This window comes from Delphinapterus leucas, chromosome X (genome assembly GCF_059928025.1).
Source record: "Delphinapterus leucas isolate spDelLeu-1000000601 "Yukka" chromosome X, BTC_Dleu_Yukka2, whole genome shotgun sequence".
In the NCBI taxonomy this organism is placed as follows: Eukaryota; Metazoa; Chordata; class Mammalia; order Artiodactyla; family Monodontidae; genus Delphinapterus; species Delphinapterus leucas.
The window spans coordinates 43,443,456-43,562,773 of record NC_143150.1 but is presented as its reverse complement, the minus strand read 5'-3'; the positions used below and the strand labels follow the sequence as shown (position 1 = coordinate 43,562,773).

The 119,318-nt window shown below is 42.8% G+C and overlaps 2 pseudogenes across 1 annotated transcript; both read right to left on the bottom strand.

Moving 5' to 3' along the window:
- Window positions 1-16,453: 16,453 nt before the first annotated feature.
- On the bottom strand, window positions 16,454-27,632 carry LOC149744224 (nuclear RNA export factor 2-like; annotated as a pseudogene). The gene is made up of 20 exons (XR_016391437.1): window positions 27,438-27,632; window positions 25,611-25,779; window positions 24,998-25,181; window positions 24,611-24,764; window positions 23,918-24,001; window positions 23,696-23,800; window positions 23,499-23,579; window positions 23,291-23,360; window positions 23,056-23,144; window positions 22,829-22,936; window positions 22,535-22,644; window positions 20,701-20,737; window positions 20,250-20,318; window positions 20,111-20,166; window positions 19,860-19,967; window positions 19,695-19,753; window positions 19,471-19,586; window positions 19,333-19,375; window positions 18,594-18,666; window positions 16,454-18,056 (listed from the first exon to the last, which is right to left on the bottom strand). The product of XR_016391437.1 is annotated as a nuclear RNA export factor 2-like (transcript).
- An 11,910-nt stretch (window positions 27,633-39,542) lies between these two features.
- On the bottom strand, window positions 39,543-56,274 carry LOC115801571 (nuclear RNA export factor 3-like; annotated as a pseudogene).
- Window positions 56,275-119,318: the final 63,044 nt, after the last annotated feature.

Below are 119,318 nucleotides of genomic sequence, written 5' to 3'. Positions count from 1 at the left end.
ATTTAGGAGGTCATTAAGGCAATTTTCATGTATTAACATATTTATACAAATAGCTGGACCTAGTGACCTTGGTGAGAGCACGTTCATTGCAAGATTCAATAGTGCAGTGAGATAAGAGGTTAGTAGGAAGTGAAGAATGTTAACCGGGAATGCAGGAAATGCTGTCCGGGACTTTGATTTTGAAGGACGGGGGAGAAAGGGAGAGAGAAACAGAGGCAGACAGAGAGAGAGAGAGAGAGAGAGAGAGAGAGAAACAGAGACAGACACAGAAAGAGAGAAGGCCTGTGACTGAATGGGGAAAAGGGGTCCAAAGAGGGATTTTCTTCTACATCTTCAGTTCCTTGAAAGTATAAAAGTTAATATTGCAGGAGTCATGTCATCTCAGATTTAACCTTTGAAAGAAATTTCCCATATTTCCCTCTTATTTCCACTTTAGAGTTAATGGGATGCCTCCAATGAACAGTATGGGTTTTTGAGCTCAATATATATTGAGCTATGAGTGATAGGAAGAATGGATAATTGTGTGTCAAAGAAATGGTAGTAATTTGTGGATCTTTGCCTCTCAGGGAGGCAGCAGGTGGCTGAAATCCTGGTGCGACATGATCTGAGGACCCCTGCACAGTTGAACGGGAAACAAGTATAGAATTTTCCTATAAACGTATTAACATACAGAGCCGTCCAGGAGAAGCAATTAGACAAACACAGCAACTTGCTGCCCTGGTGCCATCTCTCACTGAGCTCACCAGGTGAGTCAAAGGCAAGCCTGTCTTCCCAGCGTGGGGAACTGGGTTAGGGTCTGCTCAGAGGCACGATGTTGAGCAGCTCTTAGGAGCTTCTGAGTCTCCCACGAAGCTAGAGATCCTTCTGTCTTTAAAACTTTGAACTCAAGGCATACCAGAGAGAGATTTGCTTCCTTCATAAAGATATCTACATTCTCATTAGGAGAAAGACTGAAAAATACCTTTCTACAGTGCCTGCCTTAGCCCTAAGGCTCAGCCAGCCCCTGCTACTGAGTCTTGACTTTTAAAGAGCCCTTGAAGTCCCACAATGTACCATATACTTTGAACAGGTTTTCTCATTTTCTCCTTGGGATGGCTGTGTGACAAAAGGATCCCGAGTCCCATTTCATAGACAACAAAGCTCAGGCTCATAGAACCGACAGCACCTCTCCAGATAAGTGGCAGGATTCAAATGAAGTTACATCCCTTGCCCTAAGGAGAGAGAGGACACAGGGCAGCCTCCCTTTGAGAAAATGGGCTTCCAAGGCTTGAGAAGTGAGCATCTTACACTCCCCTGATATTGTGGCCCCATGGGTACTCACCCAAAAATCCCTCTTGACGATGAAGATGATAGTGCACATATGTGTGCACATACATTCTTCACGTTATAAACATTCATTACATTCAATTTTATAGAAGAACAAAATAGCTTTTAAAATTGAATTGACGGTGTGTGTATGTGTGTGTTTCTATATGTCCTATGGCTTGTACACTCCACAATCTTTATCTTCATATCAGACCAGAGCTTGATTCCTATCTCAGATTTAGATATGCCAGAAAAACGGTAGATGCAGAGAAATTGCCACCAGTAAGTGAAAAATTCCGGAAAACACTGGCTAGCACCATTAACCCAGAGCCCAAACTTCGTCCTCACTCTCCTCGGCCAAGCTCCCTGGTCGGAGCCTCAGAGCTGCAATCCTGGACCTGGCCAGCAGGTGGCTTCCACCTCCATTTTTCTTTTACAAAGAAAATGAGCACATGAGGCCAAGAATAAGAAGATCTTGGAATGTTTTGTTTACTAAGACACTAATTATGTTTGTGAAACTTATATGTATTACTAGAGCAGTCCCATCTGCTGTTGACCCGAAAAGAACATCGAGTTCACTGAGGTATCTCCTTCCGTCCTAAGTGTAGGTTGAAGTGTCCACACTGCAGACGGGGGGTCCCTCCCAGAGAGTAGGGTGTTCACCCTCCACCCCCACCCACCCCGTAGAGTCTGTCCAGAACTTTTCCCACTCCCTGTCATACCCTGTCCATGACACTGGACACAGCCGCCAAGACCCCGCTCTGGAGCCCCATTCTCTCTTCCACCTCCCACCAGTCCTGTAAAGCCCTTCAACGGCCGACCGTGGCCAACACGCTACTGCCACCTGCTATTTCGTCTTCGTATTCAAGACCCGGAGTATATGTTTTTACACTCTTCTTTTACACCTAACAGGTTTTTCAGACAAAATTAGAATCATTCTATACATAGGTTCATGGGCTGGGTTTTGAGGAAGAGGATGGTATTTTTTTGCTCTTTGAATGAACGTCTTTGTAGAGAAGTTTGACAATGGAGGTACGATGGTGCCACCTCGTGACAGTGGACTGAACTGCAGCATGAACATCGCTGAGCCAGAAGGTGGGAGGGAAAGGCCTAAATCCAGAGAGCTTTCTGGAAGTCTGGGTGGAAAAGGGACACACTCCGGGTACAGGGATACTGAGGTATCTAGACAGAAAGTGCAGCCTCTTTCTACGCTGAGTAGAGCTGAGTAAAGCTCTATGTGATTTCAACAGAAAGACCATTTTTATTTTTATGTTTTAACAGAAAGATTTTTTTTTTATTTTTAAAGACCTCTGGATAAAGAGGTATACACCTATATAAGCAAAACTGGATCCCTGTCATTTATGATCATTGTAACCCACCTTGGCATTTATTGTGACCATATTTCCATGCAGATGAGTTTCTGTGATAACATTTTAAGTTACTTGACAATAAAATTTCACTTTTGTGTGTGTGTGTGTGTGTGTGTGGTACACGGGCCTCTCACTGTTGTGGCCTCTCCCGTTGCGGAGCACAGGCTCCGGACGCGCAGGCTCAGCGGCCATGGCTGACGGGCTCAGCCGCTCCGCGGCATGTGGGATCTTCCCAGACCGGGGCACGAACCCGTGTCCCCTGCATTGGCAGGTGGACTCTCAACCACTGCGCCACCAGGGAAGCCCTCACTTATTTTTTTATATTGACCTGTTGTTGCATTATATGAATGCTCCAGAATTCACTTTTCCAGTACTAGTGATGTAAATATAGTTCCTTTACCACGTTTTCTATTACAAACTATAGTGTGCTTAACATTCTTGTTCATATACATGCAGATATCTTAGTAAGCATTTTTATAAGTTCCGGAAGTGTTCTTTCAAAACAATGAAAAAACTATTCTATTTGAACAAACTCTTACTATTTTATATTTCTAACAATACTATATGAAAATTCCTGTTTCTGCACACTTTAGAAATAATGTGAATCGCTGCTAATCTGATAGGCAACAAATCCTCTCTCCTTGTCGTCACTATAACTCGTTTTTGCTGCCTGACTAGAATTCCATCCTATGGATGTGACATAATGGAGTCTCACAACCTCGTGTCATTTGGAATTCAGTGTTCCTTATATTCCCCATTGTCAAGGCTATGTGGATGGCATTTAACTGCGCTGAAGGGCACAGTTCAGGATTCATGTGGCTATTTGCACATGAGCGGAATGTGTCCTCTTTGAGCACACATTGCGCTCTCTTGTGAGAGTCCTAGGATTCAAAATGCAGCCTGGTCGATGTATGAATATATATGGTGTGAGTGTGTCAGTGTATGGGTGCATGTGTGTGTGTGCGCACTGGCAACCACATTTCCTTCTGTTTCTTTCAACCCCTTCATGGCCTTGCTTCTCATTCGCTCTCCCTTCCTAAATCCAGGCCCAGGAATGAAGGTAGGGAATTATCAGGATGGCAATCCTTATAACCAGCTCCTATCACCATCCTTAACTACGTCCGTCCTGAATGTAACTTGCTTGTTATGGTGGTACAAAAGAAGACCAGGCCAACATCATATTTTATTTTTAATTTTTAAATTTTAAACAGCTTTCTTCGGGTAAAGTTTACAGGCAATGACGTTCACACATTTTAAGGGTACAGTGTGATGATTTTTAGTAAATGCATGCAACCATCACCATAACTGAATTTTAGGCATTTCTGTAGTTCCCCAAACTTCCATAATGCTTGAAAACACTGAAGCCCCGTACCCATACTTAGTACCAGGCAAGCACTGATTTGCTGTCTGTCTCTATGGATTTGCCTATTTTGAACATTCCCTATAAATTGAATCATATAGTATTTGGTCTTTTATGTTTGACTTTGTTCACTTAGCATAATGGTATCAAGGATCGTATATGTTGTACATGTATCAGTGCTTCATTCATTTCATGGCTGAATAATAGTTTGTTGTATGACTATGCCAAATTTTACTTGTGCATTTCTCAATTGATAGGCATGTGAGTTGTTTCCACTTTTCGGGTGTTATGAGTAATGTTACTATGAATATTTTTCTCCGAGTTTTTATATAGACGTGTTTTTATTTCTCTTGAGTATGTAACTAGAACTGGAACTGCTGGGCCATACGGCCCCTCAACACGTGAGACAACATTACAATTTCAGATGATTTCATTCCATAATTGGAAATACCTTGAGAAAAAGAAAAAAAGAGACAGGTGAGACAGAGTCTAGTGAGGAGACCCTAATAAACATTGTTATCCTGCTGTAGACCTATTTGTAAAATCCCTTTCAATGATGCAAAAGTATGAGACATGTGGGGGACATTTTCAACTTCATTTGAAAGCCTACTGTCTATAGCACACACTTCCCCATTACCTGACTTGGTCTCCATGGAAGGTGTTTTACAATTCTAGATTTCAGGTAACTGACAGTATCAGTTTGCAATGTAATCCTTGTCTGTAGACAAGCAACTTAATTGTATCCTGGCTAGGGAAACCTCTGTCTCCATTTGGCCATGCATTTCAACACTCATGATGTATAAATGTGACAAAAAGGTGGTTGTTGACTTTGGCAAGATAAATTTCAGTGGAGGAGTGGAGGGACGTCCCCATTAGATGAGAGATGAAGACTGAGTTGCAGGGGAGGTCGGGGGATGTGAATTGAGTATCAAGAATTCATTGTAGATCTTTAGTTGCAGAGTGCAGAATATATATGTAAAGAGGTCAGTAGCCAGAGATGTGGACAGAGGCCCACAGCATTAAATGATGTTCTATAATCACCATTTATAAGATACTTGAGCAGCTTGAAATCTTAATGAGAAGGATCTATCTCTTCTTAGATTTAACATCTGAATTGACCACACCAGCCTTCCCACACTTTATTTCCTTGTTTCCATTCTGGAGAAGCCTAAAACTTACTGAAGGGATAGTGTAGAGTTTCTTCTTAATGTCTGTTAAACGTATGAACGGATGAATAGGTGAATGCACGACGTGTCAAAGATGTGCTAAGAATTTAAGGATTTTTATCCCTGAGTGCAGAGCTCCTCATGCAGATGACTGAGCCCATGGTGGTGGGTGGCTGAGAGGATGCAGCTTCTCAGGACTCTGCAACTGACAGCTGCAAGATGGGAGCCCTCAACTTCAGTGTTCAGAGGCACATTTAGGCAGACTGCCACATCTTATGTCCTGGAGGGATCCATCCCTGACCTGAGCAGGTGAGTTCACAGACAGGCTTGCCTTCCATCTGGGGGAACGAGACTACTGTCTGCTCAGAAGCTTGCTGTGGTCCAACTCTTGTGCCATTTCGAAAGACTCAAGAACAAGCAGATCCAGCTCCTCTCTAAACTTGAACTCAACATATATCACAAACACATATTCTCAATCTCTTTCTAGGGATACACATTGTCCTTAGGAGGCCCCAGAGGACACACACACACACACACACACACACACACACACACACCCTGGAGCCTTCATGCAGGCAGTAGCCCTAGGAGAACTTGCTGGCTTATAAGGCCGTCACTCATGGTTTGTTAGGTTGCCGATGTCACTGGACCCTTTTGCATTAATAACTAATGCAAATGATGATTAGCAGAAGAGTCTGCATACTAGGGATACTTTTAAATAACCTTACTATCCAATTAAATCTGATGGCAATAAGAGAATTTCTATGTTCATGTTTTTCAAGTGTAACAATAAACTACTGAGAATTTCCAGTGTGGGGGTGCATATGGGGAATCCTACAAAGTCTGATATTGCTGGTGGGGATTTCACTTAGTACAACTTTTTCACAGGTTGATTTATCAATATGCATTAATGAATCCAGGAACTTTTGACCTTCATGCATTTGGAGCCTGTTCCTTCAATTATTCATCCTCAGCATAACACCTGTCCCTCTATTATACTGTGCATATCCCTTATGTTGTCTGGGAATCCACTTTCAAACACTAATGACCTAACCACATTCCCTTGTCTCTACAGAACAGGAAATTGAAGTACAGTGATGTTCACCGACTTGCATAAATACAAGCAGGACTATCAGCCTGGCACCGGAAGTGAAGATAGATTTCAGAAGTGACCCAGATCAGCAGGAAAGCAAGACTTATTTGAATACAGTGTCATGTGCAGCTGAGCATCATGCAGTCTGCACTTGGACATACAGGGTGTCAGTCTCTGCTTTTCCTCTTAAGAGAAGGATGACCCCCAGCCAAGTTGCTTAACCTCTGTACATTACTGTTTCTCCAGCTACAACATGATGTAAAGATATGTTATTCTCTACCTTCCAGGAATGGTGTGGAAAATACATGAGATAGAAAAAATGCATGCATTCACAATAGATAAGTCCCTATGATTTTCTCGGCCAGAGGTCCTGCCCTAACATGTAACTTTTCCGTTCCAACCACCCTAAGACTATTCACAAATGGCCGTTCAAGTACAAAGTAATGCAAGGACTTATGCCTACTGAATTCATTCAACACAGAGTATAATAATATCTCAAGTGTAGATTGGAAAGGAATTACGTAGAAATAATAGCTTCTTCCATCCCATCTAAGGTCTCAAAAGTGCTTTCCCAGATGGTATCTCATTAGCCTCTACATCTGAGAGGTTTTATCCAAAAAAATGGCCAGCATAGGGGAAACGATTTACCCAAGAACCTATGATGTGCCTGGCCCCCAGTGATTTACTGTAGTGTTCTTCTGCAAAGCCCATTCTTGCTGGGTTACAGTACATGTTATTCTCTTTTTTTATTATTGAAGTATAGTTGATTTACAATGTTGTGTCAATTTCTGCTGTACAGCAAAGTGATTCAGTTACACATATATATTCCTTTTGACATTCTTTTCCATTATGGTTTATTACAGGATATTGAATATAGTTTCCTGTGCTATACAGTAGGACCTTGTCGTTTATCCATTCTATGTATAAATAGTTTGCATCGGATAATTCCAAACTCCCAATTCGTCCCTTCCCCACCCCCTCTCCCCCTTGGCAACCACAAGTGTGTTCTCTGTCTGTGAGTCTGTTTCTGTTTGATAGGTAAGTTCGTTTGAGTACACATGTTATTCTTAAGAAATTAACATAATTATTAAAAGTGGAATGGGAAAAGATATGAAATATTGTGAAATGGACCAATGGTTTTCTTTCACACACCCAATGGAAATGCTGGAGTCAGTTTTCCTTTCTCCTAAATTATCTGAGAAACGACTCCAGCACAGAGAAATGACACTGAAGTGAATACGTAATGAAAACTTATACGTTTCCCTTCCATTTAATATTTCCACATTATTGTCTTATAATCATGCTGTTTGGATTGTATCAAGGGAATCTCCTTTAAAGGAAGGTCAGGTACGAGATAAGACTATTCATCCCTATTCAGCACTATATGTATCATCTGCCCAATTGACCTTTTGCTCCTCACAGTAATTGTCTAATATGGATAGAATTGTTTCCATTTTACAAGTGAGGAAAGGCAAATTCAGAGATACTGTGACGCAGCTATTATAAAATTTCCCATCTGCTTTTCGCATCCCTTTTTTGCAGCCTCTAATGATCATTATCTAGAGCTACATTTCATAAAAGGTTGCAAAAGCATGACGTACAAATTCTTTAATTGCTTCTGCATGTATTGGCGGAAATTCTTTTATAAAAGAATTCTTCCCTCAACAACTATGCGTACGTATAACAAGCACAGGAAAGGCAAGGTGTATATACAGTTCACTGGCAATATTTGCACTTTCAAAAATCAGGTGTTTCCCTAGGATTCTCAAAGGTGAGCAGTGAGATGGTTTTGTTGGCTTTTTTTTTAGAGTGTCATAGATGTTTCTATATTTGATGTGTTTTAGTGCATGATAGTCATTAATGGTTTTGATGTTCAAATTGTTCTATCTTTGGCCAATGGGAGGCCCTGAGGTTATGAGTCTTTTTGATATAGTTTCTGGTATGAGAGTTCAGTCCAGACTCACCTGGTACAATCCTTACCTAGACCAAAAATCAGGCATTTCTCCAAGGAAGCCTGGTTCCTTTTAGTGGGAAATTCAGTCTAGGGACCACAGTTGCTGATTACTACTGTGTTGGTCGTTGTTTCTTGCCCTTTCAGTGCATACAGCCAGTAATATAGGTTTCATATTTAAGAGAATCTACGTCATTGGCTTGCATCCTGGGCTGCTCTTCTGTCCCCTTATAGGTACGCATTTTTATCATCTTTTGTATTAACTGTACAGTTCTTAAAATATAAGGAAATATAACATACATTTGTTTTCTCCCCCTTTCATACGTAAAAGTTGTCATATTCTACACCAGTGCTCTCCAACAGAAACCTCTGTGGAGCTGGGAATGTTCTGTATCTGTGCTGTTCAACACAGCAGTCATTAAGTACCTGAGTCTTATTCAGGAATCGAACCTTTAGCACCCAAAACGTGGTAACTCTGAGTAACTGATTTTTTAATTTCCTGTAATTTGAGTTTAATTTACTGTAAATAGCTACTTGAGGCTAGTGGCCGTCATATTGGACAGCAGCAGCTCCACACACTTTTCTGCACCTGGCTTTTATCACTGAACAATATATCCTGGAGATGACTCCACAACAGTACAGAGAAGGAGTCTTCATTGCTTTTTACAGCTGCACAGTCCTCTCAGATGTAGATGGACCACAGTTTATTCAACCAGCCCCTTATTGGTGGATATGTCTTGTTTCTGGCCTTCTGCTGTATGAATTGTTCTGGCAGGAATGGCTTTGTGTTTATGTCTTTTTACATTGTTAGTTTGGGATAGATTCTTAGGAGAGACATTGCTGGTTCCAAGAGTAAGTACCCTGGTAATTTCATAACACCGTATCAAATCCCCGGGCTAGGAGTTATACCATGTTACATTACCACCAGCAATGTACGTGATTGTCTATTTCTTCACTGACTATGTAAATGATGAGAAGAGGCATCTCGGCTTTTTTGTTTGTTTTTTTCTTTGCATCTCTTAATCCAGAGTTAGGTTTCACACTTCTTAACATGTTTAAGGAACATTTTTCGGGGAAATCCTTTTTGTACCTAGTGCCCTTTCTCCTTCAGAATGTTCTAATTTGCCCTTGCTTTTTCATAATCTTTCTACTACAAGGTAGATAACCTTTGTCATTGATGTAAGTTGTATGTTTCCCAATTTGTAATTTTTCAGTTTAATTTGCTGATGGGATGCTTTCTGCCTTACAATTTTTAATGAAATCAGGTGTACTATGGTTTTCCCTTATTGCTTCTGGATTTGAAGCCATATTTAGAAAACTTTTCTTCACCACTAGCTTTTAGAGGAATTTATTGTGGGTATATGTTTGTGGACAGGAGAGAGAGAAAGGGACCATATTTGAGCGTCAGGTGTAAGAGGAACCCAGAAAAGAAGTGACCGTCATGTGAGAAATATGTGAAAACCATTTCACTAAGTCAAGAGAATTAGGCATTTGGACCAGAGTCTTGGTCCTGTGTTTGTCTTGAAAGCTCGGTCTCTACTCTTTTCTGTCTCTTGTGGGTATGGATCCAGGCTCCCCCTGACTGGCAGAGAAGGTCTTCATGAAGCAGGAACTCCATGTCACCTCAAATGGACCTGTCAGATGACTAAATGGATAGAACCACCCTCTTAGGGATAAAACATACAAAACCAGCTCCGAAATGTACCAGTCTGACAGAGCAAAGGTCTGAGAGAAAGTAAAACCTCCAGCTGGAGCCTGTGAGGAGAAGCAAAACTGAAAGCAACACTGTTCACCTCATCCTTGACTCTCTGAGTGATGTCCCGTCCGGGAAGGTAATAGCCTACTCGTCCTATGCAAAAGGACGGGGGTTTGAGTTAGAAGGTGCCACAGTTTCCCAAGTTATAGCCTCTCCCACTAAGCTACATCATTTCCTGTTTCCATGCTGGTTTCCAGGACCCAGGGTCAAGCTTGGACTAATCGTGCTTAGAATGGAGCCTGAGGTCATGGGGCTCCTTGGGGTGGGCACTAACATCCATCTGGTTTCCTGGGGCCTTTTCCAGTTATGCAGGTCTGGAGATGAAGAGAGGGAGGTTGGGATGCAGATAAGGAATTGGACTGACAGTTCCTGCCACATGGTAAACACTACACATTAATAAATGAATGAGAAGCAGGGTAGAAACTACACATACGCCCTTTTAGTCTTTCTATACACATCTGAATGTTTCAAAGTAAGTTAAGATCACACTGTACTTGGTTTTTTCCAATAGACTTTGAGGAAACTTTTCACTTCTGTTTTTAAAATATATATTTTCCATTGAGGGGGAAAAGAAAAATGTGTAGAAAATGGAGAGCGATGCCACCTAGTGACCAAAGTCAGAACTGCAGGTGTAAAAGTCTGAACTGGGGGCTTGGCAAAGGATGGGGGATGGAAAGGACTGTGGTTGTGGTGGGGAGGCGAATGAATTTCATCCTAAAGGCAAGATTTCTAGACTTCACACTGGCAGCGATCCTTCTGTATTCATGCCCATGCTGGGATCTTCAAGCCCTGGGACTGGAAATCTGGCCCCTAAGTGAACTGAGTAGAAAGCTGCATGAGTTAGTGTATGAATAATTGGTGTAAAGAAATTTGAGACAAAGAGACATATACAAATACACACACATACAAAAAACTGTCAAATCAATTCTTTTGATCTGCTTCCGAAGCCATGAGTATATGAATAGCGTATTGGTAGTCAGTTTGCAATCTTTTGTATTTTCAAACAAACCAAACATTGTATTTTACTCAATGTTTCCATTCTGGAAACAGCATAGAAATGCAAAGTTATAAAATAAAAACATCTTCTATCTTCAACAATCCACACTCAGTGATTTATTATCAAAGAAATCTGTTTAGTGTCTAAGTCAATAAATGTATTTCTACACTATTATTTTGTGACTTGGCTGCTGATATACCTGTTTAACAAAACTTTATCTCAGTACTTTGTTAGGGCACCAATGAATACTTCTCTTTGTTTAACACGTATGGAAAAATATAGACATGCGTTTTTAGAAACCAAAATTACATTGCCACACCCATCTGTCCCTACCTTTTGCCCACCATAATACAAAGAGAGTTTCTCTTAACTTATAGGTGCCTACTTTCCAGATTTTTCTCTGTATGTAATGCACTAACATATTTAATCACCCTCATACACCCATGTTCATATATATTCTTTTGCAGAAAAAGGGTCATCATATTTTACTTTGTACATCATGACAACCCTGTTCGCTTAATATGATTCATTTCCTATTAATTTATTTAGTTTGGTTTGTTTCCAGGTGGTTTTTCTGTGCATCCGCTCTTGATATCATTGACCTAACTCTACTGTTTAAGAATATTTTGTACATTGAAGAGATAAACCTACGTCTGAATACAATATCCCCCAGATTTTCACACACCTTTTGTGACTTTTGAAATGCAGAGGATATCTAATCCTTTTTAATGAGTTTTAGTGTTTTTATTTCACTTCACGTTGTTTTAGAGAGAACTGAATAATAATGCCTTCTGAGATGTCGAATGTCAGTTCACAGGATAAAATGTAACTCCAGATTACTTTGTGTAACTCCAGATTATGAATCCTGAAGCAGCAATTGGTAAGGTTGTTTCTAGGTCACGTTACTTAACTTTTAAGTTCTGTTCCCTGAAATGAATTCAGCAAGGTAGCAGGGTAAAAGATTAATATACAGAAATCTGTTGCATTTCACTACACTAATAATGAAATATCAGAAAGGAAAGTAAACAAATAATCCCATTTAAATCCCATCAAAAAATGCAATACCTAAGAATAAACTTAACCAAGAGGTGAAAGACCTATATGATGAAAACTATAGAACATTGATAAAAGAAATGGAAGGTGATTCAAAGATATGGAAAGGTGTCCCATGCTCTTAGACTGGAAGACTTAATATTGTTAAAATGGCCATACTACCCAAAGCAATCAACAGACTTAATGTAATCCCTATCAAAATACCTGTTACATTTTTCACAGAACTAGAAATAATAATCCAAAAATTTATATGGCACCACAAAAGACCCAGAATTGCCAAAGAAATCCTGAGGAAAAGAACAGAGCTGGAGGCATAACCTTCCCAGACTTCAGGTTATACTACAAAACTACAGTAATCAAAACAGCATGGTACTGGCACAAAAACAGACATATAGATCAATGGATAGAATAGATAGCCTAGGAATAAACCCACCCACCTACGGTCAAGTAATCTTCAATAAAGGAGGCAAGAATATACAATGGAGAAAAGACTGTCTCTCCAAAAAGTGATGCTGGGAAAGCTGGACAGCTCCATGTAAATCAATGAAATCAGAACACTCCCTCACACCATATACAAAAATAAACTTGAAATGATTTAAAGACCTAAATATAAGACATGACACCATAAAACTCCTAGAAGAGAACATAGGTGAACTAATCTCTGACATAAATCGTACCAATATTTTCTCAGATCAGGGTCCCAAGGCAAAATAAATTAAAGCAAAAATAAACAAATGGGACCTAATTAAACTTAAAATCTTTTGCACAGCCAAGGAAGCCATCAACAAAATGAAAAGACAACTTATGGAATGGGAGAAAAATGCTTGCAAGTGATGTGACTGACAAGGGGTTAATATCCAAAAATATACAACTCCATATCAAAATATAAACAACTCAATCAAAAAATGGGCAGAAGATCTAAATAGATATTTTTCCAAAGGAGACATAAAGACGGCCAACAGGCACATGAAAAGATGCTCAACATCACTAATTACTAGAGAAATGCAAATCAAAACCTCACATGAGTCAGAATGGTTATCATCGAAAAGTCTGCAAATAATAAATGCTGGAGAGGGTGCGGAGAAAAGGGAACCTCCTACACTGTTGGTTCGAATGTAAATTGGTGCAGCCACGTGGAGAGCAGTATGGAGGTTTCTTAAATAGCTAAACACAGAGCTGCCATAGGATCCAGCAATCCCACTCCTGTGTATATATCCAGAAAGAAATGAAAACTCATACACACACACACACACACACACACACACACACACACACTGGACTATTACTCAGCCATTTGCAGCAACATAGTTGGACTTAGAGAATATTATACTTACTGAAGTAAGTCAGACAGAGAAAGACAAATATTATATGATATCACTTATATGTGGAATCTAAAAAGTAATACAAATGAATCTATATACAAAACAGAAACAGTCTCACAGACATAGAAAACAAACTTATGGTTAGCAAAGGGGAGAAGGAGGGGGGCGGGACAAATTAGGAGTATGAGACTGACAGATACAAGCTACTATACATAAAATAGATAAGTAACAAGGAGTTATGGTAATAAAGTATGGGGAATTGTATTCAATATCTTTTAATAACATATAATGGGAAATAATCTGATATCTGAATCACTTTGCTGTGCACCTGAAACTAACACAATACTGTAAATCAACTGTACTTCAGTTTTAAAAACTGCACACAAAAATTTCTGATTCTGATCATTTATAAGTACCTATTGGTCTTGAGAAGAGTTTAGGATTAAATGAGATAAAATGTAAAACCCCTTTCATATAGTAGTTGTGTACATGTTAATATCCTACCATTCAGGTTCTCTTTCCAAAGGGCAACAGCTTGTGCTGCTTTCTGGGTCCAGTTCAGCACCTCAAGAATCAGCTAGTCATTGTGGCCCCCACACCCAGTCCTCTTGGCCCACGGAGTAGGATTTCATCCCTACCATCATCTTCATGTCCAATGGGGAGCATGACACAGCCCAGATTCCACATCAGGCGAGGTTTCCACTATCAGTCTTTTAAGCCCTGGAATTCTGTCATCTAAAACAGGAGGCTGCTGCTTGATCTGTGTAGAGGGCAAAGTGTAGACATGTGACCCTGGAAAATCTACACATTCCGTGAGTCTGAGGTTGGCCCTCTGTAAAATGGGACTAAGGGCGCCTACTTCTAGACTTGTAAGAAGAAAAGGAGAAAACCTCAAAGAATGTCTGGCAGGCAATAGGACTTTGAGATATATTACTCCTGGCCCACCTTGCCTCCTCTGTCCTATAAAATAGATTTGAAACAGCATCTGGAAATGTAGCAGCAAGAAGTGAACTTTGGTGCCATCTTATCATTTCCTTTTTCCTCATGCTTTCTTGTCTCCTTTTTTTCATTCTAGTTTGACCAGAGGCAATTTCTTATTGAGCCCCAGGAAGAAGGATTAGCACAGAAGAGCAAAGAACAGGAACAGGTCAGCTAGACAGAAGTCATCAAACGTATGTCCAGCCCGTCGATACACACACACAAACACACACACACACAGAGGGAGCCATCAACTGACCACAGGACCTGGGTTGAGTCTCTTCCCCTGTGTCGGCCTGAGTCCTAACATAGAAGTACACTCAATATAGAAACAGGGGTTAGGGGTGGGGCCTTTTCGGTCAGAAGACCAGGATTTGATACTGGGAACCATTACTGGCTGGTTGACTTATCTTGAGCAAGTAATTTATCTAATATGTGTGCTATAATTGTTGCTATCTTTTATTACTATTGTGGGTTTATTCTTTCAGTTTTATGAGTATTATTATTTTTCTTACCACCCAGCCAAGTGTGAATGGTAGGAGTGGTGATTAGCACAAAGTTAGGGACGAACCCAACTGAGGCTGGAGAATACAGGAAGTGAAGACAGAGAATGGAGGTGAAGTAAGCAGACAAGCCCTGGACTCTCTCTGGGTGCCAGGCCCTGTGCCCACCCTTTCATGACTCAGGGAAGGTTCTTACCCAACAGCACTCCTGGTTCTCAGCTGCAGACAGTGGCGACCTGGGGGCTGCCAGGGAGGTGCCCAGATGAAGGACTATACCCTTATTAGCTCCCTCCCCACTGAAGACCACCAGAGCTGCCTCTCCATTGCCATCTCCCTGCTCTTGGCTTCTGGGTATCGGAATAGGTACCCCGTGGAAACTTCCACACCTGACCCTTGAAGGGCTTTCTCCTCATACAAAAGATCCTCTACCTTCCTCAGTCCTCAAAGGTTGTCCTGCACAACTTACATTCCCACCAACAGTGCAAGAGGGTTATGACACAGCAATCCCACTACTGGGCATATACCCTGAGAAAACCATAATTCAAAAAGAGTCAGGTAGCACAATGTTCACTGCAACACTATTTACAATAGCCAGGACATGGAAGCAACCTACGTGGCCACTGACAAATGAATGGATAAAGAAGATGTGACACATATATACAATGGAATATTTACTCAGCCATAAAAAGAAATGAAACTGAGTTAGTTGTAGTGAGGTGGATGGACCTAGAGTCTCTCATACAGAGTGAAGTAAGTCAGAAAGAGAAAAACAAATACCGTATGCTAACACATGTATATGGAATCTAAAAACCAAAAACGGTTCTGAAGAAACTAGGGGCAGGACAGGAATAAAGACACAGACGTAGAGAATGGACTTGAGGACATGGGGAAGGGAAGGGTAAGCTGGGACGAAGTGCGAGAGTGGCATGGACTTATATACACTACCAAATGTAAAACAGACAGCTAGTGGGAAGCAGCCGCATAGCACAGGGAGATCAGCTCGGTGCTTGGTGACCACCTAGAGGGGTGGGTTAGGGAGGGAGGGAGGGAGACGCAAGAGGGAGGCGATATAGGGATATATATATATATATATATATATGTATATATAAATATATATATATGTATATATATATATATATATATATATATATATACACATACTGGATTCACTTTCTTACACAGCAGAAACTAACACAACGTTGTAAAGCAATTATACTCCAATAAAGATGTTAAAAAAAAAAAGTTGTCCTGCACACTAAGGAAGGGGGACTCTGAGGTAAAGAAGGAAGTGCCTGCCTCTCAGAGGTATGTCATCTCCACGTTTTTACCTGACATATTGTACTTTTATCACTAATGACTTTATACATTTCCTATACACAGCCCGTCGATACACACACACAAACACACACACACACAGAGATATGCTGTCAATTCCATTTGGTTCTACTTTACCTCCCCCGTGAAACTGAGCACAATGAATGCTTTTCCAAGTTAATGAATGCATGTGCACATGTATGTGCACTATCATATTCATCAATAGGGGTTTTGAGGGAGTACCCCTTGGGCCTGTTATATCCGGGGAGAACAAAAGGACCATTTCTCCAGGCCTGGAAGCCCACTGTCTAAAAGGGAGGCTGCTCCACTGTCCTCTAGAGAGGGCGAGGGATGGAACCTCATTCCCAAACTCCCACTTACCTGGATAGGTGATAGAAGCTATATGAGGAGGAGTTTGTCATCTGTGAAATGGGACTAATCTTTAACACAGAGCTGTCCTGACGGGTGAATGAGAAAACCTGGGGCTAAGGCAGGCACTGTGGAAAGGTGTTTCTCATTGTTTCTCCTAATGAGAATATAGATATCTTTATGAAGGAAGCAAATCTCTCTCTGGTATGCCTTGAGTTCAAAGTTTTAATGACAGAAGGATCTCTAGTTTCGTGGGAGACTCAGAAGCTCCTAAGAGCTGCTCAACATCGTGCCTCTGAGCAGACCCTAACCCAGTTCCCCATGCTGGGAAGACAGGCTTGCCTTTGATTCACCTAGCGAGCTCAGTGAGCGATGGCACCAGGGCAGCAAGCCGTAGTGTTTGCCTAACTGCTGCTCCTGGACTGCTCCGCCTGTTAATACGTTTATAGGAAAATTCTAGACCTGTCTCCCATTCAACAGTGCAGGGGTCCTCAGATCATGCATCATCCAGCCACGTCACACCACAGTTTCAACCATCTGCTGCCTCCCTGTGAGACAAAAACCTAAAAAGTACTACCATTTCATTGAAATACAATTGTCCCTTCTTTCATTCACTAATAACTAAATATATATTCGGCTTAAAATTTATACTATTCCATTTGAGGTGTCTCATTAGCTCTGTAGTAGAAATAAGATAAGAAGGAAAATTAATATATGGGCAAATTTAAGAGTTAAAAATGAGCTGAGATGGCTCCTTCACATTAGCTGTTAAATTGCTCAAGTTTCAAGGCACTGAAGATTAAATAATCCCTCCTTGGACCCCTCTTCCCCATTCAGCCACAAGCCTCTCTTTCTCATTGTCTCAGTCTCTCTATTTCCTTCTCTCTCTCTCTCTCTCATGATGAGATCTCATTTTCTGTAGATAAATATAGAAATATATAAACGTGCATAATAAATATGTAAACACCTACGTAAGCAAACTTACAGGAAGATATGATGAAGGTGAAAACATTCAACGGTTACCTCTGGGAGGTATGTTTTGGGGTAATGATTCTTTTCCCCTCCACATACACTGTGATATATACAGTGGAATGAACCTCATGCACACTCCTGAACACCCAACTGTCTGTTAATACAGAAGCAGCATCCATGAAATTAATAAAAATAATACAAGGCTGCTCAAAATAACTAGGTAGCTTTATATGTACCACGAATGAAATGGTCAGATTAAAAATGACTGAAATAAACAAGGAAAACAAATTACCTTCAAGTTCCCATTAATCACTCCTCTACTCCTCCCAGCTCCCTCCTATCCCCATGCAACCCCAGCACTCACTTCTGAGACCACTAGCGGTTCATCTCAGATGGGGTGGAGGATGCCTGCATGATGTCCTGCTGCTGCTGGGAGAGGGGGTGCATGGAGCTGGAGGTGGGTGTAGGCAGTGGGATGGAGAACACACTCCGGGTCTCACTGGGGTCGGCATCCCTCACAAACAGCTCGTCATTCACGATGCACAGACTGAAGGAAAAATGGGCCCTCAGACAACTGATGGATGCACACCCACACCCCCAATACTGACTCTGCTCCCACTGGCACTCAGCAACCAAATTCCTTCCACGTCCCTCCTGTGTCTGTCTCCCAGGTTCCTTGACTGGTACCTCTGCCCCTCCCCGCAGAGCCCACCTTTGGAGGGACTGTCTACCACCTTCACTTGATTTATAGGTTCATCCCCAACCCAGGGGCAATTTCGCATTTACCCTTTACCACAGTGCAAGGAGTGGACAGTCTGATCCCCATTCTCGGAAGATGACACTGAGTCACACAGAGGTCATGTGAATTGACCAAGGTCACACAGCGAGTGAGTGTTGGGTCAAGGAGTGAACGCATAGGCCGATTCCAGGCCCATACTCTTCTTAACCACTAAGCTACACTGCTCCTGGGATCCCCCTGCTGGCTTTCCACAATGCCGAGTAAACCTAAGGTCTGCACCACCACATTCCCACGCCGCTGAGTCCAGGCGGGGATAGGCATTCCCACCCACAACAGGGCTCTCACCTGGCGCAGCGGGCAGGGGTAGCGATGAAGGTCCGGGTGAAGGCACGCACACAGCCCTTAGAACTTCCTTCCACTTCAACAGCAAACAAACAACAGTACCCCTTAGAGCCACACGTGCTGTACATGCTCACATGGCGGTCCCCAGTCAGGGTGTGACTGGACACTCATGCTGAGAGGGCAGTTGTTCATGGGGGCCAGGGTGTCGGGAATGGGGAGGGCAACTGTAGGAGCAGTCTGCGCCCAGTGACAGGGCCCCTGACGACCACTACACAAGTTCACGGGATGCATTTTTCACAGGCGCCCAAGAGGTGGATACTACTACCCCATTTTGCAAATGAGGAAACTGAGACCTTAGGTAACGGCCCAAGTTCTCAGAGTAAGTATCTGGGTTGAGAGCCACCAAACGCCACAGCCTGTGTCCCCAACACCCAGGGTGTGCAGGGCAGACAGGCATGGACACAGCTCAGACCTGGATTGTCTGTGGGAAGCCTGAGGGCAGGAGAACACAGTGGGGAAGGGGAGGGGAGAGGAGGGGAGGGGAGGTGGGGGAGGGCAGGTGGGGAGGGGAGGGGTGGAATGCAGGGAAGGGAAGGGAAGGGACAGGAGGGGGAGGGGAAGGGAAGGGAAGAGAAGGGGAAGGGAAGGGAAGGGGTCAGGGAAGCTAGGTGGTTCTGGGAGTGAGCCTGGCCAGGGGGAAGCAGCAGTGGGGCATCTGCGCTGGGGGTCTACACACACTCACCTGCCTTGAACACCCCACTGACGGAGAAGCAGAGCAATGATTTCTGAAAGGGAAGAGCCCAGGCGCCCAGTCACCACCTCCACCTCCCACCCACCTGCGGCTTCCTGGGCCCGCCCGAGGGAGGAAGCAGGCGCTCACCATCTGGAACCACGTGTCCACCACGAAGGAGCTGAAGGCATGCTGAGTCTTGGGCAACACACAGAGAGTGTGCACAATGACACGTTTTGTGTGCTTCAGCAGCTGGACCCGCAGGTCTGTGAGGGGAGGGGAAGCGAGCGAAGGTCAGGGGCTGCCACGCCCTGGGCCCTATGATTGACCCCTTCACCGCCCTTTCCCACCCAGTCTTCCCATCACACACTCACGGGGGTCCTTGAGCTTCTTCATATTCCTGCTGTCCTTGAAATACTCGCACAAGCTGCTTCTAGGAGACAAAGAGCAACAGTGGGTGGTGGGTGTTTGCAGGAGCTGGCCTGTGTCTGCTGGGGAGCCACACGGCCCAGGAGCACAGCCTGTGCTGTGATACTCACGGGGCTGGGTCCTCGGGGTGGAAGGGAATCGTCAGGGAGAAGCAGGCCTCCTCGTGATAAGCACCCGCGAGAACCTGTCTGTCTCCATAGTCATGGATCAAGTAGTACCTAAGGAGGAGCAATGAAGACAGTCTATCTCTGTGGTCTGGACCTCAAATGAGACTTGAAAACTCCCCTGAGCAGACCTGTGCTTAGGTGGCCTCACCTGTCCTAGCCCTCCCTCCCTTGCTCAGCTTCCCTGAGGTACTTACTGCTTCAGGAATTGCAGGACTAGGCTCTTCAGCTCATCAGATCCAAAGTAGCTTCCCTGGAATCAAATGGCACTTGAGACTATGCAGTAGATAAAGCCTCCCTGCAACACCCCAAATGTTGTTTGATCCTCTTCCTCACCTTGCAGAGCTTTACTATGTAGGGAGTGTCAACGTCAACGGTCACTGGTGACGGTAACTCCTGGCCATCCTGGAGAAGGGAAGAGGAAGTCAGGAGTGGAGACCAGGGGAGTGGTGCTGGATGATCCGGAAAAAGGATGGGCCCAGGAGGGTGAGGGTCAGAGGTCAGGTGTGAAAGGGCCCTGGAAATTCCATGGGAAAGCTTACAGTGGATGTCTTCATCATGAGGTCCTGGAAGTCTCTAGTGTTATATTCAACTTGTGTGTGTGCGTGTGTGTACTTATGGGTATTTTTCCAGCAAGTATATCCATGTCATTTTCAGAAGTCCATGTCCCCCAAAATGCTTAAGGTTCTGATGCTAATATGTGATCTAGGCAAGACCCAAAGGGCTTGAGGGCAGGTGCAGAGGCCACCGACATTCGAAAGAGACAATGATTTTCGTAGGCACTTACCAGGCGTAACAACTTCGGGAAACATTCTCTGATGGCCCTGTCCAAAACCAAAAATAGAGAACAGGTGGTTGATAGTTCAAGGTTGCAATGCTTCCTTTGAGTTAAAACAGTAATACCATAAACAGAGATCAGTGTGTTCTGGCCACCAGCAGCACCCTTTGCCCACCTCTGCTCCTGATTTTAGGGGTTTTCAGTCCACTTGCCTGTTGAGCACTGAGCATCTGTCATCTTACTGTCTGAAAGGCACTGTCTCCTCATCTCTCTCAGTACCTTCACTTTAATATTCCTTCCCTCCCTCCCTTCCTCTCCATCGCCTAGGTAGCTCCCACCCAGACTACTCGGACTCCCTTCTCCAGTGCCACAGGGACCAGCATTTCAAACCCGTGCTGCAGGGCTTCCTTCTCCTCCCTCCCTTCCTCCAGGGCCCCACTGAAGGCTGTGGGGAGAAGAGGGGATGGAGTGGGAGCCCGGGGCTCTGCTACCTCACTGGGGGTCCAGCACTCTGGCAAGACCCGGACACCCCCCAGGGATGGCCCAGGATGCTGGGCCCGCGAGGTGAGTGAGGTGGGGCTCAAGGAGGGAGATGGAGGGGATGAAGACAGAAAGGGAGTGAAGGTAGGAAGGGAGAGATGAGAGAGACATAGGGGCACAGAGACAGGGGAGAGAGAGGCAACAAAGGGAAGGGAAAGAAGCTCTCCCGTGGTCGGGGTCAGGGAAGAAGAGAGAAGAAAGGGGAAACGGCACACCTGTTGCGGCTCTTCACCTGCCCCAGAATCGCCCAAAAACACCAGGTAGGAATGGAAAATATGCACATGTTGGGCTGGGGGCCCACTGGATGCTAGCTGAAACTTTGTCACCTGTGTGAGCTCAGCCAGACTTGGGCATGGGAAACCGAGCAGCCATGGGGGCAGATCTTCCTCAGAAAGAGGAGAGGGTCAGGTCCCAGCTCAGTATGGGGCTGAGGATCCATGGCCCCCTCTGATGATCACCGTCTTCTCTCCCGATGACCCCTGCACCTCTCTGAGTTGGTTCTTTATCTGAGGAATCATACCTGTCTCAGGCTGCCCAGGGCTCCTGTGAAGGACCAGGCGGGATGATGTGACGTGTGCAGGGAGGGATGGGAAGTGCCCCTCAGAGGCCTGTCCTTCTGTCTCCTCTACCACCTCTGCCCTCTGCCTTCCACTCCTGCCTCAGGAAGCCCTCCGATCACTGGCGGGGGCCCACGTCTGGCCCCTTGACTCAGGGAGCCCTGCTTTTTCCCAAGGAGGGTCCAGCTCCTGGCACTGGGCCAGCAGAATGGATGTCATGACAGCAGCCACCCATGGCCTCAGCCCTCAGCATGGCACAGGAAAGCCCCCATGTCAACCTGGGAGAGGAGGGGGGATCCTTTTGGAGGAAGGGGAAGAGGGCCCCTCTCAGAACGGGGGAGGCAAACCCCATCTCAGCACGAAGAAGGAAGGCTTCTCTCAGCAAGAGGCCCTGGACTGGAGTACCCTTCTCAGTCCAGGGCGCCAGCATCTGGATCAAGGCTGGTCGCTCCTGGTCCTGGTGAGGAGGAGAAGCCCTGCTTCCTGGGGCACACTCTTGGGAGGTCTTGCTGGAATATAGCTGGGCGCAGAGAGCTGGCAACAGACCCCAGAGCGCCTGCAGAGGTGAGCAGGTCAGGGGAAGGAAACTCCTCACCGGTGATAGGCACAGAGAGAGCAGAAGGTGGGGCCTGTGATCCTCCCAGAAGACCAGGGCTGCCACCTTTGGCAAAGAGGCACTGTCATAGATAGTCTAGGCTCCCATGGGTGAAGGTCACCAAGAAGGGTGACAGGGTGTTCACACTGACCTTACATAGGTGGACTGGTCCGGGAAGGTGTCACACAATGGGTTCCCTTGCAGCCACAGCTCTTCAAGCTTCAGCCCTTGCATCTTGCTCAACTCCCACACAGACGTCAGCTGAGAAATATGGGGCAGAAGTGGGAAAAGGAATCCCAGGGAAAGAGGGACATCCAGATCCCTGCACCCCCAGACCCCTCCCTCCCACACAGGTACCTTCACCTGCCTCCTGTCATCACTCTGATGGCCACTAACATGCCCCCCCTACTCTCAACCCAACTTTGACCTGGCTCCCTCTTCTCACCTCATTTTTGGAGAGGTTCAGGATCTTGACCGTGGGGGCCATCTGTATAATGTCAGACAGGCCATCCAGCTGGTACAGTTTGTTGCTGCTCAAGTTCAAGGACAACAGCTTTGGGGCAAGAAGAGGTAGAGTGAAGGTTACTATCTAGGACCTTGGAGACAAATGTGCCCTCCACCCCATCTCTTCTACGCCCTACCCTAATACCAGCACTGGGCCTACAGCCTCACCTCAGGGAAATACTTTTCGATGACCTGCAGGGTGGCAGCCATGCAGCTTCTTCGATTCAGAAATATATCAATATCATAGCCCACCAAGTCTTCAGGAAGGAGAGGGGAGGGAATAGGATGGCTGAGTGGGGTGTGGGGCCAGCACCAGCCCCTCCCCACGTTACCATCCCTAAGTCTCCCTCCAGGAAGAACCCTCTGCCCTCACCCGCCCTAGAATTACTGCTGTCAGCAGTACCTGGGTCAAGGCGGAGCCTCTGGAGATCAAGAGCTTGCTGGGAGACATCAAATCGTTTGCTCAAGGTCAGCTGCGGAGAGAGAGATGGAGAGAGTCGCTCTGAGGCTGTGGTGGTGGCAGGGAAATCGGGGGCGAGGGGGACGGGGGTCTGGAGGAAGGAGAGTTGGGTCGGAGCGCTGGCACACTACTTGCCGTGAGTCTCCATTACCTTTAGCTGCTCCATTTCTTCTGGCTTCAACTTATCCCGCACAGAGTAGGGAACAGCGGAGGGGCTGACAAAGACAGGTATCTGCAGGAAGAAGAGGTGGGGTAAGCACCAGGAACTCTAGTTCCAAAGAAGACAACCAGCCCCTGGCCTGTACTCCTTCCTCAGGATGAGGTACACGTAACGCCCTCGACACACACCTTTCGGCTCTCCTCGTCACGAATCTTGTAGCTGACATCCATCAATGCAGAGGCAGTGCTAGCTTCCTGGACAAAGAACTGAGCCCCATTTTGCATAAAGTGGAACTACAGGGATTGAATGCAACAGCAATAGAATCAGAAGCCAACAGACCCTGCAGAACCAGGTCTCTCTCTCTCCCCCTTCCCTGTGCCCACGCGTCTGGCTTCGGCATCCTCTCTTACGTCCACTGGAGTGAAGGGGACACTGCAATGGCTCTGGATTGACTTCATTAGCCATGTCTTGTCATACTTTATCCCACAAGGAATCTAAAGATGAAAAGAAGGCATGGGAGAGAGGACAGACAACAGGGAATTTAGGCTGGAGGACGAAACTTTTCTTTTCTTTTCCGGCCTTCTACTGAGCTTGAAAGGGCTTGTAAAGAAGGGACCACTGGCATGATTTCTTATGGGTGTGCGTAATATGGATTTCCTAAATACTCTTTCTCTCCAGTCAAACTCTCTTCCACATAATCAAGGTGTCAGAGATGATCTTCCTTTTATAAATTTCCAGGAGATCCTACCAAGCGCACACACTGCTTGTCCCTCAGACAAGGTCTCCAGAGGCTCGACTCTCTGTCTCCCACACTCAGCTTGCCAAACTGAGACCTCCAATGTGGAGTTGCTCCATATCCTTGGCAGTAGTTTCCACCTTTGCTTTGAGACGGGCTCCTCCGTTCTCCTCACGGTCAGCCTGTTCCCTTTACATTGCTTCTCTGAACCTGCCCTTAGATGAACAAGACTGTTAACTCCTGGTAATAAAAAGGACAGATTACAAACTGTCCCCAGTGAAAGAAACCAGCATCTCTACATGGGACCAACACAACTCCCCCTGCCTTTTCTCTCCTGCACATTCCATACATTTTTCAGGATACTCACTGTGACCCTGAACCAGCTCCCTGGGGTTCCATCTTGTGTGTTCTCCCCCATTTCTCTCTCCAGAGGTTTTCTGTTTCTCCACACAGTAGTATGCATGTGGCCTTCACTGTGCCATCTCACTCCTCTCTTGTTGCCTCGGATGGTACAGTTAGAGCTGCAGGGGGCATGTGGAGAGAAGGACGGTGAGTGGCCATAAGTGCTAAGAAAGTCTTCTGTACACCCTCGTCTCTTTGACACCAGCACTACAATTAGGATTGCTCAACCATTATTTCACTTCTAGCATGCTTCAGTTTTGTAGTGAGAGAAGAAAAACAAGTCCACGGAGCATGAGAGAGGTGCATAGTCCCAGGGGCTGCTGTGCACAAACCCTGCTGCCTGGCCACTTACTGTCTTACTTCGGGGTCCTCCTGGACATCCCTCTTCACCACGTTTCCATCATCCTCCTGGAGGTGTGAGGGCTGAGGCTCACATCTATCATGTTCATAATGAGGGCACCTCTCGCCAGAATTACCTGGGAAATAACTCCAACCTTTCTTTCTTCCTTGGGGTGGTCTACCACCATCACCGTATTCTGAAAAGAGGAACAAAAATACAAGTTTGCAGACACATCTGTGGTCCACATACCACGTACCATGTGTTAGGCTAACAGCATGGTAGGGCAGGCAAAGTGCCAACCTGGCCTAAGGGACCAGTCCCACAAGCCTCGGAAAGGACACTCTTCTGCCTGTCCAGAGAGGACAGCCTTATCCGACAGATGGCACTATCAGGGGAAGAATCGAGGAGGAGCAGGATGAGGAAGAGGACGACAAGGAGGACAAAGAGGGAGGAGAAGAGGAGGGAGGAGAGGACAACTGCACTGAAACTTTTAAAACAGTGGAGCAGGACTGATAAAGAACCGAGGTGTATGCATCCATGGGTTAGACTGGACACCAGTCATATACACCAGGAAGGCACCCGAATCTTGCCTTCTCTCAGGACTTTCCAGCAACCACACCAATACCTGTCTCGTGCTTCCCAAATCCAATGAGCCACCAAACCGATTCCACTAACAACCAGCAAGCTAGCTGGACTTCCTTTGCCAGTGCACTTGGAGCTTTAATGTCAGGTGGCACTGATGTAACGGCCTCCTGAACTGTCTCCCTCCCTCCAGCCTTGCCCTGAACAATACTCTGTTGGAAAAAGCCAGAGTGAGCTCTCTATTGGGCCAGCCTGAAATGCCTTTCAGCTCAGCAGGCAACTCTTCCTAACTTCAGCCCTTTTATAACAAGGGTGTGAATGATAACCTGGAATGATGTGTCAACCACCATTTCCCAGTGTTTAGGGATTCTTCTTTTTCCTTTCTATTACTGGTGGCTAATTTGATTCCATCATGGCCAGGGAACACACTCTGGGAGATTTCAAGTGTTGTTTTTTTTGTTTTTAAATAACTTTATTTCTTTATTTATGGCTGCGTTGGGTCTTCGTTGCTGCACACGGGCTTTCTCTACTTGCGGCGAGCGGGGGCTACTCTTCGTTGTGGCGCACGGGCTTCCCGTTGCGGCGGCTTCTCTTGTGGCGGAGCTTGGGCTCTAGGCACGCGGGCTTCAGTAGTTGTGGCACGCGGGCTCAGTAGTTGTGGCTCGAGGGCTCTAGAGTGCAGGTTCAGTAGTTGAAGCGCACGGGCTTAGCTGCTCCGCAGCATGTGTGATCTTCCTGACCGGGACTCGAACCTCTGTCCCCTGCACTGGCAGGCGGATTCTTAACCAGCACACCACCAGAGAAGTCCCTCAATTCTTTCTGAATTTACTGATGCTTGTCTGATGGTCGAGGAGATGGTCTAACTTGGTGAATGTTACAGAGACCCTCGGGGAAAAACCTGTACTCTGCTGTTGGTGGGCGGACTGTTCTCTTTAAGTCATGCAGATCTCGTTAGTTTACTGTGTTATTCAAGTCTCCTATATCCTTGCTGATTTCCTCTCTAGTAATTCTGTCACTTGCTAAGAGGGAGGTGGGTGTGGAAGGCCCCCACTATAAATATAGATCTGGCTCTTTCTCCTTTCAGCTCCACCCGTTTTTCCTTCGTGTACTTTGAGGCTCTGTTGTTTGGTGCGTACACATTTAGGAACTTTATGTCTCCCTGGTGTCCTGATCCTTTCATCATTCTGTAAGGCCTCTCTTTGGCTCTTGCTCATTTTCTTTACTCTGACATCTACTGTACTGGATACTGAAGCTACAGCCACGCTTAGAAAGTGTCCTGGTTATATCTCACCTTGTCTTCACTCCTAGGAGTTGTGTTGCTGTTCACCCCTCCACCCACAAGTTCTCCCCTCCAACATATCTAATTCACCATGGGAAAAGATTTGGAAGTTTTTCGGCACCTGCAGAAATAAGATCGTGTCAATTCTCTCTCCCATGGGTGAATTCACTATGGATATTTTATTTTTAACGCATTCCACTGAAACAGTGAACCAGCAGATAATCATACCAGTGGCTTGTGGGGAGGGAGGATTATGGTAATTACACTGATAGAAACCAGCTTCCTTTGGGTTGTAATACTTAAAGTCCTCTAGGTTTGTGTGCTGTGCCTTTTGTACATTAACTATTCCATGTTGTCTCAGGGCACGCTTATGAGTAAAGATCCGCCCACTGCTGATCACTCCACGATGGACTGATTACAACCAGGCCTCAGATGAACTCCTCTGGGGAGCCCTTGCTTTCCCTGTGTGGCCCGCTGTCAGGGCAATCCTGCTACTCACAACCTTGGGACTTTCCGTGTGTGGCACTGGAAGTGAAAGGAAACACAGATAGGGCATTTGACCCACAAATGCCACTTGCTCAGTCCCCAAACCTCGGAGGGGGCCTGGCGTGCTCTCTTTCTCCCACACTCCACATCCAACTGGTCAGGAGATTCTCTCGGCCCCTCTCTCAAAGTATGTCCAGAAGCCAGCCACTTCTCACCACCTTCATTACCACCACCCTGGCCAAGATACCAACAGCTACCTCCTGGACTGTACTGCTGTCCAGCTGGCCCCTCTGCTTTCATCCTGGCTCCCTTACCTGTCTCTTTTCAACCCAGCAGCAGAGAGCAAGTCAAATCATTTCACTGCTCTTCTCAACACCACATAACAGTGGTTTGAAGCCCACCAACATGTTCAAAAGCCAGGAGTTCATAATGACACTCATCAACAATAACAACAACAAAGAGGAACCTTATTGGTGACCTTTGGAGAATGCCGGGCAACCAACTCGTTTTCAGGAAAATCCAGCAATGAAAGGGAAAAATTCACATTTTAAAGGGAGCAGTAAGGGCATGTGGTCTATGTACGGTGTATAGGAAGAGTCAGAGTCATTTGCAAGAACCCACTTTCCTTCCGAAATAACGTTGCCGAGGGGAAAGCGTAAAAGGGAGCTATATAGCAGCTACCGCAGTCCCCCGGCTGACCAACTACGTCGGGTGCCTGAACAGGGCTAGAGACCTCCCTCATCAAGGTGATTCAGACACAAGCAATCTCAGACATCGACTTGTCAAGTATTTGATAGAATAATCCAGTGAAGCTCTGTCACTTACTGCGTATGTGATTTTAGGCGAGTAGTTTACCTCTCTGAGCCTCAATTCCATCGTGCGGTAGTGCTGTTTGCCATGTGTTTCCATTTGTCCCTGTTCCGGCGACCTGGAAGAGCTGTACTTCTTGACCTCCTTTGTTTGGACAGGGCTGTGTATGTGACTGGTTCTGGCTAATGGGCTGTGAGTGACATGTGCTATTTCTGGGCCAGAACATATGCTTGTTGGATTGAGACCTTGCAGGGTCCTCTTCCCCTCAGGCACAGAGACTGACAACTTTCTAGATGACGGCTGCTCTGTCAGTTTGGGCCTCCAAGTCATTCCAGTAAGAATGGCTCAGACCCCCAAAGTCTACCATCCTGTGAGGGGCATGCACCTGCCATGGACATGTAGTCCAAGTGAGGAATAAGCCCCTGAGATACGGGGACTGTCTATTACCACAGCATAATCTAGCCTATCTTGATTCTTGTATCTTATCTGTAAATTAAACTAACATCCTCTCAGGATTTTTCTGAGGATTAAATGAGAAAACTGGTATGACAAGGTTGCCACAGTGCTTGACATAAAACAGGAACTCAAAAAACGGCAGCTATAATGATTAAATAGTAATAACAAACTAGTTTTGAAAAAGTGTGGAAAATTGGTATAAAATGAGAGCTATTTCATCCACTCATCCTTACGGGTAAGTTGTATCATCTCTTCAAGAGTGGGGCATTTTATTTTAATTTTAAGACTCCCTAATGACTAGCACATATGCACTTATTGCTTGCCGTCATGATATCAGAAACATAAATTGAGGTTATATGTAAAGAATGAAAAACTGGAAAGATTAAGCAAAAGAGAGAATGACTAATGACATAAGATAGCATGAGCTAGCAATAAGTGGTTTCTTAATGAGAAGAACATATTATAATTATTAGTAAGCATACATTCTTCTTAGTAAACAAAGGTACAAGGTATTAATGCGGCAGAAGAGATTTACTTTGAACAGGCTTTCCCAAAAGGTTTCCTGAGGAACACTAGTACTTTCCACAGTGGTCTGTGGAAAAATGTTCCATTCCCATATAGTTTGAGGAAACTACCTGCTACAGACTGAATGTTTATGTACCAACCTAGTCTCCAAGGTGACAGTATTTGCAGGTAAAGTCTTTGGTAGGTGATTAGGTCACGAGGGAGGTGCCGTCATGAATGGGATTAGTGCCTTTACAAAAGAGGACCCAGAGAGCTCCCTTACCCTTTCTGCCATGTGAGGATACAGCGTGAAGACAGCCCTTTATGAACCAGGAAGCAGGCTCTCACCAGACACTGAACCTACTGGTGCCTTGATTTTGGACTTCACAGACTCCAGAACCGTGAAAAATAAATTCTTGTCATTTGTAAGCCACCCGGTCCACGGTGTTCTAGTACAGCAGCCTGAACAAGCTAAGACACTACCCTATTCTTTGAGATTCAAGTGGCATATTATCTTAAAAATATGACAATATAGAAATCCTTTTTACCTTCATTATTGTATGTCCCATATTTCTTCAATGGATAAAAACATTTCTGTTGCTGCTGTCTGTCAGACATAGTGTCTTGTAGAGCAAACCTGAAAGTGCTGAAATGAGAGGAAAGAAATGGCTATTATATAATACAAAATATATGTATCACCCCTTTAACCATCTCTCAAACCACATTTAAATCCCTCACAAATGTAAACACCATCTTTTACTTGCTGCATTTTACTCATTAAGTACCATCTACGTGATTTTTGTGAAATGTATCATCTATAATTTTACTTAATATGGTTTTCTTAAATAAATTCACTGCTTTTTCCCACATGAAGGAAAGGGGAGAGCTTTCAAGGAATGTGACAAGGAATGGTTAGAAAATCAGGAGGAAAATCAGAAGCCAATAGTGTCTGGCTGGACTAATATAAGCCATTTAGAGAGTCCAAGCAGAAAAAGATTATGGCATCCCACCCCCCACACACTTTGAAAAGCTACTGATCGGCAAAGCAAATACAGAAAACAAATTCTGAACCTTAACGTGCTGGCTACTTCCACACTTTTACTGAAAAAATATCAAATTAAACAAAGTCTCTCTCCTTGCCTCTCTCTACAGAACAAATTAAGAGACAGAAATTCACATCAGATTGGAAATCATCGATACGAACTGGCATCTAGGATTTCTCTGGTGTTCCTAATAACAAACGTGGTCTGAGGAGCGCAGAGGACGCCATCACATGGCAGGCAGTGAATACGAATATGGAAGAGAGATAAGCAAGAGTAGGGCTTTAATGTGGGGGTTGGGAACGAAGGGGGAACGGAGGGGTCCACCCAGTTTCCCGAGCCTAGCTGCCGAGAGCAGCCCATGAACGCCTGCCGCCCGCTGTCCCGCCAATTCTGAGTAAACCTCTAGTACCGGCGGGCGCCCCTCCTACCGGACTACAGCCTACCGTCTACCACCTACCGTGGCAGGATATGAAAGTCGGTGGAAAGGTTGGCATCAGAGCCAGAGCCTCATCAAAGTTCCCCCTCAGCCAGGACAAGTACCTTAATTCTAAAGGTCTTCTTCACCTCTTGGTCTGACTCCTCAGAAGGCTAAGCCGAGCTACCCACCGTTCGGCAGGCTCTCCACACGCTGAAAGGGCGCCCCCCTCGGTCGCGACCTTACGGCGTCACGTGACTGCAGGACCTACGTAACGTAACGTAACGTAACGTAACGTAACGTAATGCGCCGCTGTGGGGCCCTACCTGACTTCCAGGGGCTTGGCTGGCGGAGGCCACAGAGTAGAAGGATGCAGGTGACCTCAGGGTTCAGGAGCTCTCAATCGTGAACTGTGACCGAGAGAACTGAGCCTCAGGAGACCACAGCATGTCCCATGACCGCAGAATATACACAACCAACAGCCGAAGGGTAGGTGCGGTGTTCACATGACGGCAGGCACTTTGCCTGCCATGTGATGGTAGCGGCCACATCCGTGTTGACTCAGGGATCTGAAGATTCTGGTAGCCAGCAATCTTCACGAGATAGAGATGGCTGAGCCTGATGTGTGACCAAGGGGATATGTGACCGACCATAGCATCCATATGACTCTCAGAAGCAGGTCACCTTTGTGACTTGGAGGGCTGAGGCTTCCACATGCCGCTAGCTAGTGAGGGCCACATGACAGGATGAATCCACATGATGGGCAGGGTTTAGGAGTCTGCCATGCTCTAGCAACTTGAAAAGCTGGATCTACCACATGATCATAGTGGCAATAGGTCCAGAGAGACTACACGAGCTCAGGGTTTAAGGGCCCATGGTGCTGACATGGCCAGTAGGTCTGGGCCTGCCACATAACTGTCAGGGCCCGCCACTTGATGGCCGCATCCGCGTGACCATAGCCTTAGGAGCCCACGGTGCTCAAAAGCTGGGTCAGCCTCCTGAGTGTAGGATAGTGACAGTAGGGTTGTCCCGGCTGCATGTTTCAGGAGGCCGTTCTCTTCACGAGACCTGGAGATCTGAGATTGCCCACATTCCTGGGCTTCCCGTTGATGGTGGTGCCTCCGGATGATCTTCCTCAGAACACAAGCTGGCTTCACCTGCCCCAACCCCCTTTTAATGTGCTAATGTGCTTCTTTCGTGTGCTAATTCTTTTTCCTAATAATACGTGAAATTCAACACATAAATTAACACATAGCAATGGACTAGGTCCTCCCTAAATCCATAACCATTGCCATAATTTAGGGACCACTTCAAAAACCTAAGCGGTGGGTACAGGTAAGCTTTGTTGCCGCAATTTCATGCAAGTCTAAGAGAAATTAAAGCAAACTCAATAAGTGAATTTTAGCTGTTAATTTGAAAAACAAATGTATATAATGATTACTATGTGTCAGGCACTTTAAAACGTCAACCCCTTTAATACTGGCAATTCTATAAATGAGGTACTATGATTATTATTCCAGTTTTCAAAGATGAGAAAGTGGAAGCCCAGATGTGTTAAGTCACTTGCCTAAGAGGTAACCGAACCTATAGGTGCCAAACCAGGGTTTACTCCCAGGCACCCTGGCTCCAGACTTTGTGTTTTGATCACCCACAAGAGTCTCCAAAGAAAATTAAGAATAATTCAGCCGTCCTTATTCAGACTAACTGGAAAGCCATCCGCAGTTACTGAAAAGTTGAGATCATAGAGGACCTTTTTAAAGTGCCATTTAAATAATTTCCAGTACTACCAGTAATTAGAACTAATCCAAGCTGAAGCCAGGTAAGGCCCTCGGATTCATTTTAAGGTATAAATATAAACATCCTTAATAAGTGAAGTATTTCTATATATAAAAGTTGGTATAAAATGCTAGACGTTAGTTGAAAACGTTTTCTTCTTTTATTTTTAAACATTCTAAAGAGAAATATTGCAGACTTTATGGCTCTTTTTCTCTAAAGAGAAATATTGCAGACTTTATGGCTCTTTACGGAATTCCAAAAGTTAAAAGTGAGCAGAATCTGAATTTGATATTACCGCATTTATATTTTTGTTTGCATCTTCCTAGAAAGGACAGAGAAAGGGAAAGGAGAATATACAATATAGTTTTGGTGTTTCTTTTCTTATTGCAGTTTTACAAACACCTCTTTTGCTGATTTGTACGGAAAACTGAAGATCTGTCTGTATATCCAAAACAGATTTGATGTGATCTTGCCTGTTTGCTGGCTTAGGCAAACTTAATGCTATACAAGCAGTGGGATTATTTTGCTGGCACCCTGCAACGTGGCATGGCTACATAAATAACCTGAAGAAAACACAACAGACCAAATTTTGCACCATGGTTAAATTTGAATATACTAGTAAGGATAACAGACTGTGTTTGTAGTTCTAAGCCTGTTGAAGGAAGTAGTGATTTTTTGGAGTGACTCTGTTTGGGCACATTGCTGTTACTTAGATAATTTTGGAAAATTATTTATGGGACACATGTAAATGCAGGGTATGAAAACGGAGCCACGTGTTTACAATAGAGCCTATTATGAAACCTCAAGATGGATTTAGGAAGCATCTATATACAATCACTGGATGGAATCCGACATCAAGACCTGATGTCTGTTCCAACTGTAGCTTACGTAATGGACAAATCCACTAATGGTGATTGAGGTCAACTTCTTTCACCAAAAGGCAAACCCTGGAGTTCTAATTATAACTTTACTTGGGAAGGGTCAGATATTCTCCTGTCAGAACTAAAGGTCGTATCATTTATTCTTTCCCTGCGATGATTACCAGGAGTTATTTTAGGATTTAAAAATATATTTAGTTACACCAGTGGGTGCCCGTCAGCTCTTTGTAACATACATTGGGGAAGGGATGCTAAGGCTATGGGTAAACACCTGTATGAACACAACTTATATGAGCTAGGTAGTTTAGGTACTGCATGTATCAGGTGCTGTGTTTGTTTAGGTGAGGCAGGCTGATAAGCTATTCTTCTTGAATGTTGTTTGGCAAGGTTTACTGGGAACAACTTTTACTTCTTTTATATTTCTGTTTTGGGGTGGACGTTTAGGAGGTCAGTGCTAGTGGCTTTGTTTAACACAGAGAAATGGGAAAGGAGAATAACAGACATTTGTGATGCTGCTAAATTAAACACAAATACTCAAATGCTTTTGGTTCAAACACAAATATGTACAACTCAAGTAGAGATCCTATGTGAATTTACTTTCAGAAAGTAAAATTGACTTCATCTGGTAACATTATCCAAGAGAACTTATGAGATATTGCTGTGCCTTTATAGAAATGGTAATCGAAACATGTTTTTATTTGTTCCTTTAAGGAGCTCGTTAATTAACTAGAAGTGACTTTACTGTCAGTGTCAAGCAATGGGAAAGAAGAGAAACAATTGTAGATAGTGCTCCCTGTCAGAGTACTCAGTGTGCTCCCTTCCCCCAGCACAGTGTAAATTTTAACAGCTCTAGGTGATGAGCCCATTCTTGGGGACTACCACAGCCTCTAAACAGAAAATTACATCCACCGTGAAAACTCCTTTTGAGGCCAAAGGATGGAAAGGGGCGAGAAGGCAGGGATTCCTTACAGGGTTTTTGCTCATAAACTATGTCATTTGTGATGGTATGATTCTCTGGTACAGTTTGAAAATCGCATCCGCGTGAAAACCACTTAACAATTAAATAAGTGTGTTTCAAGGCTTTAAAAATTATTAGACAGGGAGAATTGAAGTGGTCCTAGCTTGGCTCTTGTTATCCACTCATTGTAACTATTTTTTTGCCACACACCCCCAAATAATTCTAACTATAGTCTTTGAAAGCATTGTGAGATGGGTTTTTATGTAAACAGCCACATTGTTTTCTTGTTACGATATCACACTGCCATCTACTGCTGGTGGATATGTTCCCATATGATGTAAATGAGTGACCTTTGCCAGTTTCCGTTAGAATAAAAGCAGGCTTTGAGGACTAAGTTCTATCAATGAACTTTGCATTTCCATAACATCACCAGATGATTTTTAATTATCTACTTCATGTAGCCTCTTTGGGTCCAATGATAATCTAAAATGTACATGATGCTCTACCTTTTTTTTCCCACAAAATCTGGGAAAACATTGCATATCCTGTGCTCTCTAAAATCTGACAGGCACTTGCAATAGTTGACTATCACTGGATTCTGAAATTCTAATTTAGTCTAGTGTATCTGTTTTTATATGGGACACTTTGATGCAGTTCAAAGTCTCCCAAATAGGGAGGGGAATCAAGATGGTGGAGTAGGAGTATGTGGAGCTCACCTCTCCCCACAAACACAATAAAAATAACCCTACATGTGAGGCAATTCTCACAGAAAGCCAACTGGAAACTGGCAGAAGATCTCCTACACAACCAAAGCGGCAAGGAATATCTCTACGTATCCAGGAAGGACAGAAAAAACTTTTAAAGGCATGAGGACGGTCCTGGCACCCCTGGGAGAGATCTGTAAAGGAGGAAAGATACACATAGGCAGACGCTTGCCCCGGGGATCCCCCTTGCCTGCTGGAAAAGCCGCTGGGATAGTTGGAGGGGCTGCAAAAGCCTAAATTCTACTCACAAAGAGTGCATGCATGCTGGCTTGCTAACAATCAGGGCAGAGAGAGACTGGCACTGGCGGCTGTTGCCTTGCTGCACTTCCCAACCCAAAGCACACACAAGGTGGTGGGGCCTCAGATGCACACAGCAGCTGAGCATTGAATCTTAGGTATACAGGTCCAGGGAGAGGACTTGATCTAGATGTGTCGAGACAGCCCGGAGGGCCTGGGGTACGGTCTGGGCCAAACCAAGGAGCCCATGGTGAGCCCACACATAGTGGGGGCATGTCCTGCCACAGTGCCCATTGTCAGTGTGCACACAGCGGGAGCAGGTCTGGCCAAGGTGGACTTTGCCAGCACATGCACCAGATGGCACCATGGAAAGGCACAGCAGCTGGGCACTGCATCTCGGTTGGACGGGCTCTTGGCAGCAGTATGCAGCCGTTCATTTCACGGTGGGAGCACACTTGCTCCGCTCACACTACACCATAGCTTGGAGCCAGATCTGGAGCTGACAGGTCCTGGGAGAGGTCTGCCACAGAGGAAGCCCAGGTTCCAGGCAGCGGCACAACCACCTCAATTCCTGCAGCCACAGGGCCCCGGCCGCCAGCACCAGCCTACTCCACACCACAGCCCAGCACTAGGTCTGGGATGAAAACACAACAGAGAAAGGGATGCAACCTTGGGCTGCTTCTGGGCAGGACCATAGATGCCTGCACGGGAGGCACATAGGTTTGTGGTGACCACACGGACCTCATTAGCTTCAGTGGTCACCTCCTTTGCATCTGGGCATGTGCTCAGGGGCAATGGAACCTGACTGAACCTGACCCTCAGGGCTCCTACTCCAACAGCTGGGAAGCAGACCCCAGCCCCAACAGGGCTGTGACAGCCATCGAGCAAAGAGGAGGCCCCAGCCAACAACCAGTGCAGGCTCTGGTCAACACAACTCCAAACACACCCCCTATCAAGGGAACAAGGGCCAGCACACTTTAAGGAAATACATGGCAAGTACCCACACCAAAACCAGCCCTTGCAGGAAAAATATTGGACTCATACCGTCTACACAGGGATCCTCCAACCTAAAAACACCCCTTCAAGAACACAGTAGATTCATGCTTCTCCTAAATTCAGAGAGAAAGAAAGTTAAGTGGAATGAAAAACAGAGGAACTCTTCCCAACGAAAAGAACAAGAGAAATCCCCTGAAGGAACAAATAATGAAAGAGACCTCACCAGTCTACTAGTCCCCAGATTCAGAAAGGAGGTAAGAGAAAGGCTAAAGAAATTAAGAAAGATTATTGATAGACATGCAGATCTCTGCAACAAGGAACTAGAAACTCTAAAGAGAAATCAATCAAAACTAGACAACTCAATTGCCAAGACAAAAAACAAACTAAAAGCAATAAATAGCAGACTAACCAAAGCAGAAGAATAAATAAGTGATCTGGAAGATAGAGTAATGGAAATCACCAAATCAGAACCGCAGACAGGAAGACAAATTTTTAAAAATGAAGAAAACATATGAGACATTATATAAGAAATATATGAAACATTATATTATCCTTTATATAGGATAATATAAAGCATGCGTAATATGCATAATCATAGGCATAATGTGCGCAGTCATATGCATAATAGGGGTACCAGAAGAAGAGGAGAGAGCAAAGGGGATAGAAAATGTATTTGAAGAAATTATGGCTGAAAACTTCCCAAACCTAAAGAAGAAAACCGATATCCAGGTACAGGAAGCACAGAGGGTCCCACACAAGAAGAACCCAAATAGAGTGACACCAAGACGTAGCATAATTAAAATGGCCAAAGGGAAATATATAGAGAACTACAAAGTCAACTGGGAAACAAGGTTTAAAATGGCAGTAAGTACATACTTATCAATAATTACTTTAAATGTCAGTGGACTAAATGCTCCCATCAAAAGACAGAGTGGCTGAATGGATAAAAAAACAAAATAAAACAAGAATGTACAATATGCTGCCTATAAGAGACTCACTTCAGGGCACAAGACACAGACAGATTGAAAGTGAGGAGATAGAAAGCTATTTCATGCAAATGGAAACAACAAGAAAGCGGGCTTAGCAGTACAGATATCAGACAAAATAGACTTAAAACAAAGTCCATAAAGACAAAGAAGGACATTATATAATGTAAAGGGATCAATAAAGAAGAGGATGTTACACTAGTTCGCATATATACAGGCAATATATGAGCACCTAAATATATAAAACAAATAGTTACAAACGTAAAGGGAGAAATTAACAGGAATACTATGATACTAGGAGACTTTAACACCTCACTGACATCAATGGACACATCTTCCAGACAGAAAACCAACACAGCAACAGAGGCCCTAAATGACACAGTAGACCACTTGGACTTAATTTATATCTACAGGACACTACATCACCCCCATAAACAGAATACACATTCTTTTCAAGCGTTCAAGGAACGACCTCTAGGAGAGGCCACATACTAGGTCAAAAAACAAACCTCAACACAATTAAGAGGATAGAAATGACTTCACGCATCTTTTATAACCACAGTGTTATGAAACTAGAAATCAACCACAGAAAGAAAAATGGGAAAACAACGAATACATGGAGACTGCACAACATGCTACCAAAAAACCAGTGGGTCAGTGATGAAATCAAAGAAGAAATCAGGAAATACCTCAAAACAAATGACAATGAAAACACAACCGTCCAAAATCTATGTGATGCAGCAAAAGCAGTTCTCATAGGGAAGTACATAGCGATTCAGGCCTTCCTCAAGGAACAAGAAAAATCTCAAATAAACAGAAAGAGGAAAAGAATTAGAAAAGGAAGAATCAAAAAAATCCCAAAGTCAGTTCTTTGGGAGAGAGCAGAGGGAAAGAAATAAAATAGAGGTAAAAATAGAAAAGATCAATAAAACCAAGGGCTAGATTTTTGAAAAGACAAAGAATATCAACAAACTTCTAGCCAGGCTCACCAAGAAAATAAGAGAAAGGGCTCAAATAAACAAACTAAGAAATGAAACAGAAGCAACAACCAATACCACAAAAAACAAAAAAAAGCCACAAAAACCAAAACACATAAGAGAATACTATGAACAGTGATATGCCAACAACTAGACAACCAAGAAGAAATGGACAAGTGTCTAGAAATATACAGCCTGCCAAATCTGAGTCAAGAAGAAACAGATAATTTGAACAGACCAATCACTAGAAGTGAAATAGAATCTGTTATTAAAACAAAACAAAAAAACCTCACTGCAAACAAAAGTCCAGTACCAGACAGCTTCACCAGTAAATTCTACCAAACATACATAGAAATTAAACCTATACTTCTCAAAGTCTTCCAAAAGATTGAAGAGGAGGGAACAGTCCCAAATTCATTCTATGAAGGCACCATCACCCTGATACCAAAAGCAGACAAAGATACTACCAGAAAAGATAATTACAGGCCAATATCTGTGAAGAATATAGATGCAAAAATCCTCAACCACATATTAGCAAACCGAATCCAACGCTACATTAAAAAGGATCATACACCGTGATCCAGTTGGATTCATTCCAATTGCTCTGATATCTTTAATTTTTGCCATTTTAACTACAGTGTGTCTTGGTGTGGTCTCCTTTGGCTTGACCCTGTTTGGGACTCTCTGTGCTAACTAAACCTGGATATCTCCTTCCTTTCCCAGGTTAGGGATGTTTTCAGCTGTCATGTCTTCAAATATGTTCTCTGCCCCTTTCTCTTTCTCTTTCTCTTCTCCTTCTCAGACCCCTATAATGCAAATGTTAGTACACTTGCTGTTGTCCCAGAGGTCTCTTAAACTGTCCTATTTCTTTTCCTCTTTTTTTCTTTTTCCTATTCTGCTTCAGTTATTTCTACTACTCAGTCTTCCAGCTTGCTCGTCCATTCCTCTGCATCATTTCATTTACTGTTGATTCCGTGTAGTGTATTTTTCATTTCCGTTATTGTATTCTTCTCTGTGTGGTTCTTCTTCATATTTTCTAAATCTTTGTTAAAAACTTCTCACTCTGTTCATCCAATCATCTCCTGAGTTCTTTGAACATCTTTACGATCATTACCCTGAACTCTTTATCAGGTAGATCGCCTATCTCCACTTCACTTTGTTCTTCTTCTGGCGTTTTATTGTGTTCCTTTGTTTGGGATAGATTCCTCTGTTGCCTCATTTTGTCCAATTTGCTATTTTATTTCTCTGTGTCTGTTAGGTTGGCTGCATTTCCCAACCATAGAGAAGTGGCTTTTTGTAGGAGACGTGCTGTGTGTCCCAGCCGAGCTCTCCCCTCTGGTCACCAGAGCTATATGCTCTAAGGGTGCCCCATGTTAGGGCTGCATGTGTCCTTCTGTTGTGACTGGCACACTACTGTGGGTGGTGTGGTAGGTGTGGCTGGACCCTGGTCCAGTGGGTTGCCAGGCCCTGCCTTGTGCAGAGGCTGGTGGCCACTGGCGAGTGAGGCTGGGTCATGAGGCTGCTGGCTGCAGTGCCCCAGGAAGTCCCGGGATTAGCGCTGGCCCACTGGTGGGTGGTGCTAGGCTCTGCAGTGGGGGGTGGTGGGGCTAGAGGTCCTGTATCTAGTGTCAGCCTGCTGGTGGGCAGGGCCAGTTCCACATGGCTGGCTGCCGGGTTTGGGGGTGTCCAAAAGCTGGTGTTGGCCCACTGTTGAGTGGGGCTGGATCCCAGGGCAGCTGGCTGAGGGGTGTCTTGGAACTGGTGTTGGCCTGCTGGTGGGTGGGGCTGTGGCCCAGGGAGTCCTGGAGCTAGTGCTGGCTCGCTGGTGGGCAGAGCCAGGTTCCGGGGTCTCTGACTGCAGGGCCTTGGATTCCTGAAGCTAGTGCCGGTTTGCTGGTGTGCGGGGCCAGTTCCTGACATGGCTGGGTATGGGGTCGGGGGTGTCCTAAAGATGGCGTCATCCCACTGGTGAGTGGGGCCAGATCCAGGAGCAGCTGGTTGAGGGGCCCAATGTGTCCCAGAGCTGGTGCCAGCCTGTTGGTGTATGGGCTGGGTCCTGGTATGCCAGGCGGCAGGGCTGCGGTGGTTCTTGGGCTAGTGTTCCCAGAGGAATATTCCTTTTTGCATATTTACAAATATGTACATTAACAGAAGGTGTTCTTTAATTTTATTACATTTTCATGAGACTGAATTTCTTCTAAAAGCTTGAAGCTTTTAAAGATATTCCATATTGAAATTTAATGGTGCTCTTTAAAGAAAATTGTTGCTGATCATAAATGTTGACAATTTTCTTGCTTCTCACCTTTCATACCTTTATGAACTCTGTGTTGTATGTGTACAGAATGGTAATACTTGATAAAATTGTAACTATAAAGAATCCATTCCCTTCTAGTCAAACTATCCTGACACAATAATATCAAAGTACGATAGTAAAGAGAAAGCTTTGCCAAAAATTTGAGAAAGAAAAAGAGATTTCAGTACGCTAACATGGATGCCTTTGTGGTTCTTCCTAAACTTACTGCAGGGGTGAGAGCTCTAGTGCTTTGTAGCTCCCCATTCACTAATTCAATGTAGGTATTTCCTGAATAGAAGTATTTGTTACCCGGAAAGACATAGTAGTTGAAAACCATTTGAGCTTCAGTACTGTGGGTTTTATGCTCATGTTGATAATTGTGCTTTCAAATGGTGCCTGAAGGTGATAATTTTGTTTACCTATGCAATATACATTCCTCATCTTCCTAAGTGGTCTCAAGTTTTCATTAGTGCCTTTCCTCCCTCATACAGTCACATGTTTGGGGGGAATTTGCCTGCTAGTTCCAAGGGTGAGACCAGAGTTACTCTAGATCTCACGCAATAACCCAATGTCCCTAGCCACAGTCATTGGTTCAAGATTGGGCCTGAGTCTTTATATCTTTGAGCCACTGGATCAACTAACCTAAAGTCTCCTCTACCTCTGGGCTCTCAGTTATATAAGCAAGTATCTTTCCTTATCGTATACACAAAAGTGGATTTTACTTTCTGTTACTTGTAACTTTGTTACTTACTGCTATATATGTTTTTGAAGATATGTTATCAGGTGAATGTAAGTTCAGAATTTGTTATCTTCTTAATACATTTTCTTTTATGATTTGATAGTAGCCTTCTTGGTTGCAATCGCTTGATGTCTATTTTGCCTGATAGTAATACAAATTAACCACGTTTCTTTCAGTTTTACTGATCATTGGTATTTTTTACCATCACTTTATTTTCATCCTTTCTGACAGTCTACTCTACCTGCTTCATGAACTACTGAAACACGTTCATAATGCCTGTATTAGACTGTTCAGACTGCCACAACAAAAATACCACAGACTAAGCGGCTTAACAACAGAAATGTGTTTCTCACAGTGCTGGAGGCTGGAAGTACAAGATCAAGGTGTGAGCAGGGGTGATTTCTTCTAAGGCCTCTCTCCTTGGCTTGAAGATGGCCATCTTCTTGCTGCTTTTTCACATGGCTGTCCCTCTTTGTATACACACTTCTGCTGTCTCTCTGTGTGTCCTATACTCCTCTTCTTATAAGCACACCAGTCAGATGGGATTAACGTCTCCCCTAACTGCCTTAAATTCACTTAATCACCGTTTAAAGGCCCTATCTCCAAATCCAGTCACATTCTGAGGCACTGGTGATTAGGGCTTCAGGATATGAATTTTGGGAGAACACAGTTCAGTCAATAACAAAACCTAATGTTAAGATGACGTTATCATAGAAAACAAGAGAGCAGAGGCAGGAACAACGATGCGGAGCAGGCACGAGGATGGTATGTTAGGCTTTCATTTTCCTATAGCTTCTCCAGTTCCTAAAATTCTCGAATGGCCAATGAATCCCAGGCATTTGACTGAGAAATTTGCATTGCTACTACCTCAGCCTGGACCTAAAGGATGGGAACTAGTATTCCACACTAATTAGTAGCTCACAGCTTAAAATCTAACCCTTTCCTATTATCAATAGATCTGCTATTTTCTTCCAAGATACTTCACCCTTCTTATCCTCAGCTTCTTAATTAGATACAAAGACAAAATAATTAGTCATACAACTCCAACTGTGAGAATTAAATGAAATTGAGATCTACTTCTGCACATAATCAGGGCTGATTGCTGGGTGGAAGGTTTGGAAAGCTGTTTCCTCAGCCATTTATGCACAGAATGTTCAGGCTCATTCTATTCTAACAGCTCTATGTTCTAGGTCATGCCACAGCATTGTCAATGAGACATGCAGAAGGGGAAGAGTTGCGTCTGTGCACTGGGGTTAGACCTTTTGGGGGCCCAATTATCTCACCAAATACCTCCCTTACTCTTTAGCAACCAGAGCCACTTGCAGTTCTCTAGTTCTACTCCTAATCTTCAGGAAGACAGAGACATTGTCTGAATTTGTTCATGGTCCTATCTTCCCTTCTTAGCACTAAGCTTGACATGCACTAGGTGCATGAATGGATGAATAAGTGGATGAATGATAGTTATATGCCACACGTATATCTTTCTTCTCTGACAGTTCGTAGCCCCTGGCAGGCCAGAGCCTTAGCCTTATAGCTAAGTCCAGTGGTTAAGCCTCAGTGCTCTCACTGCAAGGGGCCCAGGTTCGATCCCCGATTGGGGAACTAAGATCCGGCAAGCCACGCAGCACAGCCAAAAAAAAAAAAAAAAGATGGATGCATTATGTTGAACACAAATTATAGCTCAGTGAAGTTGGTTTTTAATATGTCTTTGTATCCCTTCCAGAATCTAGAGCTGTGTCATGCTCATATGTGGAATCAACCTGTATTTTCAGATTGAACTGTACAGTTGGGTTTTTTGTTTGCTTGCTTGCATGCTTGGTTTTTTTTGTTTGTTTTGGGTTTTTTTTTTTTGCCACAGCCAAGAATATTCTCAGGATCTCCTGACTTATACATCCAACCACATGCTCCCCACCCAGAGTTTTCATAGGCTCCACAAACGACATGGTCAAAACAGAACGGTCAGTTTCCTGGCATTGCACCAAAGCTGGTCCTCCATTCATTTCCCCATCGAAGAAAACCGCCCTAACCCAGCTGCAAAAATCCGCATTCCAGGAGACACACTTAATTCCTCTCTATCCTTACCACGAACGTGGACTTCATCAACAAGTTCAGTACTTCCAAGATACATCTCATTTCAAACCCCATCTCACCCCTTCCATTGCTACGACTGTGGTCTACGAGACTGTAACCTCTCACTGTCATGTGTGTAGTAGCCTCCTAATCTTGTCTCTTGATCTTACAGTTGCTCTATTTCTGTCTGTCCTCCAAGGAACATTTAGAATGAGCTTTAATAAAGTAGATTATAATAATAATTCCCTTCCTTTCAGAAAGCACCCAATGGCTCCATCATAATAAGAACAAAACCCAGAGTCCTTACTATGGCCCACAGGACCTTCTGTTTGGGCCCCTCCTACCATTCTCACCTCATTTTCTAACACTGTCCTCCCAATACACACTGGCATACAAGCTGTTCCTTAAAACTGCCAAGCTTGTCCGTATCTTGGGGCCTTTCGTCTTGCTCTTCCCTCTGCCTCGAGGGCTCAGGTCCTATATCTTCCCACTGCTGACTGTGTACTTCTTGTTATTTCAATATTAAATCTAAGTTACTTCTTCAGAAAATCCTTCCTTGCCTTCCCCACCCTAGTCATTCTCTGTCACATTTTCCCATATTATTTTCTTAATGGCTCTCAGATCTTGAGTGTATCAACCCCTGTAGAATGTGAGCTCCATGAGAACCATGACCCTGTCTATCAGGTTCTCTGATTTATCTCCAGTGCCTATCACGGTGCCTCACATATCATTGGTAACCAATAAATATTTGTTGAATGAATGACTGAGTGAGTGAATGACGTAGATTAAGCATGCTAAGTTGTGAGGACTCAGGCATAGTCTGGGACATGGGATTTGGGAGGATGGGAGAGTGAGCTCAGGTGTCTCTGAAGCAGCAGTTTTGTTTAAACCCATGAAAACTGTGGTTGGAAAGCTGGGTAGAAAGGACACGATAATTGAGGTGGTGCTTCTAGCTGCCTTGGGTATGAGAGTGTAGCATATGTTCTATACCTATTCTCCTTCTTTCTTAATAAAAGAATCCCAAATTTATTTGGGACAGTAATGTTTCCAGTAAAAGACCACATTTATAGCCTCCTTTGCAGCCAAGAATGGTCACATGACCAACTTCTACCTATTGAGGTGATGGCAGAAGTGTTGTATAGTAGTTCCAGGAAGGTGGCTAAAAGGGAGATGAATTTCTCAGACCCAGGTATTTCTCATACCATCTGTTGTGGACTGAACTGTGTCCTACCCAAATTCATATGTTGAAGCTTTAACCCCCAGTACCTCAGAATGTGACTGTGTTTGAAGATAGGGCCTTTAAAGAGGTGATTAAATTAAAATGAGGCCGTTAGGGTAGACACTAATCCAATATGATTGGTTTCCTTATAAGAGGAGTTTAGGACACGTAAAGAGATACCAGGGTGTGTGCACAGAGGGACAGCCATGTGAAGAAGGAGTAAGAAGGAGGCCATTTTCAAGCCAAGGCGAGAGGCCTCAGAAGAAACCAAACCTGTGGACACCTGGATCTTGGACTTCCAACCTTTAAAACTGTGAGAAATAAATTTCTGTTGTTTAAGCTACTCAGCCTGTGGTGTCTTGTTATGGCAGCCATAGCAAACTAATACACCATCAGATAAGGTTTTCAAGTTTGACAGCTCACTAGAATCAACTGGGGTGAACCTTCAAGACACTGATGACTGGGCTTATCCCTAGAGGCTCTGATTCAGTTGGTTGAATCTGAGCATTCGAGGGGATCCTAATGGATATCCAGAGTTGAAAACCACACGTCTAGGAGAATAGTTTCTTGCACTCCATTGAGCAGGCTGAGACTGGTGAATCTAGCATCGTCTGGGAGGCATCCCCCCGTATCTCCCTCCTTCCACTGTTTTTCCTCTACCCAATATCCCCCGTCTTTTTCTGCCCTATCCAGATCTCCACAGATGGACCCAGAGATGCCCCCACCTCTTAATCCTGTTCCATATCCAAGTTCAGTCCTAATTTGAGGAACATTTAATAGCTTCAGCCCCACTTCTGCCCTCCCTGTCAAGAAAAGTGAGTCTCGAGGGGCCTCACATTCTCTTACTCTGCCTGTTAGCCAGAGCCAGGGCAGCTCTCTAGAGGTAACTTCTTGCCTCTTAATCCAATTATAAAATGGATGAAAGACATGAACAGAGGGCAAATAGGCTTAGGAAAAGCTATTCAACATCTTTAGCCATCACGCAAATGCAAATTAAAGGCACAATGAAATGTTAAACCCACCTATCAGAATGGCTGAAACAAAGAGTGACAAAACCAAATGCAGGCAACACTGGATAAACTGAGTCACTCACACATTGCCAAAGGGAATGTAAAATGGTACAGGCCGTCTGGAAAACAATTTGGCAGGTTTTTCAAAACGAAACATGCGATTACCAAATGATACAGCAGTTGCACTCTGGGCAATTTACCCAGAGAAATGAAAATTTATGTTTACACAAAAACCTTTACATGAAGTTCATCACAGTTTTACTCACAATAGTTAAAAAGTGGAAATAGCCCAGATGTCTCTCAACGGGGGAATGGGTAAGCAAACTGTGGTACATTCACACCGTGGAATCCTATTCAGCAATAAAAAGGAACAGACGATAGACACACTTTACAACTTGGATGGATCTCAGGAGAATTATGCTGAGTGAAAGAAATCCATTCCTAAAGGTAGTGTACTATATGATTCCATTTCTATGACATTTAGGAAATTATAATAGTGTTTGACAGAGTTTAGGGATGTGGGATCAGGAAGAAGGTGGGTGTGGCTATAAAGGCTAACATGAGGGAAACGTGTGGTGATGAAACAGTTTTTGATCTTGTTTGTGGTGATAGAACACCTACACTGCTGGTAAAAGTGCATGGAATTATATATATATAAGTATTATGCACAAGTGTTCTAACACACAAATGAGTGCATGTAAAATGGCGAAACTGTGGTAAGCTCAGTGGATTGTACCAATGTCCATTTCTGAGTTTCGATACTGTACTAAAGTAATACAAGGTGTTATCATTAGGAGAAGGTGAGTGATGGGTATACATGACCTCTCTACACATTTTTTTGCAACTTTTGGTAAATCAATAATTATTTCAAAATAAAAAAGTTAAAAAAACAACACAGGAGTTGTGGGGAAAATAGTCTTCGGTACAGAACCTAAGAACCTAATAAAAATGTTAACACAGTTTTAGACCTGTTAAATGAGTAAGAAATCCATAATTATTGGAGTAAATATGGTACTTTACTTGCTAAATACCTTATATTTGTTTATAGAAGTGAACATCAGAACGGTCACAACTTGTGAGTACTGAAGTGGTGGAGAGAAGGTTATCAGGAGGCAAAGCTTGGATTTTAGGGTTGTCCAGGAATGGAGTCCTTACTCTATAATTTTCAAGCACTGTGTAGGTCGGATATAAATGCTAGAGACTGCCAGGGATGATGTGGGAGATGGGGCTTTTGGGTCCTGGCCCCACTAACTCATGGTTGGGTCAGGGGAAGAGCAATCCAAGACACACAACATACAATGTGCAATGTTACTCTTTAATATAAAGATACACAAGGATCATGTGTGGGAAAAATATAAAACAACGGGCAGGCCTACACGGTAAACTTTGGCTTCCTGATTAGCTGGACTGCAAGCTTAGTCATGGATATGGCTTCAGTTAAGAGAAGAGAGGTGACAGATATGATGAGGATGAAACTGACATCTAAAGGCTCATTTGCAGAGTTTTCTTCTCAAGATCCCAGGTCAGTGGATGAGGGTCACATCTGGAATTTTGCCCTTGGACTGAAGAAAGTAAAGAGAAAGAATTGGGATGTCAGCAGAGCCAGCAGCCGTGAGTGTCAACCCCAGGGCACCTGACTTCTGTCCACCTTCACCTTCCTGAAACCCTAGAGGTCTATTTCTTCTTATCTCTGAATTCTCAGAATTCACTTTTTGATGAGTAAAGAAATTTTTAGCTCTGGTATAGTCTAGTCATTGTACTGAAAGCGCCTCTAGTGGGGGAGGATAGATGACCTCCCTTAGGACCAAACTGGAGACACTTGACCACACAACTTCACTGCTACATCTATGCTACAAGAGCAAGCCTTCAAGTTTACCAACATGTATGTACCAGAATGAGCAGATGCCACTGCATGTAATGCTGAAAAAGAGGCGAAAAGCTAAATGCCTATCAATAACAGCTTATGGCTTCCTGGAATTCAATTGTTTAATATATTGATCTTAGAAAGAATAATGTAGCTTCACATATACTGAGAAGAAACTATGCTGGCACTAATAATAAAAGAAGTTTCAAAACAGTATATGAGATAGGATACCTGTATTTTATAATACATGGAAATGTATTAGTATGAAATTAGGGTATTTCTCACAAGTAAACGTTTGTAAGGAAAAATAGATTTAAAATAGTTACCTGAAAATTCCCATTAATCACTCCTCTACTCCTCCCAGCTCCCTCCTATCCCCATGCAACCCCAGCACTCACTTCTGAGACCACTAGCGGTTCATCTCAGATGGGGTGGAGGATGCCTGCATGATGTCCTGCTGCTGCTGGGAGAGGGGGTGCATGGAGCTGGAGGTGGGTGTAGGCAGTGGGATGGAGAACACACTCCGGGTCTCACTGGGGTCGGCATCCCTCACAAACAGCTCGTCATTCACGATGCACAGACTGAAGGAAAAATGGGCCCTCAGACAACTGATGGATGCACACCCACACCCCCAATACTGACTCTGCTCCCACTGGCACTCAGCAACCAAATTCCTTCCACGTCCCTCCTGTGTCTGTCTCCCAGGTTCCTTGACTGGTACCTCTGCCCCTCCCTACAGAGCCCACCTTTGGAGAGACTGTCTACCACCTTCACTTGATTTACAGGTTTATCCCCAACCCAGGGGCAATTTCGCGTTTACCCTTTACCACAGTGCAAGGGGTGGGCAGTCTGATCCCCATTCTCAGAAGAAGACACTGAGTCACACAGAGGTCATGTGACTTGACCAAGGTCACACAGCAAGTGAGTGTTGGGTCAAGGAGTGAACGCATAGGCCGATTCCAGGCCCATACTCTTCTTAACCACTAAGCTACACTGCTCCTGGGATCCCCCTGCTGGCTTTCCACAATACTGAGTAAACCTAAGGTCTTTGCCACCGCATTCCCATGCTCCTGAGCCCAGGCGGGGATGAGCATTCCCACCCACAACAGGGCTCTCACCTGGCGTAGCCGGCAGGGGTAGCGATGAAGGTCCGGGTGAAGGCACGCACACAGCCCTGAGAACTTCCTTCCACTTCAACAGCAAACAAATTACAGTACCCCTTACAGCTGCCCGTGCTGTACACGCTCACACAGCGATCCCCAGTCAGGCTGTGACTGGACACTCTTACTGAGAGGGCAGTTGTTCACAGGGGCCAAGGTGTTGGGTATGGGGAGGGCAACTGTAGGAGCAGTCTGCGCCCAGTGACAGGGCCCCTGACGACCACTACACAAGTTCACGGGATGCATTTTTCACAGGCGCCCAAGAGGTGGATACTACTACCCCATTTTGCAAATGAGGAAATCGAGAGGTTGAGTAATGGCCCAAGTTCTCAGAGTAAGAATCTGGGATGAGAGCCACCAAAATCCACAGCCTGTGCCCCCAATGCCCAGGGTGTGCAGGGCAGACAGGCATGGACACAGCTCAGACCGGGGTTGTCTGTAGGAAGCCTGAGGGCAGGAGAACACAGTGGGGAAGGGGAGGCGAGGGGTAGGGGAGGGGAGGGGAGGGAAGGGAACGGAAGGGGAAAGAAAGCGAAGGGAAGGGAAGGGGTCAGGGAAGGTGAGTGGTTCTGGGTGTGAGCCTGGCTAGGGGGAGGCAGCAGTGGGGCATCTGCGCTGGGGGTCTACACACACTCACCTTCCTTGAACACCCCGCTGACGGAGAAGCAGAGCATTGTTTCCTGAAAGGGAAGAGCCCAGGCGCCCAGTCACCACCTCCACCTCCCACCCACCTGCAGCTTCATGGGCCCGCCCGAGGGAAGAAGCAGGCACTCACCGTCTGGAACCACGTGTCCACCACGAAGGAGCTGAAGTCATGCTGAGTCTTGGGCAACACACAGAGAGTGTGCACAATGACACGTTTTGTGTGCTTCAGCAGCTGGACCCGCAGGTCTGTGAGGGGAGGGGAAGCGAGCGAAGGTCAGGGGCTGCCACGCCCTGGGCCCTATGATTGACCCCTTCACCGCCCTTTCCCACCCAGTCTTCCCATCACACACTCACGGGGGTCCTTGAGCTTCTTCATATTCCTGCTGTCCTTGAAATACTCGCACAAGCTGCTTCTAGGAGACAAAGAGCAACAGTGGGTGGTGGGTGTTTGCAGGAGCTGGCCTGTGTCTGCTGGGGAGCCACACGGCCCAGGAGCACAGCCTGTGCTGTGATACTCACGGGGCTGGGTCCTCGGGGTGGAAGGGAATCGTCAGGGAGAAGCAGGCCTCCTCGTGATAAGCAGCCGTGAGAACCTGTCTGTCTCCATAGTCATGGATCAAGTAGTACCTAAGGAGGAGCAATGAAGACAGTCTATCTCTGTGGTCTGGACCTCAAATGGACTTGAAAACTCCCCTGAGCAGACCTGTGCTTAGGTGGCCTCACCTGTCCTAGCCCTTCCCCCCTTGCTCAGCTTCCCGGAGGTACTTACTGCTGCAGGAATTGCAGGACTAGGCTCTTCAGCTCATCAGAACCAAAGTAGCTTCCCTGGAATCAAAACAGTCCTCAGGACCATGGCTGACACCCCCTTCTCAGGCACCACTTAAAACCCGGCTTGATCCTCCGTCCTCACCTTGCAGGTTGGTAAGCGCTTGCAGGCTTCAATACCACACTTAGCCAGTGGGGATGTCTCCTGGTCATCCTGGGGAAGAGAAGAGGATGTCAGCAGTGCAGACCAGGAGGTGGTGCTGGATGATCAGGGAAAAGGATGGGCCCAAGAGAGGGTGAGGGTCAGAGGTCAGTGGTGAAAGGGCCCTGGAAATTCCATGGGCAGGACTACAGTTTGGATCATCACCGTGTATTCCCCAAAGCCTATGAAGAATGTGCTTGTAGAAGATCCAGAGCGTTTGTCAGGTTCCCACAGGGACTGTACCATACCCCTCCGCCCAGGACTTTGAAGGGTCAGTTTCAAAACTGTAACTGGGGCAAGACCTAATGGGGCTCAGAGTAGTTTGTGGGTGCTGTCAGTGCCAGTTAGAGGAGTCAGTGAACAAGGAATACACTTACCAAGGTTAGTAACTTGGGGAACAATTCCAGGATGGAGCTGCCAAAATCAAGACAAAACAGAAAAGTCAGTGAAACTGTGGAGGTGACCCTCCTCCTCATGGGAGCAAGTACACCCACACCACAGCGTCCCAGGCTTCCAGGGCCCTGAACACATCCCCCATCGACTGACACAGAGGGAGAGCAGGCCCTACCTCCCTCCCTGCCTCCCTCCCTCCCTTCCTCTCCTTCCCCTGGGTAGCTCCCCCGCAGACTGCCTGGACTCTCTTCTCCAGTGCCACAGGGACCAGCATTTCAAACCCATGCTTCAGGGCTTCCTTCCCCTCCCTTCCTTCCTCCAGGGCCCCACTGAAGGCTGTGGAGAGAAGAGGGAATGGGGTGTGTGCCCGAGGCTCTGCTACCTCACTGGCGGTCCAGCACTCTGCCAAGACCTGGACCAAGACCTGGACTTCCCCCTTGGATGGCCCAGGGTGCTGGGGCAGGGAGGTGAGTGAGGTGGGGCTCAGGGAGGGAGATGGAGGGGGATGAAGACAGAAAGGGAGTGAAGGTACGAGGGGATAGATGAGAGAGACATATGGGCCTAGACACAAGGGAGAGAGAGAAAACAAAGGGAAGGGAAAGAAGCTCTCCCGTGGTGGGGGTAAGGGAAGAAGAGAGGAGAAAGGGGAAATGGCGCCCCATTTGCAGCTCTTCACCTGCCCCAGAATGGCTCAGACATAGCACGTAAGAATGTAAAATATGCACATGTTGGGCTGGGGGCCCACTGGGTGCTGGTTGAAACTTTGGCAGCTTTGTGATGCAGAGAGGAGAGCATAGGGCCTGTAGTCCTCCCTGAGGTCCACGTCAGCTGCCCCTTGCAAACGGGCACTTTCGGGAGTAGCTCAGGCTGCCACTGGGTAACAGAGGATGCATCTGACCTTATGTTGGTTGACATATCAGGGAAGGTGGTGCACAGGGGGTTTCTGTCTGCGCACATCCCTTCTGGCTCCAGCCGCTCACCCTTGTCCATCTCCCCTGCAGACTTCACCTGTGATTATGAGGAGGAACCACATGGGCCAGAGAAACAGAGCCAGGATGGCCGTGCACCCCTAGTCGCTTCCTTTTCCTACAAATCCATTTCCCTTCCTCTGTCACCACCACATGAGCCTTCCCACCTTCCCTTCAAAGACGGATCTGGGTACCACACCTCACCTCAGTGTTGGAGAGGTTCAAGTTCTTGGTGTTGGAAGCATTCGGCATAGTGTTGGACAGGCTGTGCAGCTGGTAGGGTTTCTTGCTGCTCAGGTCCAAGGCCAAAAGCTATGATGAGGAAAGAGTTAGAGTGAGGACCCCAGCAGGGGATACCTGAGACAAATCTGCCTCTTCTACCTAATCTCTCCCACCATCACCACCTGCTCCAACATCGGGTCTAAGGTCCTCACCTTGGGCATATTCCCTGGATGGATCTGCAGGGAGGCGGCCATGCCAGTTCTAGGGTTTCGTGCCATTCCAGTATCAGGGGTCATCAAGTCTCCAGGAAGACAGGAGGAGGGAAGCGGGGGCTGAGAGGCTCCTGGCTGGTACAGCTCCAGCACCAACCCCTCCCCGAGTTACCATTCCTGAGTATCCTTTCCAGCTAGACCCCTCTGCCCTCACCTGCTCTACAATTACTGCTGTAGCCATACCAGGGTCAGAGCGGACTCTCTGGATGTCAAGAGATTGCTGGGAGGCATCATATTGTTCCTTCATGGACAGCTGCAGAGTTAGAGATGGGGTTCAGGGGCCTGAGTCTGAGGTGGTGATCGGGGGCAATAGGTGGGTCTGGCTGTGAGTGCACAGGTTGTGTTGAGTCTGCATTACCTTTATCTGCTCCACCTTTTCTGACCTCAGCTCCTTCAGCACAGAGTGGGGTGCATCACAGGGATCAACAAAGATAGATATCTGTTGAGAACACAAGAGGGGCTGGGTAAGCTCCAGGAAATCTGAGCCCTGGGATCAAGCAAGACCGTGCCCCTGTCCTGCCCTCTTGCCCCCAGCTAGCGCTGCTCATGCCCTTGATACATACCCTTTCATTAGCCTCATTGTAAATCTTGCCGTTGACATTCTTCAGTGCGAAGGCAATGTTGGCATTCTCAACGAAGAACTGGGCCTGCATTTTCTCATAGTGAAACTGTAGGGAGAGTGACAAGAGAAGCATAATATGAGACCAGAGCCATTTCTCATCTGGGCCTGCCATCTACCCCGTTTCCTCTCATCGGCCTCAATGTCCTCTCTTACTTCGACTGGGGTGAAGGGGACACTGCATTGCTTCTGAATCAAATTCAGCAGCCACTTCTCATCATATTTAATACCGAAGGGAATCTAGGAGCCAAAGAAATAATTGGGGAAAGAAAAGTGATACAATGGAATCCAAGGTTAAGATAAGACCCAGCTGTGTCTTGCTTTAGGACCTTTTCTCAGGCTTTAGGTAATTTCTTAAGATAGGACAATATCTGTTATCGCTAACTTTTACACCAGACATGGACTTCCCAAATACCCTTTCTTTCCATTTAAATACTTTTCCTGAAATAATCGACTTCATATCTTTCACATGTACTTACTTTTATAAAGTTCTAAGAGATCCTACCTAAGGCAGACCTGGCCCGCCCCTCTGACGAGGACCCCAGAGACTCAACCTCCTCCCACACTCAGCTTGAGCCAAACTGTGTCTTCTGGTGTGGAGTTGCTCCATCTCCTTGGCAGTAGTTTCCTCCTTTGCTTTTAGACGGCCTCTCCCATGCTCCCTGCAGTCAGTCTGCTCCCTTTATATTGCTTCTCTGAACCTGCCCTCACATGATCTAGGAAGTTAACTCCTAGTAATAACAAGACAGATTACCAACTCCACTGCCACGAGAGAAAAGTTCCCAGCATCTCTACACGTGCCCAACATGACTCTCTCTGTCACCTTCTTCTACATGTTAGGTCCATTTAGCCAGCACACTCACTCTGATCTTGAACCAGCTCCCCAAGGTCTCATCCTGCCTGTTTCTCTCCATTCTTCTCTCTGGAGGCTTTTGCTCTGTCTCCTTGTTAACATGGGTTTCGTCTTGTTCCTGAAAATTGCCTCTCCGATGACAGGATGGAATGGCATAGGGAGCACTGTGGGGAAGTGGAGAGAAGAAAGTGGTCCGTATAGTCTTGGGAAGTCTTCTCTACATTTTCCCCAATGATAGCAGAGCTACAATAAAGACTGCTCAACCGTTAACCTGATCCCATCATTCCTCACTCTTCCAGGTTAGAGAGAAGAATGACATATTTAACTACAAGGTTTTGTTTTTCACTGGTTGATACTGGTCAGCCATGCTGCCTCGTCACTTACTATCTTGCTTGGGTGTCCACGTGAGCATCGCTTCTTAGTGATTCTCTATCTTGCTGCTGCTGGGAAGTGGCCTGTTGAGACCAATAGTTGTGTCTCCTTCGGTAAATACCCCGGCATCTTGCTTTTCTTTGTAAAGTGTTCACTTGATCAATGTTCTCTGAAATTGAGAACAACACATCAATGGGCCCAGTACCAGAAAAATTCCTGGGAAAGTTCTCATGGCTAATGAAGAAATATCACTGGCTTTATAATCTAAAGAGAAATGTATCACAGTGCTAAAAAAAGGCTTAGAAACTTCATTGTGTTTCTGCTTCTCAGGAAATGAGAGGTAGGCAGCATTCACAGCCAAGAAGAAAACAAGCACAGAGGAAAGGGTCTGGACCCAGGGTTTAGTCTGTGATGTTAGTCCCTGCTCTGCTTGGATCAGGTTATGTGACCTGGGACAAGTGGCTTTTCATCTCTAACTCTCTCTTCTCTGCTTGGCTCTTGGGACACAATAAAACCTACCCTGAAATCTACCCTGGTGTGATGGTTCAAGGGTCAAAGGTGACCTCCCTGCCTGACGGAAGAATTAGAGATATGAAGGATAGGTCCAATGAAAAGATCCAGAATGGAGCCTGGAGAGACATAACATGGAGAATACCAAAAGCGAGGGGGAGATAATTAAAGGAGATGCAGTGAACATACCTAACACATGGTTAATGTGAGTCCCGGAAAGAACGGGAGGGAACAGTGGAGAAGTGGTATTTGAAGAGATCTTGGTTGAGAAGTTTCCAAAAGTAACAAGATATCAACTCAGTGTAACAGTATTATTGTAATAGGAGAAAAAGTATGCTTTAAGGAAAAACAGTCCTAAAATATGCATTATTTCATCATCATGTAAGAAAAACTCGGAAAATATGTGACCAGAAGACTCAAACTCAAAGAAATGTTACAGGCTCTTCTTTGGGCAGAAGAAATATCCTCCCAGGTGGAGGCATGTAGATACAGGAAAGAAAGACTAATGACATTTGTGAATATGTAGGCAAATTTAAATGAGTGTTGACTATATAACACAATGATAGTAATTTCTTCTGGGGATTTAAATATATAGAGAAGGAAAATGCATGACAACAAATTTGGAGGGTATATGGAATCAAAGTGTCTCAAGGTCCCCTAATTGTCTGAGGAGTTTTAAAGAACTAATTAACTAACATTAGACTGAAAGGGCAAAAACGTACATTGTAATCTGAAGGGTAAACACTACAAGAATGGCAAAAGAATGTTTACCTAGCCACATGAGGTAACAATTTAATAGTTATAAAATGTTAATCATTTCAAAGGAGAGGAAAGGCAAAAGAACTGAGAAGGGGCAAAAATAAACATACAGTAAGATAGTATATATAAACCAAATTACATCTACTTTTACATTAAAAATTTCAGATTAGTATTCCAAATAGAAAGACAGCTATTATCAGACTGGACAAGAAACCTTCCATCAAATGCTCCTGAAAAGAGACACATGCAAATTTTAATCATCTAGAAAAGTTGAAAATAAAAAAAATGGCAAAATGTATACCTTTTCCACAGTAATCTACAAAAAGCTTGTATAACCCTATTAGTAAAAGAAAAGGTACACTTTAAAGAAAAAAGCATCACTAGAGAAAGAAGGAGATTTCTTTGTGATAACAGGTTCAATGCAATAAGGAGATATTAATATAAAATTCTAAATTTGTATGCATGTCCTAAAATAGAGCCAAAATATGCAAAGCAAAATCTAACAGAAATAGAGCACGGTCAAATTCACAGTCACAGTGGGAAATTTTAACACAGCTCACTGAGTGATGCACAAAATGGCAGACAAAAACTCAGCTAGCGGGAGAGGGTTTCAAAATGTTACTTAAGTTAACAAATGTATTTAACTGACATAGAACAATGCACATAACAACTACTCATCGAACATTCCAGAATGGATCATATGCTGGGCAACAAAGCAAGCCTCAGTAAGCTTCTATGGACTGATACAATTTACCCTGACTAGTTAATGTAATATTCAGTGGTAATGGTGGGTTTTCTGCCCCTCCCCCACCTCGTATAAATCCAAGGGATATTAGTTTACACAATCCCACGCCCCACCTAGGTGACCCTCCCTACTCTCCAAATCCTAGACCTGAGAAGATCACATGACTTGTGCCTTTTTCTCAGCCAGGGGAAATAATTCACCTCAGCCATGGCCATTTCCATAAGAGGGAAGGTTTTCCACATGGAATCAGGACGGGTGTGTCAGAGCCCACCTGGCCCATTTCCTCAAGAGAGTGGGAAATAGTGAGCCTGAGCTCTCCGCATGCCTTCTCTAAAGGGGGATCAGCTTGTTGGGGGTCCTGTGGGTTGGGGTTAGGGAGGGAACCCAGAACCCCTCCTGCCCTGTGGGGATCTGAGGACAAGGTCTCATGCTGACCAACTCACCCATGGGGTGGCCTGAAGGCAGTGATCTGTCACCACCCTCCTCACAGGCTGCTCGTGAAGAGAATCTGTGGGTCTGGAGCTGGAGGTTTGGAGAATATCAGGAAGGGCTTCCGAAGAAGGAGAGTGCAAGCCCCAAACCACTTTGTCAGAGCCACACAAACAAGATGGAGTCCTAACAGGAAGTCCCTTCCCCAAGGGCACAGAGGAGGAGAGCCCTGGGGGCCAGAGGAGACTTAGCTTCCTGTAATTACTGCCCCCTGAGTTTGCTACCAGCCTAACACCCAGGGCACTCTCTCCAACTGTACCACCCTTGCAGAGGAGGCCATCTGGAATCAGGAGGCTTAGGGGACCTTGATACTTCTGGTTACAAACACAGGGAGCTCTGTATGCCAGACTCTGGATCAGCTACACTACACTGTGTTCCTTCATTCTGCAAACCCAGATAACTCTGTGTGCCAGCTGTAGGCCAGACTCTGTACTTGCTACATTGCCTCTGTTCTTTCATGAATTCCTCACAAGGGGACTCTGATATCAGAATCACCAACTTTCCAAGGTTGCTGAGGCTTGCTGAGGTGCTGGAGCTTGTCTAGGGTCATTCAGATGCTACCTGGGGAAACAGAGACTGAAATTGAGCTCCACGGAATGGAAGATGACTTCTCCAAGCATAGGTTTACTAAATTATTGCTGTAGTGTGGGAGATTGTCTTAAGTTAGTATAAAGTAACAGAATTTTCTGAAAATAGTCAAATGGCTGGAATTAACCTCAGCCCACCTCAGAGAGATAATACCAAAAAACAAAAAACAAAAACAAAAACCAAACAACAAAGAACAGACCTGAAAACTATAATCGAAATAGCAAGCAGAGTTTTGTGGGTCACTGTAATGACAGTAAAAGAAAACAAATCATGTATTTTCCTTTAAAAAAAAAAAAAAAATGTCCTCAATGTAGATAGATACCCCTAGTGGTCAGAGCCGGAATTGTAGCTCTGAAAGTTCCAGACCAGAGAGGTTTCAAGGCAGAGGGAAGGAGAGAGGAGGTTGGGCTCCAGTGCATCAGTTAGACATTTCTGGAATTTTCGACTACTTTCTGGAATTTTCCACACCATGTCCACAATCCCTTCCTGGATCTCTATGCCCTGAGAAAAGTCCAGCCACTGAGAGAGGTGAAGAAAACTCTGCACATAAGTGTGTGAACATTTTGGGGTAAAAGAAGTGTAAGACAGAAATGCACATACCACACAGATAAACTGTCAAGTCAAAAATTGGAATTTTTGGGCTTCCCTGGTGGCGCAGTGGTTGAGAGTCTGCCTGCCGATGCAGGAGACACGGGTTCGTGCCCCAGTCCAGGAAGATCCCACATGCCGCGGAGCGGCTGGACCCGTGAGCCATGGCCGCTGAGCCTGCGTGTCTGGAGCCTGTGCTCCGCAACGGGAGAGGCCACACCAGTGAGAGGCCCGCATACCGCAAAAAAAAAAAAAGAAAATTGAAATTTTTTATTTTTTATGAAACAGTGTCATGTGAACTCTTTGATAACATGGTAAATATATGTGAACTTTTTTTGTTAGTTGCTTATTCGATATTTTCGAGTGTTCCTCTCAACAAATTAGCCTAATCACAAAATATTAAACATTAAAAATGTATACTTAGAAAATAAAATCATTCTGCACCTTCCATCTACATGATCCCCTCGCCCTGACTCACAAATACCCAAGATATCCAATGTAAGAGGATTGGTGCACATTTTCCAGATGTGCTTTCCTTTAGGTGATGTGAATACCTAACTTAAAGCATTTGTGTAGTTATGTAGTTCTATACATATTCTTTTTAAATTTTGCAATTACATAAGTAATTTTATGCAAATTCATTTTTTCACTTATTATGACATCTTCAGATTTTCATTTCCTCAGTTAATAGTTTGTCATCTTTCCAGAGGTTATTGGAGAAGCATTTTGCTTCTTAGGCGAATTATTTGCAATTTTTTGTCCCTTTCTCTACTGATTAACAGAAATCATTTTGGTTCTTGCACATGAGTACAAAACCTGTAATAATGTTTGAAATGTTGTCTCCCAAATTTCCAGGCTTTTAGTTTTTTTCTTTTGACAGTACAGAAATTGCTTTAATTTTCATGGATTTTTTTACTTTAAAATAATGCAGCTACGACAGAAAAGAAAATGAGAAATACATAGGGTAGCATCAAATACTAGTCCACTGGGAATTCTAGTCCACTGGGAATTCTAGATTCAAAGCCATGAGGGTGGGCTTCCCTGGTGGCACAGTGGTTGAGAGTCCGCCTGCCAATGCAGGGGACACGGGTTCGTGCCCCGGTCCGGGAAGATCGCACATGCCGCGGAGCGGCTGGGCCCGTGAGCCATGGCCGCTGAGCCTGCGCGTCCGGAGCCTGTGCTCCGCAACGGGAGAGGCCACAACAGTGAGAGGCCCGCGTACCGCAAAAAAAAAAAAAAGAAGACATACAGATGGCAAAGAGCAAATGAATGACAGTATCACCTCACACCAGTCAGAATGGCCATCATCAAAAAATCTACAAACAAGGCTTCCCTGGTGGTGCAGTGGTTGAGAGTCCGCCTGCTGATGCAGGGGTCATGGGTTCGTGCCCCGGTCCGGGAAGATCCCACATGCCGCGGAGTGGCTGGGCCCATGAGCCATGGCCGCTAAGCCTGCGTATCCAGAGCCTGTGCTCCACAACCGGAGAGGCCACAACAGTGAGAGGCCTGCGTACCGAAAAAAAAAAAAAATCCTTGAGAGTTTCAGGGCACAATGGAAAAGGGCTTTAGACCAAAATATTTGAACATATGTTTGCTTATAGGAGATACCATGTAAAGTGCTTCTGGCCTAAAATAATTCTGTAAGTCATCATTTTGTGGCAAACGAAGATTTTGTGGCAAATGAAGCATTAAGGGCAGCCCACGTACATTAAAACTAGTGGCAAAAACATTTCTTCTGCCTCTCCCTCCCATGGAGGGGATCCCATGGAGGGGATCATTTTCTCCCCTCCATGGAGGTTAACTTTCCTCTGCTTCTACCTGGGCCCCACATGCCCAGCACACCCGCCCCCATACAGTTCAATCCCTGTGGCACTCCAGGCTTAAGGGAGTGTATTTTATCTCCATCATGAACTTCCAAGACCAAGACATGGATGAGAGGGTTGTTTGAGTACCCTATCTGCGTGGCATTGACACCAGGGGAATTCAAAACTGCATATGTGACCCAAAAAACCTTTTATCTGTTACAAATTTATTTGAGAAATTGAAGGGAAGTTAGAAAAAGAAAACCTTGTCAATCCCAAACAAAAATGTCACATAGAAAGGAATGCAAATTATAGGAAAAATATTTTATAGGCAAGTGTTTAATATTCTCATACATAAATAAATCTGATTAGTAGTAAGAGTGTCTTTCAAAGTCTATTGAAAAAAATTAAGTAAGATCTATACATCACAAACATATAAAGATTAAACAAGTAAAAAAACAATTATAAAAATATGTAAGTGTGTACATATATTTACATATGCACATAAACATACACAACAAAAGTGTATACATACTGTGAGAAAAATTTGGAAGAATATATATATCATGTGAACCTGTTTATATAGTACTGTACACAGAGAAATATATCTGGGGAATATAAACTAAACTATCAAGGATGTACATCTTGCTCTGTAACAAGATGAAAATAATATAGAAAAATATTTTCTCTAATACACATTCTTGCACTTCATTAGTTTATAAAGATAGCAGTTTGAAATCAGAAAAATAACTGATGTAAAATTTTATAGCATAGTAGTATATACCTGGTTGGGAATTTCACTACCAAAATAATAGATGTGTGGATTAATGGTATATTTCTACATCTATATGCTTTTTCACATTACTTTTGTCTCTCAATTACACACATATAGGTTGCCCATCATAGTTGGGAGGGAGAGGCAGAAGAAATGTTTTTGCCACTAGTTTTAATGTACGTGGGCTACCCTTAATGCTTCATTTGCCACAAAATCTTCCAGAAATGTCACTCTGAGTGAGAACTGGCTCCCTCCATCCTTCCAAAGATTCCTGCTGAGTGATGTCTAAGCTGCAATTCTAGACACGTGGACCATGGACAACAAAATGTGGTTACTTATGTCAAAGGGATTGAAAATGGAGCCAGGAGGCTAGTAAGGAAGTAGGACTTACATATTTCTACCCCCAAATGCAACATAAACCTTTGACCTGGCCAACCTGAGACCGACTGGAGCTTGTTTTCATTATTCCCTGGAGACCAGAGCATGGCAACCAATCTGGTGCCTCAAGTGACTGAATGCCTGCCAGCACCAATCATAGTTCTGTAAAGATAACCTATATAACTTCTCTGGAATGTCTTTATATGTCACCTTTATAAACTCTTGCCATTTTTGTTTCCCTATGAACACATTTGAGTTGCTACTCAAATCAATGCCTCACAAATTATAATTCATAAGACCCTAAGTAAAAACTATTTTTCTTATCTGCAGCCTTCTGCATTTCTTGGTTGACAATATGTTCACCAGTTATCATGGACCGCCAATTTCTGAATTTCCTCCAGTGGAAAATTTGGGAAGAGGAAAGAAAAATTTATTAAAAGTTGCTTTGCATGGTGAGTGGTGGAAGAACACGTAAAATAAAATCATACTCAAATTGTTTTGCCTAACGACTTTCTTCTTCTCTATGGTTTCACAGATAGAAATCATAGTAATAATATAGGACTCCTCTTAGAGGGCTGGTGGTCAGTAAAGGCCTGAGGTGGGAGCAAGGAGGGCAGAAGGGGTTCAGGTACTTTCTACAACTGTCCTGTTAAGTTTCACAAAGGTTTTCCCAGCGTGACAAACTTCTGGGTAAGGGATTGCCACTCTGGATTTTCCAAATGGATAAACCAGGTTACAGGGTATTTCCTTCCTGTTATATCTGGCTAGTCTCCACCCTCTCCTCTTCTGCTGGCTAAAGCCTCCTTAGGCTCAGATCTCAGCTTAAACTTCACTTCATGTGAGAAGTCTCAGACATACCCTACTGGTGTGATTACCACTAGGCATCTAGTAGCTCCACCACCTTTACCATCTCCAGACACATGTTTCATGTGAAAGGGGACCAAAAACTGTGAGCTCACAATGTTTCATAGGCTGTAGCATCACACAGTGGACTTAAGACGCTGAAATTTTCAAATATCTTGTCTGAAGAGTTGCCTCAGATTCTCTCTGCCACTTTTGAGAGGGATGCTGGGGACACAGGTCAGTTCAGCAACGGAAATGCAGAGTTCTTCCACAGACAGCAATTGGAACGTGCAGTTCAGAGAAGCTGAGGAGGCTGTGGATTGATGCTCCTTCCTCTACAAGAGCCCATGAGAGTACTACAACGAGAGTCTGTGATTTTTAGCAGGCATAGTTTTGCATGGCAAAGACCAAATGAACCTTCCAGAGGTAAAATTCCAGGTTTGAAAGTTTTTGAATAATTTGCTGCATGGAATACTCTTAAATATATTTCAAAACATTTAAATGAATTTGGAAAATAGTAAAAGAAAAATTAAGGAAGGAAGCAAAACGTTCCATTAACCCAGGATGAGTTATCATCATTTTTATATTCTCATTAATTATGCACATAATAGGACACTGGCTTATCTTTTAATCTACACATAACAATTAATCCTTTTGACATAACTACAAACTCCATATTGTGACTCATTCTTTACTGATAAGGAAACCGAGCCTCAGATTTCAGGCCTGGCTGAGACTAAGGCACTTTTGTGACCTTCACTGTCTTGTGATTTCAATAAATCCTGACAAGGACACTATGAGGGGAAGAATCCTCACTCCCGGGATGGGGAACCTGAGGTTTGAGACCTTAATGTCCCACACTGCCCCATGTCATGCTCCTACTCATTGGCTGATTCCAGACTGGAACCCACGTCTTCTGAACCCGAGGCCTTTGCTCTTCCTACTGATTCACTCAGCCTTGCCTCAATTATAGATACGGGTATACTTTGGAAATATTGTGAGCTTGGTTGCAGACCACAGCAACGTAGCAAATATTGCAATAAAGTGAGTCAAACAAGTGCTTCGGTTTCCCATTTCTTATAAAAGTTATGGTTACACTATACTGTAGACTATTAAGTGTACAATAGCATGAAGTCTAAAAAACAATGTACATACCTTAATTAAAAAATACTTTATTGCTGAAAGTTGCTATGAATCATCTGAAACTTCAGTGAGCCATAATCTTTTTGCTGTTGGAGGGTCTTGTGTCAGTTTTGATGGCTGCTGACTGATTAGGGTGGTGGCTGTTGAAGGTTGGGGTGGCTGTGGCAGTTTCTTAAGATGAGACAACAGTGAAGTGTGCTGCATCGATGGACTCTCCTTCGCAGAAACGATTTCTGTGCACTGTTGTTTGAAAGCATTTTACCCACAGTAGAACTTCTTTCAAAATTGGGGTCTGCTAAATAGACATTTCTCCAAAGAAGATAGACAGATTGCCAACAAACACACGAAAGGATGCTCAACATCAATAATCATTAGAGAAATGCAAATCCAAACTACAATGAGGTATCACCTCACACCAGTCAGAATGGCCATCATCAAACAATCTACAAACACTAAATGCTGGAGAGGGTGTGGAGGAAAGGGAACCCTCTTGCACTGCTGGTGGGAATGTAAATTGATACAGCCACTATGGAGAACAGTATGGACGTTCCTTAAGAAACTAAAAATAGAGCTACCATACGACCGAGCAATCCCACTACTGGGCATATACCCTGAGAAAACCATAATTCAAAAAGAGTCATGGACCACAGTGTTCATTGCAGCTCTATTTACAATAGCCAGGACAGGGAAGCAACCTAAGCGTCCATCGACAGATGAATAGATAAAGAAGATGTGGCATATATATACAATGGAATATTTACTCAGCCATAAAAAGAAACGAAATTGAGTTATTTGTAGTGAGGTGAATGGACCTAGAGTCTGTCCTACAGAGTGAAGTAAGTCAGAAAGAGAAAAACAAATGCCGTATGCTAACACATATATATGGAATCTAAAAGAAAAAAAAAAAAGATCATGAAGACCCTAGGGGCAGGACAGGAATAAAGACGCAGACGTGGAGAATGGACTTGAGGACACAGGGAAGGGGAAGGGTAAGCTGGGCCGAAGTGAGAGAGTGGTATGGACATATATACACTCCCAAATGTAAGATAGATAGCTAGTGGGAAGCAGCCTCATAGCACAGGGAGATCAGCTCGGTGCTTTGTGTCCACCAAGAGGGCTGGGATAGGGAGGGTGGGAGGGAGATGCACGTGGGAGGAGATATGGGGATATATGTATATGTATAGCTGATTCACTGTTACACAGCAGAAACTAACACACCATTGTAAAGCAATTATACTCCAATAAACATGTTTAAAAATACATTGGGTCTGTCCTCTCAAAGCCTGCCACTTTCTTTATCAACTAAGTTTATGTAATATTCTAAATCCTTTGTTGTCATTTCAACAATCTTCACAGCGCCTTCACCAGGGGTAGATTCCATCTCAAGAAACCACTTTCTTCTCTCATCCATAAGAAACAGCTCCTCGTCGGTTAAAGTTTCATCATGAGATTGAGATTTCATCAATTCAATCACGTATTCAGGCTCCTCTTCTAATTCTAATTCTCTTGCTCTTTCCACCACATCTGCAGTTACTTCTTCCACTAAAGTCCTGCATCCCTCAAAGTCATCCATCAACTTCTTTCAAACTCCTGTTAATGTGGATATTTTGACATCTTTCAATGAACCAGTAATGTTCTTAATGACATCTAGAATGGTAAATCCTTTCCAGAAGATTCTCAATTTACTTTGCCCAGATCCATCAAAGGAATCACTGTCTATGGCAGCTATAGCCTTATGAAATGTATTTCTTAAATAACAATACATGAGGGTTAAAACTACTCCTTGATCTATGGGTTGCAGCATGGATGTAATTTTAGCAGGCATGAAAACATTAGTCTCACTATACCTCTACATCAGAACTCTTGGGTGAGCATGTGAGTTGTCTATGAGCAGTAATATTTTGAAATAATTCTTTATTTTTCTGATCAGTAGGTCCCCAACAGTGGACATGTTGTAAACAGATGTGCAGTCATTCAGTCTTTGTTGCTCCATTTATAGAGCACAGAGTAGATTTAGCATAATTCTTAAGGGACCTAGGATTTTAAGAATGGTAAATGAGCGTTGACTTCTATTTAAAGTCACCAGCTGAATTAGCCCATTACAAGAGAGCCAGCCTGTCCTTTGAAGCTTTGAAGTCAGGCATTGACTTCTCCTCTCCAGCTATGAAAGTCCTAGATGGCATCCTCTTCCAATATAAGGCTGTTTTGTCTACATGGAAAATCTGTTGTTTAGTGTAGGCACCTTCATTAATTATCTTAGCTAGATCTTCTGGATAACTTGCTGCAGCTTTTACATCAGCACTTGCTGCTGTACCTCACACTTTGATGTTATGGAGATGGCTCCTTTCCCTAAACCTCATGAACCAACCTATTCTAGCTTGAAACTTTTCTTCTGCAGCTTCCTCACCTCTCTCAGCCTTCATAGAATTGCAGAGAATTAAAGCCTCACTCTGGATTAGGCTTTGGTTTAAGGGAATGTTGTGACTGGTTTCATCTTCTCTCCTGAGTACTAAAACTCTCCTCACATCCGCAATAAGGTTGGTTTCCTTTCTTGTCCTTTGTGTGTTCACTGGAGTAGCACTTTTAATTTCCCTCAAGAAGTTTTCGTTTTAATTCACAATTTGACTAACTGTGTGGTACAAAAGGCCTAGTTTTTGCCCTGTCTTGCCTTTTGACATGTCTTCCTCGCTAAGCTTAATCATTTCTCTTTGTGGAACTTATACTTTGAAGGGGAAGAGGAAGAGAGAGAGAAGGACAGAGAGACACCTGTGTCTGCATAAGGATTAGGGGCCCTAAGAGGGTTTTTTGTTGTTGTTGTTGTTGTTGAATCTTCAACGCCATGAAGTTTGAGCAAGTTTAAAATTTAATATGAAGGAGCAATCTCATCTCAGATTTAACCCTTGAATTTTCCTACATGTTCATTTCCTTCCTTATCTTCTTAACTTCTTATTTCACAAGAGTTAATGAAACACTTTCAATAAACAGGATGGATTATAATATAAATTTTTAGTTATTAATAATTAAAGAATGGACAATTGTGTCCAAAAACGCTAGTACTTCTTGGATTTTTGCCTCTCAGGGAGGCAGCGGGTGGCTGAAATCCTGGGGTGACATGATCTGAGGACTCCTGTCCTGGTGGCTGTGGGTCGGATTCAGAATTTTCCTATAAACGTATTAACAGGCGGAGCAGTCCAGGAGCAGCAGTTAGACAAACACCGCAACTCGCTGCCCTGGTGCCATCGCTCACTGAGCTCACCAGGTGAATCAAAGGCAAGCCTGTCTTCCCAGGGTGGGGAACTGGGTTAGGGTCTGCTCAGAGGCACGATGTTGAGTAGCTCTTAGGAGCTTCTGAGTCTCCCACGAAACTAGAGATCCTTCTGTCTTTAAAACTTTGAACTCAAGGCATACCAGAGAGAGATTTGCTTCCTTCATAAAGATATCTATATTCTCATTAGGAGAAACAATGAAAAACACCTTTCCACGGTGCCTGCCTTAGCCCTAAGGCTCAGCCAGTCCCTGCTACTGAGTCTTGACTTTTTTAAAGAGCCTCTGAAGTTCCACAGTATGCCATATACTTTGGGCAGGTTTTCTCATTCACCCCTCAGGACAGCTCTGTGACACAGGTATCGTGAGTCCCCTGTCACAGATGCCCAAGCTCAGGCTGACAGAGCCTAGGTCACCTGTCCAGTAAGTGGCAGGACGGGATGAGGCTCCTGCCCTCACCCGCCCTAGAGGACACAGAGCAGCCTCCCTTTTAGAAGATGGGCTTCCAGGGCTGGAGAAATGGTCGGATCACATTCCCTGCTATTGTGGCCCCGCGGGTACTCACTCAGCAACCCTTCTGGGTGAGGAAGATGACAGATGTCAGGTGGCATCATATCCACCTCCATTTTTGTTCTTTTTAAATGAAAAAGCGTGTATTTGGAAAGAGTAAAATATGAAACTGTTTACTATGATAGCAGTTCTATTTGGAGAATTTCTATTTATGTTGAAGCAGTTCCATCTGCTGTTGACTGCAAATCTATGTCGCGTGCACTGATTTATCTCTTCCCTCATTAATGTCTGCTGATGTACTTTGTGGACTCTACAGAGGGTTCCTACCAGAGAACACGTGTTAACCCCCATAACCCTACAGGCTGTACAGGCTGCCTAGTCCTTGTCTCACACACTCTGTCATCCCCTGTCAGGACACAGAACACTACTGTACAGGCTGCCCACACCACGATCTAAAGCCCCATCCTCTCTCAGTCACCTCCTTCCTGCCCTTTGCCTGCCCACCAACTGACAAGTTTCGCTGCTGCCACTTGGTGTTCCATCGTGTGCAAGCTCTGGAGTATATGCTTTCACAATCTTCATTTACACCTACCAGTGTTTTCAGACAGAATTAGAATCATTCTGTACATATATTCATAGGCTGAATGTTAAGGGAAGGTACTGTATTTTTCGTTGCTGTTTGAATAAACTTATTTGTAAGAAATTTGCAAATGGCGGTTCTTTAGTGCCACCTGGTGACAGAAGCCTGAACTGCAACTTGAACATTGCAGGACAGGAAAGTGGGAGGGAGGGGCTGTGGCAAAAAGCCACAACAAAGAGCCTTTTGGAAGTCTGGGTGTAAAGCGGGGAATTCCTTGGATACAGCTATGCTAATTGCCTTTTCCTGGACATTGCATATAGATAGAATCATATACTATGCGGTCTTTTGCATATTTGGCTTCCTTCACTTGGCATAATGTTTTCAATGTTCATCTATGTTATGGCATGTATCAGTACTTCATTCCTTTTTATTACCAAATAGTACACCACATTTTATTTACCCATTCTTTAATTGGTGGACATTTGGATTGTTTCCACTTTTGGCTGCTGTGAATAATGATGCCACATACATTTGTGTACAGGTTTTTATGTAAAAATATGTTGTCATTGCTCTTAGCTGTGTACCTAGGAGTGGAATTGCTGGGTCATATGGTGACTCTCTGTTTAACCATCTGAGGAACTGCCACACTATTTTCATGACCCTGACAGTCTTGAGGAGTACAGGCATAGTGTCTTATTTTTCTTGTGACTAGCCTGTGGTTGTGGGTTTTGAGAAAGAATACCACAGAGTTGAAGTGCCCTTCCCATCACATCATATCTGGGAGGACATGGTACACACGTGACATCACTGGGTCACTGGAGATGTCGACCTTCATCAGTGGGTTAAGGTGCTGTTTGCCCAGTTTCTCCAGTGTACAGTAACTATTTTCCATTTTCCTCCTCTGTTCTTCAGAAGTGAGTCACTAAGTCTGCCCTCCTCTCAGAGGTGGAAGGCAGATTTCAGGTTCACTTCACAGAGGCAGGGTATCACCATGTATTATTTGGAATTATTTGATAAACCCAGTTACTCTCATCACCCATTTCTTTATTAATTCAAACATTTATTGATATCAATATGGATTGATGTATATGGATTCTGTAGGTTGTTTTTTTTTCTTACTTAACGGATACATCCCAAAAGAAAGTCAAGCATCATAATTTCTACAATGCAGTAAGAGAATTTTGACTTAACAGTCAGGAAACTGCAAAAGAGTTCCCTATATCTACCAATATATTGTCCAAATATGGTATATCACACAGTGCTTTCAGACAATATATTTTCATGGCAGAGCCTGGAACAACAATATAATTTCAGGCAATTTTATTCCATACTTGGTAATCCCTTGAGAAAGAAATAAACAGATAAAACAAAGGTTATTGAAGTGACCATAAAAATAATTATTGCTTACTTTCACTTAACATATTTGCAAAATCCATTTCAATGAAGTAAAATTATGAGATATGTCCGAGAAAATGTGTGCGTCATTGGAAAGCCAATTGTCAAAAGCACAGCCTTCACGTTACCTAACTCTAACTCCACGGAAGGTATGTTACAGCTTGAGCTTTTCGGTAACTGATTGCCCTGTAATGTAATTCCTTGTCTGTACCCAAGTATTTGAATTCTTCCCTGTGGAAGGGAAATCCTTTCCTCTTGAGGAAATACCTATTTGTCTCTATTTGAAAAATTATTTCAACATTCTGGATCTACAGTATAAGTGTGACAAATAAGTGGTGGTTGAGTTGGCAAGTGTAATGTCACTGGAAGCGTGGGAGAACACAGCCCTGTTAGATGAGGGATGAAGACAGAGTTGGAAGGGAGGTGCAGGGAGATGTGAACTGAGGGTGCAGAATTCTTGGTAGAACTTCGGTGCAAGGGGAGAATCTATGTAAAGAGGACAGTAACTAGAGATGTGGAGAGGGGGATAGGGCTTGAAGCATATTTTAAAATCATCAATTATAAGAAACTTGAGCAGGTTGAAATCTTAATGGGAAGGAGCCATCTCTTCCTAGATTTAACAACTGAGCTTACCACACCTGCCTTTTCACACTTTAATTCCTTGTTTCCATTCTGGAGAAGCCTAAAACTCAACCAAAGAGATCGTGTAAAGTTTGGTCTTAATGCCTGTTAACTGGATGAATAGATGGATGGATGAGGATGTGTCAAACATGTGCTGGGTATTCACAGAGTTTTATGTCCCAGTGCAGAGCTCCTCATGCAGATGACAGAACCCGTGGTGTTGTGTGGCTGAGAGGATGCAGCCTCTCAAGACTGCAAATGATGGCCACAACATAGGAGGCATTTCAGTGTGGAGGACAGGGCTGCGCATCGCAGTTGCTGTGGAAACCTAACGTCATGGCGGCAACCGTGACGACTTTTTAAGGGAGACAGACATAAACTGGGGAAAAGAGCAGCTCCCGCCTTCAGGTGTTTGGGACTCAGCTGAGGGTGTGGGTCCCTGGTGGGGGCTGGACCACGCTGGTGTGTGGGGAGACAAAGGGATCCACATCCAGGTCACCTCTTTCCCGCTTTGGGGCTTGGTGCCTCCGCTGTCTCGTAGGTAAAGCCACTGCGGTCCCTCCTGGCCCCAGTGAGTGTGGTATCCTGCTCCAGGGGTGTCCGGGAGCCACTTTCCTTCTAAAGGAGGGGCACAGGAGGTGAGACAGGTATCGACTTAAAAAAGGTGCACAACGTGAGAGTTGCAAGTTAAGTTTTATTTGGGGAAAAATGAGGACTATAGCCCGGGAGACAGCATTTCAGATAGCTCTGAGAAACTACTCTAAAGAGGTAGGCGGGGAGAAGGTCAGTATATATGTGATTTTGGTAAAGGGGGAGTACATGCAATAAAGCACATATTTGTTTTTTCTGCAGGTCTCGCGAGGGTTACCGCTAGTCACGAGGAGCAGAGGTCACCATTAAGGAATTTAGTGCTTTTCTAGATATGAGGAGATGCAAGAATTGGGCTCATAAAATCAGCTCCTGAAGATACCTAACTATCTGAAGACCTGTTCTCCCAGTTTTTCTCAGAGCACAGAGTGCCTCCTTCCTGATCTCCACCCTGAATTCCTTTCAGGGGGTGTTGAAGGTCAGCAGCTGCAGCGGCAACTGATTTAATCCTTGTAGAGGTAGATGGCAAGTGACCATGGCAAGTGCCAATTTGCAGTTGACACAGGTAATAACTCTCTCTAAGCCTCAGCTTCCCCCCTCTGTAAAATGGGGAGAAGAATGCTTTACCCACAGGATTGCTGAGAACATTGAATGATAACACGTGAGTAAGCTGATGGCCTTATCGTTATTCCAGGATCATGGATGTTTGCATGGATTCAGGCCACTTCTTATTCGTTTTCCACTTTGTTCTTAGGGTACAAACAAGGAAAGGAGAAGAAATGGGCCTTGTGAGAAGGACATTATAACATGTGCTGAATCTGCCTCTCCCTGTGCAGCTCCTCATGCCAGTGGCCGAGCTCATAGCAGGTGTCTGAAGGAGGCAGGTTCTGAGGATCTGTGTCCTGATGGCTGCTGGAGCTTCTACTCCAGGTTTAAAGGCAGCGGCTTCCAGGAGACCCCAACATTTACATTTTGGGTTTTCCTACACTGATACTGGTTCCCACGGAGGTCTCTGCTGATGAGTTTTTGCTCTGGTAGGTTGTATTCTCTGTATTCAATTTTGGAGACAAATTCGCCTTGCGACCTCACGTCTCTGATAGATCTGAGAAGAGTTGATTTTTCAGTTTGTTTGGCTTTTTACTTGTTAGGATGGAGTGCCGACTTTGAAGCTCCTTACACGTCAGGCTAGAAACTGGACACCTATTTATTTTTTGATTTATCTATTTTGTTGCATGTGTCAATAGTTTTTTTTTTATTGCTGGGTAGTAATCCAGTATATGGATATGCCACATTTGCTTTATTCATTCACCTCTTGAGGGACAATTGGGTTGTTTCCAAATTGGGTTTCTCTTAAATAAAGCTGCTGTGAACACTGGTGTGTAAGTCTTGGCATGGACATATGCCTTCTTCCTCTAGAATACATCCTTGCCAGTGCAACAGCTGGATCATATGGTAGATGAAAGATTAACATTGTAAGAAACAAACTGTTTTCCAAGGTGGTCACACAATTTTCATTGCCACCATTAGTGTGTGAGAGTTCCATTCCCCACAACCTTGCCAAAACTTGATTTGGTCAGTCTTTTTCCTCGTGACCATTCCCTGTCAGGTGTAGTGGTACCTAATTGTAGTTTTCAATTATAGTTCCTCAATGATGATAATGATGAGCATATTTTCATGTGTTTCTTTGCCATGACTATATCTTCTTTGATGAAGTATCTCTTGAAATCCTTTGTCAATTTATCTGTGAGTGTGTCTGTTTTCTTCTTATCGAATTTTGATTCTTTACTCTGTGTACAAGTCCTTTATCAGATACATGATTTACAAATATTTTCCTTCAGTCAGTGGCTTGCCTCTTCGCAGGATGAGGTTTTGCATTTGATTTTCAGCAATCTCACCTTGTGGCTACAGGAAATAATGGTCGCCTTCAGGGCAAATATGGAAGCTTACAGATCATTTATGAAGTGCTTGAGCTGGGAGTTGCAATCCCTGAGCTCATCCTTTTCTTTCTCCATTTCGTCTAGTGACATTAGGAGCAATCAGCCGATCTCATTTGTTATTTTGCAAAACTTTTTGGAAGTATCATATACACAGTCACCCCACATCCTTTCTTCTTATAAGTGGTTGATTAGGTGTCTACAGTGGAGACATTTGGGTAAAATCTATTCCCAGATCACACCATGGACTATCAGAGCTCTCTTTACTACTGGAAATACAGTCCATAGCACCTTTAAATCTGATCAGATTAGAGAGCCAATTCCAGAAATCCAAGGTCAATTCACAAAACTCATGCTTAAATTTCTCTTCCTTTAGAACCACTTTTGGTACCAAAATCTGTATTAGCCAGAAACAGGACCAATAGAAGCCTGGGGGGAAGATGGCGGAAGAGTAAGACGAGGAGATCACCTTCCTCCCCACAGATACACCAGAAATACATCTACACGTGGAACAACTCCTACACAACACCTACTGAATGCTGGCAGAAGACCTCAGACCTCCCAAAAGGCAAGAAACTCCACACGTACCTGGGTAGGGCAAAAGAAAAAAGAATAAACAGAGACAAAAGAATAGGGACGGGACCTGCACCAGTGGGAGGGAGCTGTGAAGGTGGAAAAGTTTCCACACACTAGGAAGCCCTTTCGCGGGCAGAGACTGCGGGTGGCGGAGGGGGGAAACTTCGGAGCCGCGGAGGAGAGCACAGCAACAGGGGTGGGGAGGGCAAAGCGGAGAGATTCCCGCACAGAGGATCGGTGCCGACCGGCACTCACCAGTCGGAGAGGGCTGGGAACTGAGGCTCGGGCGTCGCTCGGAGCGCAGGGAGAGGACTGGGGTTGGCGGCATGAACACAGCCTGCAGGGGGTTAGTGCACCACGGCTAGGCGGGAGGGAGTCCGGGGAAATGTCTGGACCTGCCAAAGAGGCAAGAGACTTTTTCTTCCCTCTTTGTTTCCTGGTGCGCAAGGAGAGGGGATTAAGAGCGCTGCTTAAAGGAGCTCCAGAGACGCGTGCGAGCCGCGGCTAAAAGTGCAGACCCTAGAGACGGGCATGAGACGCTAAGGCTGCTGCTTCCGCCACCAAGAAGCCTGTGTGTGAGCACAGGTCACTATCCACACCTCCCTTCCGGGGAGCCTGTGCAGCCCACCACTGCCAGGGTCCCAGGATCCAGGGACACCTTCCCTGGGAGATCGCACGGCGCACCTCAGGCTGGTGCAACATCACGCTGGCCTCTGCCGCTGCAGGCTCGCCCCGCACTCTGTACCCCTCCCTCCCCCCGGCCTGAGTGAGCCAGAGCCCCCCAAGCAGCTGCTCCTTTAATGCCGCCCTGTCTGAGCGAAAAAGAGACGCCCTCCGGCGACCTACACGCAGAGGCGGGACCAAATCCAAAGCTGAGCACCAGGAGCTGTGCAAACAAAGAAAAGAAAGGGAAATCTCTCCCAGGAGCCTCAGAAGCAGCAGATTAAAGCTCCACAATCAACTTGATGTACCCTGCATCTGAGGAATACATGAATAGACAACGAATCATCCCAAATTGAGGAGGTAGACTTTGAGAGCAATATTTATTATTTTTTCCCTTTTCCTCTTTTTGTGAGTGTGTATGTGTATGCTTCTGCATGAGATTTTGTCTGTATAGCTCTGCTTCCACCATTTGTCCTAGGGTTCTTTCCGTCCATTATTTTTTCTTAAAAATAATTTTTATTTTAATAACTTTACTTTATCTTATTTTACTTTATCCTCTTTCTTTCTTTCTCTCTCCCTTCCTTCCTTTCTTTCTACATTTTCTCCCTTTTATTCTGAGCCGTGTGGATGAAAGGCTCTTGGTGCTGCAGCCAGGAGTCAGTGCTGTGCCTCTGAGGTGGAGAGCCAACTTCAGAACACTGGTCCACAAGAGACCTCCCAGATCCACATAATATCAAATGGCAAAAATCTCCCAGAGATCTCCATCTCAACACCAGCACCCAGCTTCACTCAACGACCAGCAAGCTACAGAGCTGGACACCCTATGCCAAACAACTAGAAAGAGAGGAACACAACCCCACCCATTAGCAGAGAGGCTGCCTAAAATCATAATAAGCCACAGACACCCCAAAACACACCACCAGACGTGGACCTGCACACCAGAAAGACAAGATCCAGCCTCATCCACCAGAACACAGGCACGAGTCCCCTCCATCAGGAAGCCTACACAACCCACTGAAACAACTTTAGCCACTGGGGACAGACAGCAAAAACAGTGGGAACAACAAACCTGCAGCCTGCAAAAAGGAGACCCCAAACACAGTAAGATAAGCAAAATGAGAAGACAGAAAAACACACAGCAGGTGAAGGAGCAAGATAAAAACCCACCAGACCTAACAAATGAAGAGGAAATAGGCAGTCTACCTGAAAAAGAATTCAGAATAATGATAGTAAAGATGATCCAAAACCTTGGAAATAGAATAGACAAAAGGCAAGAAACATTTAACAAGGACCTAGAAGAACTAAAGATGAAACAAGCAACGATGAACAACACAATAAATGAAATTAAAAATACTCTAGAAGGGATCAATAGCAGAATAACTGAGGCAGAAGAACGTATAAGTGACCTGAAAGATAAAATAGTGGAAATAACTACTGCAGAGCAGAATAAAGAAAAAATAATGAAAAGAACTGAGGACAGTCTCAGAGACTTCTGGGACAACAGTAAGCGCACCAACATTCGAATTATAGGGGTTCCAAAAGAAGAAGAGAAAAAGAAAGGGACTGAGAAAATATTTGAAGAGATTATAGTTGAAAACTTCCCTAATATGGGAAAGGAAATAGTTAATCAAGTCCAGGAATCACAGAGAGTTCCATACAGAATAAATCCGAGGAGAAACACACCAAGAAACATATTAACCAAACTGTCAAAAATTAAATACAAAGAAAACATATTAAAAGCAGCAAGGGAAAAACAACAAATAACACACAAGTGATTCCCCATAAGGTTAACAGCTGATCTTTCAGCAGGAACTCTGCAAGCCAGAAGGACTGGCAGGACATATTTAAAGTGATGAAGGAGAGAAACCTACAACCAAAATTCCTCTACCCAGCATTGATCTCATCCAAATTTGTTGGAGAAATTAAAACCTTTACAGACAAGCAAAGGCTGAGAGAGTTCAGCACCACCAAACCAGCTTTACAACAAATGCTAAAGGAACTTCTCTAGGCAAGAAACACAAGAGAAGGAAAAGACCTATAATAACAAACCCAAAACAATTAAGAAAATGGGAATAGGAACATACATATCGATAATTACCTTAAATGTAAATGGATTAAATGCTCCAACCAAAAGACACAGACTGGACGAATGAATACAAAAGTAAGACCCATATATATGCTGTCTACAAGAGACCCACTTCAGACCTAGAGACACATACAGACTGAAAGTAAGGGGATGGAAAGATATTCCATGCAAATGGAAACCAAAAGAAAGCTGGAGTAGCAATTCTCATATTAGATAAAACAGACTTTAAAATAAAGACCATTAGAAGAGACAAAGGACACTAGATAATGATCAAGGGATCGATCCAAGAAGAAGATATAACAATTGTAAATATTTATGCACCCAACATAGGAGCATCTCAATATATAAAGCAAATACTAACAGCCATAAAAGGGGAAATCGACAGTAACACATTCATAGTAGGTGACTTTAACACCCCACTTTCACCAATGGACAGATCATCCAAAATGAAAATAAATAAGGAAACACAAGCTTTAAGTGATACATTAAACAAGATGGACTTAATTGATATTTATAGGACATTCCATCCAAAAACAACAGAATACACATTTTTCTCAAGTGCTCATGGAACATTCTCCAGGATAGATCATGTCATGGGTCACAAATCAAGCCTTGGTAAATTTAAGAAAATTGAAATTGTATCAAGTATCTTTTCCGGCCACAATGGCATGAGACTAGATATCAAGTACAGGAAAGATCTGTAAAAAATACAAACACATGGAGGCTAAACAACACACTACTTAATAACGAAGTGATCACTGAAAAAATCAAAGAGGAAATCAAAAAATACCTAGAAACAAATGACAATGGAGACACGATGACCCAAAACCTATGGGATGCAGCAAAAGCAGTTTTAAGAGGGAAGTTTATAGCAATACAATCCTACCTTAAGAAACAGGAGGGCTTCCCTGGTGGCGCAGTGGTTGAGGGTCTGCCTGCCGATGCAGGGGACACGGGTTCGTGCCCCGGTCCGGGAAGATCCCACATGCCACAGAGCGGCTGGGCCCGTGAGCCATGGCTGCTGAGCCTGCGCATCTGGAGGCTGTGCTCCGCAACGGGAGAGGCCACAACAGTGAGAGGCCCGCGTGCCACAAAAAAAAAAAAAAAAAAAAAAGAAACAGGAAACATCTCCAATAAACAGCCTAACCTTGCACTTAAGGCAATTAGAGAAAGAAGAACAAAAAAACCCCAAAGTTAGCAGAAGGAAAGAAATCATAAAGATCAGATCAGAAATAAATGAAGGAAATGATAGCAAAGATCAATAAAACTAAAAGCTGGTTCATTGAGAAGATAAACAAAACTGATAAACCATTAGCCAGACTCATCAGAAAAAGAGGGAGAAGACTCAAATCAATAGAATTAGAAATGAAAAAGGAGAAGTAACAACTGACACTGCAGAAATACAAAAGATCATGAGAGATTACTACAAGCAACTCTATACCAATAAAATGGACAACCTGGAAGAAATGGACAAATTCTTAGAAATGCACAACCTGCGAAGACTGAATCAGGAAGAAGTAGAAAATATGAACAGACCAATCGCAAGCACTGAAATTGAAACTGTGATTAAAAATCTTCCAACAAACAAAAGCCCAGGACCAGATGGCTTCACAGGCGAATTCTATCAAACATTTAGAGAAGAGCTAACACGTATCCTTCTCAAACTCTCCCACTATGTAGCAGAGGAAGGAACACTCCCCAACTCATTCTACGAGGCCACCATCACCCTGATACCAAAAGCAGACAAGGATGTCACAAAGAAAGAAAACTACAGGCCAATATCACTGACGAACATAGATGCAAAAATCCTCAACAAAATACTAGCAAACAGAATCCAACAACACATTAAAAGCATCATACACCATAATCAAGTGGGGTTTATTCCAGGAATGCAAGGATTCTTCAATATACACAAATCAATCAATGTGATACACCATATTAACAAACTGAAGGAGAAAAACCATATGGTCATCTCAATAGATGCAGAGAAAGCTTTCGACAAAATTCAACACCCATTTATGATAAAAACCCTGCAGAAAGTAGGCATAGAGGGAACCTTCCTCAACGTAATAAAGGCCATATATGACAAAGCCACAGCCAACATCGTCCTCAATGGTGAAAAACTGAAAGCATTTCCACTAAGATCAGGAACAAGACAAGGTTGCCCACTCTCACCACTCTTATTCAACATAGTTTTGCAAGTTTTAGCCACAGCAATCAGAGAAGAAAAGGAAGTAAAAGGAATCCAAATCAGAAAAGAAGTAAAGCTCTCACTGTTTGCAGATCACATGATACTATACATAGAGAATCCTAAAGATGCTACCAGAAAACTACTAGAGCTAATCAATGAATTTGGTAAAGCTGCAGGATACAAAATGAATGCACAGAAATCTCTGGCATTCCTATACAGTAATGATGAAAAATCTGAAAGTGAAATCAAGAAAACACTCCCATTTACCACTGCAACAAAAAGAATAAAATATCTAGGAATAAACCTACCTAAGGAGACAAAAGACCTGTATGCAGAAAATTATAAGAAACTGATGAAAGAAATTAAAGATGATACAAACAGATGGAGAGGTATACCATGTTCTTGGATTGGAAGAATCAACATTGTGAAAATGACTCTACTACCCAAAGCAATCTACAGATTCAATGCAATCCCTATCAAACTACCACTGGCATTTTTCACAGAACTAGAACAAAAAATTTCACAATGTCTCTGGAAACTCAAAAGACCCCGAATAGCCAGAGCAATCTTGAGAACGAAAAACGGAGCTGGAGGAATCAGACTCCCTGACTTCAGACTATACTACAAAGCTACAGTAATCAAGACAGTATGGTACTGGCACAAAAACAGAAATATAGATCAATGGAACAGGAGAGAAAGCCCAGAGATACACCCATACACATATCGTCACCTTATCTTTGATAAAGGAGGCAGGAATGTACAGTGGAGAAAGGAGTGCCTCTTCAATAAGTGGTGCTGGGAAAACTGGACAGGTACATGTAAAAGTATGATATTAGATCACTCCCTAACACCATACACAAAAATAAGCTCAAAATCGATTAAAGACCTAAATGTAAGGCCAGAAACTATCAAACTCTTAGAGGAAACCATAAGCAGAACACTCTATGACATAAATCACAGCAAGATCCTTTCTGACCCACCTCCTAGAGAAATGGAAGTAAAAACAAAAATAAACAAATGGGACCTAATGAAACTTCAAAGCTTTTGCACAGCAAAGGAAACCATAAACAAAACCAAAAGACAACCCTCAGAATGGGAGAAAATATTCGCAAATGAAGCAACTGACAAAGGATTAATCTCCAAAATTTAAAAGCAGCTCATGCAGCTCAATTAAAAAAACAAACAACCCAATCCAAAAAAGGGCAGAAGACCTAAACAGACATTTCTCCAAAGAAGATATACAGACTGCCAACAAACACATGACAGAATGCTCAACGTCATTAATCATTAGAGAAATGCAAATCAAAACTACAATGAGATATCATCTCACACCAGTCAGAATGGCCATCATCAAAAAATCTAGAAACCATAAATGCTGGAGAGGGTGTGGAGAAAAGGGAACACTCTTGCACTGCTGGTGGGAATGTGAATTGGTACAACCACTATGGAGAACAGTATGGAGGTTCCTTAAAAAACTACAAATAGAACTACCATATGACCCAGCAATCCCACTACTGGGCATATACCCTGAGCAAGCCGTAATTCAAACAGAGTCATGTACCACAATGTTCATTGCAGCTCTATTTACAATAGCCCGGAGATGGAAACAACCTGAGTGTCCATCATCGGATGAATGGATAAAGAAAATGTGGCACATATATGCAATGGAATATTACTCAGCCATAAAAAGAAACGAAATTGAGCTATTTGTAATGAGGTGGATGGACCTAGAGTCTGTCATACAGAGTGAAGTAAGTCAGAAAGAGAAAGACAAATACCATATGCTAACACATATATATGGAATTTAAGAAAGAAAAATGTCATGAAGAACCTAGGTGTAAGACAGGAATAAAGTCACAGACCTACTAGAGAATGGACTTGAGGATATGGGGTGGGGGAAGGGTAAGATGTGACAAAGAGAGAGAGTGACATGGATATATATACACTACCAAACGTAAAATAGATAGCTGGTGGGAAGCAGCCGCATAGCACAGGGAGATCAGCTCGGTGCTTTTTGACCACCTAGAGGGGTGGGATACGGAGGGTGGGAGGGAGGGAGACGCAAGAGCAAAGAGATATGGGGACATATGTATATGTATAACTGATTCACTTTCTTGTAAAGCAGAAACTACCACACCATTGTAAAGCAATTATACTCCAATAAAGATGTAAAAAAAATAATAATTAAAAAAAATATTCCAACCAGCAGTGTGTGAGAGTTCTTCTGCTCCATAGCCTTGCCAACACTTGCTATTTTCCGTCTTTCTCAGTTGTTTTTGTTCTTGTAGGCACGTGGTGGAATATTATGTGGTTTAAAGTTTAATTTCTCTAAAATCTTAAGTCTCTTTACATCCAAATACCCTCCTCTTCTTTTAATCTCCATTTATTTACTTCAACTGGATCTTTTTCATGTGAAAGTTTGCATTCTGAATTATGCTGATTGTATCTCTATTGTGCCGTTTGTTCTGTTCCTCTGGCCCATCCTATTTCCTTTAAATTGGTAATTACTGTACATATAGAGGCTTGTTCGGATTCAGATTTGTGGAAAGAGTACCTGAGAAGTGGTGTACTTCTTATAGCCCTACGTCAGGAGCCTCATCATGTCAGGCTGTCTCTCCTCCTGTGCCCTTGAGACTGATCACTGGGTCCAGGTGCTATCAGCCCGGTCCACCCATTATGAAATTTCCCATCTGCCTTTTAACTCATGGCTTTTGTAGCCCCCTAAAAATTATGGCCTAGATCTACATTTCATTAGTGGTTGTAAAGGATGATGTTTTAATTTTATAATTTATTAGCTAGAATTCTTCTATAAAACAAACTTCCCCTCCTTAACCACAAGGTTACCTTGAGGTCTGGTCCACACAGAAGGGAACGATGAATGTTTAATTCTTTTACAGTATTTCCACTTTCAAAAATAGTGATTTGTTACCCTGGGATCCTCCAAAGGTGAACAGCGAGTTGGTTTTATTTGTTCTTTCATAGATGTTCATATATTTCATGTTTTAATACATTGCAGTCATTAATGTTTTTGGTGTTCAAATTTTTCCTTCCTCAGTCTCTGTAACCCCCATCGTTTGTGTCTTTTGTGTCCTTGACATACTTTCTGGTAATGGAATCTGGTCTAGACTCATCTGGTACAATCCCTATCCAGACCTGGTATCAGCCATTTCTCTAAGGAAACCTGGTTCTTTTTAGTGGGAAATGTTTTTATAACATTCAGTCTGGGACAAGAGTTGCTCATTGCTACTGGGTTGTTCTTGTTTCTTGTCCTTTAAGTGCATGGAGCTGGTAAATATGTATTATATTTGTTATGAAACTATGTATCATGTCCTTCCATCCTGAGCTGCTCTTCTGTCACCTATAAGAAATCATTCATATCAGTTTTGTTTTAACCTTTCCAAAAAAATATAATCAATTATAACATGTATATTAGTTTTCTCCCCTTTTCATACATAAAAGGTGGCATATTATACTCCAGTGATGTGCAATAGAAATTTCTGCAGAAATGAAAATGCTGTGTATCTGTGTGTCCCGCACAGTAGCCACTGGCTACCTAAGAGGCTGAGCTCCTAAAATGTGTCTACTGTGACTGAGGAACTAATTTTTAAATTATTTAATTTAATCTAATTAAATTGTAAATAGTTAAGTATGGCTAGTGGCTACTGTATTAGACAGCAGCAGCTCTACACAATTTTGTGCACCTTGGTTTTTCACTGAACAATATATCCTGGAGATGACTCTGTAGCAGTACAGAGAGGGAGTCCTCATTGCTTCTATAACTGCATAATCCACCAGATGTAGATGGACCATAGGTGATCATCCAGCCCTCTGTTGGTGGACATGTCAGGCATAAGAGCAACCCAGAGGGGAGGTCCATCTTGTGAGAAATCTGTGAAAACTATCCACTAAATCAGGAGACTTAGATGTGCAGATCAGGGTCCCGGTCTGGGCTTGTCTTTGAGAACTTGGTCTCTATGCTTTCTGTCTCCTGTAGATCTGGGTCCAGGCCCCCACCACTGGGAGACAAGGTCCTAAATGAAGCAGAAACTCCATGTCACCTCTGATGGGCCCCCTCAGATAACTAAATGGGAGGGACCACCCTCCTAGAGATAAGACAGACACAAAATCACTCTCGAAATCTATCATGCAACCTGGCCAAGAGCTAAGAGAAAATAACCCTCTAGCTTGCACCCATGACAGAACCAAGACTGAAACCACACAGTGTTATTACCTTGACATTCACTGTCCTTCTGGGAGGGAAATCTTGTCAGGAGAAAGTAGTAGCCTCTTAGGGCTCTTCAAGAGAACAAAGGTGTGGGTTATGAGTTGCCTCGGTTTCCCAAGTACAACCTCTCCCCTCTCAACAGCATTATTTCCTGTTTAGATGCCAGGTTTCCTGGACTCAGGGTGAAGCTTGGACTAAACTTGTTTGGAATGGAGTCCCTTTGAGGTCATACCTCACCACCCCATGGTGTGCGCACTAGCATCCACCTTGCTGCCTGTGGATGTCTCCAGTTACCCAGGTCTACTGATCAGGAGGGGGAAGGTATGGGATGCAGATGTGGAATTGGACTGACCATGCCTGGTACACAGTAGACACCTAATTCACATTTAATAAAGAAATGAGATGCAGATGCAGGAGTAAGCAGGAAGTGAAAGCTACCTATATGTCCTTTCATTCTTTTTATACACATGAATTCTTCAAGGAGCAGTGGGATTACACAACAGCCTCTAAGTAGATGTGTGTGACACTATAGTGGGTCATCTATAAAATGGTACATTGATACCTACCTCGCAGGTCTGTTGTGAGGAGAAATTAACAAACCAATAAGAAAAGGGAACCCTCATACACTGTTGCTGGCAATATAAATTGGTGTAGCCACTATGGTCGATAATATGGAAGTTCCTTAAAAACTAAAAATAGAACTACTATATGATACAGCAATTCTACTCCTAGATATATATCCAGAAAAAATAAAACACTAATTCGAAAAGATACATGTACCCCAATGTCCATAGTACATTGTTCATTATTTACAATAGGCAAGACATAGAAACAACCCAGGGTGGAAGAGAGCACCCAAGGTGGTGGAGTAGAAAGACCCTGAGCTCACCTCCTCTCATAAGCACACCAAAATCACAACTATCTGCAGAAAAAACATCAATGAAAAAAGAAATGGAACCTACCAGAAAAGATCTTCCACAGTTAAAGACATAAGGAACCACAACAAGATGGGTAGGAGGGGCGTATTCACAATATAATCAAATCCCATACCCCATGGGTGGGCGACCCACAAACTGGAGAATAATTATATTGCAGAGGTTCTCCCACAGGAGTGAGAGTTCTGAGCCCCACGTCTGGCTCCCCATCCTGTGGGGCTGGCACCAGGAAGACAAGCCCCCAGAATTTGTCTTTGTAAGCCAATGGGACTTAATTGCAGGAGCCCCACAGGGCTGGCAGAAATAGAGGTTTCACTCTTAAAGGACGCACACAATCTCACACGTGCCAGGGCCAGGACAAAAGCATTGATTTGATAGGAACCTAGGCCAGACCTACCTGCTGGGCTTGGAGAGTCTCCTGTAGAGGTGGTGGGAGGAGTGGCTGTGGCTCGCCCTGGGGACATGGACATGGTGTCAGACATACTGGGGAATATTCAACCCTGTGAACACTCCTGGCAGCTGATATATTGGCTCATTAGTTCCAAGACCTGGTGTCAACCAACAGCCTATAGGCTACAGTGCAGGGACACCTCAGGCCAAATATCCAACTGGGTCAGGACACAGTGCCATCCATCAGCAGACAGGCTGCCTAAAGGATAAAGAGCCCATAGCCACCTCTGGACACACCCCTAGACACAGCCTAGCCCACCAGAGTGCCAAGATCAAGCTCCACTGAGCAGTGGACAGGCATCAGACCCTCCCACCAGGAAGCCTACACAAACCTCTAGACCATCCTCAACCACCAGGGGGTAGACAGCAGAAGCAAGAAAACTACAATTCCACCATGCAGGCCAGACCCTACCCCAGTACCAGCTGGGCCCTGACCCTGCATGCTAACAGGCCTACGCAACCTTCAGGACACCCCGGACCCCATACCCAACTGTGTCAGGAACCACCCTCCCCCATCAATGATCTGAAACAAGTTCTGGGATCCCTGGGCCCTGCAGCCAGACTCCAGAAACCAGCTCTGCCTGCCACTAGTGTGGCACTAACCCCAGGATCTAGCTTCACCTGCCAATGGGTGAGCAATAGCCCCAGAGGCTTTGGGACACTGGCTTCACCCACCAGTGAGCCAGCACTAGCCCTGGGGCCCCCTAGGATTCCTCAATGAGCCACCTCATGATCGGACCCTGCTAAACAGCAGCCAACAGCATCAGTACAAGGCAGGACCTGGCAACCAACCAGACTAGGGCCAACCAGGCCTACCAGGCCACCCACAAAGTCAGCCCACCACAACAAAAGGACACATACAGCCCTCTTAGGGGGAACCCCTAGAGCATATACGTTGGGTGATGAGAGGGGAGTGCACTGCTGGGACACATAGGATGCCCCCCACAGAGGGTGAATTCTCCAAGGCTGAGAAACATAACTAACCTACCAGATACATAAAAATACAAATAGCAACTTAGACAAAATGAGGCGGCAGAGGAATATGTTCCAGACAAAGGATAGAGTTAAAACCCTAGAAGAACTAAGCGAAGTGGAGATAGGCAATCTACCTGAGAAAGAGTTCAGAGTAATGATTGTAAAGATGATCAAAGAACTTGGGAGGAGAATGGATGCACAGAGTGATAAGTTAGAAGGTTTTAATAAAGAGTTAGAAAATATAAAGAACAACCAAACAGAGATGAAGAATATAATAAATGAAATGAAAAATACACTAGAAGGACTCAAAAGTAGACTAAATGATTCAGAAAAACGGATCAGTGAGCAGGAAGACAGAGTTGTGGAAATCACTGCTGAAAAACATAAAAAAGAAAAGAGAATGAAAAGAAATGAGGACAGTTTAAGAGACCTCTGGGACAACATCAAGCACACTAATATTTACATTATAGGGGTTTCAGAAGGAGAAGAGAAAGAGAAAGGTCCCAAGAAACTATTTGAAGAGATAATAGCCAAAAACGTCCCTAATCTGGGAAAGGAAATAGTCACCCAAGTCCTGGAAGCCCAAAGAGGCCCATACAGGATTAACCCAAAGAGGAACACAACAAGACACATTGTAATCAAAATGATGAAAATTGAAGATAAAGAGAGAAGACTAAAAGCAGCAAGGGAAAAGTCACAAGTAACATACAAGGGAACTCCCATAAGGCTATCAGCTGATTTTTCAGCAGAAACTCTGCAGGCCAGAAGGGAGTGGTGCAATAAATTTAAAGCGATGAAAGGGAAAGCCTACAACCAAGAATACTCTACCCAGCAAGGCACTCATTCAGATCTAATGAAGAAATCAAAAGTTTTACAGATAAGCAAAAGCTAAAATAATTCAGTACCACCAAACCAGCTTTATAACAAATGTTAAAGGAACATCTCTAGGTGAAAAAGAAAAGGTCATGACTAGAAACAAGAAAATTATGGAATGGAAAAGCTCACTGGCAAAGGCAAACATACAGTAAAGGTAGGAAATCATCCACACACGCAAAGTTAGTAGGGGGGTTAAGACAAAAGTATTAAAATAATCTGTATCCACAATAAGCAGTTAAGGGCTACACAAAACACTTAAGTGTAAAATATGGTATCAAAAACAGTAATCATGAAGGAAACCAAGATGGCAGAGGAGTAGGGGGATGTGGAGTTCATCTCTCCCCACAAATGCATCAAGAATACATCTACAGATTAAACAATTCTCACAGAACATCAGCTGAACACTAGCAAAAGACCTTGGACACTGGAAAGGACAAGAGAGATCCCTGATGAAAGATGAAAGAAAGAAGGGAAAAAGAAGAGGAGAGGAGGCAGGATGGGATCTGCACCCCTAGGGGGGTGGGAGCTAAAGCAGAGGAGAGGTTCCTGCATCCGAGGAAGCCCCCTCACCAATGGGGAAATCAGTTGGGACAGAAGGGGGAGCATCTGAGGCTGCTGGAGAAGGGTGACACAGCCCGTCTATGGAAGACAGGACAGAGTGAGACTTACACAGATGGTCCGTGCCACAGCCCTGTGCGCCCCAGACTGGGATGTGTGTCCACCATACATGGGGTCTGAGAGCTGGAACCTGGGGATTGGAGAGCAAACTGTGGGGAGGACTGCTGTTGGCTGTGAGGAGACAGCCTGAGGGGATGGGAGGGAGGAAATCCGCAACCGGGAATGCTTGTGGAGGAAACCCAGACTGCCATAGAAGCAAGGCTCCACTGTTGAATGACACGCAGGGGGTGCAGTCACCATTGCAGCCTCTTTCTCCACGCACCGACCCCTCCCCCCCAGGTGCTAGGAAAAGCTCCCACCAGGGCGGGCCTTCTCACACCTGCTGCCAGGCACTAGGAAAGGCTCCCACTAGGGCTGGATCTCTCGCACGCGTGGCCGCTGGCTTTCTCACGCAGCTGTCGCCACCGGGGCCCCTGCGACCCAGGCAGTTGTGTCATCTCCACACCCTGCCCTTGCCGGGGCAGACCTGAGTGCTCCAGGGAAGCCTCGGGAGCAGAATAATGTGGGTAGCCCACAGGCAGAGGTGGGGCAAAAAACACAGCTGAGCCCCAGGGGCAGGGTGATTAAGGAAGAGGAACAAAAATCTTTCCATGAAGCTGCACAAACCACAGATTAAATCCCCATGATCAGCTTGGTAAACCCTGCATCTATGGAATATCTGAATGGACAATGAGTGTTCCCCAAACTGAAACCGGTCTAGTTCTAGCAGCTGTGGGCTTTGGGGACTAGTACACACAGGAGATGGGCCAGGTCAGAGTCTGAGCTGCCCCTACAGTGCCCACAGAGGGACCAGACACCTACCTAGAGGTTTTGGAGGGCCTCGTAGGGAGGTGGAGGGTGGCTGTGACTCATGGTAGGGGCAAGGATACTGGCAGCTGAGACCCCAGGAAAATAAAATTATTACTAGTTTTTAATGTTTTGTTTGTTTTGTTGTTGTTTTATTATTATTTGTTTTTATTTCCTTCTTGTCATGAAGAACCTAAGGGCAAGATGGGAATAAAGACACAGACCTACTAGAGAATGGACTTGAGGATATGGGGAAGGGGAAGGGGAAGCTGGGATGAAGTGAGAGAGTGGCACGGACATATATACACTACCAAACGTAAAACTGATAGCTAGTGGGAAGCAGGCTCATAGCACAGGGAGATCAGCTCAGTGCTTTGTGACCACCTAGTGGGGTGGGATAGGGAGGGTGGGAGGGAGACACAAGAGGGAGGTGATATGGGCATATATGTATATGTATAGCTGATTCACTTTGTTATAAAGCAGAAACTAACACACAATTGTAGAGCAATTATAATCTAATAAAGGTGTTAAAAAATGTGGTATATATACAATGGAATACTACTCAGCCATAAAAAAGAATAAATTAACACCATTTACAGCAACATGGATGATCTAGAGATTATCATAGTAAGTGAAGTCAGACAAAGACAAATATCACATAACATCACTTATATGTGGAATCTAAAATATGACACAAATGAACTTATCTATGAAACAGAAACAGACTCACAGACATAGAGGACAGACTGGTGGTTACCAAAGGGGAAGCGGGGGGAGAAAGCAAGTAGGAGTTTGGCATTAACAGATACAGATACACACTACTCTATATAAAATAGATAAACAACAAAGACCTATAGCACAGGGAACTAAATTCAATATCTTGTAATAACCTGTAATGGAAAAGAATGTAAAGAAAAAGAATATATATATATATATATATATATATATATATATATATATATAACTGAATCACTTTGATGTACACCTGAAACTAACATAATAATGTAAATCAATTATACTTCAAAAAAAACCCAATAGATGATATCTAACACATACTAATGTAAAACTTCAACAAATGTATGTATGGTTTCTCCTGTGTTCTCCCCCAACAGAAGAGATGACTTACACATGAACAATTCACAGAGATCATTGGGATTTGCAGTAGCAGGAAAAGAAATGTATACATATTTATATGATTGATTAGCTTCTGTGCCATTTCTTTGTAGATGAGTTAGCTAATTATGGTGAGGAAGAAGCAAATCATCCCCTCATTATTTTGTGTGTATGTACAATATAATGATTATATATATATATATATATAGTGAAATGATCACAACATAAGTCTAGTTAACATCCATCAACTTAACATAGTCACAATTTCTTTTCTTGTGATAGGGACTTTCAAGATCCATTCTCTTTAGCAACTTTCAAATATGCAATACAGTATTTTTAACTGTAGTCTTCATGTTGTACATTACATCCCCTGACTTACTTATTTCACAACTGAAAGTTTGTACCTTTTGACCCCCTTCAACCATTTTGCCCATCCCCACCCCCAACCTCAGGCAACCACCAATCTGTTCTCTATATCCATGAGCTCAGGTTTGTTGGTTTGCTTGCTTTTTGTTTTCATTTTTTGTTTTTCACATTCCATATATAACAGAGTTCTTATGGTATCTGTATTTCTCTATCTGATTTATTTCATTCAGCATGATGCCCTCACGGTCTATCAGTTTTGTCCCAAATGGCAAGATTTCATCCTTTTTTAAAGCTGAGTAATTTTCCGTTGTACATAAACAGTTTCTTTATCCATTCACCCATCGATGGACACTTAGATTGTTTCTATGTCTTGGGTATTGTAAATAATACTGCAGGTTAACATGGTGGTGCAGATATGTTTTTAAGTCAGTGTGTTCATTCTCTTGGGATAAATATCCCAAGAAAGTGGAATTGCTGGAACATGTGATAATTCTATTTTTAATTTTTGGAGGAACTTCCATGATGTTTTCCATAGTATGTGCACCAATTAACATTCCCATCAACAGCGCCCAAGGGTTCCCTTTTCTCCCACCCTCGTCAGTACTTGTTATTACTTGTCTTTTTGATAATCGCCATTCTGACAGGTGTGAGGTGATATATCATTGTGGTTTTGATTTGCATTTCCTTAATAATTAATGATACTAAGCATCTTTTCATGTACTTGTTACCTTCTCTATGTCTTCTTTGGAAAATTTTCTTTTCAGATCCTTTTTTTTTAAATCAGGTCGTTTGGGATTTTTTGCTATTGAGTTGTATGAGTTGCTTAAATATTTTGGATATTAACCCCTTATCAGATATCATTGCTTTTTATTTGATGGGTGCTGATCTTTTTTACCTTTCATTTTGACATTGGAATAGCAGCCTCCCATTAATCCCCAGAAAGGAGAAAGGACAATAACAGAGTACAAGGATGGGTCTGCTGTACAATAGACTGAAAACAGGAGACTTGAGTCCCAAATATCAGATTGGTTTTTGCCTACAGGACCATGGGTAGTCATTTTCCCTGTCTGATCTCAGCCCTAACACAGAAAAACATTGCATAGCCCAATGGTTAGAGTGGGGGGAAAACTTGGGCACATTTAATTACTGGTTTCATGATCTTTAGCAAATGTTGAGTCTCCAGATAGATGAGATCCAAATGTAATGTCTATGCATTACTTATGCATACATGGAGACTATAAGGAGAGAGTTATGGACTGAATTGTATCTCCCCAAAATTCATGTTGAAATCCTAACCCCTAGTACCTCAGAATGCGGCTGTTTGAGGAGATATGGCCTTTAAAAAGGTTATTAAGGTAAAATAAGTTCATATGGAAGGGCCCTAAACCAATATAGCTGGTCTCCTTAAAGGAGGAGATTAGGACACAGAAAACACAGACCTGGGAATGACCACGTAAGGATACAGCAGGAAAGTGGCCATCTGTCAGCCAAGGAGGGAGGCCTCAGGAGAAACCAAACCTACTAAAACTTTTACCTTGGGCTTCTAGCCTCCAGAACTTTGAGAAAATAAATTTCTGTTGTTTAAGCCACCTGTGGTATTTTGTTATGGAAGCCCTAGAAATCTAATATAGGGAGGAAATGCACAAACATGATTTTTTTTTTTTTGCAGTACGTGGGCCTCTCACTGTTGTGGCCTCTCCCGTTGCGGAGGACAGGCTCTGGACGCGCAGGCTCAGCGGCCACGGCTCACGGGCCCAGCCACTCCGCGGCATGTGGGATCTTCCCGGACCGGGGCACGAACCCATCTCCCCTGCATCGGCAGGCGGACTCTCAACCACTGCGCCACCAGGGAAGCCCCAAACATGATATTTTTTAAAAAAAACTTAATGAGTGGTAGATGGCAAATTGTTTATTAATATCTGGGTTTGGCTATAGTTTTCACTTTTTCTAAATTAGTATGGATCATCTTCAAAATCAGAATTAAAGCGTATGGAGGAATTCCTGGGTAGTCCAGTGATTAGGACTCTGTGCTTCCACTGCAGGGGGCGTGGTTTCGATCCCTGGTTGGGGAACTAAGATCCTGCATGTTGTGCGGCACAGCCAAAAAGATAAAAAATAACAAAATAAAGCTCATGGAAACAGCGGCTGGTAGGAAATATTTCAGACATAGAGATAGTATAGAAAATAGTATATCAGGGAATTCCCTGGTGGCCAATGGTTAGGACTCTGCGCTTTCACTTCTGTGGCCCAGGTTCAATCCCTGATCGGGGAACTAAGATCCCACAAGCTGTGCAGTGCAGCCAAAACAAAACAAAACAAAACAAAAACAGACACTGGGGATCTCTCACCACACCAGAAACAACCATGTTAGCACCATGATCTTGGCCTCTAGAACTGTAAGAAAAATTTTAAAATAAATAAATAAAAAATTTTTAAAAACACCTTCTTTAAAAAAAAAAGAAAATAGTATATCAGACTGCAGTATACTCACATTAAGAAATAAAACATTACATGTAGAGGTGAAAGTCACTGGTGCACCCTTCTATGATTTCCTAGAGGTAACCATTATCAAGATATGGGGGGTTTTACTCTTGAAATCTTTCTTTACATTTTCTCCTCAAGTGAAGTATAGTATTGCTTTGTTGCATGTTTTACTCATAGATGCCTGGCTCCCTAATGGAAAAGGAGAAAGGAAGAAACATAAGGAGGACAAATCCACATTCACCTCTCAACAGTGTGGCCTGCTATTTATGCTTCCTTGCCATGTGAATTCTCTTTCCAGAGTTTCTAAAATGGACACACCCATTGTCTCACTTTATATGCTGTAGGCGGCACCAATAGAATATTATTATCCACCACATACTATTTTCAGTCACTTTTTTATCCGCTGTGTCAAAATCTTAGAGTTCCCAGGTGCCAGGTAGCCCAAAACAATGATGCGGTGTCTCCTGAACATGAAACTTCTTCCCGTTGTCCAGGCCTAATTTTCTGTCTTTCATTCACACTGTTGTTTATCTAGGCCTGTACATCTAGAACCTAATATGAGCCAACCGGATGAAAGAAGACTGATTGCAGGGAGTTAGTTTTCCTGTGTCCAGATTAACACCCAGATCCTTTAGTTGGTTTAGGGAGGCAGGCTGTTTAGAACTTGAGCTGAATTTGTATTACAAGTGTTGGCCATGTGTATATTTTCCTTTCCTTTTATTATTTTTATTTGCACAAGGAAGTACTTCAAAGGTGTTTTCATTCACCTGTGTTGATTGTTCCTGGGGACTTACCTGAATGATCCTGTGACTAAACTTCCCCTGAATTCTCCGTTCTGGAAACTGTGGGGCCGAGTGCTGGGTGATCTCATGCAGCTCCTCACCCTTTCCCTCCCCTGTGGCACTTACTGCTTTGCTAAATGGGTGGCAAAACTGATGAACATGCCTTCAATTCAAGGGGCTTTATTTGGAGGGAACAGAAAGAAGCATGCTGTGAAATTTACTTTCATCTCTTGACCTTCACTAAAATCCTGGGAAGTGGAGACATTGTCTGACTGCTGAATGTAAGGTTTATTTAAGAGACATACTTGCCCCTCCACTAGGCATCTTTTATGTCCCTGAAGCTGCCCAGTTGGGACTGTCATGTGGTATATTCATGAACTACTTCTGGAACCATGCGATTACCTAATTCCCTTGGCTTAGGGATGTTCCTCATTCTGACGCTGACCAGTTTCCTGGGCTGGAGTTGTTTTTTGTTTTTTTTTTTCACTTCCCAAACTAAGACACTTTTTTTTTTTTTTTTTTTTTTTGCGGTACGCAGGCCTCTCACTGCCTTGGCCTCTCCCGTTGCGAAGCACAGGCTCCGGACATGCAGGCCCCGGACGCGCAGGTTCCGGACGCGCAGGTTCCGGACGCGCAGGCTCAGCGGCCATGGCCCACGGGCCCAGCCGCTCCGCGGCACGTGGGATCCTCCCGGACCAGGGCACAAACCCACGTCCCCTGCATTGGCAGGCGGACTCCCAATCACTGCGCCACCAGGGAAGCCCAACTAAGACACTTTTGTTGTAAATAAAAATAGAAAGTGCAGGAGACGGGAAAAATTGTTTGAAACCCTTAAAGCCTACTACTTATGAATAAGCACTGTTACCATTTCTTCATATATTTTCTCAGAAATTTTACTTTGCAAATGTTACTGTATTTAAGAATGTAAATGAGATAATATCCTTAAACTTTTGTAAAATGACTTTTTAATATAAATATCATATTATGAAGGTCAATTCATGCCAATCAACATAAATGCACATAATAATAAAAATGGCAGTAGAAACACTAATGGCCAATTTATATATGATAATCATAAGAATTTTAATTATAACTGCTGACTCCCTCAGTTCCCCACACTGTGGTAAGTGCTAAACCTGTACTTGCTCATTTAATCCTCATCACAACCTATGAGGAGGAGCTCCTGTTGCCCGACTAACCATCAGGGAACTGAGGCACAGTGATGGCAGTGCTAGCCAGTCACAAGACTAAGGATATGAACGGATTCTGTGTGGCAGCTGAACCCCACATCTAACTAGTGTACACTAGCGCTTCTCATCTGATGAGACACTCAACCTTACTGTTCATCAGGGCACAGCAAAATAAAACTAATTAAGGTCCCATGGTTTTGTTCTCAGTTAACTAGGCAAAAGTTTAAAATATTGATTTTAATCAGTGTGGTTTGGAATTTGAGGACCTGTGTCCTGTTACATTGTGGAAGGGGCTCCTCCAGATCTTGCTCCCTTCCTGTGTCTCTGGGATGTTCCTATTCTAAAGTGAATGGTTTTTCCTGTGCTTGGGGCAGAAAATGCTTATGTTTCTCCAGCCATTTTAATATTTTATGTAATTGCAAGAGCAATACGTATTTATTATAGTTTAAAATAGGTGATACAGAAAGGTAAACAAAATAATAATACCTCAAAGCCCACCACCGAAAGAAAAGCCCTTCTAATGTTTTCATCTGCATCATATTCCTCCAGAATTATTCTTATGCAAGTATTATATATTTATACATGTATGCATACATTTATATATTTACATACAAAGCATAAGATCTCATCTTACATTTAATTTTGTAACTTATCTCACTGTAGTGGGTTAAATTGTGTGACCCCCAATATTTCCAAATCATAACACCCCCATACCTTAGTTGGAAATAGGGTCTTTGCAGATGTAAATAAGTTAAAGATCTCGAGAGATGATTGGATTTAGGATGGTCCCTAAACCCAATGACTAGTGTCCTTATAAGAGAAAGGAGGGAGATTTCACACACACAGGGAAGAAGGCCATGTGAAGACAGAGGCAGAGACTGGAGTTATGCTGCCACAAACCAAGGGAAGCCAGGAGCCACCAGAAGCTGGAAGAGGAAAGGAAGAATTCTCCTCTGGAAGCTTCAGAAGAAGCTTGGCCCTGCCAACACTTTGATTTCAGATTTCTGGTCTCTAAAACTATGAGATAATGAATTTTTGTTGTTCTAAGCCACGAAGTTCCTGGTACATAATTAGTTACAGCAGCCCTAAGGAAACTAATACACTCACTAACTACGTATCCCAAATGTCATTGAATAAACATCAGACTGTATCCTACTTTTTCATGTCTATGGGGACAATAATGCGAAAAAAGATATATTTTAAAGATTAATATGACTAAATTTCTCTTAGTTGCTATTGATTTTTATTTTTATTTATTTATTTTTTGCAGTACGCGGGCCTCTCACTGTTGTGGCCTCTCCCGTTGCGGAGCACAGGCTCCGGACACGCAGGCTCAGCAGCCATGGCTCACGGGCCCAGCTGCTCCGCGGCATGTGGGATCTTCCCGGACCGGGGCACGAACCTGCGTCCCCTGCATCGGCAGGCGGACTCTCAACCACTGCGCCACCAGGGAAGCCCTAGGTGCTATTGATTTTTATGTATTGATTATATTGTTGCTAATCCCCATTTTTTTAAAAGATTTTTTTGATGTGGACCATTTTTAAAGTCTTTGTTGAATTTGTTACAATACTGCTTCTGTTTTATGTTTTGGTTTTTTGGCCACGAGGCATGTGGAATCTTAGCTCCCCGACCAAGGATCGAATCCATACCCCCTGCACTGGAAGGCAAAGTCTTAACCATTGGACCACCAGGGAAGTCCCACCAATCCTCATTTTATAGATGAAAAACTGAGGAACAGGGAGAACAAGGACTTGGCCCAGGACTGCACAGTTAGGGAGCAGGACAGCTTGGATTTGTACCCAGCACCTCCTGCTCCAGAGCTTGGGAAACTGTCAAAGATTTGTTATGTGACAGGAGCAGTCTATACAAGCACACTTATATTGGGCATCATTAAAAGTAGTAGTATTCATATATTAATATATTTATATAAAATATCTGGACTTAGTGACAAAAAGTAGCTTGTGACCTTGGTGTTGTTCATTGTATCAACAACATGAGCATGTTCATTGTAATCATGGGGGCAGAATTGATCTACAGTGAGATAAGGAGACAGTGCGAATGAAGAATGTTTACAGGGAAAGCAGAAAACTTTCTGATGTTAATTAGGAATGCAGAAAACTCTGGCAGTTTGATTTTAAAGAGGAAAAGAGAGAGCGAGAGACATAGACAGAGACGGGGACAGAGATGGAGACAGAAAGGCTTGTGGCTGCATGGAGATGAGGGTCCCAAGGAAGGATTCTTTTAAAACCTTCAGTTCCTTGAAAGTTTCAAAGTTAATATGCAGGAGCCATATCATCTCAGATTTAACCATTGAATTTTCCCATATTTCCCTCTTATCTCCACTTTAGAGTTAATGAGATGCCTCTAATGGAATAGTATGGGTTTTGAGCTCAAAATATATTTAGTTATTAGTGAATGGAAGGGTGGATAATTGTGTATCAAAGAAATGGTAGTACAAATAACAAATGCTGAAGAGGGTGTGGAGAAAAGGGAGCCCTCCTACACTGTTGGTGGGAATGTAAATTGGTGCAACCACTACGGAAAACTGTATGGAGGTTCCTCAAAAACCTAAAAATAGAGTTGCCATATGATCCAACAATCCCACTCCTGGGCATATAGCCAGACAAAACTCTAATTTGAAAAGACACATGCACCCTAATATTCACCACAGCACTATTTACCATAGCCAAGACATGGAAACAACCTAAATGTCCATCAACAGATGAATGGATAAAGAAGATATGGTACACATACAATGGAATACTACTCAGCCATAAAAAAGAATGAAATAATGCCATTTGTGGCAACATGGATAGGCCTAGAGATTATCACATTAAGCAAAGTAAGTCAGAAAGAGAAAGACAAATACCATATGATATCACTTATATGTGAAATCTAAAACACGACACAAATGAACATATCTACAAAACAGAAACAGATTCACAGACAGAGAACAGACCTGTGGTTGCCAACGGGTGGTGGGCAGGGAAGGTTGGGAGTTTGGGATTAGCAGCTGCAAACTATTATATATAAGATGGATAAACAACGAGGTCCTACTGTATATCATAGGAAACTATAATCAATATCCTGTGATATTGATGCAAGAGGGAGGAGATATGGGGATATATGTATATGTATAGCTTATTCACTTTGTTATACAGCAGAAACTAACACAACATTGTAAAGCAATTATACTCCAATAAAGATGTTAAAAAAAAAGGTACCACACACACACAGAAAAAAGAAAATTAGGGGACGAGGGGAAGATGGCGGAAGAGTAAGACACGGAGATCACCTCCCTCCCCACAGATACACCAGAAATACATCTACACGTGGAACAACTCCTACAGAACACCTACTGAACACTGGCAGAAGACCTCAGACCTCCCAAAAGGCAAGGAACTCCCCACGTACCTGGGTAGGGCAAAAGAAAAAACAGAGCCAAAAAATAGGGATGGGACCTGCACCAGTGGGAGGGAGCTGTGAAGAAGGAAAGGTTTCCACACACGAGGAAGCCCCTTCGCGGGCGGAGACTGCGGGTGGCAGAGCGGGGGAGCTTCAGAGCTGTGGAGGAGAGCGCAGCAACAGGGGTGCGGAGGGCAAAGCAGGGAGATTCCCGCACAGAGGATCAGTGCCGACCGGCACTCACCAGCCCGAGAGGCTTGTGTGCTCACCCGCCGGGGCGGGCGGGGCTGCGAGCTGAGGCTCGGGCATTGGTTGGAGTGAAGGGAGAGGACTGGGGTTGGTGGCGTGAACACAGCCTGCAGGGGTTAGTGCACCACGGCTAACCGGGAGGGAGTCCGGGAAAAGGTCTGGAGCTTCCGAAGAGGCAAGAGACATTTTCTTCCCTCTTTGTTTCCTGGTGTGCGAGGAGAGGGGATTAAGAGCGCTGCTTAAAGGAGCTCCAGAGACGGGCACGAGCCGCGGCTAAAAGGGCAGACACCAGAGACCGGCAGGAGACGCTAAGGCTGCTGCTGCTGCCACCAAGAAGCCTGTGTGCGAGCACAGGTCACTATCCACACCTCCCTTCCAGGGAGCCTGTGCAGCCCGCCACTGCCAGGTTCCCGGGATCCAGGGACAACTTCCGTGGGAGAACGCATGGCGTGCCTCAGGCTGGTGCAACGTCATGCCAGCCTCTGCCGCCGCAGGCTCGCCCCGCACTCCGTACCCCTCCCTCCCCCCGGCCTGAGTGAGCCAGAGCCCCCGAATCAGCGGCTCCTTTAACCCCGTCCTGTCTGAGCAAAAAACAGATGCCCTCTGGCGACCTACACGCTGAGGCGGGGCCAAATCCAAAGCTGAGCCCCTGGGAGCTGTGAGAACAAAGAAGAGAAAGGGAAATCTCTCCCAGCAGCCTCAGAAGCAGCGGATTAAAGCTCCACAATCAACTTGATGTACCCTGCAGCTGTGGAATACATGAATAGACAACGAATCATCCCAAATGGAGGAGGTGGACTTTGAGAGCAAGATTTATGATTTTTCCCCTTTTCCTCTTTTTGTGAGTGTCTATGTGTATGCTTCTGTGTGAGATTTTGTCTGTATAGCTTTGCTTCCACCATTTGTCCTAGTGTTCTATCCATCCTTTTTTTTTAAATTTTTTTTCTTAATAATTATTTTTTATTTTAATAACTTTATTTTACTTTATCTTTCTTTCTTTCTTTCTCCTTTCCTCACTTTCTTTCTTTCTTCCCTTCCTTCCCTCCTTTAGACAATGAATCATCCCAAATTGAGGAGGTGGACTTTGAGAGCAAGATTTATGATTTTTTCCCCTTTTCCACTTTTTGTGAGTGTGTATGTGTATGCTTCTATATGAGATTTTGTCGGTATAGCTTTACTTCCACCATTGGTCCTAAGGTTCTATCTGCCCGTTTTTTTTAAATTTTTTTTCTTAATAATTATTTTTTAATTTAATAACTTTATTATATTTTACTTAATTTTAGTTTACTTTATCTTCATTCTTTCGTTCTTTTTTCCTTCCTTCCCTCCTTCCTTCCTTCCTTCTTCCCACTGTCCCTCGCTCCCTCCCTCCCTACCTCCTTTCTTTCTTTCTTTCTTTCCGTCTTTCCTTCTTTCCTTCTTTCTTTCTTTCTTTCTTTCTTTCTTCCTACTTCTACTAATTCTTTCTCTCTACCTTTTCGCCCTTTTATTCTGAGCCGTGTGGATGAAAGGCTCTTGGTGCTGCAGCCAGGAGTCAGTGCTGTGCCTCTGAGGTGGGAGAGCCAACTTCATGACACTGGTCCAAAAGACACCTTCCAGCTCCACATAATATCAAATGGCGAAAATCTCCCAGAGATCTCCATCTCAACGCCAGCACTCAGTTTCACTCAACGACCAGAAAGCTACAGAGCTGGACACCCTATGCCAAACAACTAGCAAAACAGGAACACAACCCTACCCATTAGCAGAGAGGCTGCCTAAAATCATAATAAGTCCACAGACACCCCAAGACACACCACCAGACGTGGAGCTGCCCACCAGAGAGACAAGAGCCAGCCTCATCCACCAGAACACAGGCACTAGTCCCCTCCACCAGGAAGCCTACACAACCAACCATAGCCACTGGGGACAGACACCAAAAATAAGGGGAACTACGAACCTGCAGCCTGCAAAAAGGAGATCCCAAATACAGTAAGATAAGCAAAATGAGAAGACAGAAAAACACACCACAGATGAAGGACCAAGATAAAAACTCACCAGACCTAATAAATGAAGAGGAAATAGGCAGTCTACCTGAAAAAGAATTCAGAATAATGATAGTAAAGATATCCAAAATCTTGGAAATACAATAGACAAAATGCAAGAAACATTTAACAAGGACCTAGAAGAACTAAAGATGAAACAAGCAATGATGAACAACACAATAAATGAAATGAAAAATACTCTAGAAGGGATCAATAGCAGAATAACTGAGGCAGAAGAACGGATAAGTGACCTGCAAGATAAAATAGTGGAAATAACTACTGCAGAGCAGAATTAAAAAAAAGAATGAAAAGAACTGAGGACAGGCTCAGAGACCTCTGGGAAAACATTAAACACACCAACATTTGAATTATAGGGGTTCCAGAAGGAGAAGAGAAAAAGAAAGGGACTGAGAAAATATTTGAAGAGATTATAGTTGAAAACTTCCCTAATATGCGAAAGGAAATATTTAATCAAGTCCAGGAAGCACAGAGAGTCGCATACAGGATAAATTCAAGGAGAAATACACCAAGAAACATATTAATCAAACTGTCAAAAATTAAATACAAAGGAAGCATATTAAAAGCAGCAAGGGAAACACAACAAATAACACACAAGGGAATCCCCATAAGGTTAACAGCTGATCTCTCAGCAGAAACTCTGCAAGCCAGAAGGGAATGGCAGGACATACTAAAAGTGATGAAGGAGAAGAACCTGCAAGCAAGATTACTCTACCCAGCAAGGATCTCATTCAGTGTTGATGGAGAAATTAAAACCTTTACAGACAAGCAAAATCTGAGAGAGTTCAGCACCATCAAACCAGCTTTACAACAAATGCTAAAGGAACTTCTCTGGGCAAGAAACACAAGAGAAGGAAAAGACCTGCAATAATGAACCCAAAACAATTTAGAAAATGGGAATAGGAACATACATATCGATAATTACCTTAAATGTAAATGGATTAAATGCTCCCACCAAAAGACACAGATTGGCTGAATGGATACAAAAACAAGACCCATATATATGCTGCCTACAAGAGACCCACTTCAGACCTAGAGACACATACAGACTGAAAGTAAGGGGATGGAAAAAGATATTCCATGCAAATGGAAACCAAAAGAAAGCTGGAGTAGCAATTCTCATATCAGACAAAATAGACTTTAAAATAAAGACTATTAGAAGAGACAAAGAAGAACACTACATAATGATCAAGGGATCAATCCAAGAAGAAGATATAACAATTGTAAATATGTATGCACCCAACATAGAAGCAGCTCAATACATAAGGCAAATACTAACAGCCATAAAACGGGAAATCAACAGTAACACATTCATAATAGGGGACTTTAACACCCCACTTTCACCAATGAACAGATCATCCAAAATGAAAATAAATAAGGAAACACAAGCTTTAAATGATACATTAAACAAGATGGACTTAATTGATATTTATAGGACAATCCATCCAAAAACAACAGAATACACATTTTTCTCAAGTACTCAGGGAACATTCTCCAGGATAGATCATATCATGGGTCACAAATCAAGCCTTGGTAAATTTAAGAAAATTGAAATTGTATCAAGTATCTTTTCCGACCACAATGCCATGAGACTAGATATCAATTACAGGAAAAGATCTGTAAAGGATACAAACACATGGAGGCTAAACAATACACTACTTAATAAGGAAGTGATCAACGAAGAAATCAAAGAGGAAATAAAAAAATACCTAGAAACAAATGACAATGGAGACACGACGACCCAAAACCTATGGGATGCAGCAAAAGCAGTTCTAAGAGGGAAGTTTATAGCAATACAATCCTACCTTAAGAAACAGGAAACATCTCGAATAAACAACCTAACCTTGCACCTAAAGCAATTAGAGAAAGAAGAACAAAAAAACCCCACAGTTAGCAGAAGGCAAGAAATCATAAAAATCAGATCAGAAATAAATGAAAAAGAAATGAAGGAAACAATAGCAAAGACCGATAAAACTAAAAGCTGGTTCTTTGAGAAGATAAACAAAATAGATAAACCATTAGCCAGACTCATCAAGAAAAAAAGGGAGAAGACTCAAATCAATAGAATTAGAAATGAAAAAGGAGAAGTAACAACTGACACTGCAGAAATACAAAAGATCATGAGAGATTACTACAAGCAACTCTATGCCAATAAAATGGACAACCTGGAAGAAATGGACAAATTCTTAGAAATACACAACCTGCCAAGACTGAATCAGGAAGAAGTAGAAAATATGAACAGACCAATCACAAGCACTGAAATTGAAACTGTGATTAAAAATCTTCCAACAAACAAAAGCCCAGGACCAGATGGCTTCACATGCGAATTCTATCAGACATTTAGAGAAGAGCTAACACCTATCCTTCTCAAACTCTTCCAAAATATAGTAGAGAAAGGAACACTACCCAACTCATTCTATGAGGCCACCATCACCCTGATACCAAAACCATACAAGGATGTCACACAGAAAGAAAAATACAGGCCAATATCACTGATGAACATAGATGCAAAAATCCTCAACAAAATCCTAGCAAACAGAATCCAATAGCACGTTAAAATGATCATACACCATGAGCAAGTGGGGTTTATTCCAGGAATGCAAGGATTCTTCAATATACACAAATCAATCAATGTGATACACCATATTAACAAATTGAAGGAGAAAAACCATATGATCATCTCAATAGATGCAGAGAAAGCTTTTGACAAAATTCAACACCCATTTATGATAAAAAAAAAAAACCCTGCAGAAAGTAGGCATAGAGGGAACTTTCCTCAACATAATAAAGGCCATGTATGACAAACCCACAGCCAACATCATCCTCAATGGTGAAAAACTGAAAGCATTTCCACTAAGATCAGAAACAAGACAAGGTTGCCCACTCTCACCACTCTTATTCAACATAGTTTTGCAAGTTTTAGCCACAGCAATCAGAGAAGAAAAGGAAATAAAAGGAATCCATATCGGAAAAGAAGAAGTAAAGCTGTCACTGTTTGCAGATGACATGATACTATATGTAGAGAATCCTAAAGATGCTACCAGAAAACTACTAGAGCTAATCAATGAATTTGGTAAAGTTGCAGGATACAAAATTAAGCACAGAAATCTCTGGCATTCCTATACACTAATGATGAAAATCTGAAAGTGAAATCAAGAAAACACTTCCATTTACCATTGCAACTAAAAGAATAAAATATCTAGGAATAAACCTACCTACAGAGACAAAAATTAAAGATGATACAAATAGATGGAGAGATATACCATGTTCTTGGATTGGAAGAATCAACGTTGTGAAAATGACTCTACTACACAAAGTAATCTACAGATTCAATGCAATCCCTATCAAACTACCACTTGCATTTTTCACAGAGCTAGAACAAAACATTTCACAATTTGTATGGAAACACAAAAGATCCCGAATAGCCAAAGCATTCTTGAGAACGAAAAACGGAGCTAGAGGAATCAGGCTCCCTGACTTCAGACTATACTACAAAGCTACAGTAATCAAGACAGTATGGTACTGGCACAAAAACAGAAAAATAGATCAATGGAACAGGATAGAAAGTCCAGAGATAAACCCAGGCACATATGGTCACCTTTTCTTTGATAAATGAGGCAGGAATGTACAGTGGAGAAAGGACAGCCTCTTCAATAACTGGTGCTTGGAAAACTGGACAGCTACATGTAAAAGTATGAGATTAGATCACTCCCTAACACCATACACACAAATAAGCTCAAAATGGATTAAAGACCTAAATGTAAGACCAGAAACTATCAAACTCTTAGAGGAAAACATAGGCAGAACACTCTACGACATAAATCACAGCAAGATCCTTTTTGACCCACCTCCTAGATAAATGAAAATTAAAACAAAAATAAAAACATGGGACCTAATGAAACTTCAAAGCTTTTGCACAGCAAAGGAAACCATAAACAAGACAAAAAGACAACCCTCAGAATGGGAGAAAATATTTGCAAATGAAGCAACTGACAAAGGATTAATCAAAATTTCCAAGCAGCTCATGCAGCTCAATAACAAAAAAACAAACAACCCAATCCAAAAATGCGCAGAAGACCTAAATAGACATTTCTCCAAAGAAGATATAAAGACTGCCAACAAACACTTGAAAGAATGCTCAACATCATTAATCATTAGAGAAATGCAAATCAAAACTACAATGAGATATCATCTCACACCAGTCAGAATGGCCATTATCAAAAAATCTACAAACAATAAATGCTGGAGAGGGTGTGGAGAAAAGGGAACACTCTTGCACTGTTGGTGGGAATGTGAATTGGTACAGCCACTATGGAGAACAGTATGGAGGTTCCTTAAAAATCTACAAATAGAACTACCATATGACCCAGCAATCCCACTACTGGGCATATACCCTGAGAAAACCATAATTCAAAAAGGGTCATGTACCAAAATGTTCATTGCAGCTCTATTTACAATAGCCTGGATATGGAAACAACCTAAGTGCCCATCATCGGATGAATGGATAAAGAAGATGTGGCACATAAATACAATGGAATATTACTCAGCCATAAAAGAAATGAAATTGAGCTATTTGTAATGAGGTGGATAGACCTATAGTCTGTCATACAGAGTGAAGTAAGTCAGAAAGAGAAAGACAAATACCGTATGCTAACACATATATATGGAATTTAAGAAAGTAAAATGTCATGAAGATCCTAGGTGTAAGACAGGAATAAAGACAGAGACCTACTAGAGAACGGATTTGAGGATATAGGGAGGGGGAATGGTGAGGTGTGACAAAGCGAGAGAGAGGCATGGACATATATACACTACCAAACGTAAGGTAGATAGCTAGTGGGAAGCAGCCACATAGCACAGGGAGATCAGCTCAGTGCTTTGTGACCGCCTGGATGGGTGGGATAGGGAGGGTGGGAGGGAGGCAGACATAAGAGGGAGGAGATATGGGAACATATGTATATGTATAACTGATTCACTTTGTTATAAAGCAGAAACTAATACACCATTGTAAAGCAATTATACCCCAATAAAGATGTTAAAAAAAAAAGAAAATTAGGGCTTCCCTGGTGGCGCAGTGGTTGAGAGTCTGCCTGCCGATGCAGGGGACACGGGTTCGTGCCCCAGTCCGGGAAGATCCCACATGCTGCGGAGTGGCTGGGCACGTGAGCCATAGCTGATGGGCCTGCGTGTCCAGAGCCTGTGCTCCTCAGCAGGAGAGGCCACAATAGTGAGAGGCCCGCGTACCTCAAAAAAAAAAAAAAAAGAAAATTAAAGGCTAATATCACTGATGAACAGAGATGCAAAAATCCTCAACAAAATACTAGCAAATTGAATCCAATACTTTAGAACGATCATACACCATGATCAAATGGGATTTATCCCAGGGATACAGTGATTTTTCAATAGCCGCAGATCAATCAGTGTGACACACCACATTAACAAATTGAAGAATCAAAACCATATGAGCATCTCAGTACGTGCAGAAAAAACTTTTGATAAAATTCAACACCGATTTATGATAAAAACTCTCCAGAAAGCAGGCATAGAGGGTACATAACTCGACATAATAAAGGCCATATATGACAAACTCAGAGCTAACATCATACTCAACAGTGAGAAGCTGAAAGCATTTCTTCTAAGATCAGGAAAAGACCAGCATGCCCACTCACACCACTTTTATTCAACATAGTTTTGGAAGTCCTAGCCACAGCAATCAGAGATGAAAAAGAAATAAAAGGAATCCAAACTGGAAAGGAAGAAATAAAGCTGTCACTGTTTGCAGATGATATGATACTATACATAGAAAATCCTAAAGATGCCACCAGGAAACTACTAAAACTCATCAATGAATTCAGAAAAGTTGCTGGATACAAAATTAATATACAGAAATTGTTTGCATTTCTATACACTAACAACAAGGTATCAGAAAGAGAAATTAAGGAAACAATACTATTTACCATCCTATATTAATTTTTATGTAGACAAATTGTCATATTTTCTCTTGGCTGTGTACCTAGGCGTGGAACTGCTGGGTCATATGGTAACTCTGTTTAACTGTTTGACGAACTGCCAGACTGTTTTCATGACTGACAGTCTTGAAGAGTACAGGCATACTTTGTTGGCATACTTTGTTATCTTCTCGTGATTAGACTGTGGTTGTGGATTTTGAGAAAAAATACCAAGGAGTTGAAGTGCCCTTCTCATCACATCATATCTGTGAGGACATGGTACCCACGTGGGTACACCACTAGGTCACTGGAAAGGCTGACCTTCATCACTGGGTTAAGATGCTGTCAAGTTTCTCCAGTGTACAGTAACTGTTTTCCATTCACCTACTCAATTCTTTAGAAGTGAATCACTAAGTCAGCCCTGCCCTCAGAGGTGGAAGGGGGAAATTTCACCTCATGGAGAGAAGGTATCTATATATATTATTTTTAATTGTTCAATAAAGAAAATTTATGTCCTCTCCCACTTCTTTATTAATTCATTTATTTTTATTAGTATGGATTCATGTATATTTTTATTATAAAGTTTGTGTTATTTTACTGAATGGATACATCCTAAAAATGTGATTTCTGTGATGCAATACAAGTATTTTGACTTGAGTCAGGAACCTGCCAAAGCGTTACCACCACCATTATATTTCAACACTAGTATATTGTCTAATTGTGGTATATTAGACAATACTTTAGGCAATATATTTAACCATGGCAGAGTGTGAGACATCATTTTAGATGATTTCATTGCATACTTGGAAATCCGTTAAGAAAGAAATAAAAACAGGTAAGACAGAGTTTATTTAAATGACCATAAAATTATTGCTAACATGCCTTAAATTTATTTGCAAAATCCTTTTCAATGAAGCAAAAATATGGGATGTAAGGGAAAATGTATGCTTCATTTGAAAGTCCAATGTCTAAAGCACAGCCTTCAAATTGTCTGACTGATTCTATGGAAGGTATTTTACAATTTGAGCTTTTTAGCAACTGGTAGCATTACAACATAATCCTTGTCTATGTACAAGCAAATGAATTCTGTCCTGGGGACAGAAATACCTCCTGGAGAAATACTTATTTGTCTCCATTTGAACCTTCATTTCAACACTCATGATCTATAAATTTGACAAAGAGGTGGATGTTGACATTGTCAAGGTAAATTTCAGTGCAAGTGTGGGAGAACACAGCCCTGTTAGATAAGGGATGAAGTCTGAGTCAGAGGGCAGATGCAGGGAGATGTGAGTTGAGTATCAAGAATTCTTTGTAGAACTTTGGTACAAAGGGAAGAATACATGCAAAGAGGACAGTAACTAGAGATGTGAAGAGGGGTTTGAGGCATTAAATTATGTTTTCAAATCATCAGTTATAAGGGACTTGAGCAGGTTGAAATCTTAATGGGAAGGATCCATCTCTTTCTAGATTTAACATCTGAATTTACCACACCAGCCTTTCCACATTTTACTTCCTAGTTTCCATCTGGAGAAGCCTAAAACTTAACCAAAGGGATGGTGTGGAGTTTGATCTTAATGCCTGTTAACTGTATGAGTGGATGGAAAGATGGATGCAGGATTTGTCAAAAATGTGCTGGGAATTCACAGACTTTTATCTCCAAGTGTAGAGCTCCTCATGCAGATGACTGAACCCGTGGTGGTGGGTGGCTAAGAGGATGTGGCTTCTTAGGACTCTGCAACTGACAGCTGCAAGATGGGAGCCCTCAACTTCACTGTTCAGAAGCACATTTAGGCAGACTGCCACACCTTATGTCCTGGAGGGATCCATCCCTGACCTGACCAGGTGAGTTCAGATGGGCTTGCCTTTCATCTGGGGGAACGGGGCTACTGTCTGCTCAGAAGCATGTTGTGGTCTAGCTCTTGTGCCATTTGGAAAGATTTAAGAAAGTATAGATTTGGCACCTCTCTAAACTTGAATTCAACATATATAACAGAGATATTTTTTACCTTCTAGGCATACACACTATCATTAGGAGCTCCCAGAGTCCACACACATACATACACACACACACACACTGGAGCTTACAAGCAGGCAGTAGCATTAGGAGAACCTGCAGGCTTATGCGGCTGTCACTCATTGTTAGGCTGCCTATGTAACTAGACCCATTTGCATTAAAAAATAATGACAATTATGATTAACAGAGTCTTTTGTATAGGAGGAAAGCTTTTATTTTAAATAACTTTGGTATCCACTTAAATATGATGACAACAGATTTTCCATTTATCACGTCGGAAAGTATAACAATAAAGTATTGAGGATTTCCAGTGGGTGAGCATGTGTGGAAGCCTACACATTCTGATATTGCTGGTGGGGGCATCAGTCAGTACGTCTTTCTGGATTGATTTGTCAATGTGCATTAAAGAGTCTGTGCACTTCCAGTCTGTATGTATTTGGGGCCTGCTCCTTCAAGTATTAATCCTCAGCATGACAACTGTCCCTCTATTAGAGAGTGCATATTCCTTATGACATAGGTTGTCTGGGGAGTCTGCTTTCAAAATAACGGTTCAAACATACTCCCTTGTTTGTTTGTTTTAGCTTTATTGAGGTATAACTGATATACCAAAAAATTACACATGTTCAATGTATACATCTTCTTGAATTTGGATGTATGCATACACCCATAATACAATCACTACAACCAACGTTCTAAACATATCAATCACCTCCAAAATTTTCCTTGTGTTCTTTTAACACTCTCCTGTTTTTACAGAATAGGAAATTGAGGTTGAATCAGGTTTGCTGACCTATAAATATATAGGCAGAACTAGCATCCTGGAATCAGAAATGAAGATACAGATTATAAAGGTGACACAGGTCAGCAGGAAAGCAAAATTTACTTGACTTTGGTGTGATGTGTGGCTGAGCATCATGCAGTCTGTGTTTGGACAGGTAAGGTGCTTGTCTCTGCTTTTCCTTTTAGTAGCAGGATGACCTCCAGCCAGGTTACTTAATCTCTGTACATCATCATTTCACCAGCTACAAAATGGTGTAGAAATCATATTCTCTACCTCCCAGGAATGTTGTGGGAAGTATATGAGATTAAAAAGTAGCACACATTCAGGAAAGCTGAGTTCTCCATGGTTTCCTGAGGTCAAGAGTCCTGCTTTTTGCAAGTTTTAAGTTCCAACCATCCTATGACCTTGCACAAATGGTCATTCAATTATGAAATAGTACAAGGACTTATTGAGTTCATGATACAGAGTATGATAATAGCTGTAGTGAAGACTGGAAAGTTATTACTTGGAAATCACTGCTTCTTCCTTCCCAACTACAGTCTTAAATGGAAAGGCTCTTTCCTAAATGGGATCTCATTTACCTCTATATCTGAGAGATTTTATCCAAAAAACAATGAGCACAAGGGAAATGACTTACCCAAAGCTGGATGATGTGCCTGGTCCCAGTGTCCTATTGCATTGTTCCTTTGTAAAGCCTCCTCTTTTTGGGTTATGTTGCATGTACTATTCTTGAAAAATTAACACAGAAGATAAAAGGTGGAATGCGAAAGTATTTAAATAAAATGAAATGGGGTAATGGTTTTGATGGTTTCTTTTTCAAACCCTATGGAGCTGATCCAGTGATTGTTTTCCTTCTTCCTAAACTAACTGACAAGTTACTCCAGCAAAGAGATAGGACACAGAAGTTAATACAAAATGGAAACTTATACATTTCCCTTCTGCTTAACACTTCCAATTATCATCGTACAGTCATGCTATTTGTCAATCCCAAACTCCCTAACTATCCCTTCCCTCCACCCTTCCCACCTGGTCAGTCATGCTATTTGGATTACGTCAAGGGAATCTCCTATAAAGGAAGAATGAGTATGGGATAGGAGAGGAACTAACATCTATTGAGTGCCCTGTGTACCATATGCTGTGTATGACACCTGATATAGTTTGTTCTTTTGCTCCTCAGAAGAACTGTCTCATATAGCTATAAATGTTTCCATTTTATACATTAGAAAAAGCAAACTCAGAAATATTATGTAATTTCTAAGACTATTGCCATAAGTGTAGATATCACAGAAATCCTAATCCTGAGGCAGTGCTCTCCTCATTTTTACTTTGTGGCCATGCAAGGCTTTGCGATAAGTGTTTTGAACTGAGTATGCTTTCCTTGACAAGTCATGCATGTATGGATGGGTACTAATACTTTTCTTTCTCCAAGTGGACACTTTCAGTAAATATAAGCATCTAGATCTCAAAAAGAGATCTGGGTCATGGCTTTTCACTGGAGTATCTGGCAAATAATATTCACCCAGTAAAAATGCATTGAAATCATGAATCCATGTATCAGTGAATGCATGTAGAGCTCCTACAACAAAATACCAAAACGAACTGTAAGCAGTTCACAGATGAAGAAATGGCCAATAATCACAAGAAAATATGTTCTAACTCACTAATAATTTAAGGAATGCAAATGAAAGCATTTAAATATCCTTTTATCACCTATCATCTGACAAATATAGAAAAAAACGAATAAAAATCAACAAAAAAATCACAAATAAAAACTTGAAAACTGGCTCTGTGTGTGGAGGCGGGGAGGCAACTGCAGTACAAGTCCAGGAAACAGAACGCTGTTAGAAATAAATTTAAATATTATGGACAACAGTTTAGAGGTGGGTAAGAAATGAGAATGCCCCGATGCTTTATGAGGGAATTTAAACTATTGAAATAAGCCTCAGGGGTACTTCCCTGGCAGTCCAGTGGTTAAGCCTTTGCCTGCCAATGCAGGGGGTGTGGGTTCGATCTCTGGTCAGGGAGATAAGATCCCACATGCCTTGCAGCCAAACAACCAAAACATAAAACAGAAGTAATATTGTAACAAATTCAATAAAGACTTTAAAAATGGTACACATCAAAAAAAAAAACTCCCCACCAAAAAAAGTGAAGTCCCAGGGAAGATGTTTAGCATTGCAGGGAAATTTTTTCACATGTATAAAAGTAAGCTGGTAAGAGGATACTTGCTGCAGCATTGCATGAAATAGAAAAGAAAAAAGGTAAAATATAGGAAGCAATCTAAATGTCCATAACTATATGAGTAAAGGCTAACAAACCATTTATACTTCTCTATGGGCTTCAAGGAAAAATGGAAAAAACTTTAATTCCAGAATTAGCTGCTGGTCAGGAGATAAAGAAAATTGTATCCCTGATTAATTAAAATCACCTACAGTCAATACTCTGGTCTGAATAATGGTCATAATAATGGATAACTTGAATAGTTATTAGGATTAAAGGACATGAATATAAAGTACAATTTCTTAAAGCACTTCCTTACATAACATCTTCCTTCATATCACACTTTCCTTACCTATCACAGTGCAGAAATAAAAGAAATAGAGACAAAGAAGACAATAGCAGGGGCTTCCCTGGTGGTGCAGTGGTTGAGAGTCCGCCTGCCAATGCAGGGGACGCGGGTTCATGCCCCGGTTTGGGAGGATCCCATGTGCCGTGGAGTGGCTGGGCCTGTGAGCCATGGCCACTGAGCCTGCACATCCGGAGCCTGTGCTCCACAATGGGAGAGGCCACAACAGTGAGAGGCCCATGTACTGCAAAAAAAAAAAAAAAAGAAGACAATAGCAAAGATCAATAAAACTAAAAGCTGGTTCTTTGAGAAGATAAACAAAATTGATAAACCTTTAGCCAGACACGAGAGAAAAAGGGAGAGAACGCAAATCAATAAAATTAGAAATGAAAAAGGAGAAGTTACAACTGACGCCACAGAAATACAAAGGATTATAGGAGACTACTACAAACAACTACATGCCAATAAAATGGACAACCTCGAAGAAATGGACAAATTCTTGGAAAGGTACAATTTTCCAAGACTGAACCAGGAAGAATTAGAAAATATAAACAGACCCATCATAAGTAATGAAATTGAAACTGTAATTAAAAATCTTCCAACAAACAAAAGTCCAGGGCCAGATGGCTTCACAGGCGAAGTCTATCAAACATTTAGAGAAGAGCTAACACCTATCCTTCTCAAACTCTTCCAAAAAATTGCAGAGGGAGGAACACTCCCAAATTCATTCTACAAGGCCACCATCACCCTGATACCAAAACCAGACAAAGATACCACAAATAAAGAAAATTACAGACCAATATCACTGATGAACATAGATGCAAAAATCCTCAACAAAATACCAGCAAACAGAATCCAACAACAAATTGAAAGGATTATACACCACGATCAAGTGGGATTTATCCCAGGAATACAAGGATTCTTCAATATATGCAAATCAATCAGTGTGATACACCATATTAACAAATTAAGGAATAAAAACCATATGATTTTCTCAATAGATGCAGAAAAAGCTTTTGACAAAATTCAACACCCATATATGATAAAAACTCTCCAGAAAATGGGCATAGAGGGAACCTACCTCAACATAATAAAGGCCATATATGACAAACCCATAGCCAACATCGTTCTCAATGGTGAAAAACTGAAAGAATTTCCACTAAGATCAGGAACAAGACAAGGACAACCACTCACCACTCTTATTCAACATAGTTTTGGAAGTCCTAGCCATGGCAATCAGAGAAGAAAAAGAAATAAAAGGAATAAAAATAGGAAAAGAGAAGTAAGACTGTCACTGTTTGCAGATGACATGTACTATAGATAGAAAATCCTAAAGATGCCACCAGAAAACTACTAGAACTAATCAATGAATTTGGTAAAGTTGCAGGATACAAAATTAATGCACAGAAATCTCTTACATTCTTATACACTAACAAGGAAAAATCAGAAAGAGAAATTAAGGAAATAATCCCATTTACCATCGCAACAGAAAGAAAAAAACACCTAGGAATAAACTGACCAAAGGAGACAAAAGACCTGTATGCAGAAAACTAGAAGACACTGATGAAAGAAATCAAAGATGACATAAACAGATGGAGAAATATACCATGTTCTTGGATTGTAAGAATCAGTACTGTGAAAATGTTGGTACTACTCAAGGCAATCTACAGATTCAATGCAATCCCTATCAAATTACCAATGGCATTCTTCACAGAATTAGAACAAAAAATTTTACAATTTGTATGCAAACACAAAAGACCTAAAACAGCCAAAGCAATCTTGAGAAAGAAAAACAGAGCTGGAAGAATCAGGCTCCCAGACTTCAAACTATACTACAAAGTTACAGTAATTAAGACAGTATGGTACTGGCACAAAAACAGAAATATTGATCAGTGGTACAGGATAGAAAGCCCAGAGATAAACCCATGCACATATGGTCACCTAATTTATGACAAAGGAGGCAAGAACATACAGTGCAGAAAAAACAGCCTCTTCAATAAGTGGTGCTGGGAAAACTGGGCAGCTACATGTAAAAGAATGAAATTAGAACACTCCCTAACACCATACACAAAAATAAACTCAAAATCGTTTAAAGACCTAAATGTAAGACTGGACACTATAAAACTCTTAGAGGAAAACATAGGAAAAACACTCTTTGACGTAAACCACAGCAAGGTCATTTTTGACCCACCTCCTCGAGTAATGAAAATAAAAGCAAAAATAAACAAATGGGACCTAATGAAACTTAAAAGCTTTTGAACAGCAAAGGAAACCATAAACAAGATGAAAAGACAACCCTCAGAATGGGAGAAAATATTTGCAATGGAAGCAACGGACAGAGGATTAATCTCCAAAATTTACAAGCAGCTCAATATCAAAAAAACAAACAACCTAATTAAAAAATGGGCAGAAGGCCTAAATAGACATTTCTCCAAAGGAGACATACAGATGGGCAAGAGGCACATGAAAAGATGCTCAACATCACAAATTATTAGAGAAATGCAAATCAAAACTACAATGTGGTATCACCTCACACCAGTCAGAATGGCCATCATTAAAAAAATTTACAAACAATAAATGCTGGAGAAGGTGTGGAGGAAAGGGAACCCTCTTGCACTCTTGGTGGGAATGTAAATTGATACAGCCTTTATGGAGAACAGTTTGAAGGTTCCTTAAAAAACTAAAAATAGGACTACCATATGACCCAGCAATCCCACTACTGGGCATATACCCTGAGAAAACCATAATTCAAAAATAGTCATGGACCACAGTGTTCATTGCAGCTCTATTTACAATAGCCAGGACATGGAAACAACCTAAATGTCCAACGACAGATGAATGGGTAAAGAAGATGTGGCACATATATACAATGCAATATTACTCAGCCACACAAAGGAATGAAACTGGGTCATTTGTAGAGATGTGGATGGATCTAGAGTGTGTCATACAGAGTGAAGTAAGCCAGAAAGAGAAAAACAAATATGTATATTAACATATATGTGGAATATAGAAAAATGGTACAGATGAACCTATTTGCAGGGCAGGAATAGAGACGTAGACATAGAAAACGGACATGTGGACACAGTGGGGGAAGGGGATGGTGGGACGAATTGGGAGATTAGGATTGACATATATATACTACCATGCATAAAATACATAGCTAGCAGGAACATGCTATTATGAACATGCTATAAAGCACAGGAAGCTCAGCTCGGTGCTCTGTGATGACCTAGATGTGGGGGATGGGGGGTCCCTGGAAGGGAGGTCCAAGATGGAGGGGATATAGGTATACATATAGCTGATTCACTTCACTGTACAGCAGAAGTAACACAACACTCTAAAAAAATTATACTCTAATAAAATAAGTACAATTTATTAAAGCACTTCCTTACATATCACTTTCCTTCCCTCCAGATCACCTGTCTCAATGGCAACACCTGAGCTTCTACCTGAGCCCTACTCCCCGCTTCAGGGATCAGCCAATGGATGTGACCCAGACACCCAGGTCTCTTGGCACAAGGGGCAGAGTTTCATCTCCTCTGTCATCTTCCTCACCCTGAGGGTTTGGTGAGTGAGTACCCATGGGGCCACAATAGCAGGGAGTGTGATCGACCATTTCTACAGCCCTGGAAGCCCATCTTCTAAAAGGAAGGCTGCTCTGTGTCCTCTAGGGAGGGAAAGGGATAGAACCTCATCCCATCCTGCCACTTATGTGGCAAGGTGACCTAGGCTCTGTCAGCCCGAGCTTGGGCATCTGTGATGTGGGACTCACGATATCTGTGTCACAGAGCTGTCCTGAAGGGTGAATGAGGAAACCTGCCCAGAGTATATGGCACGTGGTGGGACTACAGTGCCTTTTAAATGTTGGGATCCAACAGTAGGGGCTGCCTGAGCCTCGGGACTAAGGCAGGAATTATGAAAAGTCATTTCTCACTGTTTCTCCTACAGAGATTACATACATCTAGAGGAAGGGAGCAAATATCTCTCTGACATGTGTTGACTTGAAGGGTTTGAGATAGTAGGTTCTCTTCATTCTCTGGTGCTACAGAATCTCCTAAAAGCTGCTCCATATCATTCCTGTGTGCTGATCCTAACCCAGTTCCCCACACTGGGAAGACAGGCTTGCCTTTGATTCACCTGGTGAGCTCAGTGAGAGATGGCACCAGGGCAGCAAGCTGTGGTGTTTGCCTAAGTGCTGCTCCTGGACTGCTTTGTACGTTAATATGTTTATAGGAAAATTTGGGACTCACCCCATATTCACCAGTGCAGGGGTCCTGAGATTATGCATCTTCCAGCCACATCACACCAGGACTGCAGCCATCTGCTGTCTCCCTGAGGGGCAAAATTCCAAGAGTTACTAACATTTCTTTGACACACAATTATCCATACTTCCATTCATTAAAACTAAATATATATTGAGCTTTAGAGCCCATACTATTCCACTGAAAGTGCCTTGTTAACTCTATGGTTCAAATAAGAGGGTAGAAAGAGAAATGCATGTATGGGCAAATTCAAGGGTTATTTCTGAGATGAGCTGGCTCCTTCACATTAACTCTTAAAGTTGTTGAAGTTTCAAGGAATTGATTTTTTAAAAAGCTCTCTCTTTGTTCCCTCATCAAAGTTCCAGAAAGAGTTTTCTGCATTCCCTGTTAACATTCCATTTCCCACTGTCTCCTTATCTCACTGCACAGTAGCTTCTGTCTCCATGATTGCAATGAACATGTTCTCACCAAGGTCACAAGCTACCTTTTTGTCACTAAGTCCATATATTTTATATAAATATATTAATATATGAATACTATTACTTTTAATCACCATCTAACATATGTATGCTTGTATAGACTGCTCCTTTCACATAACAACAAATCTTTGACAGTTTCCCAGGTTCTGGAGCATGAGGAGCTGGGTACAAACCCAAAATGCTCTGTTCCCAATCTGTGCTGTCCTGAGCCAAGTCCTTATGTCTCTGTCCCTCAGCTTTTCATCTATGAAACACCATATCTAATTCATAATACACCTGTGAGCATAAATGAGTCAATGCCTAAAACACACTTGGTTATAATGCATTTTAGTCACTTTTATTTCTTTGTCTCTATCTTTATTGGGTATGAGCATTTCTACTATCCCTATGGTATAGACTGATTTTTAATCACAATCTCTGACCCTTGGAGGTATGCTGATAGAAGATGAGCAGGTCACAAAACCATATGTAGGATGAGAGCTTATCTTTTGTACATAAATATGTAAATCCAGGCATGCATGTGTAAATGTATAAGTACCAGCATAAGAAAATTTCTGAAAGAATGTAATACAGATGAAAACCTTAGCAGGGCTTTTATTTTGGTGGTATGTTTGAGGATATTTTATTTCCTTTTTATGTTAATTAATTTTTAGTATAAAAATGTTTTATGTTATTTTTTTTTTACTATAATAAACACCCCACAATATACACTTTCACTTATATAAAATAATAAAATGCAGAGAAATTTAAGCATACTCAGCCCTACAGGAAACCTACAAGAAAGCCACTCAACTTTAGAAAAGGAACATCCAGAGGCACAGGAAGGGAGACAAGATGTTGGGGGAGCCCCTACTGGTAGGACAGGTCACAGGTCCCCATATTCCAAACCACACTAATTATTATCAGTATTTAAATCTCTGCTTAGTTAACTAGGAAAAAAACATGGTATCTTACTGTGTTTCATTTTGCTTTACCCTGATTGAAAGTAGGGTTGAAGGTCTTATCATCTGAAAGGCAGTAATGTACACTGGTTAGATGAAGGGCTCAAGAGCCACAAGCCTGTGTTCAAATCTAAGCCTCAGCACTTGCTAGTCCTGCCCTTGCGGTGCCTCAGTGTCCCCTTCTGTTTAAAGTCTCCTCATAGGTTATAGTGAGGATGAAACAAGTAGGTATAAGTTTAGCCTTTACAACAGTGTTGGGCACTGAGGAAGTCGGCAATAAATATTAATCATTCTTATCATACCTAAATTGAACATTAGTGTTTCTACTGCCATTTTTATTATTGTGTGGGCTTATAATGACCTTCATAATATAATGTTTGTCAAAAACAGCAGCTTACAAAGCTGTAACTAGGATATCATCTCATAACTATTCTTTAAATATGCAGTTATATTTGCATAATAAATTTTCTGAAAATAAATATTCAAATGATAAGAGTGCTTATCCATGAGTAATAGATTTTTAAGGGTTTCTAATGATTTTTCCTTCTCCTGCTTTATCCATTTTTTATCTGTATCAAAAGTGTCTTGATTTTGGAAGTGAAAAAAATTATAAGAATAAATAAATATCCTTAGCCCTTTCCACAGGAAAGTGGCTCAGCATCAGAGTGAGGAACATCCCTAAGCCAAAGGAATTAGGTAATAGCATAGTCCCAGAAGTAGTTCATGAATCTACCACATGACAGTCCCAATTGGGCAGCTTCAGGGACATTACAGATGCCTAGGAGAGGGGCAAGTATGTCTCTCAAATAAACCTTACATTTAGCAGTCAGACAATGTCTCCACTTCCCAGGATTTTAGTTAAGGTCACGAGATGAAAGTAGTTTCATAACATGCTTCCTTCTGTTCTCTCCCAAATAAAGCCCCTTGAACTGAAACCAGGTTCGTTGGTTTAACCACGCAATTAGCCAAGCCCAATTTGCAGCTTCTCTGTCAGGAGGAAAAGTAGAGTGATTCATACATCAAATATTCTGGCTCTTCAGGGGCTTCCCAAGGGACTAGTTTCTGTCTCACCTGACCGGAGGCACTGACAGGGAACCAGTATACCTTGGATGCCTGGGGGCCCCTGAGAACTAATGAGAGCTCTGCAGCCTATTGTCCAACCAGAGAACCTGCAGTACCACAGACAGACACCAGAGGGAGAAAGACATTACAAACTCAAACAAAAAAGCCCAGCAAATCTCTCAAATTAGGAAATTACATGAACAAGTCCAGAGAAGATGCATCATCAAATAAAGGTTGCAAGGCCCCGAGAATCTCTAGCCAGGCTGAGTGGAGACGATCTTACCCTGTATAAAACCAGTCCATAAAGACTGAGAGAGAAGACTGCTTTTTCAAATGCACAAATCCCAGAAAAAAGTAATAAGGCATACAGAGAAACAGAGAAACTGGGCCCAATCAAAGGAACAAAATAAATCTCAAGAAACCAATCATAAAGAAATGAAGATCTACAAATTATCTGACGAATTCAAAATAATCATCTAAGGCAACTAAACAAAATCAGGAAAATGAGCATGCACAAAATGAGAATATCAAGATATAGAAATTATAAAAAAGAACCAAACAAATTCTGCAGCTGAAGAATACAATAATTGAATTGAAAATTTCATTAGAGGGGTTCAACAGAAGATTGGATCAAGCAGAAGAAAGAATCAGCAAATGTGAAGATAGGTCATTTGAAATTATGGAGTCAGAGGAACAAAAAGAAAAAAGAATGAAGAAAAGTGAAGAAAGCTTAAGGGACTTACAGTACACCAACAAGAAGATCAATATATACATTACAGGATTCCAAGAAGGAGGAGACAGAGAAAAGGGGGCAGAGAGTTTATTTGAAGAAATAATGGCCACAAATTTCACAAATGGACATCCAGCTTCAAGAAGCTCAGATGACTTTAATTAGGATGAACACAAACAGGCATTATAATCAAATTGTCAAAAGTTGAGATAATGAGAGAATCTTGATAGAAGCAAGAGAAAGTGGATGACCACGTACCAAAAACTATAAGTGGATTTCTCAGAAGACCAGAAGGGAGTGGGATGATATATTCAAAGTGCTGAAAGAAAAAAAAAATCCCAAACAAGAATACTTTATCTGAAAAAACTTTCCTTCAAAAATGAAGGAGAAATAAAGACCTTCCCAGATATAGAAAAGCTGAGGGAGTTCATCATAATTAGACCTACCTTATAAGAAATGCTAAAGGGAGTCCTTCAAGTTGAAACCAAAGGATGTGAGACAGCACCATGTGTATTCAGTAGAAACCATATTTCAAATTTTGAATTTTGATCTTTCCCCAGGCTAGTGATATGCAATATGATACTCTCTTGTAATGCTGGGCAGCGGCATCGAGCCACAGCTCCTGGTCAGTCACAAGATCACTAGGGTAAACAACTGATACCCTTCCAACCATTCTGTACCCATACAACCATTTTGCTTTTCACCTCCAGTTCAGTATTCAATAAATTACTTGAGATACTCAACACTTTATTATAAAATAGGCTTTGTGTTAGATGATTTTTCCCAACTGTAGGCTAATATAAGTGCTCTGAGGATGTTTAAGGTAGCTTAGATTTGGTAGATTTGGTAGGTTTGGTGTATTAAATGCATTTTCAACTTATAATGGGTTTCTCAGGACGTAACATCTATGGCCAATCAAGTAGCAATGAATGACTCTAGTCCCCAGACTGAATCTTCTAAACACATATCCCACTGAAAGATACCAGGCTAGTTTGGAGAAATGGCTGATTCCAGCTCCAAAGAAGGAATTGTACCACATGTGTCTAGACCACACTCTCATACCAGAAATCACGTCAAAAAGACTCATAAACTAGCTTGAAGGGTCTCCCACTGGCCAAAGATAGAACAATTTGACATCAAGTTAAATAATGACTACAATGGACAAATATACAAATGTCTATGAGTCATGATAACATTCTAAAAGAAAAGCAAAACACAAATAAAACCAACTCACTGCTCACCTTTGGAGGATCTCAGGGAAATGACTCTCATTCTTTTAAAAAGTGGAAATACTGCAAAAGAATTAAAAACATTCATCCTTCCCTTCCTTGCAAACTATACCTCAGCATAACCTAAAGGTTGATGAGGGGAGGTTCCTTTTATAGTAGAATTCTGGCTAATAAATGCAAAAGAAATTACAGAATTAGAACATCACCTTTTTACAAACTTTAATGACAAGCAGATCTAGGCAACTATTTTGGAAGGCTGCAAAAAAAACATGAGGTAAAAAGCAGATGGGAAAATTTAATAATGGATAGATCAGGTTGACAACACCTGAACCCAGTGATCAATTTAGTGTCAGAAGAGACAGCCAGACAGAATGAGCCTCCTGGTGTAAGGCTAAAAGTAGTACAACACCTTATCTGGAGCATTCTTGCCAAAAAATGTGAACTGGATCAAGCCTCTAAATCTAATCATCACTTTCACAGAAATAGGGGAGGAAGGCAGAAGAACATAAACAACACAATAAGGATACAATCAGCAGAATCAAGAATGCTAACTCCACAGGACAAAAGATGCAATTTCTTAAGCAAATAGTTGGAAGGTTAAAAAAAACAAGGAGGCCTTTTTAAATACATGATACTTAAGACTTCAGAGAAATTACAATTAAAACCACAATGAGATACTACAGCATGCTTACCTGAACAATAAAAATGAGAAAGATGGAAAATATCAAGTGTTGGTGAGGATAAGGAATATAGCCTGATAAAACCACTTTGAAAACTACTTGGCAATTCCTACTGAGCTCAACACACACAAACCCTATGACGCAGAAATGCCTCTCTTATGTCGGTGCCCAAGAGAAGGAAAATAAATGTCCAAAAAGCTATGTACAAGATCATTCATAGCAACATTGTTTACAATAAGTCAAAAACTGGAAAATACCCAAATCCCTATTACAGATACAAATATTGTGAAATATCCACACAATATAATACTGTACACCAATGAGAATTAATGATCTACAATTACAGACAACAATAATATAAATCACACACACATTATGTTCATTGAAAGGAGCCAGACACAAAAGAGGTATATGTTATATGATTAAGGAGAGGAAAATCAACACCCCATTTCCTTTTACTTGAAGGTATTTAGTATCTTCTTATGTTACCTTCAGGTTAACCTCAGAGAAGCATGTATCCTCTGAGCCCTTGAAAAGTGATTCACTACACATAGGAACATAGGCTGATGGACAGAAAACTGGGTGGGACACAGGAGGCACCCAAGTGGCAGACCTAACCCACTAACTCTAGGTGACCTTGAGTAAGTCATCACACTTCCTCTGGTCTCACCTATCAAGTGGATCAGACCATCCCTGAGGCCCAACCAGGGAGGCCCCAGACACAGAGCAATGAGATTCCCATTTGAAAAGCACTCTTAGATCATAAAAAGAAAAGAATTCACCATGGGAGTCCAAATAATTATTTTAACAGCCAACTTGTCTAATGCATAGTAATTGTAATAATTATTACTTTTTTGTTTTTATAATTATTACCTTTTCATTTTTCTTAAATACCCTTTGTATATGGAAAAATAGCTACTGAAGAATATTCTTCACCCAAACAGATACAGCCCTGGCCTAATATCAGTCACTTTGGGCTAATATATCTCAGCACGTCTTTTTCTTCTTCCTAAGTGTACTGGTTAGGAGTGTGGGCTCTGGAGACAGACCAGGGCCAAATGCAAGATCTGCCACTTATAAACTGTGTGAGTGTAAATACTTTCACTTCACCTGACAGTCACTGTATTGGCTCCTGTCTGCCCTTTTGACCTCATCTCTTACCACTCTGCACTCTGCCTGCAAGGCTCCAGTCACTCAAGCTGGTCATCTGCTCCAGGAACAACTGGTGCTCACACAGTGAAAGG